This window comes from Molothrus ater, chromosome 1 (genome assembly GCF_012460135.2).
Source record: "Molothrus ater isolate BHLD 08-10-18 breed brown headed cowbird chromosome 1, BPBGC_Mater_1.1, whole genome shotgun sequence".
Lineage (NCBI taxonomy): Eukaryota > Metazoa > Chordata > Aves > Passeriformes > Icteridae > Molothrus > Molothrus ater.
In genome coordinates this window covers 103,398,193-103,542,371 of record NC_050478.2, presented here as the reverse complement: position 1 = coordinate 103,542,371, position 144,179 = coordinate 103,398,193, and the positions used below count along the sequence as shown (strand labels likewise).

At 40.8% G+C, this 144,179-nt stretch overlaps 2 protein-coding genes across 19 annotated transcripts; both read right to left on the bottom strand.

Annotated features, from left to right (window-relative positions):
- Nucleotides 1-10,451: 10,451 nt before the first annotated feature.
- Nucleotides 10,452-16,799, bottom strand: ZBTB14 (zinc finger and BTB domain containing 14). Its single transcript, XM_036378920.2, has 3 exons — nt 16,417-16,799; nt 14,176-14,244; nt 10,452-13,780 (listed from the first exon to the last, which is right to left on the bottom strand). The coding sequence occupies exons 2-3, from the start codon at nt 14,176-14,178 to the stop codon at nt 12,437-12,439; spliced, it is 1,347 nt and encodes a 448-aa protein (XP_036234813.1). The 5' UTR covers nt 14,179-14,244; nt 16,417-16,799; the 3' UTR covers nt 10,452-12,436.
- A 23,968-nt stretch (nt 16,800-40,767) lies between these two features.
- On the bottom strand, nt 40,768-137,909 carry EPB41L3 (erythrocyte membrane protein band 4.1 like 3). Of its 18 annotated transcripts, none has more exons than XM_036406721.2 (25): nt 137,796-137,908; nt 106,635-106,867; nt 101,642-101,839; nt 82,468-82,572; nt 80,181-80,223; nt 77,367-77,442; nt 75,616-75,834; nt 75,215-75,302; nt 71,564-71,716; nt 69,407-69,504; nt 67,900-68,075; nt 65,599-65,819; nt 61,504-62,070; nt 57,444-57,497; nt 55,531-55,566; nt 55,298-55,363; nt 54,630-54,821; nt 51,342-51,416; nt 48,715-48,837; nt 47,809-48,201; nt 46,660-46,791; nt 46,123-46,221; nt 44,971-45,051; nt 44,588-44,704; nt 40,768-43,353 (listed from the first exon to the last, which is right to left on the bottom strand). In XM_036406721.2, exons 2-24 carry the CDS (start codon nt 106,854-106,856, stop codon nt 44,594-44,596), a joined length of 3,528 nt encoding a protein of 1,175 aa, XP_036262614.1. In that variant the 5' UTR covers nt 106,857-106,867; nt 137,796-137,908; the 3' UTR covers nt 40,768-43,353; nt 44,588-44,593. The 18 variants fall into 18 exon arrangements, with proteins under 18 accessions (XP_036262614.1, XP_036262616.1, XP_036262615.1 ...); XM_036406723.2 differs by having other exon boundaries at nt 65,599-65,765; XM_036406722.2 differs by lacking the exon at nt 137,796-137,908 and adding an exon at nt 136,969-137,083.
- Between the last annotated feature and the right edge of the window lie 6,270 nt (nt 137,910-144,179).

Genomic DNA, 144,179 nt, shown 5'->3' with positions numbered 1-144,179 from the left:
GGAGAAAGGCAGTAGCGATCTGCCCGGCAGGGAGACTGGCTAATTGCTCCTAATTACCCCTCTCGACAACAGTCCCGCTGCCTGACATTTTGGGGTGCGCTGCTTTCAATACAAGCTGACAGCACGGGTAGTAGGCTTCAGCAACACCATACTTTGTCACAGCATTTCTGCTCCAAAAGCTCAGATGCTGAGGAATTTATACTCTGATTTCACAGGCCCGTTAACCCAGCTGTACCCAACAGCAGCACTTTAAGAGGCAACATGAATATTTCGGCATATAAAAGACAGCATCAAAGCAAAACAGTAAAGAAAATAATGAATAGCAATAAAATAAAGACTATGAGGGTCAACAACAGAAGACTACATAAAATTTCCTACCAACTTTTATGTTTCAGGTTTAATTTACTTTTGTTTGTACAACTCATAGTCAGGATTCCTTTGGGCCATGAACTTCTACAGCAGAAGTGAAACATGCATCCAGATGGGACAAGCTTTACAAAAACTAACTCTCCTCTTTAAGCCTAACTTACAAGAGGGACTCTGAAAAACATTATCAGTGCAAATTATAGAAAGTACATTAAAAGAAAAAGCATACCTTTTTGCATGTATATGTTTGCAATATGCAATATATTTTCCAATCATATTTTCATAACCTAAGATACTCTCACAAGCTTATTTCATTCTTTTCATAGTCAAACATTTCACAGACACAGAATTCTCCAGTTAACCTGAAATACTTGTAGTCTTAAAACAAGGCCTTATTATTAAAATACAGAAAAGATGAACTCCTTAAATAATATTGCTTGTATACTTCAGCTAGAACTCAAGAGTGGCATCACTGTCAAAGTTAAACTAATTATTTGGTGGTGGGTTTTTTTGGGGGGAGGTTGGTTGTTGGTTTGTTTTTTGTTTGTTTTTTTCTTTTTTTTTTAAGTGTATAACATAATTTCTCCTTGGGAATTCATTCCAGATTTATCTTCACTTACCATTTCTAGTATCCAGTTTCTGGATATTCATTTTATTCCTCTTAGCAATTTCAGCTTCTTATTGCTATTTGTTTCCCTCTTCTGTCTTATATTTCAGGGATCAGTTTCACTTCTCTCAGATGGCAACTGAATGAATGAACATAAACATACCCTTGGTTGCTCAGGAATGATGTTCCCATTAAAAATGTCACTTCAAAAATCTCTATTCTAACCTTTTCTCATCCGTCATTATTCCCATTCACCTTAAGTATGGGAACGAATTACCAAAGAACTCAATTAGAAGAATTTCTAGTAAAAGTATCCCACACAAAATACAGAAACGAATGCAGTCCTCAATATTCAGCATTCTTAAGAGAAAGGTAAAAGATACCCCATAATCTTTAGAAAATATTGATTTATCCATAATCCGAAAAGATTGCAAGAAAACTTACACTGGTATTTTTATGGTATATCTGTTATGTGACCCTTAATGCTCGATGGAGAGTTATCTAAAATTTAAAAAAGGTATTAAAGCACTTCTCAAAAAAATTTCTATTGGACATATTTCTATTACATACATTCTCAAATTATATGGATGTTTCTAAGGGATTGTGTTTTGAGATGGTGGAGCAGCTTGCTAAAAGGTTAGTAAAACAATAAATACTATACAGTGATATCAAAGTCTGTAAGTAACCTGCAAAATTCTAGGTGGGTGTATGCAACTTGGTAACAGAACCTACATCATTTTGGTGAAAGAATCCAGTTCGTTAACAATAATGCCAATGAGCATCTTTAACTGCTGTCTGTATTTAATCTGATATTTAACTCAAACCAGTCACAGTTTATTCTAGAGTTTTCAGTTTTCTTGCTCAAATTAAAGCTAACAGCAAGTAATGTTTTCTGTTAGAGGAAAAAATGCTATCAAAAAGATTTTTGAACTTATTTTTGTTATAAAGGTAACTTCTGGATTTTGGATTGGGTCACAAGTTCAAATGCATCCAAAAATCACTGAGATAACTGCACAGGACAGAGGTCTATAGTAAACTGCCACCTCAGAAAGAGTGTGCAGTTAATGCAGTACAACCCTGGAAACAAAGAGTTTCTAATTTTTTTTCATTTAACTTCAGATAAGTGGAAAACAACACTAGTTATGCCCACTTATACAAAAAAAAAATCCCTTGAGAATTAAGCATATTGGTAAAAAGGAGACTATATAATTACACACAATACATTTAAAGATGTTCCATCAACATGTATGAAATAGGAAGTACAAAAACACAAAAACATCTGCATATATTTTTATCAGTAATTATACAGTCCCTGCCTTGTATATCATTTAAATTATTGATCTTTAAGTGAAGAATTACTGATTTCATAACACCTGCCAATGTAAAATTCTTTAGTATGTAGCTTTAAATAAAAATGTAGCTTTTTTTAAGGATGTCTTGGCTTACTTATAAAGTACTTTGTTAAAAACTTTAACACTTTTTTAACAGACAGCTAACATTTCTAGACAGTTACAGAAATCATGTTGACTAATGTCACTTTAAATCATCCATGCTATTCATAATTCTGTAGATTTAGATCTGAAGCAAGCCCTTTATTCTAATGGAGCTGAGAACTATTATTTGGTCACATAGGTTCAGAAGCTTAGTAAATCTCTACTCAGGAAGGAGCCCTTTCCACCTGGTGATGTGCAAGGTTTCTATGTTTTGCTAACAAGAACGTACAACTAACATTTTACAGGTAGTATTTTAAACTCTTTTCTAAAAGAGTCATGCAGAATAAATCACCTAAACATAAATGAACACATTCTATAATAAAATTAATATAAAGAGATAAGACTTCATATGTCTTACATCAACTGCATTCAAAAGTATTATATTTTGTAAAATGTTTTTTTTTTTTACCCAGCTTCGAGAATGAATTATCTCTGAGCCTTTTTTCTTTATTTCTTCCCACACTTATACATTAATAATCAAATCTAGATTTTTGGGAGGGAAAAGTAGGAAACTTCTTGAATTATTTGATGTCTTTTGCTATATTGGCTAAGATCATAATGGTCTTCAAAAAGCAATTACAGTCACTGTAATCTTACAGTTAAGCTTAACATAAAAATCTTTACTAGCCAAGATGCAATATATTACATCTGAAACTGCAAGGAAGCTGTCTAGAGGAAATTGTGACTGGGTGTCATCAAGAAATATCTAAACATTAGATGACTATTTGAAATGTCAAATTGCAATCTGTACAGCAGGGATCACAATAGTCAGGATCCTAGATTTAGAAATCTAACATTTAAAATCTCTCTGATTAATATACCTCTAATAGATAGAAGTAGAGAATAAACAGAGAAAGTAGAACAAAAAGTAAAAATAGACACAAGTGCCATTCTTCTGAAAAAATAATGAAATGAAAAGCCGGTTACCTTTCCATGAGTGTTTCAGAGGAATAGCGCTGCACAGCGGCCAAAGAGATGACACCGTGAAAGCCAGAAATGCAACATTTCCCCCAAGACAGTAAAAAGTGAATACCATTAAAGATAAGTGTGGGCAATAGTATTTTACTATTGCTAAGTTGGTATATTAAAATAGTATTTTAATTCACTGGTCTATTCATTTTTCTTAATTAAGCTGATAAACTACATAATAGTCCAGGGCTGTGATTTACAACTATGAAAATACTTTAAACAGAGTCTGTGAGAAATAGCTGTAGAGTTTTGTGGTGTTTTTTTGATTTGTTTATTTGGGTTCTTTAAAGTATCACAAAGATGCATCCACCCCAGGACTTCTCACAGCCTGTAAAGATATCCCAAAACACCCACATCCATCTAGGTAATATTTCTAGCTGATTATATTGCCACCCTCACATCTGAATGCCTCGCCCCATTAATGATTGTCTTCAAACAGTCCCATAAAGAGTAAATTGGTATCTTTCTGTTACAGACAGGAGTCAATATTAGAGAAGCTGAACCCAAATCAACAAAAAATCAACAAAAAAATCAACCCAATCAACAAAACAAAGACCTAGAAAAACCTCAGGAGGTTTAAATAAAAGATTCAATGACTCACCTAAAATATTAGTACATACACAAGTGTGCAGTGGAGCCAAAGTAATCGCTGTTCCCACCTGCCACACATCTGCTGGTTGTCAGTGTCCTTTCACCAAGACAGAGGAATGAGTCACAGTCCAAAATTTAGAGTCTTTCCGTCACACAGGAATTCTTTTATACATCAAGGAATTCATTTCAGTCAAGTCCTTGGCTAATGACTTTGGATCTAGCAGAAACACTGTGAAACATAGGCAGAGGTTTTAAAGGACCTCACACACAACCACTGTTGTGTGACATGTCTCCTGACATGTCTCCATGGACAAGGCCATACCATTCTGCATCATACTGAAAATGAATAGGATGAGTTGGAAGCTTCCTTCAAGTGAAAGTCTCACCTTCAAACCTTTTCTGTTCCTATCAGCAAAACATTAGCTTCACTAAAAATGAATATTTTTGTATGTGTCTTTCTTTTTTCTATGAAAACTGTTTTAAGACTCTGATCATGCCACAGCTTATTGGTGTGTGCAACTTGACACACAAGTCATAAAATTAGGCCTTTTTCTCAAGTTTTCAAGGAGCTTAAATGGAGAGAAGCATTTATGACCCATGGCAGACCAGCTAGCCAATGAGCTAAGGAGAAGAAAAGTCAGCTTTAGAATTAATGAAGATTTCTAGACTTAGAAAAAAATACTATTAGAATTCTCAATCAATCAATTATATATTTTGATAAAAGTAAACCTAAATATTAAACTACATGCTTAATTTAGTGCTCAAAGAAAAGAAAAAGGGTCAGTAAGATGTAAATACCAAAGCCATAATTTGAATGGGCTACTAAATAGCTTAGATTGTTCAAGAACTGAGAATAGGGAAATTATACTGAATCGCAGCAATATGAAATACAAATGGTAAATACACAATGTAGCTCCCTAACTGGTCTTATAAAGGCAAAAGAATGGGGATTTCATCATGCTTGGCTAAAAATTAAGCAATGTGAAGAAATAAGATAAATACGTGAATTTTAAATTAAGTTTGAAAACATCAACTTTGATACAAAAGAAAGGATATAAAACAGTAGAGTTCTAAAACTTTAAATTATGACAGCAAGATTATCGGAGCATAATCCATGTCCATTTAGAAAGCATCTATAAAAGGACAATCCTACGCTGGTAGAATTTATCACATCCATCAAGTCAGAGCTCCTGTTTGACTTAATTTAATACGTCCTTGTAATAATGGAAGATCTGCAAGAAACTCACACAGCTGGATAGAAGTTAATTATTGAAGTGGAAAATGAAACCTACACTTCAGATTGAAAACATTGACTAAGACTCTTAAAACGGGTAATTGTTCACTTCAATTAAAACATTTGTGTCTAACAGACGTCTGATTATGATGGCAACAATGACATTTTAAAGTAAGCATTTCTCATGTATTTCAGGGTTGGTTTTTTTGTGCAGACTGAATTGCAAAGCAATTCAGCATAAGCAAACCTGTCAGGCTCTTTAAAACTGTAAGTTTTAATTGTTACTATATAGAGTTGTAGATAACTGTTAGTCTAATAACCAAGCCCAGTTATGTTCAGACCTTTAACTCCTCTGAAATACAGAAGGGTAGAGCTGCTCCTTCCTACTTTCCAAATGGACTGTTGAATTATTTTTCCTTATTTGATCTCAGATTAAAAAAATTCAGAAACACAAAGAGAACACATATGCAAATGTTTTGAAAAATCAATTCTTTCCAATACAAGCAGTCAAAGAGATCTTACTGCTTTTCAGGAGTATAAGATTTCCTGTACAGTCCTGTTAAGTTAAAGACTGAAACCTCACACCAGCATTACAAAGTTTATGTCTCCAAATCCTGGTATAAGCTCTATTTTATATTTTAAAAGGAAGCATGCATATAGGGACCATGCTTGTTATCAGAGTTACTGGAGAATGTGGATGAATCAGTAAAACATCAAAATCAGTAATAGCTATAATATTTGGAAATATTTATTTCCTTGTAAAAAGGAAATATTTAAATGCTATTACTTCAAATGGGAAAAAAATTCTTGTTATATTAGCATAGAGAACCATGAGAAAAATCAGTGAACAGAACTCATTTCCAGGGAAGAACTTTACACTGAAAGAAGGCCACTCTTAACAAAGAATGCCTCCTGGAGCCTCAGCTACACAGTTGAAGAATTACATTTAAAACTCATTATTGTCAAGTACCAAGTGGAAATGTAAGAAAACCTACGATTTTTATATCCAGGCCTTTAAACTGATTCCTATTTATAGGTAGAAATAAGCCAAAATCACTCAAACTTTAGGTTTGCCACAGAACCCTAAACTGAAAAGGCAGAAAATTAAATTATGATAAAAGCAGTCTAGCTGACATTACCTAGTGAAATACAGAATCTGTTCCTATACTTTGGATATATATTATCTGCATATTATCACTAAAAAAGTGATTATTTTCTTTTCCCAGCATGGTATCTAAACCAGATCTACAAGAGATGTAAATTACTATGAAGTGAATATTGTTTACTTCTAATACTTGCAAAGATTAAATTATGTTGAAAATGCTTTTTTTTCATACTTTCGGGATTCTAGTTTTGTCCTTCAGTGAACTAAATGCATTTGTCTTTTATTAAGAACCCTTTCTCCTTAAGTTGAGCAATTTGCCACCATTCAAGACTGTGCAGAACTGTTGAATAAGAGGCAAACAGGAGTAAATTAATTTAAACAACAAAGGAGAAGGAGAAAAATAGCTCCCACAACTTCAATCCCCAAATTCCATCCTCCTGAAAAAGCAGAAGTGACACACACAGATCACCCTCTTCAAAATCCCACAAGTCTACCAGCAATGGATGCTGCAAGGAAACGGTGCCTGATCCCTTCTGTTGCCTGGCAGCTTCTCACAAACACTGTGCAACATGTGCTGTGCTTCACCACTTTGTATTTAATGTGGTGCCAAAATTGGGCAAGCCCTGCTCCTTTCCTTCTAACTCCAGCAACATGTTCCTGCCACTTACTTTGGATCAAACCTAATGAATTGGTTCAATTTAAAACTAACTCACATAAGCACTGAATTGCTTTCTTATGTAAAATCTCTCCACTGACTTACTGTAAAGCCACAAAAGCCACTAAACCTGCGACAGACAAGAAGGAAATGTGCAAAAGGTAACAGGAAGAAAGAAAGAGAAAATGAGGTTACCCCTTTTAGCAAGTTTGCAGTTCACTATGACAGTCAAAATACAAAGCTGCTGTCTCAGAAGGCAGCTCCACAATAGCTTAAGCTGCTCCAAACTGAGGCTGTTTTTCCACTGACCCTCGTGGAAGCCCCACCAGTGGAGCAAGTGGAGCTCCACTGTACTCCATTCTCCTGTCTGAGCAATTTGAAATGCCACAAAAGGGCTTTGTTCTGTAAGCACTGCTTGTGGTACCCTCTGCTCTGGAAAAAAAAAAGGATTTCTATTAGTGAAGAATGAAAACTTAGATGCAGGGAAGCTTGGTCTTTAGAATATTTTAAAAGAGAAAAATACAGTATGCTGCTTACATATACAGATTATTTAAATGTATAGACAGACAGGAGGAGGAGGAGGTCAGTAAACTGCAAGTGGAAGCACTGCAGGGTTTGAGTGGTTTTGGTTATTGTTTTTAACAGAATGGGTTTACATCAGAAAACCCATTTTTCTAAACATAAGAACTTTCATCCTTTGGTGGAAAAAAAGTGCTCTCATGTTTTAATGATTTCATGAAGATGATCTGTATTGAATGCATCATATCTATGAATTTATTTTACTTCTGAATGAAAATACAACTTTAGATCTATTGCCTAATGTGTAGCATGTAGTACTGTCCTTTATACTTCTTTAAAGTGGCCCAGTATTATCAAAAACAAAGTACATTTGGAATTTTGATTCAGTAAGAATTCTCATTTCTTGTTAGTACCACTCGTTTTACAAACTCATGCTCTCAAACTATAAACTTATAACAAAAATCATAGAAAGAGTCTGAGATACAGGTATCCAGAAGTTCTGCTTTGGCCACGGTTTTTGATACCCCTATACCAAACAGATCAGATGTAGTACATCTTTATTCATACAGTCCACATGTTTTTCAGGTTTACCTATAAAAAGTAGATGCTTAGCTACTAAATAGTAAAAATACCAGTAAATTAAAAAATATGTATTAACCAGATTCAAAAATATTATTTCTATTTTAAAGAGTTACATTGCTGTTCATATTGGAACCACTGAAGTTCACCAATTTTCAGAGTTCTATAAATATCTAAATGATCAGGACATGCAAACAAAAATAATATAGAAGGACAGTGGAGAGAAAAAAGCTTGAAAACATATCAGTACTGTATAAATTACTATTTTTAGCTATTCAGTTATTTCAGATTTCTTGCATTATATTTAAAAATACTTCCTGAGAATAGGTGTCTCAACTCTTATGACACATATTTAACAAATCTATTCATGGAAATCTTCCATCTGTTCTGAAATGAATAAGAATGTTACTATAATTGTTTTAGATCTATATGAAGACAAATGACAGACCAACTGCTGTAATGGAATTTTTAATGAAATGTTCACATTTCTGGCTGACTGGGCACACTACTGTGATCTAAGGACTAACAGAAAAAGATGAAAATTCCTTAGATCTGTCTTTACTGTTCAGGCAGAATTATCCTGTTCTGTACCTATCTGTAAATGCTTACATTCAGAAAAGTCATCTGTTGCACACAGTAGATGATGTAGTCTCTTTCATAAATGCTTTATCTTCTCTATAACACTATAGCTGTATGCATTAATAGAATACTTAATAAAAGATAGAGTGCCACTAGAAGTATACTCTAACTTTAGGGTAGACTTTCTGACATAAACTGGTATTTTATTCTGTATTTCACACAATTCTATTCATTTTAAGTATCCCTATTTAATGGAATCATGAAAGAAATCTCTGTATTAGAAAATTGAGGCCTGATCTTCAAAAGAACTCATTTGGCTACCTAAATTGCAAGATTTTGAGGAGTATTTAGCATTCTGTAGCTTACTGGAACAAATAGAAGCTGACCTCAAACTTTTGCTACTGAAGTGAGCATGAGGAATTTCTTTTCACAAAACAAGTTTTAAAATTCTAATCACCAGGTCTAAACCTTTCTGAAAGATTAAAGCAGAAAAAAAACCCCACAAGTACTCACTCAACTGTGATTTGCTTAATTTTCTAAATTTTTAAAAATATTGATAAGAGTAGTGTGTAAAAGAAGGGCTGGGGACACTTCCAGTTTCCAAACTGAGTTGTGCCAAATAATCAGCAGCATACCCATGGCTAATATGATTAGGATGTGAAATTAGGCAGATATTGCGGTTCAAAATGTGGGTTTTTTTGTTCCTTTTTCTCTTAAAAAAATCCAAACAGAAAACCTCCTAAGGAATGTTAGTCAAGTCTGGCCCCAATAGAACAAACAGCAAAATTTCCATTAATTGGACAGAATCTCATCCGCTGTCTCAAACTGTAAAAGCAGTTGCTATCTTTGTCTAAGCAAAAATAAAAATGTGCCCATTTCTCAATGGACACAGCTCATACCTTACAGCTTATTGAGCTGGAAAACCTCACTGGCTTGGAGCTGATGCACACCTGCTTTTGTGCATGGTGTCTTCTGGCACAGACAGGAAAGAGATGGGAGCAGTAGCATTGTAAGATGCAGACAAATTTACCTGAACTTCACAGACACACCCCCACAATATATAGGCTAACATTCTTTCAGAATATACAGATTAGTTTAGAACACTCTGACAAGAATATATATACAGCTAAGGATATCTCCATCCCTCCACACCTGTAACTTCTACAGCTATAAGCAGAAACTACTCTGATGTAACACACAATGCTCTCACACTTTCCACTGTGAGTCTTCTCATGCAAGCCTGCTTTTCTATAACAATCTCAAATTTGCAGCCTGATCACTTGTGGTCAAAAGTCAGCAGCAGTTTTCTTTAACTGTAATACTTGAGTTCGGTCTTTCCACTCCAGTGTCTGCTGTCCCAGTGAGCTCCATTTTCATTTCTTACTTCCCAAAAAAAAATCCCAATGAGGATCTTCTTGTGAGGTTATGGAGTTTATCCCTCAGCTTCAAAGCAAAAGTAACCATATTTAAACCACTCCTAATAGATGTTTCTCTAACCCATTCTTGAATGTTACCACTAGTGGAGATTGCAGTACCTCCCCAGGCATTCTCTTTTAGTGATTCATATTTAAAATATTTTTTTCTAATGTAATTGTTTACTGCTATAATTTATGCTCATGGTTTCTTGCATTCTTCATAGCAGACCTTGAGAAAATTTACTTTCTTCACATTTTACACTTTTGAACTCTTATCATAACAGATCTGTTTTGTACAGTCTTTTCAACCCCGACTTACCTAGGAAGAAGTGCACACAATTTCAGATAAGAAAACATAGCAAGACGAATATATTTAGAAAAAAAAAAGTAGATCCTATTTTGGACCTACTATCTTTATATCTATGATCATATACAGTAAAACATTTTAACAATGGTCATTTATCATGTTCCTCAAGAGAACCAATAAAATGCAATGAATACACATCCTCTGATGTTGCACAGGTACAAAATGTATAGTTTGTTTACAAACTAATATTACTGAATGTAAAATGAAGCAACATTTTAAAAAAATATATTGGTAAAGGTCCAAAGTTTACATTTTCTAAAATATTAAGGTCATGTTTTATTTACAGACCAGCATTTGAACAATTACTGGCATTTAAAGATAACTGCTTAACCTGATGAATACATGAATAAAACAAAGCTGTAAAAAAAAAAACTAGACCAAATAAAAACCCCTCAATAATTGAAGTTCCATATAACAGTTTCGAAAACACTATTTTAAATTTCTATTTAGAAAAGCAAGATGTGATCTACCACACAGTAACTTATCAGAAACTGGTCTAACACTTTGATATGCTATAGGTATTGCAAGTGACCAATGTTACCAACCATGTGCCCGAGTGTGTTTTTTGCCCATTCCAACTTCAAATGAAGTTTTCACAACAGCTGTAGTATTTACAAATTTAAAATAAAGGGTCAATATACCTTTGGATTGCATTGACACTGTTACCTGTGTCTTCTCTTGATGACCACAAGTAGCAGACTGCAATCCAAAGACCACTTATTTTCTTGACTCTGTGAGTTAACTATTGTTATCAGCATGTACCCCAGCTGGTTTAAAAATAAAATAGACTAAGCAACTGACTAATAGTGAACACTCACCCAGGATCAATTCTGACAGAACTCACTCACTGAAGTCCCCCTCTTGATGAGGGGTGGTGTGTCAAAAGGTGGAAGCTTTTAAACTTGAACAGGACCTATGAGCTGTATGATCAGCCAAGACACAAACCCCAGCTGAGCCTGCGGGCAGGTATGTGACACCCTTGGCTGCAGCTTCAGGAGTCTGGCAGTAACACGTGGTCACCTGCTCCTGCAGATACTCCTCTGCCTTCACTGTGCTAGGTTAGGTGACCTGAAGTTGCATAATAAAAAAAACCATCTCAGGCTGTATTAGCTGTTACTGATTTTTACTGGGTTTGAGTAAGGAGCATGTCTCCTCCATGCTCCACCCTTTTTCCTTTGTGGCCCAGTCCCACCTCTGGGGCCCTGTATAAAAGTGAACATAAAAACAAATGAGGCAGACATTTTTGCCCACAGAAGGGACTGGTGAATGCCATGACACTTCTGCTTTGCCAGCCAGAATCCCTGTGAATAATGCAGTTTTGTCAAGAATGCAAGTAATTCATTAAAACTTGCCACCTTTATAAAAATAGGAGGATATCTGAGGGAATGGAATAAGAAGCAATTTCATTTTGATTACCATCCTCCTTTACACTCTGTTGTACCATCCTACATTAGGTGAAAAAAGGAAGTATTAAAAAGCTTAGGGATTCAGTGTATGCTTCTCATAAAAATTGTAAGTACAACACCTAAGAATTATGAAAACCAAATAATTTCTTTCCATGTTTATGATTTTTGAGATCTCAGCGTTTTCAAGCATAAGTCACTGATTCTTACTGATTGCAATGTTTACATCGTATTCAGTATTGCATACTGGATGAAGCAAAGTATCGGCCAGTGATGATCCCTGCTACAGAGAACTTGATCACATTCTCAAATTAAAGCAGTTATTAGTGCATTATACTGCTAGTGACAACAAAACTGTTTCACATTCTGAGAATACCCATCTCTGAAACGTTTTAACATACCTAACCAAGCGATGCTATGCATTCCTATGTAACATTCAAATCCTCTAAAAATATGCTTTCTTGAAATGATTCTCAGTCTAAATGTATGTCAACAACAGATTTTGCTCCATTTAATTTCTTATATTATTTCTGATAAAGTTCCTGCTTTAGTTTTTAACTACAGGCTATAGTTTCTAATTGTTGCTCTGCTTCAGCAGCCATGGCTGCTGCCTGCAACTGTTCTGTTTCACTCTGGATGGAATTGGCTGCTGTAACTTGCTTTCTTTCACTGTGCATATTGTTCTCGTGCCTTTTTAGGTCAGATGCCTTAGCAAATGCTTTAGTGCAGGAACTGCAGACAAAAGGTTTCTCTCCTCGGTGCCTTCTTTCGTGGTCTTTGAGGTGGGACTTGTGCTTGAAAGCTTTATCACACATATGGCATGCAAATGGCCTCTCATTACTGTGAACTCTTTCATGCTTTTTTAGATCTGGTGCACGAATAAAAGACTTCCCACACACCTCACAACTGTAAGGCTTGTAACCCGTGTGTATTTTCAAGTGTTCTTTCAAATGAGCCTGCGTGGTGAAGCCCTTTGTACACATTTCACAAACAAATGGTCTGTCTGCAGTGTGTAGTTTTTCATGTTTTCTCAAACGCGCTTCATCAGAAAAGGTCTTGCCACAAGCCTGACATACAATGTGTTCCCTGTGACCATAAAGCAAGTACTCAAACTTCATATCCCCGGCTGCTGTGGTCCATCCTGGAGTTTGTTCATCTTTCACCTCACTTATTCCATCATTAAATGTGAGTGCCTGAGGCGTCTGAGATCCTAAGTCTTTAGATTCCGTTGTTTCCATAGGTTCTACTTCTTGGCCATAGCAGTTTACTTTTCTAACTTCTTCACTTCCCAACTCTTTCAGAATTGCCTCTTGCACTCTCAGAGTAGTGGTTGGTGATTTACCATCTTCCTGACTTGGGGGAGTGCCTTCTACTGTCACATCTGATGGACTGTCATCATGATCTCCAATCTCTTCCACCTCATCATCTTGGGTATCATTGGGTTCCCCAATAGAACGGTTCATTTTTAGACAGTACTTGCTCTTGGACTGTGTGTTTTCTTCAGGACTAGATACATCACGTTTTTGAGAGCAGAGTTTATCAAGAAATCGAATACCAAGGATCTGGCCTGAAGACATCATCAAGTTTACATCCTCTTTTTTAACAGAAATCTTTGCAGTATACATGTAATTGAGAACTTCCTCAAAAATATCAGAACGAAGAAAATCTATTTCTATTACTGATGAACTATCAACTTCAAGTTTTTTGAAAAGCTTTTTGAAGTAGGTACTGCAGGCAGCAAGCACACACCTATGGGCTCTGAACTTAACATCTTCAACCACAATAGCGATGTCACAAAATTCTCCTTCCAAACGTTGTTCATTCAATGTTTTCAGGAACACAGTTTTGTGATCGTCGTCATTATATTTAATGGTTTCAGACATACTGATGAAAAACTCCTGTAAATTAACAGGAAAATTTTGTAACATTTATAAAGCAGTCTAAGTCACAAAACCCAAAGAAATGAAGTAATTTCCATCATTTAAAAAAAAAACCAACTTTTTTTCTCATAAAATGACCACAAAAAGCCTGTTAGACTGTGAAAGTATTACTCTGAAACTGATTTTAAAATTGTCAATGTATAAATGTTATGTTACACAATTTACAACTATTCAAACCTTTATTACAAAATCAAAAACTTTCTCTTTAAAACTCCAATTCTCATTAAATGTATGACCCAACTCATAAGTCATTATTATAGCCAAAGGAAATGTTAACACTAAAAATGTGTAAGAAATAGTCTAAATAAGTCTGCACGACAAACTAAATTTGACATATCAAATATAAGCCTTACCATGAACAATGCGGGAAGTTTTCTAAGCAAATGATTATTAAATTAATCTCAGAATGGGCCACCTTCAGCCTGAAAGATGGGAAGATAATAACATTTCAGTATATGATAATATCGACTCCAAAAATTATTCTGAGTGTTAAAAGACAGCATTTTCAATTATTGAAAGTTAGATAAAATACAGTTAAAATACCCAGTTATTTTTTCAGTGACACTACAGACAACTGTAGAGGACAAATCCATGTGTTTATTTTCCTATGGCTACTGCACTTCCCTGGTTCCACTTTCCTGCTACTTAACTTTGCACTAAATCTAAAGGTCTGAAAAACCTCCCCAGGAATCACCACAATTAACGCAGTAACCGACCCATCAAGAAGGTGATCAGTCTTCTGCTGAACCAGAGAGCTGAGCCAGCCTAGCAGAGGGTCTGGCAAGCAGACCAAACATCCCAAAGGACAGCAAAGCAGGGACAGGGATGGATGCACATCCAGGACCAGGAAAAGGGACAAGTGCACCAGATTTCCAAACTATAGAGATACCAGAAAACAGAAGGATAATGCAAGACACATAATTTCAATTATTCAATCCCAACTGACATCTAATTGTGCCAAAGCAGGAAACGCAGTGGAGAGGAGGGGAATTTAATACTTTGGAACAAATCCAGTGCCACCTGGCACAGATCTCCTGGGAATTTCTTCCCTAAAATCTAATTTATCTGTAATCATATATGAAAGAGAAGCAGATGACAGGTATGATGATAGGTTTGCAACTCTTGGTGCTGTGTGTTTCACACAATATGGGAACACCTGGCTCTGCAGGTCAGGCATGTCCGCTAAAGTGTCCCTGGCTACACAGAAAAATTAAAATAAAAAAAGTAAAAAAAGGACGGCCTAAATTCTTTTCTTAGTCCCAAATAATCAAATTTTAAGATAGCTAGATAGTAAGTCTGTAAATACTTGAAATATACAAAAGGAAACAAAACCGGAAAGCGATATTGCATATATTTATGGGCCGTCTGGTTCTGCTGGCCCAGGAAAATGTATCGGTCCAGCATTGAAGAAGGTAGGACAACCAACTATTTAAATGGGATTTTTTTCGAGTTCCTTGCAAGATAGGAAAATGCTTTCTTCTTAAGCAAGCATCAAAATGTTACTGGCAATAATCTAGCAGCAATTGCACCGTCCTGTTAAACAGTATGCGGTTTTGCTGCAATTCTGTCGACACTGAGAATGAATTATAGAAGTAATTGGCTGAAAATAGGGCTGCGGAGTATACAGGGGTGTGCAACTGGCAAAGAACAAAGTTATTCCTTTGCGAATGGAGCGGGTCAGGCACTCGCCCAGAGCGTTTCTAGCTCGGGTTACTTATTTCACTGGTCAATTCAGATTTATTCCTCCACACGCTTTTTACACGGCCGCTACCTCCGCAAGGGCCGCAGGGAGGTGTTTGCGGGGCTGCGACTGCTCGGGACGCGCTTGGTGCCTCCCCGCGCCGGCTCTCGCGGCCGCCGTGCCCGTGACCGCGGAGGCGCACGCCCGCTCCACGCACCCGCGGGCGCGGCGCGGGCGGGTTCCCGGCGGGGACCGGCCCGGCCCCTGCCGCGCCGCCCGCGCTCCCGGCCCGGCGTCGGGGGCGCCCGCGAGCGCCAGGCGGCCGCTCTCCGGAGCGAGCCCGGCGCTCCCGCCGCGCCGCCTCACGGGGCTGCGCGGGGACGGCGCCCCGCTCCCTCCTTCCGTCCGTCTGTCCGTCCGTCTGTGCCTCCCTCCCTCCCTCTCTCCCTCCCCCGCTCCAACGGTTCTCGCGCGGCTCCCGCCGCCTGGACGCGGCCGCGCGCCCCTTTGTTGCGGCGGCCACCGCCGCCGTGCGGGACCCGCGCGCCCCAGCGTGCGCATCCGCCGCTGGACGCGTCCTCCTCCTCCTCCTCCTCCTCCCCCTCCCGCTGGCCCTCCCCTCGCCCGCGGGAGGCAGGCGCGCAGCGGCGCCGGGGCTGCTGGCGGCGGGCGCGCCCGCGGCAGCGCCATCTCACCCAGCGCGCGCTGCCGGGGCTGTAACGGCGGCGGCGAGCGGGGGAGGGATGGCAGAGGGAGGGGGGAGGAGGGGAGGAGGGAGGAGGAGGAGGAGGAGGAGGAGGAGGAGGAGGGAGGGGGGCGTGCGAGGGAGAGCGCGCGCGCGCGCAGCGCAACGGCGGCCGGGCCGCGGCGCGGGAGGGCGCGGGGGAGGAGGGGGGAGAGGGCTCGCGCTTACCTGCCGCCCGCCCTCGCGCGCGGAGCCGCGCTTCCCGGGGGGCGCGGGGGGGCCGCCGCTGCCACTGCCGCCGCGCGGGAGGGGGACGGGGGGAGGGACGGGAAGGAGGGAGGGAATGGGGGGGAATTTGGGGAGGGGGTCTTGGGGGGGGGGGGGGGGCCCTGCGCGCGTCTCTCCGGCCGTCACCGCCGCCTCCTGCACGAGCACTCCAGTGCGCGCGCGCGCGCGCTCGGGGAGGGGGGGCGCGGGGGGTGCGTGCATGCGCGGTGCGAGCGGAGGGCGCGCCTGTGCCCGGGGAGCGCGGAGGAGGAGAAGGAGGAGGAGGAGGCTGGGGCGGCGGGAAGGGGGGAGCAGCGGGGCCTGCGGCGCACCAGTTCCCATCGCCCTCCTCCCGCTCCGGGGGACGCGCGGCTCGGGCCGCGGGGGCGCGCGGGCCGCGACCGTTCCCGCCGCGCCTGCGCCCGCCGCGTGTGCGAGCCCGGGGCGCGGGCACGGCCTCCCCCCGCCAGGCGGCGCACGGCGGCGAGCGCGGCGCGGGCTCGGCCCCGAGCCGGGCGCGGCGGGACCCGCGCGGCCGTTGGGCGGCGCTCGGGGGCGCGCCCGCGCGCGTCCGCGGAGGGGCGGCGGCGGCGGGTGGTGCGGGAGCGATGCTGCCCCTGATGTGTCCCTTGCCCGCCACCGAGAGCAGAACGGCTCTGCCCACCCAAACCCGCCCGCGCTCCCTGGTGCAAATACTCGGGGGGGTTGGATTTTAAAAGGCATAACGCGATCGCTAGGGAGGAATAAAGGCTTTTGTTGCACTGCTCATCTCCCACCTCCGGTTTGCTTTCCAAAAAGCATCTCATGAGATGCTGCTCTGATGGCACAGCTTTCACTGGAATAATTTGTACATGAATAAAACCTTAGAGTGCTTTTGCTAGTGTGAAATGCAGCATGTCTGCTTGGGAAAAAAATCGGTCAGTACTTGTGTTGGAAAGTACAGCGAATTAAAGAACTCACTGGAATAGTGGAGTCATCTCCTGGGAGCAACAAATTGACCTTTTTCATTGGGTTGATAACTCCTTTGCCTTCCTGGGCTATTTTCTGAGAGGTTTTCTGTGTAATGCACTGACATATGTACTGGGGTTTGGTCCAGCTGGATCGCTTTGTTTTGCTGGGTTTTTTAAATAATTTTTTCCTACCCCCTATTAAATATAATAAAGTCCCTATTTTGCCTGGGCAGTCAGAACTTCCAGGCTTGTTTTTGTAGTAACATTGTTACATTCAGAAGGCAGAATTAACTGTCTAAAGACAAGGAGTAATGGGTTCAAAGTGAGAGGGGTTATTTTGGTTGAATGTAGAGAAGACATTCTTCCTTGTGAGGGTGATGAAGCACTGGAACAGGTTGCCCAGAGAAGCTGTGGATGTCCCATTCCTTGAAGTGTTCAAGGCCAGGTTAAATGGGGCTCTGAGCAACCTGGTCAAGTGGAAAGTGTCCCTTCCTGTGGCAAGGGGGTTGGACTAGATGACCTTTTAAGTTCCTTTCCAACCCCAAACCATTAGATGATTGCATGAAGTCTTTGAAGTATTTCTGATTCCTGTAAAAGAACTCTCTCCACTTTGGAAGGAACTTCCCTTTTACAATTTCACAATGTGCTATTTTTTTCTTTGACAGTGTCCCAAACACTCCTGCAATAACCTTATTGCTCCTGAGAAGCACATAGCTGCTGGCTTACCACAATGACCAGCAAATGGCTGCTGCTTCATTTCGTTAGCACTCTCTCTTCCTGCTCTATCTGTACCTGACAGTGTGGATATACCTAGCTTTTAGGGGTGGGCTCTGCTGTGGGTAATCAGAATTAAACTAGTGATTGAAAAAAGAACTACAAAAGTTACAGCTATCCTTTTTTTCTCTCTGCTTTTCTGTATCTTAAGCTACTGCTGAATGTGTGTTTCTATGTGTTTCAAATTGTATCATTAATAGTTCCCACTGAGATACTAAAATAGGGGAAGCATATGCTCAATATCCAGATTCAGTAACTATGGATTGTGGAGAATAATAAAAAAAAATTAAAAATCTTTGTTACTATCTAACTGTGTGGTGGGTTGACTCTGGCTAGATGCCTGGTGCCCACCAAAGACAGGGTCAGCTGAGCAGGGGAGAGAAAGTATGTTGGAAGGCACATGTATTGAGATATAAGGGCAGGGGGAGGTCACTCTCCAATTACTGCTACAGGCAAAACAGTCTCCATTGAGGAAATTATTTTAATTTATTACCAGTCAAATCCAAGTAGAGAAATAAAAACTGAAACTTAAAACCTCCTTCCTCTACCTCTCCTTTCTCCCCAGGCTTAACTTCATTCCCAGTTTCTCTCCTCTCTTCTTTCTCCCTGCCAGCTGCTGAGGGGACTGGGGGATGGGGTCAGTTCACACATTGTCTCTGCTGCTTATTGCTTCTCAGGGAGAGGACTCCTCAAACTCTTTCCCTGTTCCAGCATGGGATCCCTTCCACAGCTGACAGGCCTCAATAAACTTCAGCATGCTCCCCATGAGCTGCAGTTCTTCACAAACTGCTCCAGCGTGGGACCCCTCCCATGGGATGCAGTCATTTAGGTACAGATGGCTCCAGTGTGGGTCCCTTACAGGGTCACAAGTCCTGTCAGCAAACGTCCTCCAGTGTGGGCTCCTCTCTCCATGGGTCTACAAGTGCCAAAGGCTGCTCCAGTGCAGGTTTCCCACAGGGTCACAGCTTCATTTGGGATTCTTCCAGCTCCAGCTGGGGGTTCTCCGTGGGCTGCAGCTGAATATTTGCTGCACCATGAACCTCCATGGGCTGCAGGGCAACCAACTGCCTCACCATGGGCTGCCCAACAGGGGAAATCTCTGCTCCAGTGCTGAGCACCTCCTTCCCCTTCTTCTTCACCTACCTTGGTGTTTGCACAGCTGCTTCCTTCATGTATTCTCCCTCCTGTCTCTCTGTTGCACAGGTTTTGCCCTCACTTCTTAACAATGTTATCTCAGAGGCACTACCTCCCTCAATGATGGGCTCAGCCTTGGCCAGCAGTGAATCTGTCTTGGATTCTTCTGGCATTGGTTCTGCCAGACACAGGGGAAGCTTCTAGTGCTTTTCACAGAAGTTACCTCTGTTTTCCTCCCCACTACCAAAAGGTTGTCACACAAACCCAGTAGAGTATGTCATATTTTTCATTACATATTAATGTTGCACTAGGTTTTGGAAACAAGAGACAATTGGTAAATGCCAAAAAATTCTGGATGAAAAGACCTGGGATTGAAAATATGTATTATTGAAGGTGAAGTATAAGATTAAAACCCATCACATCTCCACTAGCATGGCTGTGGGCTAATATGTGTAGTCATGTCTGTTGCCAAAATCAAGTATTTTTTCAATTTACTGGAAAATTCCATTCTGCAAAAGAAGTGTTTGAATCATGTATCTGATTGAAACACTCTTCCTATTAAATGATCCTTTACCCAGTTAGCACAGATTAACATTTAGGCTTTGAAGTAATTCTGCTGTTTTCCTATCTGATGAACTAGACTGTAGATGCTGTGGATATGTTGAACCAACAGGCTGTTTCCAGACTGTTTGGATTGCAGGGATATCTGTAAGGGAAAAGAGTCCTTTGTAGGATGTTCTTGTTTTGTTTAGAAAATTGTGTAACAGGAGGGAAGAATGACAAGTGCCACTTCGTGTTACCATGCATGAGGCTTTGGAGATGGCCTGCAGGGAAGACTGAAGCTTCCATCTAACACTTTCTAAGTGATGAGTGGTGTAAAATATAAATTAAGTGTGGATTCCTGTTTGTTTGAAATGGTTAGGTTTATGTCTGTGTGAGTTCCAAATGACAATAGAAACATCATGATATTATGGTCAGTTTTCATGTGTTGAGATTGTATCTTGGTCTTGCAGAATTGACCATCATACAAGGACACAGATTTTCCATGGGTCAGATTTCTTGTCAGGCTTAGTGCACAAAACAAGGTGAAGATACAAATCATCCAGTATTTGTGAAAGGGAGTCATAGACCCTGTTAGTATATTCTGTGTGTCAGCAAGGACAGCAAAGCCTCCTGAGCGTGTAAGTGAATGTGTTAGGACAGAGGAGGGAAGTCAGGGAGCAGATGCTCCTTGCAGTGTGTGTTTCCCATAGCAACCTGGCAAATTTCCCGGCAGAAATTTGCGTGTGAGTTAGTCATGTTTTCACATCACTTACTCGTGCCTGTATTTTCAAGTATCCCCATGAAAGAGGAAATAGTAGAGACAACTGGGGAGGAGCAGAGCATAGATGATGGAGGTTGGTGGCACAGCCCCTGGCTAAGCTGTACAAATGGGTGGTGAGAGGCCACGCCACCCTCCAAATGACTGAACAGCACTTGGAGCTTGCAGTCTGCACCAACGCCTGAAGGGACACAAGTCCTGTCGAGAGAACCTGATCTGTAAAATCTTACTTAGTACAGTTGTATTCTAAGTAGATGAGCATTTTAATGATATACTTTTCTTACCAATTAATGCTACTACTACTGCTATGGTGTGTTTATCTACAGTCATGTATAGTAATGCCTGGAGACAGATGATTGTCAAGAATTGTGGAAAATAAAAAGATGTGGCCATGTGAACATGGCAGTTCACACTCTGTTCGTGCACAAGACATCCCATAGTCTAGTCAGGTCTAGCTGTAATTTGCATAATTACACACACCCTATTACTATCCCTGTTAATATCCTCTCTGTCTCCATGTCCATCCCTATTCTCCCTATCTCTTTTAGGTAGGGTATATATTTTTTCATGTTTTGGGGTTTGGACTCTGTTTCTTCAATATTTTTATCTATTTCTCCCCTATATCTCACTCATCCTCCTATTTTTCCCTTTTTTTCTTTCTCTTTCTCCTTCATTGACAATTACCTTACTCTCAGCCCAATTCCCTGACTTTGCTGACACCCTTATTTGATTAGAACCATATGGACAGGGAGTGAAGAAGGATGAATGCCACTTTCCAATGCAAAGTGCCAGAAGCATATAATGAAATTTCACTTTTTCTTCCTTTCCCATGGTGTTCTCTCTGTGTTTCCTTACTTTTGTGCCCTTGCCTTCCTACCTGATTCCTTCCTTCCTGATTCAGTTGTGATCCTATATTCTGGTGCTGAAGGTAAAAAATGCTACAGGTAGAGACTTTAAGGAGTAGCAGTGTCTACTTTATTCACAGCACCCAATGGAAAGAGAGCACTGAACAGATGTGGGAGGTCCCAGAGAAGAAGGAAGGAGGGAGATATATATTTACATATATATTATCATTCTACGTAAAGATAGTATCAAATGGATAAAAGCTTAAAATTACACATTTGTTTTTTAACCTGGGTATTTCTTGACCTTTAAGGGTGTAGTATGTAAGAAAAATAGAAAGCTTTTTGGTGAATTAGTTAATGTTCACTTGGTGAGAGCTGTATCTGTGCTTGATTCTTGCTTGTACTGCAGACCTGCCAGCAGTATAACATACTGCTAAAAAACAGCTGGTACACAAATGTATTACAGCTTCTTTGTGCCTGATCTATCAAAAAAGAACAAATTCCTCTTTCACAGGTCAGGTGCATTTTTGATTTACAGACTACATATAGAACTTGGTCCTATATGGTGGATTCAGCCATGTTTCATGTTTCTGTCAGTGTGCAGTTAATAAAAGAGGCTGCCATTCTGTGAATTATTTATGCACTGTCCAGTTTGTTTGTGTAAGTAGGGCACACAAATTTTTTTGGATGAATTATCTGCTGGCATGAGAACGGGCAGAGCAGAGCAATTTAACTCTTTTTTGAGCTGAGTTGTGGTTACCAAGATATCATGGATCTCATCATGGCTATGCGAAAATGATTTTATTCACATTTGAATTTTAATGATAGAATCATTTATGGGTGGAAAAAGCCTCTAAGATCACTGAGTCCTATTTTTAAGCCAGCATGGCCAAGTATACCACTAAACCATGTCTCTAATGCCACACCTACATGCCTTTTAAATACCTCCAGGATGGTGATTCAACCAGTTCCCTGGGCAGCCTGGTCCAATACTTGATGACCCTTTTACTGAAGACATTTTTCCTAATGATAGAATCATTTGGACATGGCATAGTCTGCATTTTCTGAAAGGAGCCAAGCTTGCCAACTGCAAACAAATGCTATTTACTGTGATGTATTTATTTTGTAAAAAACCCCAAGCTTTTATCTTGTGTTTGAATATTGGAAACTCTTCCTCATAATTATGGATAGACTATAATTGAAAAATCAGTCATCTCACAGCTACAGCCCTCAGTCCCCTCCAAACTTATTCTTTGTCAACCTCATTCTTTGCCAACCTCATGTTTTTTAAAACAGTTAGATGTTTATTGTTTAGAGCAAGAACAATCCATTTAATTCCCCATTGCTATATTTGTTAGTCAATGCTCTGTAAAAAAACTAAAATCAATATAGAGTATGATAGTTTCACATCACTGGATGACCAGTATTCCTGCCTTCATAAACCTCACACAAAATGCCATTAGTAGAGAGGCATCAGGCTCCCCCTAAAAGACAGCTTTGCCTGCTTCTGGGTGGTACAGCTGCTTGCTTCACTAGTTCATTGCAGGCACTTATCTGCTGACATTTTCCCAAGCAGTTGAGCATATTTTGGCATTGATATCTGTAAAGAGAGATGGAAAGTTTCGTTGCAGTGAACAAGCTCTGTGGCTTTATGTGTGACGGTTTATGTGCAGCCTATCGGGTTTGCTGCACATTTGCTAATGACCACAGACTTTGACGTTTTAAATGTGTGAGTTTTAGAATGGAGAGCACTTCTGCTATTTTAGTTTGTACATTTTAAGCCTTTTTCAGCACCTCTCTCCAAGGAGATCAGAAAGATTTCATACTGTTAACATCTGCATTTTCAATCTCACTATTGAATCTGAATATTTGCAGAAAGCATGAAAACAATTTTATGATAATGAAAGTAGTGATCTCTCAGAAGTGATCTCATCAAACAGCTAAGTCATTAAAGATTGCTGCAGGAACACATCACTAAAAAACCCCAAACCCACCATAACCACAGAAAATCATTTGAGCTTAACTGTACTCCAGTTAGAAGCAAAAAACCCCTTTTGTGCACAGTTGAAACAATTAAATATAATTAATTGTAACCCATTCAAGAATTAAAAAAAAATTAGATAATGGAAGAAGTGTTTGATTAATTTTAATGGAATAAATCAGCCTAGAAAGCTGAAAGAGTCATCCTGATGTCACACAAAATTAAGGAACTAAGGTTTGGCTTTTCAATTCCATGGACAAACACACGACCTTCATTGCCAGTTATTAAAAGTGCAGAAAAAGAAAGAATAACTCTGGTGTCCATTTCTCTTCCCTGAAGTGACTTTTAATATTAAAGGTGGTAATAGCTGTCTAGGAGGAGGAATTAATTTTTTCTGTAATGTCAGTTATTTAAACCATCTTCCTTCTAATGGCAGGAATACATACAGGAGTAGCAAACACAGAAAGAGAAACTGAAGTTCTTCGGATGCTTGCTCTTGCTTATAACCTTTTCCTTTCCAAAGAACAAGCTTTACACATTGCCTTTAGGCAGCTCTGAGATATGACTCATTTGTAGTAGCGATAAGATTGTTTTAGATATCACTTTTTGCTGATGTTTTTTGCCACATGGTTGTAGGAGTGCTGCAGAAGGTGGAATCTTGTCTAGCAGCCTCAAATGCAGAAAATAAACCAGAAGTAGGAAGGTGAAATCTAAGGTTGGACTGACACAGATCTGGTAAAGGCAACAGCACTAGCAGGATCCCCCTGGCTGAGGATTGTCTGAACATCCTTGGATGAAGGACCAGTGTTCCTACAAAGGATCCCAACCTTAGAACAGTGGCAGGTGGCAAAGTGTTCCCCTTGCTGTCTGCTTTTCTTCTACTGCTTGTGGCAGCAAGCCTTGCTATTGTGTAATTTTTCTTTTAATTTAATGTTTTGCAGAATGTAACAGATGTCATAAAATAGAATTAGTCTTATAAATCTAATAGGTCTGTACCTGTCCCAAAAAGGCTGCATAACTTTTGTCCAAGAAAAAGAATAGGTACAGGTATAGATATATAGGTATATAAATATTTAGATATATCTGGGTAAGCTGAGGCAGGTGTGCATGGTTTTGGTTTGGACTTGTGATGGGTTTCAGTCTTTCATCTCCTGTTGAAACACAGCACATTTCTGGTTCCCATGTTCTGAAGAGGATGAAAAAGAAAAGGTTTCAAAATTATTTGGATGGCTGTAGGAAGTATTTTAGAGTGAGAGACTTCAGAACTACTAGTTGTTTAGCTTCCTCAACAAGTATACATTAGGATGACTTGATTACAGAGATTAAAACACTTTATGGAGAGAAAATACTGAGCAAATAAAGGGATCTTTAGTCCAAAGACTTGAATTGTCTGAAGCTGGAAGCTGTGACCATGAAACCATTCAGATAAGCAATGATGCATACTTTATTTCTAAACAGAGGGAATGATTAACTGTTGGAATAAACCAGCAAGAAAACTAATGGATTCTTCATCTCTCAAAATCCTCAAGTGAAAAAATGGATGCCTTTCAAAGTTATGCTTTTTCACACCCTAGTTAATTGGCTCAAAGTAACAGCAGCAAGTCACATTATGTCCTGTTTTACATAGGCTGTCAAATTAGGTGGTTATAGTGTTCTTTTTGGCTTGCCAGTCTGTGAAATACTGCAACTGCCAAAAGACTGCATTAAAAGAAAACTAGTGCTTTGAAGTTAAGCACTCCATGGATAAAGAAGGAAGAATTAAGGTTACTTTAGTAATCTTCACTGTGATCCTCTGTGTATTTGCATTATGATGCAGTCTTAACTGCTCAGTCACTCAGATTACCAAAGCTCTAATCCTAAATTTCTAGAAATCAGACTATTCTTTTGCTTGATCTATAGAAACAGCTCCTTCCCCTTTTATGTGGGTCAGCCCTAAGCAAGGAGTGCAGTGAACACATAATTGTATAAAGGACTGGTGGAATGAAAAGCATTTTGAATCAATGTCAAGTTAATGGAAATACACAATCTTCAAGGAGAGAGGATACCCCATTAGGCCATCAAAATGCCTGTTCTGAAAGGCAGCACAGTTATGGAGATGTCATGATCCTGCATATTAAGAACAATTATTCTGTTCATAAATGCAGATACAGGACATTGGTCACTGCCCAGTTGCAGAATACAATGGATTTTTGCAGGGAGGATTTTATTTCTCATATTTATGTGTATTACCTGAGGTGCATACAAACATCTTGAGACTACCATAGGCCTGTTAGGAAAAGGAATGAAGGTGGGAAAAATTGCTGCCTAGAAATTTGCTTGAGCTCATTCTCCTCATAGTCAGCAAGAATATTGCCCCTCATTAGGGAAGCAGATGTGGGCCCATAATTTAAAATGCAATGCATAGATAATACTGGTTCATTGACTAACATTTACTTTTGAACACATCACTTCATATACAGAAAAAAATTATAAAATTTAGGTTGGGCTGTGAAATAATCTTTTAAACGCATTGAAAAATATCTCTCTCTATGGCTCTGTACAAAGAATTTGGGAAATAAATTTACCAAATTAAAGTAGAAGTGTAAGTGCATTTTTAAGGGAGAGGGGAAATGGGATTTTAAATTATAATGTTGCCTACCTTTGTCTCCTAGTAGTCTCAAGAACATTAAAAAGTTGTATGTTAGAGTATGAAAGAAAAATGTAAGACTGCATTTAGGGATTTTTTTTTTTAAAGTGTGCTTCTCTCATTTCAAATGCTATAGTGTTCAGAGATCACATCCAACATCCACAAAGGTATCTGGAATGGCTCCCATTGATTTCCATGTGAGACACTGTGAAGCAGTGTTAAAGATAGGACTGAACACATCCTAGGTCTCTTCAGATGCAACAGAATTTATTTTCTGATAAATCCAAAGCTATTACTGTAAATCATCGGTTTCATTTCTTAGAAGATGAAAAAACCCTGGCTCTCCATTTAGTTTAATGGGAGTTTAGAAAAATGAAAATCCTCTATTAGAATTAGTATAAGTGTTATTACTGCCTTGTCTGCTTTCTTAGGACTGGATTCTGCAAAAGCAATATTTAATTTATTACTTTAATGTATTGAGGCTACTTGTATCCTCATGTGCTACACAGTGTGAACGCTATGGAATAAAGACAATGGTTATACTGAATCCTATTAGTTTTACTGTTTAAAACAAAAACAATCCCCTGTCAACTAGTCTGGATCTTCTTCCATGTTCCTTATTAGTGTAAGCTTCATCTTTATATCATAATTTGTCTGTCTGAAGCTCAGATCTACCTGTGTTTCCATGTTGACTTTAAACACAGCACTCTTCAGTGGTGTTTCAGGGCACCCTAATAGATGTAGGTTGACTTTGCTACCATTGCAGATGGTAGCTTACAAATAACCCAGTACACTGTAGCTTGCGATCTTTAACTATGGGAAAATAATCTGCCCTTGGCTTCTGAGATAATGGGTTAAATGCATGCAACTAATGTACAAGGTCCCCAGGGATAAAGTATGTCCTTAGGAAGATGGGTAAACACAGTTAATAAAATAAGAAATGGAAGGACTAGAACATAAAAAAAGTATAGTGCAACAGGTATAGCAAACTAATTTTCAGTTTGCCTGCTGCAGCAAGAAGATAGGGTACTGATAAGTGCTTCTGACTGAGGCAGGAAACCTCTGGATTTTCCAGTTCCATTTCTTTTATACAAAGAGTCTGTATAAAAGTGGTTGGAAAATTGGAAAAAATCCATAGGCTATAGCTACTGCACACTAAAATGGTAACCTAAAATGGCTGTGGTGTGCTGCTGCTCCTAGTGCAATGATGTACAGTTGGACTTGGCCTTCATTGTTCAGCCACAGTATTGTCAAAATTTCTGCCAAAACAGGCTATTCTTACCAGCTTGTTTGAGCAAGATTCTTCCCTCTGCTTGAGTACCCAGTATTGTGTGTGTGTGTGTGTTTTTCAAACTGAATTCAACTGCACATGGACTTTTCAACCACGTTCAGGTCTGTGCTTCAATACTTTGCAGTAAAAGTTGCAGGAAGTACAGGAAGCATAACTTGCAATAAATTACAGGCTTGTATGAATTATTAGTCCCATGGAAATAAGTAGAAGTTACATTTGCCTGGTTTGAACAATTTATGCTTTATAACTACAGTCTGTTAGAGTCTTTTTCACAGAGCACATATAAATATTTCCAGCAGCTGTGACTGCCAAATTACTTGGAGCAAGTGAACATTGCTCAGTCTCAGTATGAAGTGATTAATAACAATCATGACTTATGCTCATCCCAAACATTACTCAATCTGCTTTACCTCATACATACTGGGGACTTAAATGCCCACTGACATCTCAGCCAAAACTGTGAGTGATACAACTACAGCCTGTGGTGGTAATACAAGAAGTCTTTTTGCTTGAAATGTGCTATAAAATCGAGTTATGTGCTTTAAAATAGAGTTACATTAATCATTTATAGCATACATGCAGCAGAATTTGCAAACTTACACTGATTATGTTATTCATGCGACTTAACTAACCTGCATTTACCATTCTGTCTGTATTTATTCACAGAATTCAAGGTGGATGGCTAAACAACCATTTCTGCTTTCTATATTCTGCAGTCTGCCTTCATGTTTTATTTTGATATGAAAGCAGTCAGCTGGTCTTATAAATGTGGAAGAGAAACATATGCCAAAATAAGAATCTCTTCTTGGCAAACCCTAGAAGAGTTTCACAACTAAGTCACTGACCACCCAACTGTAATACCAATGAAGATACAGCAACTTCTCAAAAACCTTGCATAAATACCATAATAGACATGCACAGTTCAGGAACAATTCTTACAGTCTCTCCTTGGTCCCTGTATCTGTATGTAACATAAGAAAAATGGGATAGGGATGGAGAGGAAAGAGAACAATTTTCATAAGATTAGCATGCTGGCTCTGCCTACTGTCTGCCAAGTAGTCCAATTTACAGAAAGTAATGTAGCCAGTCTGGATCATCCTTTAATGGTGGGTGCCAGGTGGAAAGCCTAGAGTGCTTTAAAATAGATTCTGTCCCTTCACAGACTTTTTAATCTCAATTATCATCACTCCTTAAATAAAATGCAACTAGCCATTGTGGATGCTCCTACCTGTTGGGTGGAGATATGTGCAAATAAAGCAAGTGTGTGGTACACCATTATTGCATATTGAATCTCATTCTCTGAGCTTACCATAGTCAAAACATAAATTTCCACATGCTGGCCAGTGCTGTCCATCATGGTAGCACTCACTGAAATGATAATTGGGATTATTTGTGCGCATTTTAAGCTAGAGATATTTTGTAACTGCAGCATTTTCCGGACTTTCTCCTGTGTTAATAAGGTACATTGTTATTAATAGAAGTAAGCCCAAGTTCTTTTTGTCAGTTTTAGGTGCATGCACTTACCAGCTTTCACAGCTGTTAAAATGACAAGTAAGTTTCCATACACATTTAAGCAAATCAAAGTGCTAGGATAACTCTTGCTTCAAATACACCCCTACAAGAGAAAGTGGCTATTTTTTCTGACTGACATGACACCATACTGTGAATTTCTCCCATCAGTGCCTGTGAAACCAGTCCTAGCATGCTCTAGAAATTTCTTAGGGCATACAATTGGGACCTTAACAGTGCAAACCCTGATTTCAGAGGTGTCTTTCAAACAGACTGAAACACAGCAGGAGTGAGAGTGATATGACAGCAGCTATAAACTTCACCTCTTATATTGACATAGATTCTGTAGATGTCATTCATTTCAGTAGCAGAAGCCCCTCTGTTTAGACATGACATCCACGTGTATATGACATCCACAAAAATATTCCAGAAATCATTTCACTTTTAACCCATGTGGTGTCTTTTGTACCTGGGAGGGCAAATGCTTCTCAGGAGATACTGTAACACATAAATCTGCACTTAGCTGTGTTATAACTCTGTCCAAATCCAAATTTAGAGAAAAATAGCAGGATTTTTTTGTTTGTTTGTTTTAAGATCACCAAATATAAGTGCTGTAAAGTTCTCAGGGATTTTCTTTTGCGAACATAATTGCCATCGTGTTTCAGAAGAACCTGAGATAGCCTTTGTTAGCCCTCTGGCTTTAAAAGCTCAGGTGTAGCTGTTTATTAAAAAGATATTTAAAAAGTGAATTTACTAGCTTAAGAGCATACAGCTCAGTAGGTTAATCACACACTGACTGTTAGAATCACAGAATATCTTGCATTGAAAGGGATCCAGAGACATCACCCAAGTCCAGCTCCTGGCCCTGCACAGGACCACCCCAAGAATTACAGCCTGTGCCTGAGAGCATTGTCCAAATGGTTTTTGAACACTGTCAGGCTCGGTGCTATGACTGCTTCTCTGGGAAGCTGTTGCTTCAATCACGCTTGGGGTGAAGATCCTGTCCCTCTGCTTTCCCTTGTGAGATGTTGTAACTGCAGTGAGGTCTCCCCTCAGTCTCCTCTTGTCCAGACTGAACAAATCAAGTGACTTCTGCCTCATAAGGCTTCCCCTGGATATCCTTACCAGCTTCCTGGCACTCCTTTGGATGCTCTCTGATAGCTTTATGTCTTTTTCATATTGCAGTGCCCAAGACTGCATGTGATACTCAAGAAGGGGCTGCTAATGATCATAATATTTAAGTATTTCATGCACTGCACAAGTCAGAGCATCTGTTAGAGCTTTGGATTGGTATGTTGTCTATTAGCCCACCACACTAAGTGTTAACAGTATTATATATGCTTGCAGGTCTTGCTGTGACAGTTAAAGAGCCACAGGATTATGTATTGTCAATACAGAGGATAAATATGTCATAACAGCCTTAGGCATTGCAGGCTGCTTTGATTCAGCAATATTCTGTTGTAGTCCTCGAACACACTATTAAAACTTTTTGCTTGCTCGTTTTGCAGGAGCAATTTAGCCATGAATTCTGCTCAGCTAATTACTTTGCTTTTCCTGAACATACAATATGTTGCTCACAGAAGTTTTACATAAGCAGTAACTCAAGAAAAATTTGGGCGCCTTTTCCCTCTCAAGATCACTAGTGCAGAATGTCCAGAGAGAGGATGGGACAGCTTTTACTTTCTAGTCTTCTTACTTTCAAATACTCTCACCCACTCTGACTTTAAGAGCACTCAATCTCACCTGACCCTTCTATTATCTCCTGGATACCTGGTATGTGGACCCTATAGAGGATTGCCTTAATTTTGACTTACTGTTGTCTGTTGAATGTCTTTCTCCTCTTCTCAAGGTCCCTCATGCTCAGATGTAAATGACCTCCTTGTTGATGGATGATTATATCTGCCCATTTCCTCATCCTTATAAGTTTATCTAAAAACTCCCTACAGGCACAATTACTGAGTTTGTGTCTTCCCTGAATAAAACCCCCTGTGATCTTTGGTTCCATTCTACCTTGGTACAGCATAGTTTCTTGCCTCACTGGCCCCCACAATCATGTCCTGTCACTAGTTCAGTCATCAAACATTTTATCCTAATTTCTTAGTTTACCTTAGGTTTTCTCTCAGCCATTGTGGGACTATTTTGAGTTTGTTCTGGAAATTCTCTATAAACATGAATAAAGTGTTTTTCATGTCCTACTTAAAAGTTCCCCTTTTAAAACTCTTTATAGTAGACAAGCCATGTGCACTGGGATCCTTTATCCCTCACATCCCTTTCTATTCACCTAGGTGTCTCTAAGCAGTCCTCTCTTGCATTGCCTGTAAGCTGTTTAGTGGAAGAATCCACATTCTTGTTCTGTATGAGTTCTCTATCTTGCAAAATGAAGCTGTGGACCATGAGCAGGGGTTCAAGATAGTTTAGTAAAACAAACTATATACTCTACTGATGATGAAACTAATTGTTATTAGTTCCTGTCTTTTTGCAGTGTGTCAGTGTGAAATAAGTCAGCAAAGATCATGCCAGGTATACAACCTGTGTTCAATACAACCTGGGTTCAATACACTGGCTTAAACCTAGAGGTGTGGTCAGGAGCTTCTAGATTGTGTATTTACAGTTTCCCACGGAAGAAAAAAAAATATTAACAAAGTTAAGGTATATTTGCCTCATGACTTACCTTCACATGGTAAAATAAACCTCACCAGCTTGGGCCCTGAAAGATCTGTCTTATTCATAGGCCTTGATTTTCATTGCTGTAATTATGAGGCTGCTCTGATATTGTAGTTCTAGGATTTGCTCTGATTGCTAGTGATTTTATTGCCAGATATTGGGTGGAAAAATCCTGTTTGAAGGAATATTCATCTTCTGAAGTAAAATTCTGAGGCAAGATTATACTTCAGAGAAATAATACACAAACAGTTTCCTACAACATTTAAAGATATACAGTTTTAAAGGGCAAGAGGGCTTTAAGAGATAGTTTGAGTTCCTGCTAACAGTGGAATGTGTATGTTCTGTATAAAGTTTACTAAAATCCTAGAAGGTTTTATATAGAAATGGGAAGACCTTGCAGAGTTCTGTTTGCTGCCACAACAAAACCTGCCACAGCAGAATTCCTTTCTCTTTTCTCATCTGGTTTCAAGTTAGACTGCAGATCTTGTACTAACAAAAGTAACATATCTAGCAAGTACTGTTCACAAATTTGGTTGTTAGAGTGCAAACATATAGTAAATTTTCTGTTCCAAATTACTTCTCCTGCTTTCAGTACAACCTGGTAAATCTGCCAGAGATCTGTTGTTTGCTCTAGCCTTCTTTTAGGGTTACATCTGTTCAGGTTATTTTGACTCCTAGACCTTGGGGTACACAGACCTTCTTTTCCACATTTAATCTCTTTTTAGAGACAAATATTTATTTTTACCTGTGTGATATAGGCAGATGCTTTATTTCCTTCTAGGTCTGTCACAACTCTTTCCCTGTCTGGCACCATAGAAAGGAATATGCACTGTAGAAAGGAATATGCATACTTTAATTCTCACATTACACATTTCCATTTCTTGAGACAAAGTCTCCCAGTGAGATTTCCTCTCATATGTTGGAAGCTGTACCTTCCCACTGCCACTGCCATGCTTAATTCACTTGTACTTGCATTGGAACAAAGATACAGAAAATAATATCAAATCAAAATGACAGGTTTCCCTGTCATTTGCTGAGGCTGATCTGAGAACTACCTGATAATTTTATTTCAAACATAAAGAGAAAAGAGAAGTAAAGGAATTGCTGTCAATGTTTGGGTTGTCGTATCATCTGCAAAAGCAAGATCTTGACAAGCCATGCTGATGACCAGCATAACACACAAAATGGACATGTGGAGGAAGCTATCTCTGAATGACAGCAGATCACTGTTGTGAAGTGGATGGACATGTCTTTCCCAGTGAAGCAAAAATACAAACTGTCTGAGGAAAGGTACCGATCTTCTTTTCACCTTTGCTGTGTTGGAGCTAGGCACATGCTTCTTACTGTTGAAGTCACCTTCACATGAATTTGAGAGGGATGCCTGTTTCTGCACATCAAATGACTGAGCTCAGTCTGGAGGAAGTTCCTATTAAGGATATTGAAGGAAATATTCAACTTATTCTGCACCAGCGATGAGATCAATTATATCTTAATATTTGCAATAGGATATATTGAATACAGACTAAAAATTGTTTTCTGATGGCAATAACACTAACACACGCTGCATTTGTGAACTTCTGCTCATCAGCCACAGCAGCAGGGTATAAAGAACTATGAATTTGTAAGGAATAATTGTTGAAAAATAGATATAGATATTTTGCAGCTATCATTTGATAAAAATAAAAACAGAAAATAGTAGAGGAGGGTGTTATATTTTATAGGCTTCTTTTTAGGTAGCTTTTTTATGCATTTCTCTTCTGCTAACAGAAAGATTAATACTCAGTCATATCCAGAAAAGGGACTGGGACCCAGTACATGGGTATTGATAATTTGGAAAGATCCTAGCCCTGACTGCCAAACATAGCAGGCTCTGAGCAGGCCACAGGTATTGGCTGACAAGTGAGTTGGCATGAGGGAAGTTTCTCTGCTACCTTACATGGATATGGATATGGATGCCTATGAAAATTTCTGTCATCAAGGTAGTAGGGATATTGTATTTGTAGGTTGAATACAAAAGACTTGGTAAAGTCAGATCTTCAGGTCTTGCAACTTGTGTTGCTGGGTTTTTGTACCAGGAAGATGACAGTAAAGCTCAGCAGGAAGTGTGGCTGTGATTTCATCCCAGAGAAAATGACCGAGATGAAGCTGAAGGCTTTGTTAGAAGAAGGATGAGAGCCAAGGGGTCCATAATGCATAACAGTGAGAAACACTGCAGAACACCTGGGAGGGATATAGGAAGCAGAACCAGGAGAGGCAGGTTTCTCCCCTGTGCAGTTCTAGATTAGTTACAGCATACCTAGGCAGAAAAGCTGGCCAGGAGACTGCTGAAAACCTGCTAGAAAAGGGACCACTAGATCCAAAAGACACCATCAGATCCAGTGCTCTCAGTACTCTCAAATACCACATTTTCTGAGGACAATGGCTTGCCCTGTCAGAAGCAAAGCCTGCATGGGATAATGACTTCTATCCATCAGTGTATTCCCAAGAGAATCAAGAGGGAAATTCTGCTGTCTTCACTTATTTTTTCTTCCTCTGGGAGAGAAATGGATGCAGAGACATCTCTATTAGCAGGTCTTAGATACTACTGTTGTCTCAAAAGATCATTATTTCTCTCCAGCAGCAAAACAGTGCAAGAGGTAGGTGAGTTTTAATTGTTGGTGCCAACACAGCGTGCATCAAATTGAAAAAAGCTTTACTAATTGACTTATAAAAAATCTATTTGCCAGAGTAGCTGAGCACACAAGGCTACTTTGACCAAGCAGATAGTTTAAGGTGAACATCATTATCAAATTATGTACAGCTGAAATCAGATCACTTGGGAGTCTCAGCAATAGCTGCTTTGCATAGTTTCATGTAGGTGAAGAAGTATTACTGGTTTAGTGTTGAAATACTTCAATCTTGTTCACACAATTTTTAGTTTCATGCCTCTTTATGAGGGGGAAAATACAAATGCAAATATTACTGCATAATGAAATCCCTTGAAATTTTTGCTCATGGCTGAGCCATCAGCACAGCAACTGTGCAGGCATTGGATATAGACTCTATTCCCTAGTTATTCCCTGGCACACATTAAAAATATCATCAAATAACAATGCAGCTGTTGGTATCTAAAGACATGATTAGAGATATAGTTTAGTATTATATAACCTGAGGACGTGCTGTGGAATTTAGCAACATTATGGGGATGGCCTTTTCTGTTCTTATCTCTCTTCATCAAGGTCTTCAACTAATGGCATGTAAAGGTGAAATATTCCTGTTTCAGATGGTGGATGGACATTAGCCCATCGTTATTTTTACTCCTTTTGGAATCAGCAATGGTAGTAATTTATGACTAAGAGTACAATTTACAGGATACATGCTAACAGAAGAGATGTGTTGTCTTGTATATCTGAACTTTTTGTTACACCTGTGGTACATTTTGTCTGATTTATTTTTTTACCAAGCGTCACTTAAACAAATTGGTTTTGTTACCTCTACAAAAGTTCTGCATTAGCACTGTCTGCCTTACCTCATTTTCCTAAACAAAAAACCCAAGAATTCTACAAAACCCACATAGCTATTGGTTGTTCTGTATCACCATCTGCTGCAACACTACTCCCTTATTTTACTTGCACATACCTGGAGGTTTTCTTTCTTCCACATGATTGTTCGTATATGAGTAGCCACAAGATTTTTCTTCCCCTTTGCCACGGTTGTTTTTGCCTTAAAGAAGTACAAAATTAAAGCATAGACACATTATAGAGTTTGACATGATAGCAAAGTTTTTTTTTACTGAGACTTGGGAGTAAGATGCAGCTTTCTTGATCCTGAACTATTACCAGTTACCTTGTCTTTCAGTCATATCATCTTCCCCAGGCTCAAAAATAAGTTCCATCATACAAAGTGAAGGAAATAATTTTGCCACCATAACAGGTCAACGATACTGATGCTTTTAATGGCATTTTGAAAAGGCTGTTGGTGGGATCTTTTCACATCACTGTGAAAGCAGGTTTTTAGTTTTGGCCAAATTAGTTTTCTTTTGACAAAAAAACCCCTTGTTCCAAATCACTAGAGCACTGGGATTTTGCCTGCCACAGACCCAGTTGGCTTCCTTGACACTGCAGGGTTAATTGTCAATAGCAGATTGACATACTTCACTGGAGAAACTGGAATCAGCTTCCCACATTGTACATGTATTTCTGGAAAAACAAGGATGTATAATGATAAAATTTGGGTAGGTAGCCAATTGGCTGTACTGTTGTCTCAACATCCATTAGCTTTGATTGCTGGGGTGATTTATGTACTTCACGACACAGATGGAACCTGCAGGGTTTCAGCCAAGGTTTCTGTCACCCACAAGGCTATGGCAGAGCCTGTGCTTTGCCTGCCTCTCTTCTGCTATGCCATCTTCCTCCTGCAGCATTAAATGCACTGAAGGAGAGCTTAGTAGCATGACTGGTGTTGATGCGCCATTTCAGTACAAATGTGCCAATGCATGAAATCAGTGAGCTGATACCTGGCTTGCTCAGCATGTGTCACAGCAGCCTGGCTTGTGTGGATCAGAAGATTTCACTGCATTCCTGAGGTTTATGTAAGGGTCATGTGGACTAGAATGGGAGGAAACAGTCCCATTCCTCAGCCTTTGCCCTGAGCAGATCAGGTAGAATCCAGCTCCAGTTCAGACTACAATGCCGGGCCCAAGTGAACACACCCATTTGGTCATGGGCATTTTAATCAGTGGGAAGAAAACTGGTGGTTTATTCCAGAACAGTTTATTTATCAACATGGCAATGATGTTACCCCTTTATTCTCATACACTAACAAATATCACATTTCCTGGGGGGATGTCCATTTTGCCTTTACACAGAAGTTCTAATGTGGTAACAGACATGACAGAGCTGTTTCTACTAAACAGTGCTGCAGCTGTAAATATACACAAATTGCTTGAAGAGAAGCAATACTAACCCTTTCAATAAGTTAGAAATATGGGCTGGCTGAATCCACATTCCTGGGCAAGATCACAGCAAGGCAGTGTAAAGGAAGACTGGATGCATGCCACAAGCTCCAAAGATTTCCACAGAAAAGTGGAGTGAAACAAGGAGGGCCTTTGCTAAAAGAGTTGATAGAGAGTCAGAAGGACTTAAGTGAGCACAGAGGAGGACAGGATTGAGACAGGAAAGTGTGGAATGTGTCTAGAGAGAGGGCAAGTCATGGGGGACAACAGAAAAATACTGGTTCTGAGCCTGAGCCTAGAGAAGAGCTGCTGCGCTATCTCTTGTGGGGGAAAACAGGTTGGCCTCCAGAGAGGGAGAGAGCAGTTCTGGATAATGTTGACAACGTGAATCTAGATGTGATATTGAGACCTGGGGGGACCAAAGCAGACATTTTTACCATCAGAGGAACTAAAAATATAGGAAGTAAAATTGTGGTAACAAACATGACACACTGTGAGGAGAAAGATCCCTTGAGATGCAATCATGAGGATGTGTTGAGGCTGTCAGGAGTTGAAGTAGACAAAATACTTCTATGGCTGTGAAAAGGGCAAGTTGAAAGTGAAGAGGAAGTAGATAGGCTGGTAATAGTCATTCTGCTTGTTGATTCTGCATGTTAATTATGCTCTCCTTGGAAGGTATGGGCAGGAGCCCATGCAGAAAGAAGTAGAAGCAACAGGCAGCACATAGATTGCCTTACTTGGGGGTGGAATTTATTTAAATACAAGAGTGTAGTTTATTATTGTTAGAGAAAAGAATATTTTCTACATATTCTACAGCATTTCCATCATGCATGCTTTTCAGTGACAGGTCAGAAAGAGGAGCAGAGAAAGTAGGGATGGGGTTTGAAAGGTCTGAAAGCAGATGACAACTCATCAAAGCTAATGGACCAGAAAACATGAAAGGTCCAAGTGTCAATGTGAATGAAAATGAGCAAATGTTGAAAGAGATCATAGGAAGGTTGAAGAGGGAGAAAGTGGCTATAAAAAAAAAATCAGAGAGTGCTGCTTGATAAAATCACTCATGGGAAAGACACCAGGGATGAGAAGAATGAACCAAGACTGAAATTTATAGAGAGATATGAAAGCAAAGAAATATGCATTTAAGGACTGGATGTATCATCATTGTAGGAGTTGAAGTGGTTATGGATGAGTTGGGAAGATTGCAGGAGAATTAGCAAGACTTTAAAGAAGGTTGATAGGTGTGATAAGAAGCAACAGCAAAATTAATGAAAAGAGAAGCATCAGATGCAGTTTGCTTAAAAGCTGGGAGAAAAGTTGGAAGCAGAAAAGATGCAGAGAGAAGCCTGACAGATCAAACACAGGTGGATCAAGTTGGAGAATATGAAAGTAAGCAAGAAGAGACAAAAGATTTTAAAATAACTGGGAAGTGGTGGGATAACTATTGCAGGCTGTCTTCCCAGAGTAAGCAGATGTGTCCTCATTACAAGAATCATATCACACAGGTATTCAAGTCAGTCTTTTATTTCTGTGATATCAGGCCACATGTTACAGTGGTTTGTTGTTCCCTTTTTATAGAATGATATGCCAAAAAGTAGCTGTACTGACATCTCATCTGATTGCAGGAAAAAAAATCTTGTTACATGTCAATCACCTGATGGCCTTTTACATAGAAAGAAACAAAAAAATATATTGTTTAATGGATATTCAAGGATGAATTCATCAAAATATTCTCAGAACAAATAATGTTCTGTGAAAATGTGTGGGTGTGTTAGTCCAGTAGCTTAGGATTTAGGAGCTCTAAACATGAGTGGTTAAATTGTCACCACCTCTGTGGCTATATAAAATGATTCACATCTATCTAAGTTGAATATTGATTGGAGATTGGAGTGCAGGAATATAAATGCCTTTAGAAGCCTTCATATGGCAAATACATCAATTGTTTGGCCAGAAAACCGGGATGTCTGAGAAACAGCCTCCTAAATCCACTGAGAAATGACATCTGGGCTAGAATCACCCTTGATTTAAGGAAACATCGTATTAGCTGGACATGTCCTACTGGAAAAGGCTTTGAAAGTTCTTAATTATTTACTTTGTATACTCAGATATATTGCTTTAATTTGCTTCTTTGCATTTTTGTACAATTTATGATACACCCTTCCCCGAGCCCTTTAATGTGCTTTGTCTAATATTGTATCTTTTACACTATAGCCACCCAGGATCATCCATCCAATAACACATGTCCAGTACTTTACCTGTGCTCTGTAAGGCAAGGCTTGTGTGCAAACACACCCTCTGGGCTGTAATTCAGGCAGCTTGAAAGCTGCACATGTTCTGGGATCTATTTTTTTGCAGCTCCTGTTAGCTGACATTGCCCAAGCTTTGGTTACGCACAGAAGTTTAGAGTCATGGTACACCTCACCACAGCAGACAGCAAAGATACTTCTAGAAAACGGAAAAGAAATTCCTAGCCAACTCTGGACAAAAAAAACCCCACCCCACCCAAGAATAAAAGGTTTGTAATTTAAGTTTTGTACTGAAGAAAGTAGAGCTGGTAGACTGTAGAGATAAAATCGAATGTATTTAAAAAGGAAAACAATTTCCAGTGTCAGAACTCCTTCTCATTTTTCTTTTCCCTTTTATGTCACTGTAGTCATGCTCAAAGACAGGCCATTAATTCTACTTACAGTGAGTGATGGTCATTTCAGCTGCAAGGGTGAGGTCACTGATTTATGGAGGTTATAGCTGAATTTGGGAACATGAGATAATGGAAGAAAGTTGACTGACTTTTTTTGTGTAATTTGAGCACATTGGTTTCCCTTTAAACAAGGATTTTTGAAATTCTGCTTCAGAAGCCCTTACAGGAACCATTAGTTCCAGCTGAGGAGCAAGACTGATGTTGAATAGGAGCCAGAAAAAATGGTGGAGATGGAAACAAAAGGCATAAACCAGACTAAGGTACAGTCTGAACAGGGGCTAACGTTATTCCAAGGTAATGGAATAATCTGGTTACAGTTAGTGAATGTGGAAACGTATGGAAAATATTTTTATAGAAAAACTAACAACAAGATGCCCCATTGTTTGTCTATATGTAAATCCTTGAAATGGAACTACAAGATGCATAAATAATAATAGTCATTTTAAGTATGAAGGCTGGTGTTTTGTGTTGCTCTGAGGCACTGAAGCAACCACAGGCAGACTTTGCTGATGTGGCACAAAATTAGTGACAAAAGACACAGAAACCCACTATTGGTGTAAGATTGATATGGCCTTTGGGATCTATAGATTTAAGAAAAGTGCTTATTTTTCTTTCTTTAAAAACAATATAAGAAATTGAGTTAGTGTTTCTCAAAGGCATCCACTTGTCCAGCCACAGTCCATACACAGTACCTCAAACCACCATATAGGACTGCAGGAGATCTCAGCATTGCCTCAGGCATGTCACAAACCCTCAATAGGAAACATTATTAAAAATAATGATTTGATTTCTGGTTCTGAAGAATCTTGACCATTATTGCTCTGGTATAAAAAAGGGGAATGTATTTCTTTATCTTGTCCTTAATTCCTGTGAAGATGTAAATGTGAAACTTGTAAATGGGTTTTCTGATCTGAACTGACAGAGCTGTTCTGGTGTAAGGAAAGAAACCTGCAGCAAGACTTGCCAGTGTGACTGCCAAACTGAAGCCTCGACTCAATGTCCAATTTATATGACATGAAGAACTATTTATCAGGAGCTATCATTTTTGCAGATACAAATTGTTGTACAGATGAAGCATATAATCTCACCAACTGCCTAAATCTGCTCTGGGAAGAAATAAGTCTAAGCTGTTAAATCCTTCTTTTGATCTAGTATATGGATTTAGAAGCTCATTAAATGTTTTTTAAATTTGCTTGAGCACAGAAACACCATTATTTGCCATTTGGGATGAGACACCCTTAAAAAACTTCAGGGGCATAAATATTAAGGACTTCCAATTAGCCTTAAAAAATGTTAGCGAGATGTATTCACTCTTTCTGTATGTGTAATGGTCACTATTGCTGTGGTCACTGGCTATGCCCATTCTTGCCTGGTGTGCAAAGCCCTTACCATAAAGGCTCAGAGTAGTCAGTTCTCTCAGGATTTAAGCTGGGATTCCAGTTGTAGCAAGTAAGGCTGCCTCCCCTGCTGGTGTCTGTGTTGGCAATGCTGCCCACAAGTAACACACTGATGGTTTGTTTTCCAGGCTGGTTTATGTTGAGAAGCCAGACAAAGACCAACAACAAATGAGAAGAGACGGAGACAAAAGATGGTTGGTAGAAACAGGCAGGTGCTCTTTATTTCATGTGGCACAGCATTAGGCAGACAACCCAAGAAACAGTTTCTAACAAAAACCAAAGCTATAACTTCCAGGAACCATCCCCCAAACAAGGGTCTACTACCAACAGTGGCACTGAGATGTCCTTGCCTGTCCACTCTCATCTCCTCATAGTTTATATGCGCTTAGGCGGTATCTTAGTGGTGAGTGTCCTTTCCAAAGAGACTAACTTTCTACAATGCAATATCTTTAGACAGCGTACATACTGTGAAGGATCACCAGAGTACAATCTCTTCAAGCCATGCTAAAATATAATGCTAACTCTGGAGAGAAGGCTGTGCGATGGCCTCGTGTCTCTCTGAGGTAATACAATGCTGTTTCCTAGCTGACAACATGAGGGGCACCTGAAGGAGGATCGGTATGGCTTCAGAGTCTATTTTTAAACTCCTGATGCAGTAGCGAGGACCTGGTGTGCCACCGGCCAGGACAGGGTGAGGACCTCCTCCAGCCCCGACCGCCGCTGGGCACCAGCAGCACCAGAGAGCTGAGCCTACTGTCACTTAGGGGGATGAGAACAGAGATGGTCTTGGGCTAGGAGGAGGAGGAGGAGAGGGCCATCAAAGATCACAACTGACCTTCAGCTTTGTTCGGTCATTAGGAGAGAGGTAACAATGACGGGGGGGCAGGGAGGGGTAACATCGTTAGCACTCCAGATTTAAAGGCATGAAGAATGGCTGGTGGAAGGAAGATGTTTTGGAGACTAAGGGCAAAGCTTTAAAAGCCTTGGGATATTACTTTTAATTATTATCTACAGGTTATTCTCTCTATATATACTATTTTTCTTTCTAAATTATGAAAATAAACATTTATTAACAAGTCACTGGGTCAAATCCTGCTCTCCACTGAAGGCAAATCCATTGACTTCAATGGGAGGGAGCCCCGTGTAAACAAGGAAGGGCAAATTTGGCCCTTTATGTCCTGAAAAGTCTGCTTGTACCCATTACCTTTCAATCCTGCAAGGAAATACAGATTGAAGGGTGAACCAATCCTTACAAATTTCTCTTAAACTACCAGGGAGGTGTCAGTGAGATGTGGCAAAGGAGCAAAAAAAAAGAAAGGAACCAATAAGTAATACTGCTTTAAAGAGAATTTTATCCATGTTTCAGAGCCAAAGTACAAAAAAGAGAGTGGATCTGGATCAAGCGCTACTGGCCTTTACTTTCTAAGCAACAACAAAATTCTTCATTTAGCTTCGGTGAAATGTTACACAACCAGAGAAAACAGAAGGAACCAAACAGTCCTTTTCCTTTGCAAACATCATATGCCTAAAGGTGAACACTGTCATCCCTTTGGATTCTCTGCTAACTCCCACTGTCTGCACAGTGCAGTGTCAGCCACTGAAAACAAAACACATCTACTGTGCACGAGTGAAACCTCTGGTGTCTTACAAACATAACATTTTGATGTTTTGAATACTAAAGACCACTAGGTGCTTTTAGACACAGAACAATACGATTTGAGATGCATTTACCACTTTTATTTCACTATGCAGAAACATACATTCACCATGTGTTGTGATGCAGCTGACAGTGTAATGGATGCTATCCCTTCTGTGGGTATTAGAGCTGGACACTAGAGAGTTTTCAGTGGATGTTCTGTACAGGTTAAGGCTTGACTCAGAACTAGATAGTAAATGCTGACCAGATTCTCAAACAGATTTTTTTTTTCTTCTGAGAACAAAAGGGAAATCAATAGAAAACCATCACGGTTATTTCAGATTAATAATTTTCTAAAGCTGCAAACTAAGTAAAATACAGATTTTTTTTTTTCTCCAAAATAACTACATATAATTTACAAGGTTAGGATCTGTGAAGGGTGACTGGAAGCTGACTCTGAACAATGCTGACAAAAATCATTAAAGTTAATATACTAAAATCATTACTACCTCATAAGGTATTCAGTCAGGTATACAAAGCACACTTTGTAAGCATTTATATGTTTTGATAAGAGTAAAGATTCATCATCGTTTATCGGGCAGTAATAAAACCAGATGAAACAAATATAAGATTCAAGTTGTTTACTGAATAAACTGTGTTATTGGCACATCTAATGTGTGGTAAAACATTATACACAGTACCTATACAGCTTCTAGCATTTTCGGGGTAATCTTCATTTACAATATCCGTAAACAAAAGGCTTGCCACCTAACAAATTTTGATTTGTTTAGACTTTCAGAAACTGTGAAAGGCATGAACTGTTTATGTGTTACATGAGATCACTCTTTATATTGTTTATGAACGTGCAGGTAAAGCTGAAAACTTAGACATTTTAAGAAAATTAAAAATGCTGCTTTTCTGTAATTTTATTGTTGCTTCATGCAATATTGTTTAACTGCTGCTGATTCAGATTGCTTTCTATGGGAAGGTATCTCTGCCAGTTTCTTTATTAACGGTCAAGATCAATTCTTCTGTACTGAAATTTTCCATAGTCAGATACAAGTCAGGAACTGAGACTCCGTATAGGTTCTCGTATTCCTACTGGTATGCATGTCTGGATTCATATGCATTCTAGGTTATTCCTGCAGAAAAGAGAACTGAGTTAATTATTCAAAGCAACTACACTCTTGCAAAAGAGATTCTGTCAATTTGTTCATACAAGAAAAGCTGTTTGAAAATGGCATATCCCACTATAAGCAACTTGGACCAAATCCAAAGTCCACTGACGCCAATGGAAAAAATTAGTGACATCAATAGACTTTTAAGCAAGCCACATTGAGCTGTCTCTGAAACAATTAGCAGAATACCACAAGAATCACAGCTACTCACTCCTTAGTGACTGGTTCCATCTTCCAAATAAATAACTGACACTGAAATTCAGTTTTCTTTAGGGTCTGTATATCCAAAAGCAGGAGAGCCAAAGAGCTTCAAAAGGTGCTGTGCATTATACTCTGTTACTTACACCAAGTGCTAGGGAATACATATTGTTTTAAGAATAAAATGCTGCTATCGATTCAACAAATCTGACAAGCAGCTTTTTCTTCCCCTTCTGCATACAGCATTCAAAGCAATTTGTGCAATGGTGCTGGCATTAAGAGCTTTTGCGTAGCAGGTTAGTATGCATGACATGTTTCTGCACACAGAATAAATATAGAAATATTGAGACGTCTGTTTAGCCAGCCACTACTGGGGAGCATGCCTTTGCTGAGGAAAAGCTAGACGCAAGAAAAGCTGCATTATCATCTCATCCTGATAAACAATGCTGCTTTAAAACATTAAATGTTCTTTCAAGTACAAGAAAGCCAAGACACCCAAATACCGACAAACTAATTCACTGCATTTAAAAGCAAGTTGGACCATATCTTTGCAAGTCAGGAACTGAAGCATAACTTTCAACATATCTGCACAAGACATTTAAAAAGCAGCTGTAGGTTTTTTCCCTTGGCATTTTTAAACAAAAATGCACACCTTTAAGAACAAATTGTTTTTGTTCTTAAATGACACAAAAGCGGACAACAGATTTTTTATGACTTCAGAAGTAGAAAATTAGACTATAACAAAGCATGGACAATGAGGACTTTTCAGAGAGCCAACGAAAGCAAATGAGTAGTTTCTCTTTCTCCAGCTGGCACTGTTTAATGAAGACAGATGTCTAGAGTTGAATGTGGTTTACTTTCAAATATCAGAACTGATAACCAGCAACTTCAAAATGCCAGTGAGAGAAAGTGAAGAGTTAAAGGTGAAATATGGTAGGAGAACAACATCTGCAACATGCCAGCCCAGTAAATGCCTAGGAAAATCATCTGGTCCTCTTACCTGTGGTCAATCCTCCCCATCTTCTGGTGTGATTTCTGTCTCTTTATGTACCACTACTTTGGTCACTGACATGTCAGGGTGCTGCTCTTTGGCTTCTTTAATTGCCTGAGCCAGCGCCTATCCCAAGGAAACCACAGAAGGGCAGAAACAAAAAGGAGGTGGAACATGCATGATCAATAGCAAGGTGGAGAGATTCATGACATATTACACAATTTACAAATGAGGAAAATGATTAAAATATGAAATATACCATCACTGATTTAACTACTATTCCAGTTTAATATAAGGCATGCCAGTATGGATAATATCTGTCAAAGCAATGTTTAGAAATGTTCTCTTTTGCAGTCTTCAGGGTAGCTTTTTTAGCAATTTGTAGCTTTTACCTGATCATGATCAATATCTGCATCTCCTGTGATGACTATCCGTTTTTCAATTCTCGTCTCTGAGATGCCTCCTTTCACAGTCTAGATGGGAGGGACGAAAATGCATGTCAGTAACTCACTTTAGAGTGCTGCTACTCATCCCCAGAATGATCAGTGCAGGAACCCTCTCGTGACTGGACCAAAACAGCTCAAAGAGGGGACAACCTGGACTGCAAGTGAGCAGCTCTGGAGTTGGCCTGAAGGCTCTGAATGGACTAATGACCTCCAGATGTCCTTCCAACACAGGTAATTTTATAATTTGAGTTAATCTGCACATGCATCAAAAGAGCTGTTTGTGTGTCAAAAATGCCAAACTTTTCCCATGAAAAACAGAATGAGAGTACAGACAGCCCCATATTCAGACCTATTTAAGTCCAACTGCATGCTTCAGAATGGCATATGGGGTGGCATGGCCTTTGTATGGCTCATCTACTAATGAGGGAACTTCACTGCAGAAAGATGAAATCCTGTACTCAGTGAATATTGGTAGGAGAGCTGTCACAAGACTAAGAGAATTTCTATTTAGGGAGGAACTGTTATTTAAATGCTACCTTAGAACCTGGAAGACACAGCATGGTTTGTCTGTGCAGATGAACTTTTGGTCTGGCTGTGGGCAAGTTCCTCAGGGTACCACCCAGAAAGAGAGCCAAGGTGTTGGAGCTGACTGAATGTCCTGTTATGGCTACAGGATATGGATTCACTATGTGCTTTCAACACCATGCAGTGCTAATCTCAGGGCTGAAAGGCATAGTCATGTCAATGGAGCCTCATGTTCAGACAAGTTACTCCTTCCAGGAATATGCCAATATGGTTATACTCTTTCCAGTTCCAGGTAGCATTTGCAGCTAAATCAAGTGTTTCTGTACAGCAAGGTTTTGTGCTTGCACAGACATACCTTAAGGGTTTAGGATTCATGTCAAGTCATTGGATGATGTATTAATCAATCTCAGCATAGCCAAAGACAAGTGAATAAAGACAAGTATTTATGGTAAATTTACAACAGTTTGTCAAGAGAGTATCAGAATGTTCCCTTTCTGAAATAAATCATAGAACCAAAGCTAAGATAGCATACACCCTGGTGAAAAAGGAGCTCCCTGTTTTCTGAGGACTCACTTTGGTGATATGTGTAGTAGTTGTAGTGCTGGTGGTTTCAGATGTGATCGTTTGTGCACTCATCAATACACCTGGTTCAGAGTCAGCACCACAATCCACCTAGAAACCAGAAGAGAAAAGCAGTCATCAAAAAAATGATCCTGGGCACAGGGAATCGAGAACTGGACTGTTAAACTTCCCTATTTCTACTGTTCTTCATAAAGTGACTATCTTATGGTATGGAAAAACTGCTATTAGGGCAACCAAGTGTGAGTATTTCTCTGTGTATCTGGAGGCTGTCCTTCCCCTCTGGAAGCACAGATGAGAAGATGACACTTTTAAATCTGCAGTTTCATCAATGTTCTGGAAAGGCCCTACACCAGGACGTGAGAGTGACCCTCAGGTAAGTTATTCTTATGTACATCCTCCTCATACTAATATTTAATACTTGAACAACTTAGAAAAGTTCACTCTAAAGCATACACTTAAAGATGGGTGAAGAAATGGGTTCCTTAAAGGAACATTAAGTTAAACCATGTCTTTTGCAGAATTTCTTACCTGAGAAGACTCATATGTAATGGTTTTTGTTTCTGTATGGACTACTGGCACTTCCTTTGTTGAAATTTCAAGGGTTTCCCCACCAGCCGGAACACTGCTGAAACTTATAGTCTCAGTCTTCACAACTGGTGACTGCATGAACCAAAAAAGAAGAATTGGAACATTTAGCAGAGGTTATGGATTTCTCAGAATAATTTTTTTTTGTTTGGTGCAAAGAAAGAATAGCTAAAAAATGTTCTGCATTAAAAAAAAAAAAGATAAAATTCTCTTAATTACAGTGGTACAGTCACGTATATAATGCTGGCAACATTTACAAAAACAAAGTCCAAAATGCTCTAAATGCTACAAGAGGCAATGGTCACAACTTGAAAATCAGGAGGTTCCCTGAGAACATCAGGAAACACTTCTTCACTGTAAGAGTGACTGAACACTGGCACAGGTTGCCCAAGGATATTGTGGAATGTTCTTCCTTGAAGATACTCAGAAGAAGCTCTCTGGACATAGTCTTGAGCAGCAATTCACTCTGGATGGCTCTGTCTGATCAGAGGACTGCAGCAGATGACCTCCAGAGGGTCCTTCCAGCCTGAACTGTTCTGAGAATCTGTGGTTCTACATTTTCTTAGAGTGACAAGAGAATGAATTCTGTCCAGGCTTAGCCTTTTTATCTCTGGGGAAAAAACCCTGCACAAAACAGCTCTTGAAATTCTACTAATGGGGCTAAGATAAGGAACCTGGTCTGTTTAAGACACAGAACATTTATTTATAATTGCATCAAGCATGGAAAAAGCAATCTGTTTCCTGTCTTTGGGAACATGTGAACTTTGCCAACGTCGATGGACTTTCCCAAACAGAATGCCAGCTGATCTTGTTATCTGTTGCATAAAATGCCATGAAATTTGGTATTTCTCTGCAACATGAAAAGCAGTTACAAGTAAAACATGCATGGCATTTTGCTAATGATGGAAACCAGCAGCAAGCCTTGCAGGTGACATGCAAGGAGGAAATAAGAGGAGAAAAAACCTGCTTTCTGTAAAAGTACAATCATACAAGCTGAGCACACTTTACTTTCAATGACAGGAATTAACTTAGCCTACTATTAGCCTACATTCACAATTCAGCACAGACATGACCAATTTAACAACAAGTTACCTCAAAATGAGGTTTTCTTTCCAAAGACTCTGAAAGTTGGACTGTTGTTCTGTGCTCCTCCGCCTGCTCACACGAAGCAGCGGCAGCGACTCCTTCCTGTTTGGTTAGGGCTTTCCCAGCCTCCTCCCTTTTTTCCTCCTTGGCCCCCTCAGTCCCAGCAGAGCCCTCCTTCCCTTTCACGCCGGCAGCCACCGCCGACGCTGCCTCAGCCTGGGCATCCAGCGTAAGTCCGGCCACTTTAGCAGGATCCCCGCCTGCATGCACCTCCATCCCATGTCTCTCCTTGACAACTACAGTCTCCTGTACAACCTTCTGCACTGTATCCTGATCCGGCTGAACTGCTTGCTTCATGTCACTGGAAGTTATCTCCTGAGACGTCGTCGTGTCTATTCTCTGCAGGGAAGGAAGAAAAAAACCCTCAGCATCAGAAGCAGGCAACACTATTTGCAGTAGCGCCCAAGCTTAATGTACTGTGAACATAAATTTAAAAAAAATGGGCATTATATTTTGCCAAGTTATTTCTCCCACGTTGCATGGATTTTTGTTCTCAGGATGTTATCAGTATAGTGGAAATGGAAAACAAAGCAAGAAGCAAAATTTTTAAAAGTGAAGAGAAATTTTGATCTTGGTGTTCTTCTCATTAGTATTGTGTGAGTTTTACAAAGGCAAAATACAGCACCCCACAAAATGACCAAAATAAAATGAAATAAAAGAAAAGTTGGTTGTAGCCTTTTTTTTTTTCTTTTTGGTGAAGCTTCTGTTGCGGTCCATTGAATCAAAAGAAACACACATGAATACATGCATGAGTTGTACAGTTCCATATTGTGCAAAAAACCACAAAATAAGAGAAAAGCAAAAGTAATTGGTGCATGGTTATGACATCAATGGAGGGAATCAAGCAGCCACCTGAACCCAGGTATGGGAAGTAGAAGTAACCCCTCCTATGAACTCAGTTGGTTTTCTGGCGGACTCTATTAAAGTGAAGATATCTGAACCATCCAAGGCTTTTTCACTGGTGGACTGTTTAGTCTAAATAGACAAAGAAATGTAGAGTCATACACAGAAAAAAGGCAGACCCATATGCACAGACATATTAATTGCCAAAACCAGAGGCAGAGAAGGAGGAAAAGGAGAAAAGGTTGCAGGGGCACGGAAAGGTTGGAAACAGGAAAAGAATGGGAAAATAAATCAGAGCGAATTCATAATGGCTGTAGTAAGCAATAGTTACAAAGCGTAGTTGTTAGCATTGGCATTTTGCTGGTTCAAGCAAACCTTTTTTTTTTTTCCTTTTATTAACAAGCCACAGCAGCAATACTGAATTTCAGTACATAAACCAGAAAGGTTGAAAGCCTTATATAATGCCTGCTTCAGACTGTGAGACGGATTCAAAGTATGAGAGAAAAAAAATAAGCCGGGTTGGCTGCTGTCAACATAAAGCCAGGCAGCAAGAGAACTCAAAGCTAGGGTGGTGTGAAGGGATTGCCTAAAAGAAGTCATGCTTTTATCTTTAAATCGTGGCATGAAGTCAAAGCCACTTGTTACCACTACTCTTGATGCAGACGACTCAGTAACATAGTGAGCAGTAGCAATGGTAAATGGCTGTTCTCTGGAATATCTCCACTCAGACAGGCTCTTATCTGTCCGGGCAAACGCCCCTGCTTTTACACCTTCTCCGCCAAGATGCTTTTCTGCTTTGCCAAGCTGTAAGCTTTCCAGTGTACCAAGTAACTGCAAATCCTGGTCCATCCTTAGTGTCTTTTTCAAACTCTCCTCTTCAGGACTCTGCAATAGGGATTCTGCTTCCTTTATGGGTGTCAGAGAGTCAGACAGCTTTCTTCTTGTGCTCTGCACATCAGATCCCCGCCTGGCTTTCTCATCAGTGACAGGCTTGAGGACTTCATACTTGGTCACTATTGGAACGATTTTCACAGATTCTTGAACTTCCCTTTCCAGTTTTTGCAAAGCTTCTCCTGAAGGCTGTACTGTTTTCTCGCCCTCTTTAGCTTTACTTGTCATGGTTACAATTTTTCCAGATACGGTATCATAGGACTTTCCTAGGGTGAACATTTTCTGCTTATTCTCCTCATTGGATTGTATTTCACTTTCCAAGTCCTCAAAGCTCTGCATTAGAACGGTACTGGATTTTAATATCTCAGGTGCAAAGGCAGTTTTACTGCTCACAGTCACTACTTTGTATGCCAGATTTTTTTCCGATTCACCATCAACTACCTCAGAGGGTATTTTGTCTATAATAACCCAATCCTCAGTGCCCTATATTTGAGATATAAAAGCTAAATTAGAATATCTGCAGGTTTATCTGTACTTCAGGAGAACTAAATTATGAAGACTTCTAAGAAATCATGTTGCTTCTTCTGAAAGCATATAATAACTTCTAGCATTGTACCTCTTAGAGCAGTTATCAAGCAAATAAACAGAATCACCTTAGGAAAAATATGATTTCTTTGCATATTTCTCTCTTCAGAGGTCCATATAACATGGACCCAAAAATATTACTTTTGCCACACTATTTCTGTATTTGTTTGAAGCAAAACAGCATGTCAGCACGTAATTATAGTGGTGATTGGAATCAACTTGGGGTTAAAAATCACATATTGCAGTGGTTAACAAAGCTACAGTCAAAAACAAATTACAAAAATAGGGCAAATAAGCTCATTCAACTGTACCCTAGTTGTTACAAACATGCTGTTAATGACGTTTTAGAATAGCACTCTTCTGTATGTAGCCTGCACTGAATTTCCTTGTTCTCATTAGAACATCAACGCCCTTCAGGATTGTTTAAATGGAGAAGCACAACACAGCAAACTGTATAAACTAAGCATACTACTAAAAATTCTGAATGAAACTTAATTGCAGCATCTTTTTTCCTCGTCATGCAAATGTGCTATGTGATTTGCTTTGACTATGCAATCAGCATCCAGTTATTTGACTTTAAGACTGTAACTTCTGTATTTAACTAAGCAAATGATGTAGTTTAAAATCAAATGAGTTAAAAATAACCTCTAGGGATGATGGGATACTTTTCTGGATAATGATTTGATGAGAAGTAACCAAAGTGCCAGCAGATTCTCCTTCCTGCAGCTTCTTCTCTATCACACTTGGCTAATAGAAAAACCAATAAAAATATAAAGTTCACCATCACTCAACATAATCTAAATTCAGTTGACAATATAAAGGAAATGCATTCTCGTGACAGAAGTGCCTCATTCCCCGTAACGTTCTCAGTGAGGTTTATGCTGGAAATGCATGCAAACTGCAAACAACATCCAAACTGCACCGTGCAAGTAGATTTCTAACTGGCAAAGAAATCAGTCTCCATTAGGAAGCCATAAGCTCTGGAAAGGACCCATTCCTCAGAATTTGGTCTCCAGATTATATCTCTGCCTGGAACTTATTAAATAATAACAATAAAAAAATATGAAAAGGGAGGGCTTGGAAATGAAAAAAGATAATAAAATAATAAATCATTGCCATCCTTTCTGACTGCATTTCAATGAAGTATTGTTTGTTTTTACCTGCATTTCAAGGAATGTAGTACCTCCCTTCTGCAAAATTATGAGTTTTTCTGATTTTTCTGTTTCTTCTTTGGTCTAATGTCAGGGGAATAAATGATTTTAGTAAATAGAGGGTATATATACTATACTTCACAGTAGCTCATATTTCTCTACAAATTATTAATCTCATGGAAAATTAGGAAACAGAACTAAAGGGAATCATTTTGCAGCACAGAGGTTTCAATGAGAAGTGAAATCGGTGTCTCTCTGTGGAGAGGAGACATGAGTATACAAATGGTATGCACAAGTGTAGCACAAAACCCACCAAACTGAGTAAGACCCAGGTGTGGATGCACTGTGTTTGCTTCATTTCATATGATTTATTTAACTGGGGCTGATGCCAGCTCACACAGCTTCCACCAATAGCCCAGAACAGGCCCCTACACCTTCACTCTGGGCAAGGCTCTCTCCTGAGTTTGCAGCCCTCTCTGCTGAAGCAGGCAGAAGGTGTGCCCAGCCATGATTTCAGCTCTCTCTTTTTCCCTGCTGGTATTAGAAGTCTTAGAAGCACTTTTCCTACAGAGGGAGCTAACTGCTGTTCTATTATCCTGTAGTGTGTACTGGAATTTCCTCACTTTTATCCCATCAGTGCTTTCCCAGTGCTACGGGAATAATAAGAGTATCTCTATCTTAGACAACTGGGAAAATGTTAAATGTAGGCAAGACCCAATTTCCCAAGGCTTTTGAGCCCACCTTCTGGGCTGGCCACTGATGTCATTTGGCCATAAGCCCCTGCAGAGCAAAATGGGTTTCTTGCCAAACCCTTTCTAGTGACTTCAGTAAATACTATACTCAATAGATACACCAATGGAAGTCCTATAGCTGGCATGATAAAAGGGTACATATACTCAAGAGGAAAGACAGAAATTTAAAGAGAAATATGAAAATAGAAAGGGATAAATGGTTCAACTCCCTGACTGCAAGGAGATGCACAACTCCTTTATTCCTAAAATGTTGGTTTCATCCAATTCAGGTCAGATTAAACATTGTCAAGGACTTTGTCAATATAATGGCTTTCACGTTCTACAGCTATCTGGCTGTAGATGTATCATAGATATTTAAACCTATAATTCTCATTACTAAGGAAAACCAAATTATTTCCCCATCTGTTCTAAGAAACCAAGCAGTGACCAGTGGCTTAAAGTCACACTGACCAAACACTCAGGTGCCATGTGCTTGAAGATCATATTTTGAAAAGACATCTTTTCTCTTCTGTTCTTGTTTTATTATAAGGAGGAGCTACAGGTAACAGCACTAAACATATTTTTAAAGTGGATAAGGTGTAACTTCTTTGACTAGCAGAAGGCACTACACTATCTTGACTTCCTCTGCATTTCTTAGTAGACATGAAGATGCTGATTTTGACCTATGGATGGCTCCAGCTTTTTCCTGAAAAAATTCCCTCTCATCAGGACATGTGAACTGAAACCATCTCACTTACTGGGACCAAAGGAATGGCCAGGTGCTATCTACTGCAAAAGTCATTTCAGAGTTAGGCTCTGATAGCTCAAGTCTGCTCTTAATTTTCCACAGAAATACCTTCATTTGGATGAGATTCTGTGAAACAGATGTATTACTTAGATGCATGTATAATTCTTACCCTTTTCCTTTCCAAATGAATGGTTAAATTCAGATGTATTTAATCAGGGTGAAGCCTACATAGCTGTGCAATACTTTAATACTGTTTGTATGTTTTAATTAAAACTGTTTATTACATTCCTAAAGTAATAAAGATATTAAACAAACAGGGTGGTGCTAAGTTTGCTTCCCCTGCAATCCTCTGATTCAGGCTCAGCTAGCCACCCTTTCCAAGAGTTCCTTACATCTTTATTATGATAAATGCATCTTGTTCATTGTACTTACAATTTTAATTCTTAGAATGATAAAACTTTATTTTTAACTACAACCAAACCAACCTGTTAGTAGGGTCTGTTATGATTCCTGAACGTGGCAGTAGGAGCAACACCAAAACTCCTCTGTGCTCCCCTCAAAAGGGAAGATTTGAGCACAGAGCCTGCTTTTTACGTATCCAATTTGAATGCCACAGTAATGCACATCTGGTGCCAGCATCAGCCACTACCTATAATGTGGGAGAGGAGGAGGTGAGACCCCTTTCCTTGGCAATGTTCCTTTCCCTGTGAGGAGAAGCTGACACTTGCTACCTGCAAGTAGGTAGCTGACACTTGCTACCTGCCTCCAGGGATGCCCTTCCCCAGAGTTATGGGTTTGCAAGACCAACCTCTGAGGTGAGAAAGCAGAACACTCCTTCAATTTACACTTTTCAGACAATTTTTACTGAGTTCCCTAGAACATTATATCAGGGCTGTGGGCACAGGAAAAAATCTCATGACCTTTTATTGGTTTCTAATGCTAAAACCAAGAGGAACCCATAAAGATAATTCCTGTGAGACAGAAACCAGATATCCATTAATAATAGAATAAAAAAATAACTCTCAGGCAGACCACACAAGCTTATTTCTTTTTGCTCCACTGGACTTAAGCCAAGACACTAAACTATGTATTTTATTGCAACACAAATGTTGCCTTGCTACCCCTACATGTCCTTATCCACCTACAGATCAAGTAAACACCAGCTTTTAAACTGGCAAGTTTCTCACAAGCGCTTCAAGAGTGCACAGTGAGCAAGATTTTTTTCACACACACACACTGCAGGAAAATGGAGATACTTAGCAATCTGCATTGGGTCTTCCAGCAGACTGCAGCAACCATCAGGTTCCATATGGAACTGGCCAAGAAGGTCTAATTATTGTCATTATTACTTCCCTGTTTTCAGAGACAGAGTTCTGCCCTTTGTTCTGTATTTTTCTTTCAAGCTTGGCACCATAGCTCCCACCTGTCTCACTACACCACTTCTCCCATCCAGTCACCATTGTTTAAATTTCCTCTCCATCACTTTCATGGTTTCTTTATGCATGGCTGGACTTCCTCAAGCTCACTGAACCTGCAACAACGCCTGTATTTTGCACAGGCGTTGGGTCTCAGAGAGACCCAGTTCTGCCACATGGCTTCCAGTGAATTTAATTCTCTATATATACATATATTTATATATGTATACATTTATGGTATCTGCTCTTCCTCCCATCTTTGCTGCTAGAGCCTGTGTCCTGAGAAAAGGGAGGGCCTGCAAGCAGGGATTGGCCTCTAACTACGGCCTCTAATCTAGTGAGAGCTGCTATAAGTAAAATTGCATAGACAAATACATAATGAAGCCTTTCAGCTCACGCTGACCTCTTCAGGCACTAGTGGTTCAATCATAGGAGCATCCTCCTGCCTTGCTGCAAGCCGAACGGGAGATGTGGAAAGCCTCTTCTCCCACTCATTAGACACAGTCGTTTCTGTGGAGGTTTCCAAGAAGGTGCGTTTCAACTCGCTTATATTGGTCTGATGTTTCATCAGATCTTCCTGGGTTTTGTCTAGATCCTAGACAGTTTTAAAAGAATAGAGCAGTTTGTGATACATCCTAAGCCAACCACACTTTAGAGCCAAAACACACAACTTGGTTAGTATAGAGGGAAGTAACAGCTCAGGGAGCCGGGGAGCACAGCACCAACACAACACTCTGTGAAAATGTGGCATTTTGAAAGAGAACAGCATAGCATATCTCGTACAAGTGAGTCTAAATACACTCTTAAAGAGCCTATCCATATCACTATAATTTGCACCTGATAAAGAGGCTCCAAACAAACATACATATGCGCGTGGAGGCACACACATAGAGGCACACGCATATATCGATACTGATAGTACAAGTTAGAGGAGTCATCATAATCTGAGAGAAAAAAATTATCTATTAGCAGGTGGGAGTACACAGTTCATGCATCATAGTGCAGATCCACAGTTTACCACTAAAACTAACACACATGTACGTACATGCACTGGTATATACCAATACCAACCTCTAACATAAGATTACTATGTTTGACATACACATTTTCACCCTGTATTCGCTTAATCAGACTATTCTGAAAGAAGTGAAAAAGAAAGGGAAAAGTAAGGGACACAGTATTGAAAGGATACAAAATGCTGTTTCTACACATTTCTTCACAGAGAACCGACAGTAACATGCTGAAAGAGGCGAACACCTCCAACATTGATACCTGAGCAACATCTAGACCTTTTGTTTCTGTACCTGTGCCTTTAGATCTCCGTCCTCCTCTTGATCCGACTGCCAGCATGAGAAAGATTGGAAAACAACACCTTACCCACTTGCATGAATGAAGGCTTTATGAACATTGGTGAGAGGTACACACTAGGTTAAAATCCCATTTTCTCCTCATTAAGGGTTTAAGGAGAAGGAGTAGACACACTGGCTTTGCACGGTTTTCCTAACTCAGAGCAAACGTCCACTTCTCAAATTTGTGTTTTGTTATCAAAGGGGTGGTAAACATCTTCCTTTTACAAATACTGCTACACTCCACATTCATAAATTTCTATTTATGGAGCAGCAGATGCACCTTCTCACCAAGGTCACAGCTAGTCTACGATGGAACAGCAACAGCTAATGCTTTGGAATTCTGTAAACCCAGAATTTACACACAGGACATAATCTGGGCCACAAGCAAAGCTTTGCATAAACTCACCATGGGCAAACAACTTGCAACACTTTCTACAGAAAGATGCACATTTTATCTGATTAAAATTCTATTTCCCTAACCATAGTCCCTTTCTGTATTTCTGTAATTTTATTTTATATTTAGCCTGTATATATTCTTTCAGGCCCTATCATCTGGAATGGCACACACAACCCATCCACTTCGGTGCACATTTTCAAAAGCAACACCATAAGGACTGCCCCAGCAGCCCTGTTTCCAAGGGTGCAATTTTCAGGTGGCAGATATACCACACATTTTGAAAATCAGGTATCCATATCCAACTGATATGTGCTATATCTTCTCCTCTAAATAAAGATAGCAACTAGGAATATTAACATGCATTTTTGAGTAACAAACTGAACATTTAAAATGTCACAATTTTATTATTGTTTTACTTTCTATAGTGCTCAACGCCTATGAGTGGAAGAAGACTTCAAAACATTTTGTACTTCTGACTCATCTCAACAGACTTTATGTTGTTGCACTGTTTGAATTCTTTTAATGCCCATGCTGCTATTTTATTGTTAATTTTTCATATAGTCCTAATTAGACAAATGACTCATGGGAAAATCTGTTGATTACTTTACAACTCCATTCAAATTTATTCTATTTACAGCCAAGGCTGAATCGTCCTGACGTGTCATACAGAAAATTTTTCCTTGAAGATAATTTTAACAGTCTCAAATATTAATGAGATCCTCCTGAAAACCTAGAGTAGTGTTTGTGGTAAGACTCTGTCTTCTAGCAGATGTCAGATGAAATTCAGCTCATGTTTGCAGCTGCAATCATATTAATTATGAAAGCATTATATGCACTTCAGTGCATATAATAAAATTCAACATAAGGTTGAATTTGCCTGCACAGTCTATGTACCCTGTTGTGGATATGAGGTTTCTTAGTGTAAGGAAAATATAAACATTTTACATTTCTCTCTGAAAAGAATACCTGGACTAGTAGTGGCCATATGTGAAGATTACATTTGAAGGCCGTATGTGAAATTACATTAAAGAAAAGACTTAGATATTTAAATGTGAGAATATTCAGTAAATTTGAAAACAGCTTTTCATTGTTTTTTCCCCACTCTCCCACTCAGGCTTCAGAGTCTAAGAGCAAACAAGCAAACAAAAACCCCCAGGGCACAATCTGGCCAGCAGAACCCTCCGGGTGGGCAGCACTGGCGCGGGTGACACTGCCACTGCCCCCCCAGCCACACAACGCAGAGGCCTTGCAGCTTCCAAACCAAACTCAGGAATAAGAGGAGCCCACAGGGAACACCGGAAACTCAGCTCTCCTGGCAAAGCTGTCCCGCTTGCAGGCACGCACATGCACATGCGCGCAGGGAGGGACCCTCAGCTGCCGTAGCAGACATGTGGTCTAGCCCCCAGGGTCGGGAAGAGACAAGGCCAAACGCTCTCCCCTGCCATAGCTGGGTGATGGCGACTGTACAAACCTCGGTGGCAGTGGTCTCACCATCAGCCGCAGTATCCGTCTGCTCACTGTCAGTCTATTGGGTTAGACAAGTACCCGGGTCCCGAGAGGAAGGCAGGAATAAAGAATAAACCCAGCTCATCAGTACACGCGGCTCACGCGGGGAACTGTTAAACTCAACATCCCTGTGAACTGCATTAGCATTGCTTTTCAAACAACGCACATGTCAAAGAAGCAAAATAAAAATGCTATATTAGTAAACAGAACAGACTCAGAGGAAGACTCGAGGCGTACTGTACACAGTATATGGCTTTACTGGAACAAATTTATAAGCCAAACAAAGCATTACTGGAAAACTGTTATTTGAATAGCAGATTTTTTTTTTCCTTAAGAAAACCAGATAGCTTAAAAAAAAAGGGGAAAAAAGAGACTAATATTTTCTAATTGAACTTTTCCTCCCATAATGAATTTTACAGAATTATTGAGCTAATTTTTTGTTCTAGCCAATATAAGTAGTGGTTAAATTTTATCTGGAGGGGAAAAAGATAATTTAAAAAAACAACAACAACAAAAAAGCTACTTTAACAGTCATCTGACTTTCAGCCCCTCATTTGTACAGAGGTTATTCTTGTCTCCACATTTATACACCATGAGGCTGTCTGCATTACCAAGGAGTTCAAATAATCATACCCCCAGCCCATCTACTGTCTGTGGAGTAATGGTAAGGCTCAGATCCCACTCGGTTCCAATAAAGAGCAGCTGATAATTGTTAATGATAGTAAAAAGAAAGAAAACTGCCATTAAAAGAAGAAAAAAATACTTCTCATTCCATTTAAGAGTATGGATGAAAGCAGGAGAAAAACAAAAGTAACTCCCCCCACCCCCCAAACACTTACTAGGTATGAGTGATAAAAATGAAACAAAGCACAGCATTGAACAGACTGATCTATCCCTGCTTTGCATGAAGAACATTTTAGTGGAGAACACAAGTGTCAAGATTAAGAGAGAAGGGAGTGGAGGTTACTACAGACTAAGAAGAGAGCTCAAAAAACTACTCTGATGTCAGGTAAGCATATGGAAAACTAGTAAGTAAAGTGCACCCTACTGCCCCAGACTGGCACATCCAAGTTGTTTTGGTAGCAGTGACAACTCTGGTTTCCATTAGCGATTTTCTGTGGTCCTTAGATAGTAACCCCAGCAGGCAATTTAAAGCCAAGACAACACATATCATCCTCCAATCCCATCAATACGAACAAGAACAAAAGAACAACCTACTGGTGGATGGAGTATCAGTCTCAGCTTTGAATTTCCTCCATTTTTTGGTAATTTTCTGACAACTCCATTGTTTCAAATGACAATGTTTTGATTTGTTTTCATAGCTTTGTATTTTATTCTTTGAAGAGTTTGTATTGTTTGTGTGACAGAAGAATAAACAAGCATTTTGCCTTACTTGCTAAGTGCATGAATGGAAGTGACATGAAATTTTTCAAGTCATGACCACTCTTGAGACAGACCACATTTATTTTTAAATGGAAGTGTAATGTCAAAGCAGTCTATTAGGCTGGTCCAATTGCTTTCACTAAAGTGCTAGAAAATTGTTTCTTTATTAACAAAGGATCTCATGTCTTTATAACACTATAGGCAATTGTAAAGAGATGGCAATAGAAAAAAAAGTATGCATTGTCACTCCTGTTTACAAAAATAAAAAGAAACAAAGAGGCATTAATGCATCTAGGCATTTAAAAAGAATTAAAAATTGTGTCAAGGCACTGTAACAAAGTCTGGCATATAGGGTTCATTTTAAGAACGTGAAGTCAATAGAAAATTAGCTGCTAAGGTAAAAACACAGAAGCTAGTGAATTCCAAGGGGTGAGATTCTGTCTTTGACTGCATGGACTAACTCCAGATGCATGGCTCAAGGGAGAACAAGCTAACAATATAAGGTATTAGTTCAGGATACTGGCTGTAGTCTTCTGCATCTCCGTGTGCAATCTTTTGAGAACTGTGGGGGGCGGGAAACATTCCTATTTCTTTTACCACGAGCGGAATGAAATCCTAAATAAAGCATAAAGCTTGCTTTATTGCAACATACATATCTGCTAATCAGCCAATCAACAGCCATGGAGTCAAAGTCAGCAATACTGAGTTACTTGAAATAAAGATCTGGGGTTATCACAGAGCAGGGAATGGTGAGTTAAGGCTGAGTAAGGCAGGTCTCCTCTGGAGTAAAGAGTAAGGAAGGCCAGGCTCAGCTCCAAGATGGGCTGAGGTAGAGCTGAGGTGGGGTTGGCAGGCAGGCGAGGGCTGGAGCAGGACAGAGGCAGCTTCTCCTGACGTGCTGTGGCTGCACCTCTCCTACCTTGCGATCGTAATTGCTGTGATTTGTTTTGCCAATGTAATGCAGACATGCCCGAGTTTAAAACATATTCACTTTCATGCAATATTTTGAACAAGAAATACCCCGTGGATTAGGCACAAGTCTGTGTTGTCTGCCAGGAAGCACTGCCAGAGTAATCACCCTCATAAAAGAGCGATACTAAAAAGCCTATTTTAGATGTTTTTATGCTCAATACTTCCTAACTTTGCTAACAAAAAGAAGCGCTCATTTCTGAAAGAGGAACAGACTAATGTATTACATAAACACTGCCTCATTATTGCCTCTAGAGCTGGAAATATATTAATGCTGTTACTGCTATTAGATTAATCCAAGTGCAGAGCTAATGCAAATTGAGACCTAAATGCTGTCTCAAAATAAGGACAAGAAATAAGACAGTAGCATTTTGGATGCCTTTTATCAGAAATCATACATTATTTTTTAGTTGTAAGGCATCACAGAGCCAAAAGCATTTAAAGACAATGTTTTTACAAGACAAATTAATGTGACTTTTGGCTTTCCATAAAAAGGAAATTAAATCCTGCACCAAGTCTCACAAAACCAACAGCAGCAGATGACAATGTTCAAGTTGGTTATTGAAGAGAGCTACTGCAATGGACTATTGACAAGTGGCCAAGGTGGCTTTTTACATGGCCAGCTGGTCTGTGACCATCTGATCTGGGCTTTTTTCTTTATATACAAAGCAAAAGTGAACTTCTGTATCTGAAGCTGAAGAAGAAAACAGAAAATCAAGGAAAACCTGAACTCATTATTTTATTCTTCAACAAAGAATAATCAGGCTCCAGCAAAAACTGAGATGCCAGTTTCTCTGTTACTTAAGCAGATTCCTTTCCTATTTCTGGATTTACCATCACATCCACAGTACCCAGAACCACTGCAGACTCCTGCTGCAGCTGGTTCATCTGCCCGTGATGACCCTGGTGGCTTAAGGCATCAGTTTTGGCAGTACTAATGTAACACTGCAAATGTCAAGGCAGCCCACATGGCATGCTCCTGCAACAGCTGCAGAACAGCTGTCCCAATCTGACCCCTCACTGATAAGTTGGATTTAACCATGGGAAAACAATTCAATCTGTAGCAGAGATGGGATCAAGGCTGAAAATCGAGATCCAGGTTTTGCTGGACCAGAAAGCCTTTTCTGGGGTTCAGCTACAGCTGATAGCCTTTTGCAAAAAGCTGAGTCTATCTGGACTTTGAACATACTGAAGTTGGTGAGGGTGCTCATCATTGTTAGGCAGCTAGTCACATACATAAATGTAGACACATATTCATATATTTGGATGTTCAGTAATTATACAGAAATATACTTAATACCCCCTATTTAGATAACTATCCTAACCCTGAAACTATTCTAAATTGATAGAGGGAAGAAAAAGGTCTTGTCATATAGTGCAAGTCACGTTGAACCAACTGACACAGTTCAAGCCAAGCCTCTTCTACACAGTGTTGTGCCTAACCCTGGGCTCCGAGCTGTACTCCCAGCATGAGAAAAAAATAAAAAAGAAGAAAAAAAATAAAAACTAAAACAAAAACAACAACCCCCAAACAAAAAAAAAATCCCTTCTAACATATCAGCACAGACAGAAATGAGGCTCTGAAAGTAGGACCACTATTGCAGCAATCTAACACTGGTTAGGACTGAAGCACTGAACACGAAAAAGAGTGTGTTCGATGCCGAGGTACACACCTCTTCCTCTGAACTGTCACTCAGGTCATTGGCAAGTGAGGCACTCAAGGAGGCCGCCTTGGGCTCCAGGTAGCAGAGGCACATAGCCAGAGGAAAGGAGAGAGTGAGGGCGTATGGCACTGAGAAAGAGGCAGAGAGCAGAAAGAAAAAAATGAAGAGGAAGCAAGGCACGAGGGAGGGGGAGCGGATGGGGAGGTAGTGCTGCACACTGGCAGGCAGGAGGTTGGTTTCGGAGAGGTTAGGGAGCGACAGGTAGCCATCATCATCCAGGAGGGAAGGAAATGACTCTGGAAGTTGCAAGGAGAAGGAAAACAGTGTTCCGCCTTTGCCGGCTTTTTGCTTGTAGCCAAAAGCCACGTCTTGCTCGGCGGAGCAAACTCGCCCCTTTCTGTCAGAGTCTGGCTCCGACTCGCTGTGTTTTGGAGCGCTCTCTTTGGGGGCCTCACAGCCTAAGGACTTTGTCCGAGTGCTCTCCTTGCATCTCCTGCGAAGCTTTGCTGAAGATACATGGGGGCCAGGCTGAGAGGATGGTGAGGAGTGGTGGGAGTCAGTGCCAAGCAAAGATGGCTGGTGACAGAGAAAGGGCAGCAAACAAGGCGCAAAAGCAAAAGGACAAAAAGAAAACTGTAATTAGTTAATTTTCTTCCGTGATGATAAATAATATATATTATATATTTAAAATTATAAACAGTATTTTAACACCACAGCTTTCCACTGAATTGAACGGTGCATGTTCCCATGCCACACACCACAGGTATTAGCGAAACACGCTTCCAGCTTACAAAAGGCAACTTCTTGATTCAACATTTGTCTAGTCCTCTGTAGCACAGGATTTACATAAAAGCCTCCATGGCCACATGGGGAGTTTCAGGTGTTGCCAATTTCCACTTACTGCAAGATTGGTTTCTGATAATAAAGCTTTCAAACAAGAAGTATATGGAGAGCAACAAAGAAGGAAACATATTTCTAATACCAGCACTACTTGTGACAGCATTCTTGCAGTCAGGAGGAGACTTGGCGGGGGCCAAACACTTCCCATCTATGCCTTGGACAACCTCAGCAGTAATAAGTAAAGCTCCAAGGACTTTAAATTCCTCAGTTGCAGTATATTGAAAAAAATCTAGGCCATAAACCAAATTGAAACACATTGTTTGGTGGGGGGAGCAGAAATCCATTCATCAATGCACCTGATGGAAAAAAAAACTGCTCAACAGATATCCCAGCAACTGGTTCCTCAGCATGGCTCCCATCACTGGCCCCTACTGGGCATCCCCAGAGCCCTGCCCTCACCTCTGCTCACTGTGAGCCCAAGCAGGCAGTGCTGGGGGCTCAGCGCCTCCCAGCCATGCACCCTGCCAGCCCCTCCATGCTGCCATCTCTTCAGCCGTACATTGAAAGAAGGGAGCTGAGACTTGAGGCTCAGCTGATCCCATAATCTCTCACTGGGGATCTGAAGGGGGGGCTGGCTAGAGAGAGGTCTTTGCCCCACACAGCCACATTTTCTCATAACCAAAATATAACCCTTTACCCATAGTGAAGAGGCAAAAGTGCCCCGGATGCTGTTCCTACAAGTTTTACCACAATGCCAAGAATACTGGCTACCAACAAGCAGGATTTGCTTTGATATGCCACTTGTAGGGCATTCAACTGGCCTTTCAGGTCATTTGAGGTCAAAAAATTGGTAGGAGGAGGGAGGTGATTCAGTGGAAATGGTGACTGTCATTTCACATGCTCCATGCAAGCAGAAAGCACTGCTCTTTAGAAGGACAAAAACCACGGTCATCACCAAAATGTATACCCAGTACATCACATCTGCCACAATGCTGATGGATCAGAGATGTTTTGGCCAAAATCCCCCAAGTGCATGTAGCTGAAGTGGCCCACTGGATCCATGACCAAACCCTAAGTGCCTAAGCAGCTGCATCCATACTACATCTCCCCAGGGAGCTATAACAGCCATTTCACTTTCACTCTAGGCTCCCAAAAGCAAAATTACGTAAAAGCCACAACAGCATCTGCCTCCAGTTCAAGCTGGTATTGAACTGGAGCCAAAAGCAGATCCAAGTTTTAGACACAGATTGCTACTAAGCCTGAACTCTACCAGGTATATTAATGGTAGGAATGCCAAGTAATTACATGGAAGAACCGCTTTTCTTCCTGTTTCATATTTCCCTTTCTCTCTTCTCTAGCAATTTATCAATTCAAGGAATCTGTATTCCCAAACTAAGCAATCAGAACCAAGCCTAGCTTCAAACCACTTACAAATATCTTTATGGGTTTAATGTAGTAAGATCAAGTCAAAACTTAATGCTCATGGACTCACAGGTTTTTTTGTGAGCTAAATACACACATAAATACAACTTCTCTTTACTCTAAAGACAAAAATCCAAAGTAAATGTGTTTTTTTCTAATTCAGACTATTCACTTGCTGACATCTCTACAGTGTTAATATTTAGAATAACTTCTGGTACTTCAATACACATGGATAAAACAAAGGCAAAATGTCTTAATGGAAAACAAACCTAAAACATTTATATGCCCTTAGAAGGGATTTGATTGTGAGCTTGTATTTCTTGAGACATTCTCTTTATGATGACAGACTAAACTGTAAGCAGGTCTATGTCGAAGCAGGACTGAGATCTCTGTAGGATTACACAACTGAAACTCTATCTATGATGGTTTAAAAAGAACTCATCTCTTGAGTGGGGGTAAAAATCAATCATTTGTGCATATATAAGTTCCATCAAATTAGTCTCCTAAAATATCTCTAAGTATTTCTATCCATATATAACGAATAGCTAGATGATCTTCAAAATGCAACTGATCCCTCCATTGACTTAAATTAACAAACACTTAGAACAGAACTAGCTTCTTTTGAATGTTTTCTATATATTTGATTTTCATCATTCTTTCTCCACGTGGAAACTAATGGAGTTTCAAGAAGACCCCAGTTAAATTTTGTAGAGATTATCTTTTAAATACAGAGATTTAAATTTTGTAGAGATTATGCTTTTAAATACAGCACAGACTTTCAAAAGAAAATCTTTCTCATTCGCAAATTTCAGTAACTCAATTTGTTTCTGGTTTTCAGTACCTTAACTGCAACTCTTTTTGAGGACTTGATCCTTTTGCTATGTAGCTCATTGTGGCCTTATATGATAAATACAGGTTTAACATTTGCATACTTGACAGTTCTGTGGACATAAATATATATCAAGGTTTTTCTTCCTAAAAGATGAGGGCAAACCTTACTTGTTTAGCAAGTGCATTCCACAAGTGCATTCCACAGTACACTTTCTAAATGCTACTCTACCGTATTCCTCTTCACTGTCAATCTCTATTTAGTATTTTTTCCATCCTTCTGTTTGGTTTACCCTGTTTTAATATCTCAGTAGATATTATGCACAACCATGTGTGTATGTGTGTCCTCTGTCCTCTATGTGGTGGTGGTGCTGGGATTGAAGTTGATGAGGGATGACTCCAATTTAACAATTGATAAGAGAACCATCAATAAAAAATGCTTTTTTTCAACAGAAACTTCAAACAAGGGAAGCAAATGCTTTTGTAAGCCAGAAAAAAAATTGCTTATAATACCAGATTCATATCCAGAAGTTAATAGAGAAAAAATGCCCACTGAAATTCATGCAAGGAAACAGTGTTATAAGAAGTATAAGAGGAATAGTTTAAAGCACAGAGCTACATACAAGAATACAGAACTATTTTGTTGCCAAAATAAAAAGCCAGGATGGCCATACTAAAGTCAAAATATGACCGAAAACCAGAAGAACAAACATGCACCGCCAGGCTACTTCCGGGCATTTCCTAAAGAGCTGTTGAATGCTGTGTGAAGAACATCATTCTGACTGTTAAACACATTTCAAAAAAAAAGTCCAAGGCAGGAACTAAACTTTACAATATCATATGAAAACTGAAAGGACTACAAAAACACTGATCCAAGACATGTATATACACATAGTATATTTCCTTTCACAGAACCAGTTTTATTTCCTCTTTCTCCCCCTTCCCTAAAAATTCTGTGTTTCTCCAAGCACTCTCAAGGCAGCCTTGTTTAATACAAAACCCAGAAAATTCTACCTTGGTGTCATGGCGTATTGCTGAAATCGGGGTGACTTCCTCTGCTCTCTTCTTTTTGCCCTCTTCATCATCTTTGTCCTCTTCTGTCTTTTTCTCTGGAGTCACAGTGGTTATCAAGTTGGTCTGAGAGATGCCCTTTGTTGTGGCGTACTGGCCAGTACCAACCTCTGCAGCAGACACAGAATCCTTCATGTACATTTCATGGTTTTCATTCACTGATGCTAAAAGCAAATATTTAAAGAGGGAAAATCTGAAATAGCTTTTGCTGAGAAGCTGCATAAAATTAAAAAAGCTGGTTTAGAAAAACATTTGAGATAACACTGAAAACACAACTATGTCATGGTACAGGAAACCAGAAGCATGTGCATACATTTAAATAAACTGTTTACTTGAAGCTCATAGCTTTTATATGCATATACATATATTATGGATGTGTATACACACATTACTGTAACTAATGTGTGCATTACACAGTTGTTAAATGTTAGCAAGCTGTTAAAATTAGCACTGTAGTAAAACACCACATAAAAAAAAAGCAATGCATTGCCACAGTTATCAGGCAAGAAACATAAGGAGAACCAGCTATGACATCAGCCATGGGGGTGGAAGAGATTTTTTTTTAAATCTGTCAGAATATAAAAATGCAGCTCAAATGCAGATTTAGTAACATGCTGCATTACACAAAATGACAGTATTGATATAGCACAGGCATAATACCTGAGAAAAAAGAATTGTGATCCTTGTATTAGTGAGTACTAAAGTCTGCCACTTAGGTGAGCACATTATCCTAAAAAATTCTGTGATGTGATGACATTCAGTTCAGCAGACCCAACCAGAATATTTTAGGAGTACTCAGTAATTAATCAGATTTAAATATATAAAAGTTATTTTGAAAGCAATAGTACCTTTACAGACGGAATGTAATCAAAACTGTAACATATGCCCAGACCCTGATCTTGACTATTGAGTAAATAATTTCTAAACCAATAGGATTATTCAAATTTATAAGCTCACTTGCATCTGTAACAAATGACAGAGTCTGATCACAATGTAAGCACAATGCAGAATGTTACAGACTCATCTGCATTATAGTAACAATGCTAGTGATGAGATCATAAGCATTGATTTAAAAAACCTCTTTCCCCTATTTGCACTTAGGCAAATTAACACCTTGCAGAGTCTAACAAATGCTAGGTAAAGTGTCTCAGGTATCTTGTCTCTTGGGATTAAGTTTAGGAGGCAGGAGAAAGCAAAGGGAGTAGAGGGAGACATCTTATTTAGATGTTACAAACAAAATAATGCAGAAGAATAATTTCTGCTTTGAAACACATGCACAGCATTCAGGTCACCAGTTGCTTGGTAACGAGAAAGAAGCACATCAGAATTAGAATATTCCAAAATAATCAATGACAAGCAGCACCTTTAGAGGGAGAGAAAAAGGCTTGTCACACGTACTTTTAAATCAAAGCTTCTCCCCATCCCCACCACCAACTATAGTCATTGCAATTTGTGATATTCTGCAAGAGAATTCACCTTTTTTTTTAATCTGTAATGAATCTGAGTTTAGTCTCAGTCTTTTTTTCCTACAAAAATAAAGTACAAAACTACAGCCTCTTTTTACTCAACAGCTGACAACAGTAACAGCATGATGGAAGTAGCTGATACTCTGAACTACACACTGATTTAAACAAAGTCAGCAGCAGAACCATGACCTCCATGAAGCAAGGATAAAGAGAGGAAGGATGTACTATTAACCTATGTATGTTACTCTCCATTTTATACCTTTGAAAATAATGTAGGAAAAAATTCTCTTAGTGCTCATTGGAGTAGGATATGAGGTAATTGGAATCAAGTGTTATTACTCAAGGGAAAAAAAAATTCTGGATTGTAACAACTTAAGTGAAAAACCTACACACAAGAAAATCTCAGCTCCAACCAAAATCCAAACAGTCACTCATGCAAACTCTGAAAAAGTGTTAAAGCCTGACATTCTCGGGCAGGCAGGTCCATCCTATCCTTCCCCAAATCAGGGAAGCAGATATGAGGCCAAGGACAGAGGCTCTGTGGAGAGTGGGCTCCATAGGACACCTTCCAGCCAAACACTTTGTAAGGACCACAGAGGTGCATTCAGCACAGAATTTCTCTGCATCCTCCTCCTCTACCCCTGCAGCAAACGTGCAGGTACTCACAGCCTCTACTCAGCAAAATCTCAAGGAGAGGAGATGACGAGCTTTACACCTAATCTAAAGCAGTGACCACTGTGATGATAATGTTTGATAAGGTCAGTTGAGAGGCCCTTACCCCCATCCAAGCTGCGAGACATGGTGTAACGTTTACTGGAGGAGCGCTCAAAGTAAGGGGCAGGACGGTCTATGAGGGCGCTGGCTCTTCTTGTCTGCGCCTGCGTCCGGCCGCTGTAGCGAAACTTGGAGCCCAATGTGAGGAACTTCTTTGGAGGTGCTTCTGGCAGCAGGAGCCTAAAACACACCAAGAAGTGCACCTGTTATTCCCCCTCCTCCAAAATCAGCCCACTGTTTCTGCAGAGGAGAGAAGACGACTGCTGAGTATCGCTCTCCATCGTAACCTGTGCCTCAGCGGTCTGTGGCTAAAAGGGAATCAAAGGATGCCCCTCATACAGCATGACAAAATCACTTAGCTAAAGCATTTGAAGATCTGAGTTCTTCCAAATGGGCAAGAATCACTCAGTTCCTACATGCTTGAAAATGAAATTTACTATTTTCTGATTACCAAAACTGAAAAGAAGGTGTTCCTTGTACCAGAGGCCCGACTGGGCTGAAATGCAGATGTATCTCTTAAAATTTAACATGGTGATGTTATGCTGAGGACAGGGCCAGAACTGATTTCCAGTGAATGACAGGCAGTATTCATTCACAGGGGTGTAGACATTTTTCAGGTTAGAGCTCTCCCACCCTCGGTAATTTGGACATGGCAGATGGCTGAAGAAGTCATTCTCCTGCTATGGAGTCTATGCTTCAGACATTTATTTTTCATTAAAAATCAGAAAATACCCCAAAAATGCACACTCATTTATCTTTGGATCTTTTGCTGCTAAGATTGCATTTCATATGAATGTACAGACAGCCTGAACCAACAGTTTTAAAATTCTTCAGTACTCCCAAACATTCCCCAGAGGGGGTTCTTAAACACTGGACACCCTTTCAAACTGTTGAAAATTTCACCTTTTGGGTTTCCTTTTTTAAGTATCTGTTTAGTGATGTTCTTAGCACAAACTAATTACAGCACTTATTTCACTATTCCACATTTTTCTCCAATCTTCCTAGAAGTCAAAAAAATAGCTGCAAAACTCCTTAGTAATCCAAAAATTACACCTATGGGTTGTGTATTCTGGGTGACCAAAAAAATCCATGACCTACTACTGTCTGTACTTTCATATATAATTAAAAAAAAATTCTTCTTTTTTAAACTCTTTCCCACATCCCCCAGCAATCTCCCATATAAGTTGCTCTCTCTATGCAAGCTTATATGCAGTAATGCAGCAGAGTCCTTCATCTCTTTAATTATAGCAGCTGATAATATCGTGGCACGGATAATGCAAAGTGATTAATTAGGACCATATGGTGATTTTAAGCACTATGTATGTGAAATAGTATGAATAATTTGGGTGCAACATCTCAAATTTTGAAAAAGCAAGTATGTTCCTTTATCTGCTCAGAGGTACCTCATGATCAAAAAGAAAATTTGATTTGAAGGGCTCAGTCTCTGCTGACAAAATCAGTATTTTCTGTCGCATTTTACATCACACCTTTAGGAAAAGAAATCCACATACCTGAAAAATGTATGGTGTTCAACACACACTTTCCACAAGCGCTTTGCAGCACGATGATTTGGCAACTTAAACCCAATAGTGCTTTCAAACTGCTCAAACTAGGTAGGAAAAAAGAATAAGTATGTTTTTGATGCTGTGCATCTATTTTTAGACAGTGTACACAGGTTCATCTCCATTTCCTCCATCTGTATCACCTCATTGCAAGGGCAAATGTATATGCTCATGTACATAACCACATATATCCATATTCTACAGAAAGAATTCTGGGAAAGAAGCTGTAAATGATAATCTATGGCAACCTTTGAGGATCATTTCTGGGGGGAAACACTAGTAATGAGCAAGAGATTTCTTATGGTGACAGTGATGTTTTATACCCTATAGTAACAAAGAGTTCAGTTAAGACTTGGGAGACTTCTGAGAAAACATCATTCAAGTGTTTTATCCTGTTGATTTAATTTCAGTAGTTATAACTACAGTGGGAAGCCTAGTAATAGCTGGAGGTGAGCAATAGTCCTTAGGGATTGATTTGGTCTCACACAGCCTTAGATTAAGGATATTTACAGAGAAAGTACTACTGTTAGTAAATCACATTGGTTAGAGTTAATTCATCTGAGAAGGATGAGGCAAGACAGGTAATTGAAAAGAGTTGCCCATAGATAAAAACAGACCTCTTTAGATTGTACTGCAAATTTATATATTTCAGATGCAGCAGCTGTGCCAGCTATATCTGCTGTAACATGTTGGTGGCTACATGCAGATAGCTGAGTAGGTAAAACAGAGTTGCTGTGATGGGGGAAAGGTAGACAGAAAGGCACTTGCAAGGAAGTCTGGATCCCTATGGGAGCTGACAGGGAAATAAGGCAGGAAATAAAATAATAAAGATGACGTGAGTTAGTGAATCACATTATCATCAAATGTAATTTGGACAGAGGCTGCATTGATTATGGAACTATGGAACTATTTTACACATGGAACTATGGCCTGGTCACAGGATACTGTATACCAAGACCAGCAGAGCTCAACAGGGTAGCCATGGTGCAGTGCTTCAGTGCAGGCATTGGGAATGCCAATGACTATTTGTTGGGTTCTTAAAATCAAATTCAAGGCTAGAAATTTGGTTAATAAAACTGTGTCTGCTGACGGGCAGGAGATGTAGGTCTGTGGATTTTGGTTTAAGACTCTAAAAAAGACTCAGGCTCAGGGGTAGGGAGCCCCAGCAAGTTTCCCAGATCAATTATGAAGTCAGTCCCAGAGACACTGGCTGCATTAAGGCAGAAAGGCCAGTCCTCATCTAAGTGATTTCTGTCCTGCTGTACAGCTCCACACTCTAAATGGATATGGGGATTTCATCTATCACAGGCCAATTATTGTACCAGCATTTAAAATGGAAATCCTCCTTTGCCTGTGATGATCCTGAATTTCTCAAGAGTTATCATCTTATAGTCCAGGTTGGATGGAGCTTAGGACAACCTGGTCTAGTGGATGGCATCCATGCCCACGGTGGGGGGGTTGGGACTAGATGATCATTAAGGTCCCTTCCAACCCAAACCCTTCCATGATATCCATGATTTCTGGGAGAGTGAATGCTCAGCCCTTGAGGTCGGTATTTGCTTTGCATCCGGCTGAGCCACGAGAGGGCACTCACTGTACGAGGTTTCACATCCCCTTCCCCAGAGCCAGAACAGGAGCTCCTGCGGGCCTGGAGGGCTAATGTGTGCAGTTACCCAAAATGCTGCAAATATACTGGTCTGATATGTTTATAAAGGTTGGTATGGCCTGTCTGCATCTCTTAGTGGCTGAGATAAATGCCAGTTGCATGTACAACATGAGGGAGGATAACAAGCTCTCCATGAATAAGCAATATGCTACTTAAATGCCCAAAGTATTCATGATATGGATGAGCTTTTTATGTGCAGATGGCCGTATTTATTCCTTACATTAGTTCATGGATGTAAACAGAAAAACACCAAAGTTGTTTTTTACCGGCATCTTAAAGAAAGTGTGTACCTAACCCTTCCTAGGAAAACCAGCATGAATTAGGAAATATAAATGGAGAGGAGTGTTAAAAGCTTATAAGACAAAATAAATCAACAAATCAGTAAAGACATATGTTTTCTCAAGAGGCTCATCCACTTAAGAGAACCAGGATGCCCTTACCTCCCCTGGTCGGATTTTGATGTAGAAGTTGTTCCTCTTGTAGGAAATTTTCAAAACCTTTGGCCAGGCAAATCTATTTATTCTGAGTCTGTCTCGATATATTAAGAGTCCACTTGCACAGACTCCTAGCATGATTTCCACTCCTTCAGAATCCTGGAATAGCAAGCAATGAACTTTGTTGAGTATTTCTATCCTTGCATCCTACAGTACTACAGATTCCTGTATCCTGTGTTTCTATCTGAGCTACGTCTTTTTAATGCATCAGCTGTAGTGACCTGATTTCTGAGCGTTACCCTCCTCACTGAATGCACTCATGCAAATAATAGTAAGGTTGGGCAGGGTGAAGGAAACTGAGGGTTTCCAATGTTTCCTTATATTTAACAAAGACTCCAAAAGGAGGAGGAAAATTTTAGATGTCATTAAAAGAAATACATCAATCATATAGCAAAGCTTTATTAGCATAATAAAAAAGTGTTATTAGCATAAATACCAGATTGAAAGTAAGTATGACAGCATAAAAATTTACTTCTCCTGGTATCACTCATCTCCATGACTAAGCCTTGTGAATCCTTTGATAAATTTTTCTTCTGTAGTTCGCTCACCTTTAGTAGGTGGCTTTAGAAAGTTTGCTAATTTCTTTAATACTTTTGCATCTTTGCTCAGTATTTTCACTTTGAAATGCCCAGTGGGCATAAAGTCAGGCATTTGGACCAGAAAGGATTCTTTTTTAAAAGTGTGTGACTGTGACTGTGCTATAACCTATATTTGCCAGGAGGCTGTAGCTCAGACACAAGAGCACTACACAAAAGATCTGTCCACAATCTTGTCAGAACATACCCATATATATTGTTTTTTTTAAGAAACAAATATAGATTTTTCTTTCCTTTAGAAGTCTTCAAATAGTCTAAAACCAATTTTCACTATCTTCTATCACTGTTTTTTCATTTAGCTAAAGTACTAGTACTGATAGAGAAAAGAAGAATCCCCTTCAAAGTACTGAGTTCTTCGTAAATTGTTTTTAAATAACCTAAAGTCACAAAAACCTGATTGCAGAAGCTATGGAGATGCTACCCTATGATAATCATGATAGGAATTCATAATTTTCCTCTAGTTTTCCCAACCAGCCATCTTTTAGGCACTTGGTGAAAATCTGATTACACTTCAAGACCAACACAATGGTTTGCATGGTCAGTCATGATGAAACAGCAATGGCACAGCTTGAAATGAAAAAAAAAGTTTTAAAATCACAACACAGAAATAGTGCCACGAAGTCACTCCAGTGTTAGAAAACACATCAATAGAGGACATATGTTCCAACAACGATGGTATCACCACTTAAAGATAGATTTTTTCTAAATACAGCTCATGTGTGGTATCACCATCAGGCACTACAGAAAAGACAAAGCTAATTTTTTTCAATGTACTTCAGTTTCCCTTTCCTAAGCAAAGAGCAATATCTAAATACACCGAACACATTCTGAAATAAAAAGTCTCACTGCAGTAATCACACCACCTGGTGAATGTCTGAAATGCAAGTGTGCTCATACATGGCATGTTTCTGCAGGTGCAAGGGACTTCTTTTTATACACTTTCTCAAAAATTGTTGAGAAATACCTTCTTCCCTTATCTCCATCTTCACCAAAAATCTAAGTTTATTCAAGACTTCTGTTACTTGTTGGTGTCAGAGACTGTTTTCCAATATGCTACTTCTAGTGTAAAATGAAACCGGAATAAAAGAATTGGGCTATTTTCAGGAGCCATGTGGTTACATGGGACAGGAACCTGTTAGCTGTAATGTCCGAGGCACATCCCTCTAGCTCTGCATACAGATGGGGTGGCCTTCCTCAGAATGGTGACAGCCCAGAGGACAAGTCTGTCTATTTGAACATATTTTTCATCACAGCCTTGCATTTGATAACTGAGAACTAGTTTTAATCTGAGCTAGTGAGTCCAACACTGAAGATATCGGCACAACCTTAATGAATTGACATTTACATAGAGACATTTGCTGTGGCATGACTTCCAAAAGACATGCACAGAGATACTTGTTCCCTAGCCTGACATCATCAAATCTCACTGACAGACTTAATTAAAACTAAACATGACTTCTTATGCAGAGTCTACTTTTCCCACCTTCAGTTCAGGTTTCAAGAAGACTGTGGGGTTCCTTAACCCACAGACAGGCACATCTTGGTTATCACTGCAGCTTTTTAAAATAAAGAGCATCAGTTTGGAGAGAGATTAGCTTTTCTACTTTTTCTACTTTTCTCTGAGTCTTTCAATATGAAAAAAAAAGAAGAGCAAACCAGGATACTAATACTTTTTCAGGAAAGAATAAATAAAATAGTTATCTTATAATATCCCATCTTAAAATTCACAGCTTTTCTACAATATTCTGAAAAAACACTTAGGCCTTAATGTTATGTTATGTAAAATTTTCAGTAACAAAGCCTGTTACTTTTTTAAAATAGTAATCCATTTAGTTACTGGTTTTTGGACTTCTTTGCATTGTGACATTTGCCAATCCATTTCTCTCTGCTCCAAATGTGCCTCAAGACAGTGTGTGTATCTGCAGGATACAGGGAAGGCAGTGGCATCCCTCCTGGTAGATGTTGCCCATTGAGCTGTACACAGATTCTTCATTTTCAGTGAAGGCAATTAACAGAACACAAAAGATTGCCTTGAATTCTGTAACACACATATACAGCTCCTATGAAATGCCCCAGGGACACGGTTGCAGGCTCTTTCAAAATCCAAGCTGCAAATTTATCTCAATTCTTGAAAGGAGCTGCTGCAGCAAAAAGCCAAGCTCACAATAACTTGACCTTTACAGAAAATGCGGTTCCCTCCACAGGGCAGGATTCTTTGGTTCCATATTCATTTGCCAAGGATGCTTGCTAACCTCAAAAATGTTAAAATCCATTAGTCTTACTCTGAAGAGTGAAGAAAACAATAGTAATTATTTATTTGGGAAAAAAACCTTAAAACCAAAAATTCGACAACCAATACAAAGCTAGTAAGTGACTCTCTCCAGCCACAGTACGAATGACCATGTTTTATTCATAACTTAGCCTGCTGATGATTAGAGAAACTACTTGATCATGGGAGAATGTTTCCAGGAGAATTACTGCCCTCCCTGTCAACCGCAACTACCACACTTCAGGAAAGAGACAAGCTGCTCTCTCCCCATTATCATCAATCTGATTAGTTTTCCAGCACAGCTAAATAATTGCTTAAAGTCCTTTGCAGCATAAAAATGATCTGCTATCCAGTTAACATAGCATGGTTGGCCTTACTAAACTGGAAAATGTAGCTGAATGAAAAGAAAATTCTCCACTCTCTGGACAGCTTCTAAAATTCTCCCTCATCAACTCATCCACTCAGTATTTTCCTCAAGGATAGCATTTGTTTAATCAACATGAAAGTTGATGTGCAACATCTTTGAATCTATAGGATAAATTATGTTATGGTTAAAAGATATATTTATGCTTATTTCATGAGTCACCTTTCCTCATGTTGACACATGATTCATCCCGGCCTCAAAAATACAAGAAAAAATAAATCAGGGAACCTATGCAGATCCAAGTACTATGCCACAGGAGAGTGGCATATGTCTTTCACTATGGCCAGTGAAAGAACCAAAGTACATACCTTGGCATGATGGAGATCTACTCCATACATTGATAGTTTTTTGGCATTCTCCAGGAAATGCATCTCAGCTTCTGCAGGTGTCATTCCCCTGTGAAACAGTAACCAGTTCTAGCATAAATGTTAAGGAAACAGAATCCAAAAGAAAGCCCAGCAGCTGGAAAACGTTTTCAGCCTGTCAGAACTATAGTTTTACCCCTTATGTAGCTGGGTACCTACCAGAGCCACAGCTCTAGTGCAGACCCTGTTAACTCACATGCTGCAAAGCTCTTCTCTATCCAAAGACATGCAGAGGAGTCTTGCCGGAAAAACCTTAAGTACACCACTGCAGAATTTAACATCTCCTGAAGCACCAAGATGGTACCTGAAGCAGGCTGGAGCTCACACTGATGCCCTGTGCTTACCTGTGGCTCTTGTGCAGCTCGATCACTTTGTCCTCCAGCTCTTTAGTGTGGTTGGGCGCGAAGCGGAACTCGCTGATGTAGTCGCTGCCGTACTCATCGGGGTCGTAGTCGCCGAGCTCCGACTGCACGGTGTAGGAGCCCAGCAGGGCCAGAGTGACGAAGGAGCAGGGCAGCCGGCCCGAAACGATGTCATCTCTCAGCTGCAGGCAGAGGTAGTACCTGCAAGGGAGCACCAAAGCAGCTCAGACAGGGCTCCTGCACCGCTGCCCCCAAAGAAGCACCGCCCGGGCACTGGAAAGAGGCCTCGGATCCAACAGGCATTTGCAGACAGCCAAGGCCAGAGATCTTCAGCCACTCACAAGGACAATGATAATTTTGTAAAACAATCCCAGAACTCCCAAAACCCCAAGCTCTTGCCTAATTTATCAGTAGGAACACCTAATTTATCTTTATACAGCAGCATGGAGATCTCTAAATAAAGTTATTACTTTGTTTAGTGAGCTAGATGAAGAAGTACCCATTAAACATACTAGATTTCTATCATAAATCACTTACATATAAAACTACCTGGTAATTCTTCCAGGAGAAAAAAATAATTAAATCTCTCATATAGTGTTCATTGAAGAATAGGAGAACACCAATTCTTTCAAAAAACATAAACTGTCTCTTTAGCAGCATGTTGTGTTTTCTCAAAAATACATTTAAACAGCAAGTGCTGTTAAAACCACAGAAAAATGCACTGGATGGTTTCACCAGATACATGAAAACAAAAAAAAAAGTGAAAAGCATTGATTTGGTGGCAAAGGCAGAACTCCCGTGGGAAATTTAGGAGTCTGAAGAGGAGTAAAGCAATCCTTTCCTTTGGAAGTCCTCTGTTCAATTGTGAACTCTTGGCACACTGTCTTCCTGCACAGTACCTTCCACAGGGGACCCTGATCAAGGCCAAAGGCTTCATGCTACCTTAAAAGCACCAACTAGTCCATAAAACACTGAAGGTTAAAAATATTCAAAGGTTACCAAATATTGCAACAGGCTGAGGAACAGTTTGCCGATGGCATAAAAACTCATCACATATGAAAACTTTTGTGCCTCCTTCCAAGGAGGAAATAAGGTGAAGTTTTGGTTTTTTTTGTTGTGGTTGCAATGTGAATACAAAACCAGAGTAGAGGTGTAGAGTGCAGAGCTGAGTGACTTGCAGAGGAGGGAGCAGCTATTAATTACCACCATATTCTCTATTCCATGCACACTGATCACTTACTTTGTCAAATGATACACAAAATTTGCATATGCGTGCTTATTCTCATCTATCCTGGCTTCAGCTGGGAAAGAGTTCATTTTTTCCCTAAGTAGCTGGTACAGTGCTTGCTCTGTTTTGGATTCAGTATGGTCACCAAACCACAGCATTATCTCACTTCTTTCATAGTCATGATTTTACTTACAGTAATAACTTGTTACTACTGGCCAAAATGGGCATCAGGCATCTTTGTGAATATTAAAATCAACTCAAATGAATTTACATACTGAAAAATCTGGGGATTAGGCCTAAACTACACAAAATACTTCATAACACAGAGGATAGACATTGTTCACATGATCTTTTTTGTCAAAGTATTGCGTATTTTCCATAAGCTCATATGAAAAACAGAGACAATTTAATATAAAACATTTATTTTTTTGTATAATTAGAGTGTAAGTGCTACCAGAAACAGCTTTTAAGCCACTTCTTAAAAGGTATTTAATGTTTAAAACACCTGGTAATGTCCTCAGATAGCTGGGCAGGGTCTGGAGGGTAGAATTTCACATTAAATGCAAACTGCCAAGCACCACCTGGAAAAAAACATAGATTGACTGAAAGTACACTGCAAATGCAAACAGAGATGTTCATGCTACTCAATCAACAGCAAACTTAAAAATATCCCAGACAAGCAATTATTAAGAACAGGTTTTAGAATATTTTTCCCATACATTGTACTGAAGATACTGTATTAGATCAGATTTTACAGCTCTTTTCTTATTTAGCAGGATTTTCACTGAAGTGAGGACTCTGAGTGAGCAGTAATTTATTACTAATACTAAAAAAACCTCTCAGTCTGAGAACTAGTTTTATTGAAAGTAAGCACCACACAGTCTGTACAAGTTTTAAAAACCAATAACCCAAAGCACAGAGACCACAAGGCAGAGTAAGAATGGGCTCTGGAGTAGGGTGATGTGCTGAGGTCTAGCTGCCCAAATCAGCTCACAGCATCCTCTCAGAGTGCTGCCTCAGCACATAGCTCCTTTCTTCAGCAGACATAAATTATTGTGCAGACAAAACTGCAAGGACAAACAGAGAGTATGACTGCAAAAGTACATAGCACTGGGGAATTCTTATTTAATTTTATTTCACTAAATTTAGTTGACCCACAGGATGGATACTGGTTTGTATCTCGGCAAAATTATTTCTGGAGTGTTAGCTTTAAATGTTGTTAAAAAAAATAATATCAAGATTTAAAAATAGAGTTGAGCGTAGTAGGTAAATTTAGAAGCTGTTCTGAAAAAAAGGGTTAGGTTACACTAGCACATGACTTGAATGCAAATGAAAAGCAATAACAAAACCCCAAACCACACTGTTCTTACAAGCAACAAGGAAATTTTATCCCATGGGAGGTCCCATCCACTTTGGTTATCCACACATCTAATCTCAGATGTTCAAGGCCAGGCTGGATGGGGCTTTGAGCAGCCTGGTTTAGTGGGAGGTGTCCATGCCCATGGCAGGGGTTGAAATTAGGTGATCTTTAAGGTCCCATCCAATCCAAACAATTCAATGATTCTATGAATATGCAAGAAGAGTTTTTATGTTAACCATCAGGAGTTCAGCTCTTGGCAAGATTTTTGGAGTCTAGGAACTTTTCCATTTTCTTGGAAAGACAGTGAAAGGAAGATTTGGCTGGAAGCGAGGATGGGGCATGGTCCCAGCAGAGAGTAGACCATCCCCAAGGTGGGAATGCAGCCAGAGGCGACACCTGGTTCCACAACAGATGGAAGGGACCATGGCCTGTAAATCTATTTCTTGGCACACAAAATAAATCAAACCTATGATAAAGCCTATCATAATAGCACAGATGGTTAAGCAGTCTTCATCCCATATTTACAGGGTTGGAATAAAACCTAACACTGTGCAAGTTAGTGGGTTATAACTAATGGGATGTGAACCATTCTCAACCACTGGGATGAAGTCCCAGCAGTGTGGTCTGCACGTTGTACAACTCAGCCAGTTTAGCAGGAGTATATATATGCTTTGGAAAGTATTATGGGTAACAGCACTACTTTTCCACTGTTGGCCTGTTCCAAACTTCTGGGATGAATTGTAGAGAGAAAGTAAATTATTACTGTAATTTTCTGCAAACACAACTGTCCACTGCCTCAAGTGCAGGATGAGACTCTTCTGCCCTGCTTAATCTCCCACTGTCACAACCTTTCATTGTCTATTTAGTGGCTTGGGTACATATTAAATGCATTTCAAATATGTGGTGGAGAGCTGAGCTGCTTTACTTTTATTTACCATCTGTGTAAACTGACTCATTGTGGTCTAAAGCACCTTCCTCTCCAGATCCATTCCTTCATGAGACTTAAAAAAGGCACATCTGCATTACTTGTTTTGCAGATCACTTACTTGTAATGAAAATAATACTGGAGGAAAGGGGAAGTTGTTCATAGTAAGTGGGGAAATTTTCCCACCACTGTAAATTAACCCTTTTAATCTTGGAAAGGGAAGGGATTTCTTTGCCAGGCTTTACCCAATTAATGTGAACTACCAGATACATTTGTTTGTGGAAGCAAAAGTGTTAGAAGAGGTCATTTACAAAATGTGCAAAGAAAAAAATATTACTGGGGCTTTTCTGCCCACAGAAGTCATACACATAGACATTTTGTAAATTTTTAAAAGTGAGGGGAAGTAAAAAAATGCAAGTCAAGTTTTGAACCCCACAGTCTCAGAAGGTTTTCCTTTGAGCAGTTTTTGAATTTCCAATACATGAAGCCCCAAAGTGAAATAGAAATATAGATTTAGAATATAGATTTTTGCTTTTAGTAGAAACTTATACTAAAGTTTCTACTAGTTATAACAACTGAGCTTTTTAAAAGATTAATTTGAATTAGAAAATTCATGGTCATTTTTGGAAGAGAGATCAATCTTCTGAAATGAAGAAAGAAAAGATATTTTAGATAGAGTAATATTTTGCGTCAGTGAATTATTTCAGTATGGGGCATGAAGAGTGCTTCTGTATATGATATAAATATCAGTAATGCAAGAAATAATTCAAATACATGGCCTAGTCCCTAAGGTTACATTGCTTAATGTCAAACTTCAGGATTTTGCATCACTGCAAATGTCAAGTTGTTTTCAGCAGCACAAGTTCACGTGTTACGAGCATCAGTAATGCTCCACCATCATCCTAGCATAAAAAAATCTAAAGGATGTACATAATTCCTTTGCTAAAGACTGGGGACAGGATACAAGAGATGACTGGAAATACGTTTTGTCCCCACGGGGAGACACGTAGAAGGGGCAATGATAACAAACTTACTTCGGATCTGCTTCTTGATTTCCTTGGCAGGGTCCAACCAATTCTGCAAAGAAAATGTTTCCTTTTTTCAATTTGAATTAGAAAACACAATAAACGTTATTTTTAAAACAGTGCTATGAGTCAAAGCTAGAACATGTGAAGCTCTGCCACTCCTTTCTCCTTGGAGTAGCAGTAGGCAGGGCTAACACTAACTTTCAAGATGTGGTCCTGGGTAGAAACAAGATTTTTATTAACCTTCACAGACTTTGAGGGCCTGAATGATTTGAAATAAAGAATAAAAAATAGGAATTGGTAAAATGAGCCCACAGAGATCTTTTTGCAGAGTATCTTCAGGGAAAACTGAATTTCTGCAAGCTTGTTATAAAGAGGTGTTCTTGACTGATTTTTTCCCCCTCCAATCCTGGAAAGGAGGAAAAGACTTGGCAGACGATAAGCAAGTGCAGAGTAGGGATGTTTGCAATGCAGCATGGGCATGAGGGGCTCTCCAGGGAAAATAAGAGGCAGAACCACAGCACCTCTGCCCCCATCCACACCATGCAGAGCCCCATGACTATGCAAGACAAAACCCCTGCTGAGGAGGTGGAGAATTATCCCAGTGATGTGCTAGTACTCCAGAGATTCCAAGAAGCAGATGAAATCCCTCTGGAGGAGGCACACAGCAGCTTGGGGTCTCAGTGCCTCTGATGTCTTGACCTCTAAGAGAATCAAATTAATATTTAAAATGCGTCAGAGCCCAGAACAAAAAGTTCGCTTTCCCCAGGAAAGTTCCACTTTCTCCAAAGAAAGATAAACAAATGTATCAGAGAGACAATAAAACACTAAAGAAATACCAAACAAGCAGAACACAACAATCCCTCCCCAACAAAAACAACCAGTTTGCAGCTGTCCAAACCTGCTCTGTGGTGCAAAACCTGAGCCTGAAGATCTCCAGCTATTGCTGAGCACAAAAGCACATTATGCACCAAGAAATTAAAGACACATTAGGGTTTCTGTTTACAAAGATGACATGGGATGTGGGCACATATGTTGTCTGGCTGAAAGTTATGTGCCAGAGGACGGTGATGAATTGCTAAGTACTTTGACATTAAAAATATGCATGTTATTGATCAATAAAAGGGGTGGCAGGCAGTTGTTCTTTTAACTGTTCAGCTCTGTAAAGTAACCGGTGACCTATAAATATTTAGTGCTTCTAAACCATGTGCTAATAATGAATCCATGCTTCTCTTTCCCATAGGAAAGCATAACTATCTGAAAATGCACTTAGATTTCTGCCTAGCTTTTCTCAAAACTCAAAACTAAGCACATGCTAGGGCATTATCTTGTGCTGGCAAGTATCAAGTATCTGCTTAAGTGATTTTCTGAATTAGAAACAAAGAAGTCTGTAAAGAAAGTGGGAAAAGTAAACAAAAAGACTGATTTATTTAATATCATAAATATTTGAAACAAAAGGAAGCCTAGAAAACACAACTGTTGCTCCCACAAGACATAAACAGCGAAAAAAGTAGTAGAAGCTCCAGCTCCATCATGGAAGACCTTTCAGGCCACACAAAGCACAAAATACCCTCAGCTGAGCTCTGCTGAGCTACTGTGCATACTGCTAAGAAGTTTTGTATTGGTTTCTGTCAAAATATTTATTTTAAAATGCCAAAATAGCACAACATATTTTAAATTATCCTTTGATACTCTCTCTTTTATGGTACCATGTCCCAAACACCTTCACATTAGATCATCTTCAACACTTGTAATACACAGCTTGTTTCATATGGAAGTTGGAATGCAGGACAGCAGAATGTGATTCACTGTTGCTACCAAGTGCTTCTGAAGACTAATGTCCTTAGTCAAATCAACAATAATGCTAAGATAAAGTCAAGGCTTAAAGCCTTCCCTTATCTTGGCAGTTAGCAGGAAGAGTCAGACATCTCCTGCCTATTTGTGTCTCAATCACTATTATTAAGCCATATTTTAGTATTATGTGTTTTGCAGTGTATCTATAAGTGTAAATCTGACTTTCATCTTGACAGTAAAGGAATAAATCATACTAGAAAGAGCATCAGCTATATGAGTAATATTTTCTATGTCATAAATTGCCGAAAGAGAGGGAACCCAGGGAAGCACAGGAGATGATCTTGAGGAGTAGAGTCACAAAAAACCAATTGATCAAACTGTGTATATGGAACTTGGCAAGGAAGATAAAAACAACTTCTGGATTGTTTGCAGCTGTCTGGGGAGTGTCTCAGGGAATTCTGATGTTCACATGCCAAAGGCCACCTGCATTTTTGTGGGTTACCTTTTGGTTTTCTGTGTCTCTGTATGTTAGCCCAAAGTAGTCTTTTTCCAAAAGGTTCAGATGCTCACACACTTTATCAAATAGCACTTGACCTCTGGAACGTTTCTGTGGGAAATAACAAAAAACACATAAAAAGACACTTAAGTTTGAAAAATAAAGTAATATAAGCATTAAAATAACACCTTTTCTGTCGAACCAGTAACCTCAAAATGATTCAAATCAATGCATCTATCCTTCCAACCTATTGACCTGGAGCTTCATAATATTCTGCTGAATGGGGCAAATCCTCTTTTCCTAAAACCTCAAGTCTTGCAGAGTTAGAAATAAGTCATATATGTCATGTTTCAACTTCCAGTAGGAAAATCTCTTCTGTCTTTCAGAAACTCCAGCTTCAAGAGCATGATGAGGTCACACCTTTGCAAACCGAAGCAATTCTTTGTGTGCAAGTAGCAACAAATAGCAGTACAAAATATTCCTGGTCATGGATTATCAGAGTTGTGACTGGGGGGGGCAATCCACTGGAAGAAAAACCAAACATGGACATACTTTTTGCTTTGGTAACAATGTGGACTGATTTCCAAACCCATTTTTGTCTAATACACAGGGAAATGTGATTATGCCATCTGTGGAAATCATGGGAGGAGCCTAGTATCTGACTGGGAATGCAGCTGGGTAAAATCAGCTTTCCAGTGCCCCAGTAACCTTCTTTACGGCTGCCATGTCAGATGAGAAGACCTCTCACTGTCAGCATCTAGAGCCCTTAGCAGAAGCTTTGTACTATCTATCACACTGGACAGTAAAAATTCAGGTCATCCTGTTTCTCAGCGTTGTATGTGAAATTGAGAAAATAACCCTCCAGAAAACCAAACAGACAGAAACATCCTCTTTATAACCTACACATGCCAACTTTGATATGCATTAACTACGATAAACAATTCAAAATTATTTGGTCCATATTTATCGCTGTGTTTCATCACTGCCTGCTTCCCAAAGTGCAACTCAGCTAAAGGAAAAATCTCCCCACTTTATTCTGACCACACGCATACATAAATATTTTAGTTGATGTCAGCACAGCATTTTCTTTATCTGTAGCATACACATGGCTAGAAGCAGACTGGAAACACCCTACTTGCTTCAAAGACAATGCAGGCAGTTGACAAAAAAGAGGAGAGAATGCCACCTCCAAATTTACATGCATCTGCCAACAGAGCTGCACCCAGACTGCAGTTCCAGCCCAGCAGCCTTGGCTGGGAGAGGGCAGTTCAAAATCCAAGCTCACACAGCTATGCCAACAAACCCATGGAGCCCAATGCTGGCCTTAAACTATTTTAGAAGTCCTAAGCAAGCCAAGAGAAAAAAAAAGAAAGAACTGAGGGTTGCTGCCTAACACCCAGTGAAAACATCACAAGAGATGATGAAGGGAGTTGTGCAGCATAATCTAATTTGTGTTAAATTTGGTATTTTTACTGGCATTCAAATGGTATATTGGAAAGGACAGTGGAAAACATCCTTTACATTTTATCAATGGAGAAACTGAAGCGTGGCCTAAAAAATGTTCTCCAGCTGAGGAAGGAAAACCAGGCCCAGAAGTGCATTACAAGTGTATTCCTCTAACTTCATTTACTGTGCCTTCCAGCATTATTTGAGCAAAGAGCTCTAAGGCCTTGTTCTGTGTGTCACATGCTTTCCACGCTGTAAGTAGGAAGCATAAATATGCCCCAGCTCCTTTATAGTGTCGAAACAAATGTTTAGTTAATTCTTCACGCCCTGAACTTGAAAGTAGGTAACAAGAGGTTGCTGGTTTTATACTTGGTGCTCTCTGTAGAGGAAGAAGCAGATAAAAAAGATCTTAATACTAGTGTGTGGAGAGGAAGCAACTCAGAATCTTCAAGCCAAAATGGTCACATTTCTGCTGTAAGCAAGCAATGCAGCATTTTGACAAATTTCTTGCTCTTCTACTTGTTAACAAACTAAGTACTTGTACTGAATTGGGAAAAACAAGCAGGTTAGCTCTAGAGGACACCAGTTCTGAAAAACACTGGTCTGCACCAGTGCACCATTTATATGTATTCGAACTGTGGCACTTCAGTGCTCTCTTAATTTTAAGAGTCACTCAAGGCCAGCACAGGAGCTGTTTTATGTGGCCAATCCATAGCTACAGAGATCTACACAGACGTCTGTTTTGAGAAATAGTAGCGAGCAGCTGCAAGGTATGATGTTTTAACAGGGAATTACAGGAAACAGCTGTGCAGGACTGTGCTGTAATAAAAACCAAATGCCCAGAAAACCCCCAGTACTCAGTATTTCTTGTTTGGCTACACACTTCAAGTGAGAGTATCTATGGCAATCTGGAACAATTTTCTTGGCAATCTAACCTCCTCTTCCTCCTCCTGTACGAAGATGCCCAAGTTGTACATAAGTCATTTTCCACAAAATTCCTGCTGCATCAGGATGGGGGAAATCCTGCTGGTGGTGCAAGAGGACATGAGAAATCAAAATGTAACTAACAGCCCCTCCTGGCCAGTGTCTTCTCTTCACCATCACAAGGTAAGAACTGGTGATGGTTGAGGGAAAGCCTGACCAAGATCACTTCTCCTCCTACAGAAACAGCCATTAGTGTCCAAACACTCACACTGAGTGTTGGATGAACCTCACATCATAGCCTCACCACTGCCCCTCACCCTGCCTGTTCCCAGGTCAGAGATGACCTGTGGGAGAAGGATTTAGAGGACTCTGAGGGAGTTTGAGCAGCCTAAAATGGAGTCACCCCTGCTGTTCTCCTAATGCAAGAGAAATCCTCATGCATGCTCCTACACATAGGCAGCAGTGCCACTTTGTAACCATGTGTTGTGAGCAGGCACAGTGTTTCTGAAGCATCATTGCACAGAAACAAAGTGAAGGAAAGCTGTTGCATAAATTCATGGGAAATGAGGAGGTTCAATTAGAAATATATAATTAAATCAATTGAACAGACCTGTTTTGCCCTTGTTATTTGTTTTTATTTTACTGCATGCCCAAAAAACCCTGCCATAAAAGGCAAGGATATCATTGCTTTGGCAGGGAGAGAATGGGAGGGGAAGAGAAAGGTCAACTTACAAAATCATACAGCTCCTCAATTCATCTTAAACTTTCCTTTTCCATTATGTTGGAGTGACAAGTCTAAGATGATGAAAGATTGACAGTCTGCTGGTTACTGTGGATCACAACTTGATGCCAAAAATGCCAATCAATTCCCAGCAGTCCAAAAACATGGATCAAAAAATAAATAAAAAAAAGAAGACTTTGTGCTATAAAATACTGACTTTGTAAATGAAAAAAAATTCTGAAAGGTAAATCTGGCAAGAGCATCCACTAGAAATATTGTTAGATATTTTTCAGGCATGAATGGGATGAAAGGAAATGTGGAGACGTGATAAAAGACACTTTGCTTAAGCTCCGGGAAATCAAGTAAACAGAAGGGATACAACACACAGATTAAATGGTATAAATGAACACAAAGGTCTGGGAGCAGAAATGTTATGTTTTTTCACAGCCTCATCCCTGCAGGTCTATAAAGGCCAGGGCTCTCTCTTGAAGCTGGAATGGGAATAAACAGCCTCCTGGTGAAGTTCCCAGTGAAAGGAGCCAGCAGCAGCAAACTTGGCAAGCCAGTGCCTGCCAGCAATTCTCACACGTAAGGAGAAGCAGCCTCTCTTCTCACCAGCTTCTCCTCAGTTTTGATGCTAAGTTTCTCCTTCCTTAGGATGCTGAAGGGCACTAAAGGCTCTCTTGTCCCCTAGTGGGCTTCTGCACCATGCTCAAATCTTCCCACATCATCTTCTTCAGCCCATATCCCTCCATCATACCCCCATCACCTTACAAGATCACCAGACCAAGACTGTGTGAACACAGAGTGAAGAGCTCAAAACTTCAAGTACTTCCACCTTTGCTCTGCCTCGATAACAAGATTAATATCAAGTCAATTATTCTCATTGGCAAAAATTTAGCTACAACTTTCAGTATTTCTTAATGCAGAACAATAATAAGAAAGTTTTCCTTTATTATGATTAAACCCATAAGCTGTAAAGTACCTATAATAAGCAAACATTATCAAAATGACAAAATGCGAGTGTTTGTTATCACTTCAGCCACAACTATGTGCTGTATGATGGCTGAGGCTGGAGGGCACCTCTGGAGATTGCCTAGTCCATCCTCCCTTCTCCAGAAGTACCAACTAAAGCAGATTTGTCACGATTGTGCCCTGGTTTTGAATACCTCCATGGATGGAGACTCCACAGCCTGTGGGGGCCACCCTCATGTGATTTTTTTTTCTTCTGTTTAAATGGAAATTCCTGTCTTTCACTTTGTGCCCCTTGTCTCCTGTTGTAGCAAATGTGTACCCCCAATCACATTCTGGCTCTGTCTTCTTCACTCCTCCCATCAGATATTGATACACATTGCTAAGATCCCCCTGAGCCTTCTTTCCTCCAGGCTGAAAAGTTCAGCTCTCAGCCTTTCCTTGGAAAAGACATACTCCAGGGCCTTCCTCATATCTGTGCCCTTTGCTGAACTCTGCCCAGTATGTTCATGTTTCCCATGTACTGGGAAATGCAGAATCAGACTCAGTACTTCAAGACTGAGAAAAGGGAAAGGATAATCTCCCTCAGCCTGCTGGTAACACTGCCCAGGATGGTACTGACCTTCTGTGCTGCCAGGGAACATCACTGACTACTGTTCACCTTTTTGCCCATCAGGACCCTTGAGTAATAAAAAGCTCTGTATTGTGCCAACCCAGCTCCCAAACCCATATGTTATTGTACTGTGTTAAGCCACAAGGAAAATTACATCGAAAATGAGCAACCAGCAACTTAATACAAAGATATGATGCCAACTTCCTTGTCCTACAGGCGGTAGTACGACTCCAGAAAATTCCTTTGGGAGTCAGTAAAATATAGGAAAGAGATCAGGAAGATTTCAAATGTTATGTGCTGGATTGTGCATCCCAAGCTGGAAGCCAGTTGTGCCAGAAGAAAATTTATCAGCATTCAGATCTGCCACCTCCAAGAGGCAAATTTTATTTCTGTGAAAGGCAGTAGGCTTGGCTGCCCCATGCCAGGAGGCACCTCCTCTCCAAAAGGTCTTCAAGCTGCTGTGGCTCTTGGTTTGGCAAACCTGTCCTATCCCTGAAACAATCATTTGCAGTCTTTCTGCAGGCCATTTTGGCACCTACCCTGATAATGCAGCCTGAGCCTCTTCTGTTGCCCCTCACCCTGAATGACCCACTTTCACTTGTTGGGTAACCTCCAGCCTACAGGACCAGCCACCTTTCCTAGCTCTATGCCAGCTAGAGCTGTCCATGCTGAGGACCTGTCAGTACTCAGGCTTCTTTCAGACAGAATCCAGCCCTCTGTCTGACAGATTTCTCACTGGAGGGGCAATGCCATTCTGGGATTGGTAGCTCAACATGGCTGAGGAGCCTCTGCTCTCAGAGGGTTTCAAGACATTGGCCAGGCAATGCCACAGCTGGCCTGACCACACCTGCCCTGCTCCCTGCCCTGCTCATGTCAGGGGTCTCTCTCCAGTCCCTTTGAACCATCACAGCCATGATACTGGGATCCCTGTGCACCTCCCCAGGTGCCAAGGGCTTCAGTGTCTGATTACAGGACAGAGTGTTGGTCTACTCTCAAGGCTCTATTTTTGCTCACTAGCAGATTACCCTCCTCTCACTGAGAGGGAAACAGGATGAGGAGCTGATGAGCAGCAAGCAGCCCTCTTTGCTTCCTAGAAATGAAAACTATTGCAGCCTCCAAAGTGACGCACTTTGGGGCGGTTCTGCTTTGGCATTCAATGCTGCAGTCTCATGTGGGTGCAGAACGCTGAGCAAGGGCTGCTTGCAGCATGGAATCAATTACAAGGGATCACATTCAGACCAAATTTTGCAGAGCTAGGGAAAACACAAAGTGAGAACAGAGTTCTACAGCCAGACATCTATAACAGGATCAATTTTTGCCACTAATAACCATCAACTCCACTGCACAGTAACCACAAGGTCAGGACAGCCCGATGAACTGAAACTCCACTTCCTTTTCTGATCAGTCAAGGAGCACAGCAAGATGAAAATGTATCACAGCTGTGGACCTGGATTTTAAAAGGGATGAGTTTACATGTAACTTTCTGCACAAATACATATGCAAATGACCTTGCTGCTTTCCTGGGAAAAGCTGCCAAGCTGCCAGAGAGCAATGTCACACTAGCTCCAGCCTGGCATCCAACTCCATACAATTACTGTAATAACTCTAGTTAGGCAGGATCGCTGGAATAAGGACAAACAGATCAGTATCATGAAATCCCAGTACGAATAATTGGACTCAAAGTGATGTTGAGGTTATCTGGTTCACATTCCTAATTAGCATTTGCACTTTCCAATGGATCTCAACAATGCACTGTATAAATGTGTGGGCTGGCTCTAGCCTTGCATGCTGTAATGTATTTTGGCATGTGGCTGTACTAACCTCTTCCTTTTCCCCTCTTACTTCTGGTGGGAAAGAATTAGCCTTTTTTTTTTCCCTTTCCAATGTTTCAATGTTTTTTTTATGAAAAATATTCCAATTGTGTGCCGAGCACTGATTTTATTTCATTTTACTGTTACAATTTAAATTACTTTTTGCAATTTAATTTGGTTGATACTTTCATTTTCTACACTGCATGGGCTGCATGGTAGTCTCCTATGTGCAAACACAAGTAAAACACCATCTACTAAAATGCATATGGCAACAAATAAGAAGCATACACAAGGGGAAGCTTCTCCATCCCCATATTGCAGCTTCTGCAATTATTCTTGCAACACAAACAAGTGAAAATGATTAACTGGTTGTCAGGAATACTTTGTACTCACCACAGAGAGCACTCTCTTAACAAAATTCCCCCAGCTGAGTCTCTGAGTCGCTGAATTCCAGCCTCCTGACAACACAATTTCTCATTCTTTCCTCATGAACTACCCCATTTACACAAAATATCTGCCAAATCCTAGGAAAAAAACCCCAATACTCCTGCAAATACTCATTACTTGCAAGCTAAAGTGACCAAGCCTGCAATATCACTTTTGTATTGAGAATCCCATTTCTGGGGGAGGGATATGAACATCACACATGTGTAATAAATTAATATGCATAAGCAAGTATGTATATAATTTGATGCATACAAGACATGGATACAAACAGATGTGAATTTGTAAGTGAATGTTCATTGTAGTTCCAAATGTAGAGAAGCTTGTGGCCACATCATATTGCTTCTCCATCTACAGAAAGTCAATCAGAGATTCTAAACTCACACAGTCGTTCTGGTAAGGAGCACATTTTCACCTGTGAATGAAATAATAATCAACATACCATGACATTTCCCATGTTTTTCCTGAAAAGACTTTGAGCTGTTCAAGAACCAAAGAGCTGAACTGAGAAATTCTAGGAGCTGATCATTGCACTTTAGGCCAGAAAATTTCCAAACATAGAAGACATGTTTTTTGAACATGTCTTGATTGAAGCCAGCAGAAAGAAATAGCAATTTCTCTCAAGGAAGATAAGTGGAAAAAGTCATTCCAAGGAAGTTTAACTTAATTTCACTTCCACATATTCGTAATTTGCATTTTCAAAGGATTTACTCTTTCCCTGTTTATACTTCTCCACAGTTTCTCTCCACAGGGAAAAGAAGATGAAGCAGAAAGGTGACAGGAGTGAAAACAACCCCTGAATTTCTTCAAATCTCTCATTTCTCAACTGAAGTTCACAGCAGGAAGCTAAGGAGAATCCAGAAAGAATAACAGGATAGAGAATCTTTACTGGAGTCTTAACTGGCTGAAAATCAGCAAATTTTCCTCTGGTTTACTGAAGTAAATATCACATGTGTAACGTGTAGGATAAAAGCATCTGGGAGCATAACATGACTTAACCACTGGAATTTAGGTCTCTAAATCCCCTGCCGTGCTTGCTGAAAATGGCACTGGCAGTTCCAGAAGCATCAATAACAGTTAATTCATCTGAAAGTTCAGTGTGTTGCAGGTCATGTTCTAGGCATTCCACAAAACATTTTCAAGTCATTTCTTCTAGGGAAAGAAACCTTTGGCAAAGTTAGCAGTGCAACACTGTACACCAAAGACAAAGGTAGGATATACATTGACAAAGCAAACAACAAATGCCCCCAAAAACAGCTTAAAAATAAAGGAAATTAACTCATATTGACTTTTTATTCCAACTACTTGGTTTCTTGCAGAAAAAAATCTGCATATGCAAACCATTATAAACCAATGGCTTGGGTAAGAAGTACCCTTAAAGATCATCTAGTTCCACCCCCCTGCCATAAGCAGGGACACCTTCCACTAAACCAGATTGCTTGAAGTCCCATCCAACCTGGCCTTGAACACTTCCAGGGATAGGGCATCCACAACTCTGGGAAATCAGTGTCTCAGCACCCTCACAGTAAAGAATTTCCTCCCAACATCCAATCAAAATATTCCTTATTTTAGTTTGAAACAATTCCCCTTTGTCCTATCACTATCTGTCTGAGTAAAATGTCTCTTTCCCTCTTTTCTGTAAGCCCCCTTTAACTCCTGGAAGGCCACAATAAGGTTTCCCTGGATTCCTTTCCAGGCCAAACAACCCCAACCCTCTCAGTCCTGTCTTTACAGAGGAAGTGCTCCAGCCCTCTGAGAAACTTTGTTGCCCTCCCCTGGATGAGGAGGAGACATAAATGTTCAAAATATAACACATAGTCACTAATCATAAATGTTCATAAATGTATCCCTAGAGGGACAGAACCCTCTCATCCAGTTTGTAAGCAGTTGGCCACCAAGTGTAGGAGATACTGAACAAGACGTTTTTGCCAGCCTTTTAGGATGCAAAGGGAAAAAAGACACACTCCAAGAAAAGAAAATGTTCAAAGCAAAATACATTAATTTTTTGGTTCTCAAAAGTTTTCCATACTTCAATGGTAAAATGTATTTGGAAATGTCCCAAGTCAAAACTCCAGATAATATCTACTTAATAAAATATTTAGCCAAAAGTGCGGGGAACTGAGAATTAGGCAATTTCGAAAAGATTTTTCTGAAAAAAGCTATATCAAAAAGACTTCTTTTTTTCTTTTCTGTTATGAAGCTACCTCATGTACAGAAATGCTTTTCCTGAAAGCTGCATATCAATAAAACCTCTCCAACTGTTTTATTTCTTTATTAACTTCTTTATGTGTGAACCTTCATAAAACATCCCAGTAGGGGACTGATATAGAGTAATAGTTTGAAATAAAACCTGCAATAATATTTTGCATATCTGTCTCTGCCTTTTAATTTAGAACACTATCTTATACTGCCTTGCACATATAAGTGATGCCACATAAGGAAACAGAGTAGATGAGAAGGTATCTTAACATAAAGTGATGATTGATCACTGTCTTTTTTCCCCTCATGATGGTAGTACTATAATTCAGCATCTTATTGATATTTATTGTAATACACCATATTGAAATGTATTACCATTCCTGAAAATAACCTTTTCTGTCAACTGCTAACCAAGTATTTAGATCAACAGATAAACATGTAACACTGCCTATGCTACAGTCAGATACCTGCAGCAAATGTCAATGACATTGTATAATATGACATAGTTTTTATCAGGGGCAACCTTCTTTAATGCCATTTGAGCTGGCAATCCTAAACAGCCAGCACTAATCTAAAATAACCCAGAGGACTGCTAAATCCCAGTAAGAAGATTGGTGACCTAGTCCCGATTCTGGCATCAAACCAAATTAGGGTTTTTGCCTTCTACATCAGCAGCAGAGATCACACCAGCACGGGGACCACACAATCTCTAAGTGTACTGATGGGTGCTCCACACAGTTTGCATCCTTGGGAAAACAGTGAGCACTCCTTTCATGACAATGCAACCATGCTGGGGGCACTCGATAAAAAATGAACACTGGAGCATGTTTTTGGATGTGGAAGTGTGAGAGCCATGTCTGCATGTGCACAGGGGCTACAGAAATACCTGTCAAATGTGATGATTATCAAATGCATCCCAAGTGCATCAAGAGACTGCATACTGTATAAACTGAGGTCTGCTACCAGCTTATGAGCACTACCCTCTGACAAATGAATATAAAAAGTGGACACAATTTCTCAATTAGAACTTCTGTTCTCAGCACATTTATTAGCTTTACACATTTGCTAAATCATGACATAAAATAATAAACAGTATTCCATTTATGAAGGCCTTTCAGCAGAGAAAGTAACCCCCTCACTCAGCTTTCTTGAGAGCACAGATTGTTTGGGCTAGGATTTTAGCTAGACATACAGCTGATCCATTGGCTTAATGCCTCCTGATTGCCCTACAGCCTCCTGCAAGACACTCTGCAGTAACTCAGGCAGGTCTCTTGGGATTCATGCAGCAGCTGAAGCTTTCCAGTGGTGGCTATAAATATTTTCCTTATTCTACCTATACTTGGATAAACTCAGCAAACACTCATCTCTCCTCATCTCACGTGCTAACTAACTGTGCACAAGCCTAGTACCAACATAGCAAGGGGAACCAATCACTACCTGAGATATAAATAGTCCTTGGCATATATCAACAAAAAAAAACCCCATAAACAATTTGTTTATTTTCAGCTGAAAAAGCTCTACTGTCAACATAGTCTGATTTACAGAGTAATCTTGCCATATGAATTTAAAAGCCACAGAGCTCTCTCTGACCTACATTGCCAGCCTGGAGTGAAAAAAAAATACACTGCAGAGAAAGATGCTCTTGAGGCAGAAGAGGGAGCAGGATGATCAGGCTTTTAGATTTGGGGTACCTTAGATGGTATTGCACCATCAGTGCTGGGGTTTTCATGAAAACTAACATATCCTGTTCTCAGGCTACATCCAAGATTTATCCACTTCAGATCAAAATCATTTCTGCCAGAGTGAGATAAACCATGAGAGACAGACCTTGCTGCCTATCAACACTTTGCTTTGCAAGCAGATACTTCACCACCCAGCCCTGTCTATGATATTCTGTTCACTGTATCAACAGACAAGGATGAGAAAACATAAAAGCAGACCAGTGCTGCATGGGGCTCAGCTGTAAAAAAAATAATCACCCATTTGAGGCGTTAAGATTTTCTTAGACATGGTAATATATTTAGAGGATGATAATAAAGTGAAGGTTTACTTAGTTTGGGTCTGGAAAGGGCAACTCTAAGTGTTGACATGGGGACAGCACCTATAAATTGGAGCAACTAGAAACACAGTTGATGAATTTAGACAGCTCGGTTAGGACTGGAACAAGCAGCAGGCACTTCATTGACACAGAAACAGAGCAGGAAACATGACAAAATGCAGGGAGGCTTGGCAGGAGCGTGACTGGGCAGCAACATGAAAATCAGCCACTACTGTGTTGGTTGGGCATGAGGTAGAGGGGGGAATGTGCACACTGTACAGAAACAGCAGAAGGCTTTGTGTGTCCATTTGGAAAAGGGAAAAGACAAAGCCTGTCATCCACTCTTTTTGATTTATATTCCAGCAGTCATTAAAAAATACACACAGAGGTTGGGTGCTGGCTGCACAAGGCACTCCAGTAAGAAGCTGGAGGCTCTCTGGGGCCAAGACCACCCCAGGCAATAAGCCTGGAGAAGACGAACACGAAGGGACTGATGCAGTCTTACCCTGGTGAGGCCATCAGCAAGGATGGTGACAAGGTCAGGACCCCTGGAACCAACAGACATCTCTCAGTCTGGAGTGAAAGGCAGGTGGAAGATCATCCTCTCTTGGACTCTTGCAAACAGATTAACCAGCAAAGAACCCTGCAGTACTTCAGTTTAAGTGCGCATGATCAAACCTAGTTTTTAAAAACTTTGCCAGATGGAGAACAAGCTCCTGTTGCCTGGCTTGTGTCCAGCTGGTTCCCCAAGGGGAAGGAACCAGAGGCACTATTTCAGTAGAAAGTTTTCAGCTAACCATTTATTCCCAAAATATATGCAGTTTCAGAGCAGCTGAAAGTCTTTGTCCATGTAGCTGGACTGCTCACAATAGTTTTCAATGTTATGAAAAATGGCTGGCACCTCCAAGGTATCAAAATGACTATTTTTGCCTGATAAACTCAAAACTTCCCTGCACAAATAATTTTCAGAAACTATTAACAAAAGACGCTCGTTAAGAGGATTAGATGTAGAAAATGTAGATCTGGAGAAAATGTGTACATTTTTTTTTCTTTTAAGCTTCTGGCATTTGATTGTGACCATATCCTCTGCTATGCCAAAATGTGTAATTTAAGGCCCCACCTGCTGTCCACTTGGTACATCTAAAGGAGTGACTTAGTTTTAATTCTTGGTTCCTCATTCAATCTCTAAAATACTTGCATATGAACTGGAGAAAATATCTGTCTAGTTGCTTAGGTGTCTGCCTGCCAAGGTTATAAGAGACCTTCCCCCTGAACAGCACACAGCCCAGATATTCCCAGCCACAAGAGGCTGTCGGGGGACCTGAGCCTGCCCTGGCAAGGCAGAAATGCTCCAGCCCCACTTCCTCAGCCTTGTGGCATTTCGAAAAGGCTTAGCTCAACCTGACTTGTTTTAATTTAGATTTCTTTAGCTTCAGTGAAATAAGAATAATAATCATAATCACTAAGAGGGAGCCCAAAAATTTTTATTTTTGTTTTAATTACCAAACTGAAGAAAAAAAAACCCCTTTCTCTCTAGCCTCACAGTTGATTATTATGAGATCATTATGACATTGGTTCTGATTTCCAGATCATTATGCTTCTTGAATTGACAATTATTTTAACTCATAAAAAGAGGCCTACGGTATTTGGAAAAACCAAGTCAGAAGAACTGTTTATTAACTTTATTCAGCTGAAACATATTCAGGCAATACTCAGACTCCTACTGACATGTGTCAGGTAACATAGATCTTAAGTGAATCCCCTGGCTAATCCAAGTCAGCCCTAATTAGAGGGTCTGGGGACAGAAAACATGCTGTGTAACAGCGACGATGCCTCTCAACCCAGCCACTTTTAGTGAAACATATCCCGGGGAAGAAACAAGACTCAAAACAAAGGTCTTCATATTAAATTAAGTGAAGTGCAAGCAATGAGTAGGTCAAAAGGAAAAGACTTATTAAAAAAACTCCTCTTGCATTCAATAATCAGTTTGGTATGTAAAGCCATTTACAAGAGACTGTATGGAATTCATTAAACAATTAAAATGTGCAGGGGGTAACCGAAACTGTATCCCCCAGAATGCAGAGTGCATCTTATTACAAGGTTTCCTTCCTGACCTTAAAACCTACCTCAAAACCGAGGAGAAATTTGATGTTAATAAACTCCCCGTGCAAAAGCGGCTGGTGGGTCCACACATGGAAAGTCCCAGGGAAGGGTTGGCTGGGACTGAGTGGGGAGGGGGACCACAGGGCCATGCAGTCCCCCTCTATCATACAGAAACACAGGAGGATTTTTCCTCCAGATTTTTCCTCTTGCAGGTCAGGAAAAGCAGCACAGGCAGCCACTGCTCTCCTTCATTGCTGGCAGAGGTGGCAATGCAGAAATAATTCTGCTTGTTCTCAACCCTTCAAGCCTGTCCAAAGACAATCTTCAATAACTTATTTTTTAAGGAAACATCCTGTATTCACACTTTTTAACAGGAAAATGAGAAATTCATGTGAAAAGCAATACTTCAACCATTAGAGAATCCATTTATTTCATGTCCATTCAAAAAGGATTATCAGCCCATACTTGTGTAGGGCAGAAAGGGACCAGTTCACTCCAGTCTGCTTTGGTCCATGTCACAAGCCCTGGTTTCAAATGCATGAAAAGAAAACTTCTTGCTATTCAAACTCAAGCACGCAACTCTGATGTCACCTGAGGATGTGGGGAAATCCATTAAGAAAGTGTGGTCTCCACCAGGGAGCAAGTCACCAGAAGTTCATTACAAAGGTGTAACAGTGGCTGCAGCATGGGACACTGAACCACTGCCCAAGTTGCATGACTGAGAAAACTGGAGTTAAAAATACCCATATACAGTGTATTTTTACCAGTCCCTTCCCACCTCAGCTGACCCCCACTCACACAGAAGTGGGGTTAACAGTAATACTTTGTGAGCTGTTGTTTCTCCATGTGCTGTGCAGCTTATCTGGATCCTACGTCAATTTGCTGTTTGATGTAGGGCTGCAGAGATGCCACAGACAGGCTGCCATGGAAACATTTGTTTTCATTCACTGGTGGCCTGCATGATAAGAAAGTCTGAGTGGTACAGGAATGACGAAAGAGTATAAATTACCAATGGCCTCAGACAGCTGAGCCTTTCAAAATGAAATCTAATTATTTTACCATTTATTTAGACAGATTATGTTACAGCTTTCTGCCCTCACATTGTGAGTGACAGCATGTATATATTTAGAGCAGCAACAAAGACAAATTCCGACTTGTTTTAGGAAGACACTTTAAATTAGGCTATGTGTAATGGAGAGCATGACAGCTTGTTCCACTTGCATCTTTTAATTAAAATGCAGTGGTCTAGATAACAGAAAATTGAGATGGGGCTGATATGCACAAAAAGGGAAATAAATCCTAGAAGAAACATATTGTACTACAGCATTTGAAAGCTCCTACTTAAAGCTGAAGAAACCCAGAAATAAGTAATTTTTGCTTGTTTTCTTGAATCTTAGGAAAAACTTGAAGTAGTGCGTTCATTGCCTTTTTTAGGTTATCTGAAATTAATTTGCAGTCTTGGATATTGCTTTCTCCTTAGCTCTTCAAACCAATGAATGCAAAGCATAGGTCTAGTTTGCTTAAAGGAGACAATTTGAAGTGCAGTTGTGGCCACAGCTCTGGCCTTGGACGCTTTGACAATCAACATTTCTGAGCATGATGCTGGCTGGGAGAGCACAATGAACAACCCAAGGAGAACCACTGCCAGCAGGGGTGGACATCTGGTGGAAACCACCAGGCTTTGTCCCTCTGAATGGACTGCATCGACTCCTGTGATCCAACGCCCCTCAGAAATCTCCAGGCTCTTCATGACATGGGAGAAACACACAGCTGCCCTGAGGCTGTTTGTCTTGGCAGACTGGGGACAATGTCAATGTACAAATACCTCTTTTCCAAAAGCCAACAGCTTTCCCTGGGGAGGGGAAGAACCATCAGGTGGCCATCCCACCTTGGAAAGGAAACCCTGCTCTGAAATAAGGCTGCCACTACCATCTGCAGGCTTCTGACAAGAGCAGCACTGGGGGTACAGATGGTGACACTGGTGGTTTATGGTTTTGGAGGAGGATGAATGAACAGGTTGGGTTACCTCCTTAACCTGGTTTTGGCTTGTAATGTGTTACTGCATGAAAGACTTTCTGGGTCAGGACAGATAGAGCACACAGGCAGTAACACTGCAGGGCCTCAAGGGAAAGCTTTTACCTGGTATTTGCTTAAGATCCTTTCACTGAATGGAGACTACATTAGATGACCCCCTGTTAACCTCAGCTTTGAAGTTGGCTCCACTACACTTTCCCTCATACATCTCATACAACATGAAAAAACCCCCAGTGTCACAAATGCAAAGCCCTGAATGTGAGAGAGATTGAAAGATATAGCAGCAGACAGTGAAAATGTTCAGCATTAAAAATGGAATAAGAAAGAGGGGCTTCTGAAACAAAGGACAGCAAGGGCATAATGGATTAACCAAACTTGCCTCAGAAGTGTCTCAATCTGTGAGTACGTGCCACGTCGGCTGCCAGGTCATTAGTGGGATGAACACATAATTGATAAGCTGCAGGTTGTGCTCTACTGGAGAGCAATAAGCTCCTTTAAATTACATTAATATTTAACATACATAAAAAGCATTTGTCATTTGCAAAGCACTTTATAGAGTAACTGATGGATTCTATAATGATCCCCAACTCCCAGACTAGGGAATGCAATTCTGGAGAGATAAATACCTGGCCTGCATCCAAATCAAGATTCACTGACAGAGCTATTATTCTAGCTCAAAATTAGGTTTCTAAGTTTCTAGTCCTTCCAGATTACTTTGCTTTGTAGCCTTCAGTGGGTAGAAGCATGATACACATGGAGCAGAAAGAAAGGAGCTGACAACACAGGGTGACATTTCTGACTCACATTTAAAAATTGTCACATCCCTACCTTGGGTCACTGTCACTCTGAAAGATCCAGTTATGTGGGTTGAACACAAGAAATGGAAGTATTAAATATTTGATTGCCATGTTGTCTGTCCCTCTCCCTTTTCTTTTAAAGAATTAGTCTTGGGGTACTTACTGACCTTCATAATTTGTTGGGTGCCTTACTATACTTTATATTTTATATATATATATAAGAAAGAACTGCGAGTAGCTCACTTGCTTACAGCATGGTGATAATAACACCAAGGGAGCGGGTTCAATCCCTGTATTGGCCATTCACTTAGGAGCTGGACTTAATGATCCTTTTGGGTCCCTTCCAACTCATAATATTCTGTGATTCTGTAAAACTTCGTGGCTTTGTGTGCTGCTGACAGAGAATAACACACATACACACACACACACACACACACACACACACATATATATATATCAGTATGTATGTATGTATGCTTGTGCATATATACATTTTCCCCCCTTTAAATTGATACAGTGAGTTCACTTGAAGGTGATCCTTAAAATATGATAGCATTTTTTTGAAATATGATGGATTGTTTTTCATGCTGCAGCACTGAGTTTCTGTAACTGACAAAGAACTTTATTACCCAAAACTTCTGTAGAACTTCAACTTCAGCCTCCTACACAACTTCCTGAGATGTCACCTGAGACAGACCTTCAGCTTCCCTGCCCTACTAACTCCCTTTGTGAATACTTTTTTACTCCTCTGGAGAAAAAGCACAGTGAAAGTCACATCATTTGTCTTGGCTGGACTCAGCATCCTTTTGCTGTAGCTAAACTTTATGCATGTAGGAAGTGGACTTCCTTTGGATCTATCAAGAACTCCCATGGGCTAGAGTGGGCTGTGCCACAGAAGCACCTACAGTTGTATCAGCAATACAGATGCAAAGTCTGAATCACACTGTTTAAGGCATGTAAGGTGTCATCACCACCCCAGCTGCACTCATTCCCTGAAATATTTGTTCCTCCTAACTAACTTTGTTTCAATGTACCCCATGGTCTACTCATCATCATAGCCTTACAGCTTCATCATTTGAAAAGTCATCCTTTTAGGAGCTCTCTTCTCATTAGTATTACATTCTGCCAGGGAAGCCTGATCATCTTAGAAGCAGATAGAATGATTACTGATGACAGTCAATACAACTTGAAAATATTTCAGCAATGTAAGTAGAAAAAAATCATACAAAACTTATATTGGACATTATTCAAGAGCTATTCAGAACTTGCAAAGCAGAAGGAGAAATTTGACAAGCAATAAAACAAGATGGCTTCCATATGCCAGCATTTTTATGCTTCAAGAGAACTCAAGTAGTGAAAGAGTGAAAGTTCCTATAAAAAGTATTATTCACAGCATTTTTTTTGCATAAGTGGAAATCTAACATAACAAATCTCCCTTTCTGCTCCATCTTAGATTCTGATAAAGCTCAGCCTGCTAGACAAGATTTCCATAGAAATCTTATTTGGTAAGATTTGCTTGATTGTATTCCAAAAAGTGACTCACATTTTACAAGCAAGTGGCAAAAGCTGAAATGAGTTGACTCTTTCCATCAAAGCCAGTATGAGTCATTCCTCCAGCTTAATGGCTCCCACACTATCCCTGAGTGACAAAACTGAGACTGCAGGTCAAGAAATGACCATTTAATAGTAACAAAGGATGGGTCCAGATAGCCAGTCCTAGGCTGAAGGAAACAACATAGGACTTGGCCAGTGAAATTAAAAGATACTCAACCACATGGACAGCTAATTTGCTGTAAGAGTAGCAAAATACCAGCTTCTGTTTGCAGCTCAGTCCTAGCATGACAACTTTTGACCCAAACTGTAATGCTGGGGTTAACTAAAAACCAATAAGGTTTTTCCTCACCTGCCACTCTCCAAAGCACCTAAAATGAGAGCAGCTGAAGGACAAGGGGGCTGCATGCAACATGATTGTAAAGATGGCAAAGATTTGGCTCCCAGTCAGGTACTCCTTTTCTCCATCCTTTCTCCTTCTCCATGCTCCTGTGGATTTCCCTTTCAATCCTGCAGACTATTTAATCTCTGCCTTTATACTCTCCTGTTCTCCCCAGGTGGCTTTTCTTCTCCATGGAATTCAGCAATTACCCAAAGGATGGCTGGCTTAGCCAGGCCCTCCAAGACTCATCCTTCCCCTGCAGCCACTGCTTGGTCAGGCTCAGCCTTGTCTTGTGTTCATGACCTTCTGACCTAAAACAGGACAAGGCTGGTCCAGTGCCCAAAAATCACCTTGATGACAATGACTGAATGGAGAAAGGGTCCACCCTGAGATGCTGAATTTTCTCATGCTTACTCTGAGATGCTAAATGTGCTCACTTTTTGCTTTTCTGGGGCCTTCTGGAGTTGAAGGCATCCTCTTAGCATGGGTCTGCCCACAGGCACAGACTGGCTTTTAAGTGACAGCAAAGATCATCCCTCCCAAATGTAGGGAGCTTCCTCTCAGAGTCCCAGCAGGGAAGGCAAGCTTCCTTGCAGAAAAATCACAGCATCTTTTTGCCAGTAACATTCAAACACAGTTATGATTCACAGACATCATGGAAAAGCACACAAAACTCTCCATTCTCACTGCTATTTGTGCTTGACATTTTCCCTACTTGCCCAGGGTGTCTCTCATGCTCGCAGTAATCTCACAATAGTCAGAATTTCTGTATGGACAATGACTCAATGGAAGACTCAACTCAGTAAAGCACCAAGGAAAAGAAAAACCCAGTGAGATCAAAATCCTTTTTTGTTTATGGACTTTGTTGCCCATACTTTGTTTTCTGCATTCTGCTGTGGCTTGTGCCAACAGAAAATTAATCCACAGTCTCTGGCTGTTTCAGGGAGTGCTCAGAATCCCTCACCTAGCTCAAATCTGTGCACCATCTTCAACAACCTCCAGAGAAAACAATGAAAGTATCTCTGTGCTTGCCACTGGTGAAGTATCACGCCATTCATCCTTTTTCTTAAATTAGAAATACAATTTTCACCATTTATCTCCTGACAGGATGAAAAAAAAAAATAAAATGACAAAAAGCCATTTACCTCTACTTCACAGGCATATTCTGATCCATCCAGGAGCGTCACTTTGCATTGCATATTTTTCGGTTTCTTGACAATCTTTAGAGGAGACTTGGAAAGTTTGCTAGACGAAGATTTTTGAGAGAGCTTGTCGTCCTCTAGCTGCTGATATTCCAACTGTTTTGCACTCGCAGCAGCAAACTCCTGTTCCTTCTCTGTAGCCTATAAAGAGAAAAAAAAAGATGCTTTTTGAATCATCAAAAAGCCCTCCAATCATGCCTTCCATTTCACTGTACATGCTGCACCCAAGCATTTATATGAGCCTTTTTTGGAGGCTTGGACAAGAAAGCCCCTGATGCAGGACAGTCTTTACTGAAAATATTTCCCATATTCCTTCCAGCCCTCCCTTCTACCTCCAAAATGTACAGAAATGCCCATGAAGGAGGGGCATTCGTGAAAATATTTTAAGGCTTCTACTTTTTCCACAGGTACAAAATCCCACTTCCTGTACTTGCTTTTTGGCATCTTGGAAGCACTGAGTAATCAGTAAATTTTGTTGATGAACAGATACTCCTACACTTTCTTGATATTACTTTGAAGTCCTGTACCTGTTAAATAATACGATGTTTCCATGGTGTCATACGAATAGAAAAACACCATCAAGTTTGCACTAATTTTGCTGTCAGTGGGAAAACAATCCCTGAATGAGAGCATGGCTCCCCCCTGAACAGCATGAATTCATAAAGGGATTCCTCCCTGGGAGAGTGAAAGGCTCCTCAAGCACCCAAGCAAAGGGTTAAGAAAACGTGACAGAAGTGAGGGGCCAAACAACTTTAATGTGCAGCCAGCTGGCTAAACACACAGGATGAGAGGATGAATTTTGCTCTCTGCTGATGCCCAGTAGGTCTCTCAAGCTGGAGAGAAGTAGGTGCTATTTGGAAGAGGGGCAAGAAGTAAACGACCCTGGCTGCTTTTGCTCGGGTTTATCTAAGGGTCAGGCCATTTGAATTTCCCGTGATGCAGCACAGTCCCCAGTCCTCTCCACAGCTCCAGATGAAAGCCAGAACAGCTCTACAGCATTTCACCCTTCCTAGCAACAGCACTGTGCTGCAGTCATTACCCTTCTCATCACTTATATCCCTGATAGACTCCAAACAAAACCTCAACAGGAGTGCAGTGATACCTCATCTAAAGCTTAAGTTAAATAAAAACATCTTTCTGTTATCTCACTACAAGGCAAAAAAAACCCAACCTGCTCTGGCTCTGAATTATTTCAGTGTAATAAGCAACAAGCATTAGTGGAAATATATTGTAAATTAATCCTGCAAGTCTGTTTCCATTCATTGTATATAATAAACCTTCATGAGAATGGAGCAAATCCATCCAAAGGCTTTAAGCTGCTTTGAGACCAGAACAATGTTGCATCATATAACCTGAAACAACATTGTACCTCTAATCACGGGGTACTGTCCCTGAGTGATTTAATAGAAACAAGCTTTAAGTTTCTCCTCTGCCTTCTGACAAGGGGGAAAGGACAATTTGGAGCTGGCTGTGATCCCTACACTGTTAGCTGCCACCAAAGCCCACAAATTACAAAGAGGTATGGCAAGACCTTAGAGTCCTCCTCTCCCTGCAAGGAGGACACAGCAATGGCCTCCTGGGCATTCCTGGGTGGGGAAACTGGAAAAGAGTGGGGCTTAAAAGATAAAAAGGCAAGAGTTGCTTTCAAAATCTATTGCATCTCCTGGGCCATGAATGTTCTTCCTCAGGAGCAGCCTAGCACCAGCCATCTCTTCCCCCATCTAGCTCCAGCACAAGAGGAATTCCTCCTTCCAGCAGCTGGACACCAGCTCTGTACCTGGATATCAAGGTACTCACATACCTTGAAAACTGGGGGGAGATGAAGGCACAGTGTAGGCAAGTGGATCAGCTGTTTGCTGAGCATTTAACACTCACAGCAGCTGTGATGAAGAGGGAGAGACCCCCTGGGATCACAGCAAGGCTTGAGGCCAGCTAGCCTTCTACCACATCTGCAGCCAGCTGGCAATTGGTCCAGCCTTGTGGAAGGAGAAATAAACAACACTGAAGATGCCTCCTGCTTGGGCCTCTGTGCAAAACTGCACTGCTGCTGGTAGGCAGAGGTTCTGTGATGATTTCTGTACGTTTTGTCAAAAGAAATCTGCCAGGAAAGGCACACATGCATATATGTTGGCAAAAAAAGTAATTCCAGTGATGGGGAAAAATGCACTGTCTTACCAGTGGCTTATTACATTTCTCATGTGAGGGTTAGCCCTGCGCTCCAACAAAAAACAACCAACAAAATACCCCAGCATGGAACTAATCTCTTTCAACAAAACAGAAAAGCTGCTTGAGAAAAAAATTCACAACAAGGACACCCCTCATCCATTTAAATCTTAGAACCATACTCAGCCTGTGAGCAATTTATGTGAATCCCAATGGACTAGTCATTATTTGCCCTCATAAAGACAGTCAGTAGATCAAGACTACTGCAGAGTTTTGCTTATTTATAAATATTAAAAAATATTAGTGAGGTTATTTTGTTTGTTAAGGTTCCCATCTACATTAAGATCAGGGGACTGTGTCTAGGTTAAAATCATACAAAAGGTTTTCCTCTCATTTTTCTGGAGAACAAAACATGCCAAGAACCATTAGAGAAAATTCCCCCAAACTATGCTGACATGTTCAGGCATTGAGGTACTTTCAGACTGTATTAAGTCTCTTCTTCCTAAAGAAACCTGACATCCTGGAATCCAGGAAAAAAAAAATGGCCAGTGAAAGACCCATGTACACAGTGAATTATTTTTCACTCTGCAACATGGATTCAGTTCTCCTAAATTCTTCTCCAAGGTATTTCTGCACTGTTTTGTTTGTTTGTTTGCTTGTTTTGGGTTTTTTTTGGGTTATTTTTTTTGTAGTTTCTGTGTCCTGTTTTTGCAGTATTTTTAAAGTACTATGGACGAAATTCTAATGCAGCACAAGTTGCTTCAGGGTTTGCATTTTTCGAGCAAAATCTCTCCCATGTATGACACACTATGTTCAAGCCCTTCTAAATCTGGACCTCCTCTCAAAGGATGCCTCTGGAGTCAGGGGATTCAGCAATAAAGATCTTGGATCTTTAGCTCTGCAGCTTCTCACTGGGGTATGAAGTGATGTTGCCACACTTGCAAAACACATGAATACCATCTACTTATGGTAGTTACACAGAAACTTTGGTGCCTGACCTTGTGTGATGCCACCTTTTCTTTCTCAAAGAGACAGGAAGGCAGGCAGAAAGTGAGGTTGCATTATTACACCTGATAGGAAGGACTCATTTTTCTAATACCTGTTAATCTCAATATGAAAAGGTTATTCACCTACATTAAATTGTTGGGGGGTTTTATGGGCATATGATGACAAAGAAAAGTTACTGTCATGGATTGGTAACTTAAATCTTCTTTCCCAAGGTTCTCTCATAAAGTAAGAAAGTAAGAGCAAAAATACACTCTCTCACTGTGATTATGGACAGCAAGAGGGAGAATAAGATCCTTCAGTTTTTGGCTTTTTAATGACACTATTGCAAACAGCTTTGTCTCTTAGTGCTGCATTTAAATGTTCCTTTCCTGATATGCAGACACTTAAGGCACAATGAAATACACTGGGCTGATCAGTGCAGTTGGATTTGGCAGTCTGCTTACAGCATGGACATTTGGATTCAGTCTGGTAAACTCAGCAGGAAGGTGTCACATATCCCTTTCACTAACCCAGTTCTTCTATCTTGCCTTCTACAGAAAGCAGCTCACTGGTGATCTTTGGGAAAAAAAGGGGATCATGCAGCACATGAGAGCACCCCACACCTCTAAACACATGTGGACAGGCTTGGTGTCTAAATTAGTTTGGGCTTTTTTTTGTGTGTGAGGTTATTTTGGAGTTGGGCTTATTTTGTTGTTTGGAGTTTTTTGTTGCTGTTGCTTCTTTCTTTTTACATTTTTAATGTGAAAAGAAACTTGAAGTGGAAAGATTACTGAAGATGTCTGGAAAAACATCCACATAAATAATAATACTTATGCCAAAGACTGATAGAATTACACTTTTAATCAATGACCAGTTTATTCAACACCTATCTCTTCTGGAGAAGCTTTGCTTCTTTTCCCCAAACTAATCTCAGGAAACTTCTGATCTATTTGAGAGATAAAAATTGCTTCACCAGCATTGTCTACCGCAACCAGGTAAAAGAACAGGAGCCCACTTCAAACAGCCAGAATTTTTAAAAAGATGGAGAAGAGGAGGAGACAGACTGGCTTATTCCACTCTCCAAAGGTAAATGTAATCAGATGAGGGTCATAACCTTACGAAGCTAAAGGAAGAGATTTGCAGGTACCTCATTAATTGTGTGTCACTTACCCATGAAGAAAAATGCCTGTTAATCCTATTGACTGGAAATTATTAACGGAAAGAAGAAAGCAGCTTCTGGAAATTTAATAAGTGCAACAATGAACTAAATGGAAAAGCATGCAATAGCTCTTCTGAAACCTATTACATGAATAGCTCAAGTAATTATAATGCAGTCATTTCAGACCCACAAGAAACTTAAGGGACCACAGCTTCTTCATGGCTCACACATCAGACAAGCAAGCATGAAATCAGTGTTCAGCAGGTGTCAAAAGAAATGAACTCTGAAAACATTTTCAGCTTCATAAAAACTGACACTGTTTGCTATCTAATGCAAACGCAAGGTCGAAAGATGTTTCCTGCTTAGTTAATGAGACTGCCCTCCTGTTTAAGCACTGGGGGCAGGAATACCTGCCGTGAATTTGAAAACATTCTGCATGAGAACTATTTTTCCTTTAAAGGCGAAAGACCAACCAGCCCAGACCTACAGCATCCCATCAAACACCCTTCCACGCGGATCTGAACGTATATTTGCGCTCCACGCGTGCCAGGCTGGTTATTCCCCGGGAGCAGTAGGTGGGCACTCAGCCGGCTGCGTGCAGTGAGTGTGTGTACGTGGCTGCCTTACCTGCTCCTTTCTGACGGGCGTGCTGTGCGCTGCCACAGCCGAGAACTGCTCGAGCGCGGTCTGCTGCTCTTCACTCGGCTGCTGCTGCGGCTGCTGCTGTGGCTGCTGCTGTGGCTGCTGCTCCTGAGGCTGGGTCTCTGCCGCCCCTTCCTGCGCAGGGCTCTCCTCCTGATCCTGCTCTTTATCCTTGGACTCGGAGTCTGATCCCGATTCTGTAGTCATGGTTGGTTATTCTGCAAGACAGGGTGAGCAGACCTACTAAGTACAATCTCATGGATGTGAAAGATCAGATGGTTTTACTCTCAATATCCTCAGCCTTTAAAACTTAAGTGCCATCCCACTGGCCCAACCAGAATCCCTAGGAAAGCTTCTCTGGTGCAAAAAAAACAGGTGTAAATGCATCCATACTCTAGGGAAAAAATATGTTGCCAAAAAATCTTATTCTACATAGTAATACACAGACATCATAGGACTTGTGTGCAAGTTAAATACAGAATACATAGTTCATAATTCATAGAGAGAGAGTAACGTATTGGGCCTTAAATCTAACAAAACCCAGTGGAGTTTGGGTTTCTAAACCAACTGAACGGATGGAAACTTGAAAAACGAAATCTTTTGTCCTTTACATTTAAATCAACAGGACTTAAGCTCCTCAACATCTGCACTCCCTTTTGGAAATGTACTTTTAATGCTTCCAAGCAATATATTAATAGCTGAACTAGATGATCTTAGAGGTCTTTTCCAGCCTGAACGATTTAATGATTCTATTCATACTAGAAACATCTGAAATGGGTCCACCAATAACAGTGCAAACATACATTTGCCCTTAAACCCTGTTCTGTCCTCCCCACTTGAGTTCATCTACATTTCTGTCATTTCTTTATAAGTGCTAGACCATCTAAAAGAAACCATAAAGACTTCCATTAAGTTATTCTAAGTGTTAGATTTCAAATGAAGGGAATACAACTTTCATTGAATGTGAAAAGTCTATGTTTCTACTTAACTTTGTCAGTACTAAATCAAAATGCAAATATTAGCAATCTTCATTCAAAATTTTAGCTACTTTAATTAAATAGTTTTGTTGCAAATATGTGGCTGGCACCCAATTCTCAAACTAAATACTTGCAAACCCAAACTTTAAAAAAAAAACTTAAAAAAAACTGTAATTTTTTACCAAAAGAAGGATTTGAAAGAACAGACTGTGTCAGTTCAGCAAAGGGAGTGTGCTTTGATGTTTGTTATTATTATGTTCTCAGACCTCACAAACTTATTCTTGAATAGTTTGCTACTAAGCAACTTGAAGGCAAACCAGTCTCCTGCAACCAGTCTCTCTATTTCTGTTAGTCATCAGGACATGATTTCTTTAACCTGGTAGCCATGGCTACTGTGCAATTACAGGTGATTCCACAAAACACACAGAGGCTAATTCACCTGCTAGAAAGTCACTGTGAACTCCTAACATACACTACAATGCTTACTAGTAGAAGCAAGTTTATTATAGAACATAAGGGAAGTGCAAATCTTTCTCTTTTTCTTCACTTAAATGTTTGATAAGCTAAATTGGTTGGCAGAAAATGTTATAAACGAGGCCAATTACTATTTTCAAACTCACTTGTGTATTCTGCGCTTTCAAGGCTAAGCTCTCCAGTGAATACATGTCTCTGCAGAGCAAAGCAAGTCACAGCATTCAGCCTGTGCTCAGCTCCTGCACTGAGAGGAGGGGGGTGCCCGTTCCCCCCCCCTGCCAGCCAAAACAGCACGAGAGAGAGCAGAACTAGAAAGCATACACGGCAGATTTATGCTTCAGGCCACATTTTCAAGGTACTAACATGTGACACATGTGTTTAGAAACACATCATAAATTTCTATACTCAAACTGGCACAACTGTATAAAAAACCACTTTTTGAAATGTGTTATTTAACAAATTGTCCTTAGCATCTACAAAAAGCAATAATTAACTTGGGTCTTTAAATGTGACAGTGAGAAAGGTGTTCATTTAATCAAACTTCAGCTGTCCATATCTGAGATGGTCACTTTAAATGCAGAGCAGAAAAACAGACGTTTCAGAGAGGGATTCGTCTGACCTATTTTAAATTCCTGCTTTAAGCTGTGATAAATCACATACTAGAGCGACTTCAATTTGCTACGAAGGAAGCCTAAACAAGTTCCTCCAATGCAGATCACTCAAACCCATCCTCCATGTTCAATTCTCCTAAGCCATTCTTTTTTGTATGCTTTAGACACTAAATTGAACAACAATATTCATCTCTGAGAGTTCTGCTTTACCCATCTGTCAAATCAACATGGAATAAACTATTCTTCATCTGACACTCATTATATCTACCTTGCTTTAAAAGCACCAGGTCTCCACAAATGTCTCAAGTTTGCCCCCCACCCACCCCACCCTGTTTTGTACAAGTGCTTGATGACATGAAATCCAAATTAATCAAATAATTATTGCAGTAAACTCAAACTATGTGTTCAGTTTTCTTTTCTGGAAATCATGAATTAGTAAGTTACCAAAACCTAACTTACAGCTACAAAAATCATTGCTCAAACAATATGAAAGAGCACCTATAACCAATACAAAGAGTAATGCATGAACTAAGCTGTAATACTTTTTCCCTCCTCTTGATATTACTTAGAGAAGTGTAAATAAACAGCAACCATCCTACTTGCTGTATGATATATGCTTCTCTTTAGAAAGAGGTATTACTCTCTATAGGATCAATTTGCCAGCCAGTACTAACCAAAAGTCTGTTGTCTTTCAGCTGCTATCACCATGCCTCTGAAAGCTCATTTTTGCACCTGTGTAGCTTCTTTCCTAATGAACATTTGTATCCAGTCTGTTTGCAAGTATGGAAACAGACATTTAAAATAACCCCATAAACCACAACTTCACATAGGATGAGATGTAAACAAGTTTTACTGTTCCTGCCAGTTATAATTTTGAATCTCAGGGAACAACAAATGAGGTTCCTATATCCTGGGATATTCTTGCATGAAGCATAGCCTTACAATACTGAGTTACTCTCTAGGAGTCACTGGTTTTCTCTCCAGTTCCATGAGTTCTTGCTGGCTCTAACAGTGCTTTATTAGAAAACTTTGTGGGCTTTATCAAATCTTTCAGCATAAGAGATTTCCTGGATACAATATTACTATCATTAGTCAGACAGCAGATGGATTTAATTAACCCAGGGCTGCCCATTTCCAAATGTCTTTATTTCCCCATGCTTGCAGCACGTTTAATAACAAATACTGAGAACAAAATACTGTTCTTCCCACACTGTTCTCTTACAGGTGTAAATAGAAGCAAAGCAAATACACTGCAAATCCCATTTCTTACTAACTCCTCAGATGAGAATACTGTTAAGATTTATCTCCTTCCATCTAGCGCGGGTTGAAAATACATTAATTACAAGGCAGGAAACAACATTCCTCTCTCAGTGTAAACCAATAAGTTGTTTTGCCTTCCTCAGCAAACAGCTGCTTATCCACATGAACTCTGACAGCATTTCATTTGTTATAAGTAGCACAACAATCCTCCTAGGAAGAGGAAATTTCACTTATTGAAAGAAATAACAGTAATCTTAAGAAATTTACCAACATAAATATTACTCTGCCTTTGTTTGTATGCAGCAAACCTGACAGAATAGCTGGTAGTGCCTGAACATTAATCAAGCACCCAGCTGACTGAGAATTTCTTATTCTTATTTGATTATTTACTATAACTGGCTATGTACCAAAACCATGACTTCTAATGTGAATTTCAGCACAGGAAGAAAGAAAAAGCTCAAGTTCCTTAAACTTTTTCTGTTGCCAGCACAGCCTCTGTATCAAATTCCCCTTTCCAGCAAACAGAAAACAAGGCAATGAGAGAAACTGTGAGCACTAACTTATACAAATGAGGTAATACTATGCAAGCCAGATGTGCTCTTGGATAGCTACACTTTGGCTTACAACCCAGTATTCAAAGATTCCAAAAGATTAGCTGAGTCCAAGCTTAACACAGATGCTGCTATAACTGGATAGTCCAAGGCAAAAGTGCATTTGGCTGCAGAATGAAAATCAGAATGAAAATTAAGATTTTTGATTAAAGGGAGGGGCAGGGGGAGAGGGGAAGCCCAAAACTAGCTTCTTTTAATCTACTACTAAAATTTTAAGCTAAAATATATGTACTGTCAGCAGTGTAAAATAGACATATCAGTAAAATATTAAAATGTCAGTGTTTTAGTGCTGCTGACAACAGGTAAGGGAGTATAGATATTAACACACTATCAAAGTATTAAAACGCAACTTCAAAAAATCAACATGGCATTCTATAATGATTTTATATATAATGTAACCAAATCACAGAAAATAAATCTTTCCTACCTTCACACTACACAAAGACATTACATAAGGATTACAAAACCTGCAAACCACTTATGTAAAACTCCTGCATCCTAAAACCTGACACAACACCTAGGCCTTCTTTCCTTCAGCTACCAACCCATTACAGCTTGGGAGATTCCCATTTCCATTACCAACTACTCACCATAGACTTTCAGAACATAATTTACTTTTTTCCATAAGGGAACCAAAACCATGTTGTCCTCTGTGTCACCTGGTCCCCTGCAGCAAGTGACAGCCCCAATCTGCTGTATAAATTCATACATTCAAAAACTTGACACTCTACCTCTCATTTTCAGAGCACAGACTTTCTGTGCTGCATCCCCAGAGCAACAAAATTCACAGCTAATTGACAGCAGAGCCCACAGTTTAATTAACGCTGCAGTCATAAATAAACCTTTATTTATATATAAATACATGCTAGTGAAAATATCTGCTATATTAAGCAAACAGAAGTCACATTAGACAAGAAATTGCAAATTGATTCCGAATAAATTGTGATGTAATGAGAAAACAAAATTGAACCAAGTATAATTAAATGAACTATACATAGCCACTAACTATTTCCTGTAATGCATGGATTAATGATTTACATTTAAATGCTTCTTTGATCTGATTAATTCTCTTTGTAGAAAGTTCTCCTTTAATTACAGTAATTCTTGAAGATTGTTATAAATCTTTGCAAAGGTCCAAATTTGGAAATTATGTAACAAAATAATGATTCCATACTTCAAAAATAATTTTCTGCATAATGAGAGACATATTTATCCAATAACGATGAGATGCTGATGAGAAGAGCATATGGAGAACAATATTGCTGCAATGAGCAGTGACAGAAATGCCAATGTATGTTTCAAGAAAAGAATACACACCACAACGCCGACTTCTAAGCTTGAAATATAAACTGTTTTCATCAAACTGCCTGAACCTCAGCTCACTTCATTCCAGTTTTCCAGTTGGGTTCCCTTTTAGGAAAACAATCATTTTCTGTTGATCCTCTTTAATGTGGATGAGTTTCACCCTCACAAGCAGGAGGCACACAAGCCACAAACACCTGGCACAGGGTCCCCAAGAGTTCAAACCAGCTCTTTCTTGATCCATCACCAGTGCCAGCAGCCTTGCAGAACAGGAAGCCTCACAGAGGAGGCACTTCCCTGGCCTTACAGTTACTTCAGTAGATATCAACAAGCCAAAGGGCCTGGAGAGATGTGTCCTGAATGGACATGGGTGGGAACAACCCCAAAAGGGGCCACTGGATGCCCCCTCCCAACCTCATGCTCCTGTCACCTTTCACATGCTGGCACCCATGTGACTTTGGGTGCCTGGTGGTTCAGCTGGGAGGCTGGATCTCTGCAGGATGGGGAGGGGGAAACAACAGCCCTCCTTTGGGCACTGATGGGTACCCCATCTGTCTGACACAGCTGCGGGGCTCCAGCCCAGCAAGTGCAACCCTTATGCTTCAATGCACAGACACACCAGCTGTGCTGGGAGTTCACTACTGCACCTTAAATATACACATATAGGCACAAACTCGTTAGAGTCAGCACATTAAAAAAAAAAAAAAAAGCATGAAAATAAAGTCAAAAAAGTAATAAGAAAAGAGACAAGAGGGAAACCAATGGAGAAAGGTGCTAAGCATCTGGATGAGCTGCCATTGTGCCAGCAGAGAGTGCTCCGGGCTAAATGACTTAACAGATGTGGTGGCAAAGGACAGAGGCCCAAGCACAGATGCAGGAGGGAGACTGCAGGGAGGGCAGGGAGATGCTAATCAGCAATAATAAAAAAAACTGGTTGGAGGTGTTGCAAGATATAGCATGATTTAAAATATTTGTTTGGCCTTCTAGGAAGGCGCATGATACGGATTTCTTTGAAGTTTCTTGATGAAGATGAAAGGAAAACCAGATGCAACATCTAAGGAAGTAGTAATATTACCTGGAGGAGATGGAGAAGGCACCTTAAAACCACCAGACACACCTTTCAAAGGGGACAAAAAGGGAACTGCAGACACGAGTTACCCATCAGGACCCAAAACTCCCTGATCCCAGGCACACATGCACCCCTTGGCAGCACCACCACAAAATGAAAATACAGCCAAGTGTTTCTGGAGAAACTTCACCTAGAAAGCCTGAGGACAGAAATTGTCAGAAGCTTTGAAAGGACCTGGGAAGGGGAGGAATATATCAAAAAGGGATTGTACAGCAAAGGAGAACCAGAGACACAGGACTCAGGGATGAACATAAAAGAGAAATGAAGACTAGGATGCCAAGTGACTTAGAATTAACCAAGAGATGTGGCAAACAATAAGAAGAGAGTCTCTATAAATACATGAGAAGGAAAACCAGGCCTGTTACAAAATATGAGAAAGGCTGAATTCTCCAGTGCCTCATTTCACAGCAGCTAGCTGGGACCAGATAACGGGGGCATATTTCATTTGACACACAGGATGTGCAAGTTCAGGTTGGATGGAGTAAGGGAAGAACAGAGCAAACACATCAGTCAGCCAAGTGGTTTCAAGACAGCAGGAGCACTGAAAAGGTTCCTACAGTGCTTGGGGAACCACCATCAATCATCTTTAAACCATTAACCACTGCTATGCAGATGCCAGAGAGGCCAGGTAAGGTCTAAAAGAAATGAAAAGACCAAACACAGCACCCAGTCTTACAAAGGAAATGTGGAAGCAGAAAAGCCAGAATACTTCTAATATCAAAGTTACTGGAGCACACTGCAAAAGGATTTCTAATCCTGTAAAAATAATGAGATAAGGAACAAAACACAACAAATGGCCAACATTAATATATCAAAAAGTCATGTCAAACTAGAGTAATGCCTCTCTCACTCTCTCTCTGACAGGGCATCTGTCCCAGCTGATAAAAAGGAAGTAGAGTAGTACAGATGACAGAGCCTATCTTTAGAAAGGCTTTTAAAACAGCCCCACATGACTTTTTCATGAGTGAAGTACAGAAATAGCTTATGTTATCCCAAAAGAAAAAGGAAGGGTGGGGGGCGGAAAGGTGTACAAGTGATCAGAAGAACCCAAACCCTAGCCTACCTAGCCTACAAAGTTATCAGCACCATGATGACAACCTGCAAAAACTTATTGATTTCAGGAATCACAGCTATTTAGGGATCAGTGGAAGATGGGAGAGTGCCTGATCCGTGCTCAGTATCACACTGATGAGGTTGGGATATACCACTGGCATCCTCTCCTGACTTAAAGAAGAGCAAAGGAGTTTGAAAGAAAACCATATATGTGCTGAATCTGACTGCATTCCTGTAAGGGTAATGGCAGCAGCAGTGGGGACTCAGAAGTGAAAAGTGGTGAGGAAGATGTGGCTTAGGCAGCAGGAATGAAGCAGCATGAGGGTCTGATGAATTTCTGTGGGACATAATGCTGGAGGTGCTCTGCTCTCTGCAGCATCAGGGAGAGAGAGGTATACTGCATATTATATTTAAGATTGGGATTCATATTTTTTTGAAAAATATGCACTGAAGAGTGTCAAGAAGGGAGTAGGAAGAACAATAGCAGCTTTAGAAAATGTGACCAGTGGAAAAACACTTAAGGAGCTGGATTTGTTTACTCTGGGAAGGGGAATAGAAAGAGGGGCTGATAAGAGCCTTGCAATACATTCAAGCTTCTTGCAGACAGAAAGTAATCAAGCATTTGCTAACAGTGGAGCAAGAACTTGATTGGCATCGAGTGGGATTTAGAGTAGACAGCATATCAACTATAATGACAGTCAAGAAGAGGTTATCTATAGCGGTGTGGAGTCATCATGGGACACTTACATACTGACAAAAAAGCAACAAAATTCTCTGTTTGCAACTTTGTAAAGTGTAAGATATTAAGATTTCTTCTATTTTGCTACCCCTTCCACTTTAGTTGACAACCCTGAATTCACAAAGGGCATGTATTCACTTCTTTTTCAGAGCACCTGGATGCACAGGGAGACATTTTTGTCTCCTGTTTCCCTTTAAGTTCTATGAGTCAATGAAATTACCTTGGTCTGTTTTGTTCTCTGAAGGGGGGACTTCACACAGCAATAAAGCCCAGGATCACTGCCATTTCTGCTGCCCCACTTGCACACAAGGTTTATGAAGAGTTTGACTGACCAGGTTCCCTGAAAACACCACAGATCACCTTCTGGAGGTCAGAACATCTAGAGCACCTCAAGGCTACCCTAATTTCTGAACAGGAGAAGAAAAATCAGGCCATCATGACATGTTTTGGATCACTTTTTCCTGTCCTGCTGATCCAAGCAGTTTTCCCCAGGGGCAAACATGGATTTACCAGCGGAAGAAGGGAACTGCATTTTCCCACTAATTTCGCCGTTCAGGTCTCCAGGCATGGGGTGCAGTTGCTTCTGCACCCTTCCCTGCATCCAGAGTGAGGGGTGGCTCTGTCCCCCTCATCCCCCACTGCCAGGATTGATCCACCAGCTCCAAAAGCAGCGTTGATTCCAGCCACTGCCCACCACTCAAGCCAGTTCCTGCAGATGGCTCCTGCCTGGAAGATCTCATGTACACGAGCTGGCAAGCACACACCTCTCTGAGAGTGCTGGGTTTTAACGATAGAAATGCACAATTTAACCCAAACCTGACAGTTGTTTTATTGATTAAAAAAACCCAAAAGTGAAAGCAGAACTCCTGAGAAACACGACTGCTTCTTATAACAGACTTCAGCAAAACGTCTGCTCCCAAAAAAAAAAACTTTAATCCACTCAAATACTGCATTGCAGGAAGGTAAAGGGAACCAGAAATAATACACAAATAACTTAGTAAGTCTGTACAGTGAGAAACAACAGGGAATTACAGGAAGGAGGCCGATGTGAGGAGGAGGAGAAGGAAATGAAGAAACCCGTAATGGAGAATACAGCAACATCCCACAGATGTTGATCATGAGAGAATTGCAGAGAAACACACCCAACTTCACCTCTCATTTCCACATTTCACTAAAAAAATCTTGGCCAAAAAAAAAAAAAAAAAAAAAACCAAAACAAAACCCCACAGCAAAACTGGTTGCAGTTTGATTACAAACAATTGATAAATACTTCATTCAGAAACTAAAAAGGCAAGAAACAGCCCTCGATGGCACAGGCTGATTTTCTGCAAATAAGTGACTTTGATTACTTGGGTTACATTTACATGAGGTTTTGACCTTTCTAAATTGCTCTGGAGCCAAATGTGCACATGGGGCTCCCTGTGCAGCATTCACTATTTAGAAGTTGTATTTAATGTCACAGAAGCTGAGTGTGCTTCAGGCATCACATCATTAAAGTTCATATTCTCTTATATTGAGCAGAAAATAGAACCAATTCAAACTTAAAAAAAAAAAAAAAGAGTTGCACGGGGTTGCTGACACATGGCAGGTGTGCTACATTATCACACTACCCTCAGGCCAAAATACTGTAACACCTGTGAACAATATTTTTTGTTTCATGCAGTACCTAAATAGACTGTGCTCCAGTGCTCCCAAGCCGGTGACCTGCCTAACCTCACAGAAACAAGAGAATCAGACAGACAAGGTACAAATCACAGCATCAAGCTCATCTCCTCCAAGGGCTTCTGACTCCCTCTGACCAGACATTTATCATTCCAGCTCAGGGGATGGAAGAGCCTATGCAGTAAAAGAAAACTTGAACTGTAATTTAAAAATATCATCTCAACTTTTCTGATTTATCTTATTAATTAGAATCCAGCAATTAAACCACTTGTTTTTTGCTTTATTTTACTGAATAGTGATTGAAAAAGACACAAAGGAATGCTCACTGACAAATCAAACCCTCCCCAGATTATTACGTCCAAAGGCAATGTAGCAGTATAATTTTTTTGTTTGGGTTTGCTTGGATTTCTTTTCAGTGACTGGATACTTTTCCCCCATTTTTATGGTTTGGAGGGAATTCACTTACATTTTTGTGGCCTTTTTCCCAATCCAGTGTGGTTCAGAGATGGAAGAAAGGAAGACAGGCATTTTGCAGGCAGTGGCCTGATGTTTCAGCTGGCCACAGCCATTCCCAGTGTCCAGCACTGCTCCTTCCCAGCATGACACAAATCAGCACCGTGGCTGCAAGCTCTGCTCCCAGCTCCCAGCCCTGGCACAGGCTCACAGGCACTGCTGCCCTGCAGCATGCTCAGCCTCAGCAGCTTTTCCATAAACCTCCCCAGAGCTGAGCATTTTAAAAGCAGTTTTTAAGGGGGTCATGAATCACTTCTTCTCAGAAGCAGATGTCTGACCTGGGTCATGCAAGGCAGGATGCCTGAGCAACGGCTTCCCCCCACAACATCCCAGAGCAGTGCTTGCTCTCCACCTCTAGGAGCTCCAGGTGGATTCCTCCATGCTGGATTAAAATTGAGAAGACTTCAAAAATTCAGGCAGATGCAAAAGGAAGGAAGAAGTCACAGGCAGTGAAAAAAATGCAGAGGAACCACCCTGAATTCATGCTGGGTCCTAGTTAAATAAAGGCAGCTCTGTGTGTGAGAGCCATCATGCTGAGAACTGGGGACAAAAGTGCTCCTACTTAGTCTTCCTCTTTTCCTTTTGTTCCCTCCTATACTAACACTAATTTTACACCCTGTGTTTCAACTTTTGAAGACACTAAATGGGTCTGGTGCAGCAAGACTACTTGATGGTGAGGTATTACAGTGTTTTTAGTTGTAATAGCCTCTGTTTTTCTGAAATGGATTATTCATTTCATATTTAGATATTAATCTCCTGGGCATTCATGTCAGTTTTGAATATAAAACACATCCTGCAATATCAAGTAAAAGACTTTCCATTATGGAGCACTGCATCAGGAAACCACAGGCTCCCCAAACAAATTAAAATCTTGTGTACCTAAACAACCAAACCCATGGCATCAGACACCTAGGTTTTTATACCTAAACTCTTCTGGGATCTCTATGCTCCCCAGAGCTTTAATTACCTGCTAGAGATTACAAAAATACTGCTCAATTGGCACCAGCAGCTAGCCCATGACATGTGTGCTCCAGGTTACACTGTCACTGCAAAAACAATCTCCCAGGACCATCTGAAAATGCAGTTCAACATTTCCCTCTCCCCCACTCCCAAGACTCAAATGCACATAACCAGCAGTCAGCCCTAATGCCTCACAGACACCAGCTGTAAAATCATGTGTTGGATGCAAACCAGGATCTGAGGATGGTGTGGGAGCAGGGACTTCTAGGAACAAATTGGTCAGTGGAAATGCACGAACAACAAGTATATTTATGGTGGGTCCAGGCATCTGTAGAGTGATCTCACTTAAAAACAGCCAGAAAGCAGGATTCTCTCCAGAGCCAGTCACACTTGGATTTAGATATTTTAGAACTTTTTTAGTTACATGTTTCCAAAGCACAGGAAGCTCCTTTCACATCTCCCAATGCACACTAGTTCACTTCTGAGGGTCATTTGCACAATCAGCTCTGTAGGGAATTAAGAGCAAGCTTTCGGCGTCTTCACATAACATCCCAGTAAAGCCAAAACCTTTCACCATCTGTGCAGCTACACCATACTACAAGGATTTGCAGACCAGCATCCAATACAGCCTGACAAAGAAAATAGCTTTCTTTAAAGAGGCTCTAACCCTTTTTACCTATTAAACCCTGAAATGCTCCACATACAGCTCCATAGTAATTACATTATATAGTCCTGACCCAGTGTTATACTGGATTATGCTGTCTCTGAAGATGGATGTCACCAGATCTGGCAATTCCTCTGCAATGTGTATGACCTTCTTGGAGTTCAGACACATAGAAACGACAGCAGCTCAGAGAGGACAGAAGGGGTTGAGGCAATTGGGACAGACAGGTGGCCTGAAGTGTCCCCACAAGACAGCAGTCAGAAAACAAAAAATGAGGGAGGAGGGCAAAACAAGAAAGCAGAAAGTTGCAGTAATTCAGCTTAATCATAAAAAAAAAAAAAAGAAGGAATAGACAAACTCTTGCAGCAGAAAGAAAAGTTCTTTGCAGCTTTTAAATCACTAGGGTTTTAAAAAAGTAAGTCATATAAATCTAGGTTACTCAACAGAAAGTGAGCATTTAAAATGATATATTCTCTATCAATATTCATAATTTAAAATATATATTCTGTATCAATATTCATAATTTAAAAGGAGAAGTGAAGGTAATTAAGCTAGATGCTGCAATTCCCAAACTCTGTAATAAATGACTCTAAAATTATTTCCTTCCCCACATACTTTTTTAAAAATATACCTTTGCTAAATGTTTGATGGTGTGTTTTTAAGACTACAAATTCTGTCCACTACAAAAGGCCACTAATTCTGTCACTACAATCTACCATAATTTAAGGGAGACTGCTACAATTCAGCAACAAAGTGAGACTTTGATACCGGATCCTATTTAATGTGCTGAGTTTCAAACTTGTCACATGTGCTAATGAGGTAAATGCCCAAATCAGTGAAACAAGTCCATGAACAGTGGCTTTTGCCATCTTTCCTCCTGATATTATGCAGGAGCCTATGCAAGAGTCTCTGGCCAAGTGACAAAGGACTGCTGTGCATTGTAACTAATGATTATTTTGTACCAATCCATTTCCTTCAGTACCCTTCAGGTCACAGCATGTAAAATTCATTTACATTCCACACTATATGCTAGTTTGGGTGGAAAAAAAAAAAGTAACTGGGTAACTGTCTAACTCCTTACTGGAAAATTTGCTCAGAAAGGCATTTATAATTTCAAAGTTTAACATATCAAACAACTTTGATACCTTAGTGCACAATTCAACCTTCTCAGGAGCTAATAAACATGTAGGAAATACAGTTACTCCCTAGAGCATCACAAATGGTGACTCAACAACCACAAGCTTCTCCTAGAGCTATGTCTGCTGCTAGATTAACAAGAGAGTCACATTTCACCTCTCCTTCCCCTCTTCTGCTCCCTCTGTAGTCTGTTTTCCATGGGGACACAAAACTCCGTGCCAATATTCACAGTGCCATTACATCTGAACTAAAAAATGAATGAGGTAATCCACCCCCTCCCTGGATGTCATGAATGCTCCAGGGAAGTGGTACCCTGCAGCTGGGCTCCAACCCGCTCTGCTCTCTGTCACCTTCACTATATGCATGTGTTTCACTACAGCTGAGGCCACAGACACTTTATCCTCAAGGAATCGTTGCTTTAGAAGTTTGCAAAGAAGCAAGAAACCAACTGACTCTTCCGCCAGCTCCAGAATGGCATTAATGATCCCTACAGCAGCAGCCACCATATTTTCTTTGAGAGATACAGACATGCAAGCATGCCAAAAGTACAAAACAAGCACATCAGATGCATACTGGATCTTAATTAGGAGCTCATCTTGCACACTGACTTCAATGCTCCATGGTCTCCTTCCCAGCCCACCTTGTCTGAACTCTACCTGACATATATTTATATCAACTGTTACTAAAATCCCACAATGCTGAAGTTTACATGTTCCCCATGTAAACTTCATTCATACATGGGGAACTCCGTTTATTGCAATGGCTCCCAAGCCGTGCTATTTGGGAAAATTTTCCCAAATGCCTGACCCAGTTCTTGAAATGTACTGAGTTCTCCTCACCCTGACAATAGTGGGTGCATAGCATGGCTCTGCAGCTCGCAGACAGCTGCTGTTTGCCCCTCAGACCACTCTCTCCTCTGCCTCTTCTGGCAGTCCTATTTTTAGTCCTCTCTCAGGCTCTTTCCTCTCTGCTCTGTTCTCTTTGCCATCAATTCACCTCTTTCCAGAGCAACAGCATCCAAACCCTACTTTCAGCTGAAGATCAACTGTCCTTACTGACGCTGAACAGCTTACAAGGACAGTTTTATATCTGAACTTTACTCTCTTTGTACCTCCAGCTAGCAAAGAGTTCAATATTTTCACCATATTATGACAATATTATCAGCTTAGTTTTAACCTTTGATTCATTCATAATCCCACACTGTTTTCTCCATACTGCTGCCTAAGGATCTCCATAATGGATAAAAACTAACTTAGCTACATTTTATCCAACAAAAAGTGAGGAAAGAGCCCTACTTACTAGCTAGATATTATTTGATTTTTTAAAAATTTTATATTTACAAAGTCCCTTCTCTTTTTCTGGGTATCATTCAAAAAATTAAAGTATTTATTATCATACAAGATCTAGTTTCAGTGACAGGAGTGCACATGATTTATGTTAGAACAACTGCAGCTCCCTGTATCCAAAGTACATTCATGCCACGATACTCTCATATTTATTAAAATATTAGGCAGTACCAATTGGAAAAATTTCCATTTTCACCTATAGTTTCAACTCACTGCTGCCATACACACTCCAGTTGCTTGACAGGTCTTGGGGGTGTTAGAAACTTGGCCAGGCTGACCCCCAGCATGTTTGCTGTAATGGTTTCACAGGAGCTGAGAACACCTTCCAAACAAGGCAGGAACTTAAAAGTTCTTGTCCACTTTCAAGAGCCACAGGGCCATTAAGCCGACCTAAGTGGCATTGCTGGCAGTGTCACAACTTATTAATAAACTGAGAGCAAGCTCACATCTGCTAGGAAAGGAAAGTCTAGTCTCCCTCATTTTATGGTCTCTAGATGAGTCAAGCACATTAAAATATGTATTACCTCTGTCTACCTGTCACTTCGTGTAACATGCTTAGGTGAACCCATGGCTGCGAGCCAGAGCCCAAACTGTTCCAATGCAAGCAGTGCTTTTGGGGAAAAGTTATTTGCAACAGAAGTGTCAGGTTTCTCTCAGTATGCTGGCAAACGTTTGCCTCAACCCTTAGTGAACCAAAAGTTAAATGGTGAGGAAAGACTGCAATTTCAGGTTAATTCTGGGCATCATAATATGCTCATGAAATGAATGACATGCTCTGCCTTAGCAATGAAAAAATGGAAAAATAAAGAGAGAAATCGAGACTGATTCCTTTAATATGTATTTTAAGAACCATTTCAATACTGGTTTCTCAGGAGGGAACAAAACCCCAGCCTACATTACACTACCAAGAAGACCTTCTCTTCCTACCTTTGGTACTGAGAATGAACGTGCCTGGGGGACATGAAGCCAAGAAAGAGCTGACAGGCCAATATAGGATTCTGCTTCATTCCAACCAAGTGGTAGACAATGGCTGGCATTCAGACAACTGAAAACTTGCAGAGAAGCTAGTTCAAGCTGGCTTAAGTGGATGCAAGTGTGGGCTTGGATATTTAGGAGTTCTTAAGAAGAAAAGCAGCTTGCAATATTTCAGGGTGGGGTTCTGAGACTTTCTTTTTTGTCTAATCCATTAGTAGTAAGTAAGACCAGGAACATGGCAGGGTCATGTGTGCCCAGAACTGCATCTAAGCCTCAGAATTACAGCTGCAATTAATGAGTTCTCCAAGGGGAACTTGGAGGGTCAGAGGGAGGAAGGGAGAAGAATCAACTGGAGGGAAAAAAAAACCCACCAAAACTGAAACTACCCAGAAAACCACAGCAGCCTGTAGAGTGAGCAAGTTAGAGATTGCTTCTCTTGCTCACATGCAAGCACACAATCAAGGGTACAATTTCCAAACCACACACATTTGAGGTTCTTCGCTGTTTCACCCCATTTATAATCTTTTACAGTCTTGTAAAAGTGCACTGCCTTCAAAAAGGATTCTTTTTATCTCTTATTATTTCATCTGCAATTCAGCACTTGATCTTCACTGACATAACCTTAAGTGACACAGGTTCAACTATTCAGCTTCTCCATCCCTAAAGTGAGATGCATTTTATTAGGGCTTTTTCCTTTTTCCTCTTCCTCTGCTCACACTTCAGATGACAGGAAATGCCTGCTGTGAATTCTTGTCCAGCATTTTAAATAGCATATGAAGTGCTTTCTGTCCAATGCCAGACAGCTTCCCATGAACTGTAAGTTCTCCAAGAACCAGAGGTGTAAATCTCTTTGTCCCTCCCCAGTGAGTGGGAAGCAGCTGGGCCAGAGAGGGAGCCCACAACCTCTGTGTGCCACTGCACCCACCCAGCACCTACTCAAGCCAGCAAGGACAGAAGATACCATCAGCCCCTTCACTCAACCACCCAGCTCCAGCTGTAACCAAAACTTGCAAGCATCCAAAAGCTCCCGATTTTTTTATGAATATTATTTTGTTATTTTTCAAGCACTCGACTGTACCACCCTATACACCACAGCCATACATTCATTAAGGTTGGTCACATGCAAGTAAGTGCAGACAGGCTGAATTATTTTTGCAACAACCTCAGTGTTGTAACACCCAGAAGTCTCATACGAGACAGTTTTGCAGCTTATTAAACTAAATACATTTCTGTGCACTGCAAGTTTTAATTGTCAAGGAAGATCATGTGCAGCTATAAATCTATGAAATTTTATCCAAGAGAAAGTGAGGAAAAAAGCACATGTTCAACTTAGTTCAATATTAATGGACAAGATGATTCTTAGAGTTTATTCCTCTAATACTGCAGCCATAGCTGTCTGCAAGGTACAGCAGGTCTGCTACTATGGCTGAATAGAAGGCAATTTTAAAACTTACATACAAGAAGGATAAATCCAAACTTCTCTAAGACTAGAAACACCAACAAGCCATGATTGCACATCTGTTTCAAACACTCTTCATAACAAAAAGGCTGTATTTTTGGTTTGGGTTTCGTGGGCTGGTTGGATTTTTTGGGTTGCCTTTGGGAGTTTCTTTCTTGGGGTTGGGGGGGGGTTGATTTTTTTTTGGGAGTCTTGTTTTTCTCAAAAGATGGTTCATGTTATCATCCTCAATGCTCTCAGAGGATGACATCTGCTTACTGCAGAAAGCAGTTTTTTGTTAGAAAGCAGACTTGTTAAGTCATGTATGCACCTAGCAGGCTTAAGTCTGGCACACATCCCTTCCAACTCCTCTTCATTCAAACAAAATTTATATAGTGAAAAACCTGTGCCATAGAAGAAAAAAAAATGCTATTTAGCTATTTTCAGAACAGACTGAATGTACCTGATGAAAAACCTAAACTGAGTGCCTGGGAGAATGACAGGAAGACTGGTTCAGCCTTAACACTGTGATGGCTGTAACCAACCTTGCCCTTTGCAGTGTTTCTAACCTCAGCAGTAGTGCCTGACCTGTACAATGGGATTTATGTGTACCCTGAGCAGATGCAGAACTATTTCCCAATGTATTGCTTTCAAAAGCAGAAGGATTTGGAGTTTCCCTCAAACTGCGTGTGTGGGTCTACAACCCTAGCTACGACGTGCTTACAACCCCTACACTCCATGCCATGAGTTTTCTAACTTGTTTTAGTTCACAGGTCTTTGCAGGCACAGGCAGTGTGCTGCTTGGGACAAGAGCAAAGCCAGTGCAAGGCATGGGCATGTCAGGGCCTCAGACCAAACATTTCATTATATGGATCCCCTTCTCTCAGGCCAACTCCACTCTCCTAATGAGGATATGAGTACATGCTTCTCTCCTGGTTTATATTTATCCCTGGCCCAGGTGCTGTTTTCCAACTGTGAACACAAGCTCCCCTGTGCTGGGGACTCTGAAAGAAGAATTTCTCCCCCCTCCACAAGTGCAAGGGGGGTAAAATGAATTCTCTCAAACTGGTGTCACATGCCAAGGCACAAAGGCCTGGTGTTTTTGAATGTTCAAAGCCAGCATATGTTTGTCCCTACGCTTATCTTCTATATGTTTTTTGCCTCATTGAAGCCTACAGCAAACAGCTGTCATTAACATTCATCCCTTCTACTACCACTTTCCTTAATCCCTAACTGACTTCCCAGCCTATAATTAAACTTTCCAGCTGCCACACTAAGAGATGGCACCAATATCCATCATTTATTTCTAAGTAGTCCTTAAAAGGCTCTTTTTCCAATTTCCAATACCATGAACATGAATCAAAGCCTCTTGCCCTTACAGGTTTTTGGCTAAAAACCTTCCATTCACTTAAAAACTGTCTCATCTTTTACCAGGGAAATTAAATGGCAAAGTAGTATTATCTTAACAATTAAACTAATGCATTTTTATAGTGCCAATAGCTGGAATGCGAAGAGCTTGAAAATTGATGCATAAACACTGCTTGTGTTTACACATTTTGTATGGAAAATATACTAGAAAGAGCTCTATAACCAACAGCATTTACAAAGCTGTTTGGTTTAAGCCCAAAGTTTAAACAGGAGCCTGAATTAAAATAATGAAAGGCCTGATATCTTACTTTAGATTGCAACAGTAAATTGGGGTTAGCACTTCAATCTTGAAAATGTATTTTTCACATTCATGTAAGAGATTATTTGAATAGCAAAGCTAGTTGACAACATTTCTGTCTGGTACTATTCTTGCAGTGTTCAAGAGGACTTGATATTTTATAAGAAAATTACTGGCTTCACAGTTGAAAAAGGGAGAAGATGTCTGAAGCTAATGCTGTATTTTTTGGTATCGTGACATAAGAAGACCCCCAGAAATCTGAATAAAGCAGGTGAAGGCAGTGTAACACCCAGTGGGAACACAGCATGGGGTTCAAAGACTCATCATCCACAAGCCCTTCAGATCCACTACAAGAAAATCCCCCCAAACAGCCACAAAATGTTGTTATTTTTGTAATCCCCAAATGTCTGGAGCACCTCTGAGCCTTTGAGCCTAAAAGGTTTCCCCAACCTAAACCTGCAGGCTGGACAGACATGCACATCATCCTCAATCCCAGAGCTCTGCAACTCTGCACACCAAAACCCAGGAGCCTCTATCTCCAGATACTATTTGTTATAGAGCAGGGCAACATCTGCTTGACTGCTGAAGCACTATTACCAAAACCAGCAAGCAGGCTCCATTCATAGCATGATTGGCAAGTGCCAGCTGGCAATCCTGACAGCCCAGAGCCTGTAGTCTGCTGATGAAGGCTCAGGGATGTTTGGGATCAGCCACCTCGGTGTCTCCTTCACCGCGTTCAGGAGTCATATCATGCTTTGGTTTTGCCTTTTGCCTCATGTGTCAGAGTAAAATTGAGTGCCAAGATGCAGCCTTCATGTTTATGAAACTGCAGGTTGGTTTCATAGAGGATGGAGCTGCAACCTTGCTGGAAGGTTAAACAAAGTGGGGCCCCTTCAGGAAAGGAGTGCATTGGTTTTCCATGTTATACTACTGCTTGAGATTAACAATCAACATCAAGGTTTTAATGGATTTCCATAACTGTGCATAAATTTATCAGCTACTGTAAGGCTATTGTGGTAGGCTACCAGATTAATCATTCAGGTTTTGTCAAGTCTATAAGCATCACTTCTCAGCAAAGAGATCATGCCAGACAGGTGCAGAAATTCAAAGCCTGAACAGCTATGGCTTTGCTCCTAGCAGCAAGGCAAAAAAGGTCAATATTTTAGGTGAAAATGGATACCCTTTCAGTTCTCTCTAAACTACAGATGAAACTTTTCTCCCTCCTTACATTAAACATATAATTTTAAAGACGGGTTTCAAAGAGTGCGTGTGACACTCTTAAGCTTCAAATACGTATGTGTTGAGAGGTTAGGAGAACATGAAAACAGTATTTCATTGAAACCCGTTTGTCATTTTTAATCACAGGATAACTCTAGAAGAGGTGTGACTGATGCAATTTAAATTTTCACCTGACAAACTGAATTATTCATCTTGGCGGCGCCTACGACAAAAGACCAAGCGGAGCAGGCAGTCAGTCAGCCACCAGCCCCAGGAGCTGCTACAGAGCATCTTTGAGAAGGGGAAGCCATGTCCTGTAGCACCACAGGGTGAAGTCCTGCTCCTTGCAAGCCAGGAGAGCCCAGCACCTCATCCTTGTCCCCACTGCTACCTCCTACCATTTGTTTTCCAAAGCAGGGGAGGACTTGGGGCATGCCTACCGATAAGAAATGCTGCGATTTGCAAGGAACGTGACAGAAACAAAGTTGAGGCCTTTATCTGCACCTGGAAAGAGCTGCGTGTTCTGTACTTGTGGGTCAGACAGGAAGGACGAAGGAGACTGAGTGGCTTTTTATTTGAAACTGAATGAAAACTTTTCCTGTTGCTAGTCACTACTTCATTTGCCAGTGATGGGACCTGAGGAAATGGCCTGAAGTGTTGTCAGGGGAGGTTTCAGTTAGGGATTAGGAAAAGGTTCACCCAGAGGGTGCTGGTCACTGGAATAGGCTCACCAGGGAAGTGGTCACAGCAGTAAGCCTGGCAGAGTTCAAGGAGTGTTTGGACAATACTCTCAAGCACATGGTGTGATCATTGGGCCAGGAATTGTACTTGAAGATCCTTGAAGGTCCCCTCCAATTCAGTTTATTTGGTGTGTCTGTGAAATACTCCAAGCTCACACCAAGTTTTCAAGGAATTGCCTTTTTCTAATGGAATGCACTTGTCATCATGCCTTGTCACCCCAGTACTGGAAGATACCATGCATTTTTCAGAACTGGAGTGACTGTTATCTTAAGCAATGCTATATTATTACTCTAATATCCCAATTTTGTGCCTCTCTAGTATTAGTGATCAATAGTTTCCTCATTGTGTGTCCTACCAGAACTGAGAAAGAAATAAAGTTCCAAAAATGTCCACAGTCTTAATAAAATGGGGTTTCCATACACCACAAGTTCAGAATAGTAGGTTAAGAGTAGGCTATCCAAGGTCTTAAAACAAAGACTAAATGCCAGCAGAAAGCAGGATTCCTTGCCTGGAAATGTAGAGATGATGGGCTTAAACATGAGATTAGTCAAAGAGTGAATTCTGCTCAGCCCACATCTCCAGTATGTTTTTAAGTAGGAAATAATTCTATCCATTATGTAAACTCTTATTCAGACTCTTGTTAATGTTTATGCTATCCCTTCTGAATTTCTGGACAGTTTCTTTCAGACTCAGCAGCCAACATTTAATTAAGAAATATTTAACAACTAGTGTTTTTTAAACAACGTCACGTTTGCAGAAATAATTGCATATCACATCTACTTTACAAAATCAAAATACAGCCAGTGGAAACCAGATACAAAACACATGCTTTCAGCTGTGCTAGTTTTGTTTAGAAAATGAACAGACAATGTATTTCCTTGGCTGAGACCTTGATCTGTTTGCCAAATACTGTCCTGCAGAGCTTTTTTTTCTTACAACAACATTCCAGGCACAGAGGACGCTACCAAGGAAGCACACTCACAGTTCTGCAGGTTAGGAACAATGATAACCTTGGCGTGCCTTAAAAGAAAGGTGGCAAAGCATTTTCAGTGAAGCACACAATGCAGTATGTAGTTACTGTATCTGTTTTATCCCTTTATAGCTGCTCGGAAGCCAGAGAGCGATGGGTATCTTCTTAAGCAATTAGAAAGTTTTTCACATGAGGTTTTGTTGCCGCATCTTCTAGTGCATGCAGAACTTTTTCACTTGGGCAAAGAAAAAGCACAGCAAGACTTCCTAAGAATCTATGGAAATATCAAACACTTATACTGACTTCCACAGACTGGTAAAGAAGGAGGCATAACTACACCAACGATGTTCTTCAAAGCAGCATCACAGGATCAGAAGGTCATGAGGGGCATCTTTTTTTGTACCAGCTCTTTTGCTTTTAGATAGAAGAAACACTGGCTAGAGTTAGAAAGGGACACTTCAGATGATGGAAAATGCAGGACACAGGGAAACAGGAAAATAAATCACAATACCCAAACTCCTACTGGGGTGAGGCAAGGTGATTCAGAGCAACAAGGGATGGGGAAAATACAGAGATCACGTCTGCAAAGCAGATAGGTTAAAACAACATTGGAGCTCGAGAAGGAGGAAGTCGAAATCCAGGTAAAAAGTTTGCTTTAATACAGACATTACTGTAACAGAGGCTGCTGGTATCCTTCTCGTCAATGTAGCCATTTTGCCCCCATGGGTAACCCCAATACCATGCAGTTTGCCCATACTGACAAGAGACATTTTATGTCTGTTCCTACAGCACATCAGTGGGAAGCTGGTAACAATTTAAAAGGAAGGAACTTTTTTTTATTCTTCAGCTCTGCATCCTTAATTCAATCACTGTCCCCTAGGGCTGAGAAAAGGACTGGCTTTACTGCTCTGCGTTATCATGTCGGCAGAGAAGCTACACATTAAAATATTCCTAGTTTATATATGATGCAAGTGTAAGAAAAACAGTTTCAGGTTCATACAATAAAGAATAAGTCAAGAAATCTAAGTCAAAGAAGTAGCAGATGAGGAGAGAATATTTTCAAACCTTAAGTATGAAATTCTGTGTGGTTGAGCTTCACAAGAGCTGTGGCCAACAGGTAACAGATCAGAAATAAGAACCTTAGCACCAACACTCAGAAGCATAAGGTTGGCTTTTCAAGTATGTTTAGTTTAGCTTTCAAGTAAGTTCAGCATTTCTTTCATATATACTTTCAAGTATACCAACATTTCACCATCACAGTAATTGTGTGGCATATTTAGTTTGTGCAAATAAAAGTAGATACATTGTTTATGCAGACAGAAAGCCTGGTTGAATATATTTAAATATATTGATGAAGGAAGTGGGTGCTGTCTTTTCTCCCTATCTTGGAAAACTGGTGAGGGCAGAAGCATTGTCTGCTGGCTCTGCTTCTCCAGCCCAGACACGAAGGGATTCCCAGGATCAGGACAGTGAGACAAATCAGCTATTCTCTATTTCTTGAGAATGTCATTAAATAGGGTGGCATGAGAAGTGGCTGTGGGTGATGGTTTGTTTTTTTTTTTTTCCAGAATATCTACTACAGCCCAAGAATAGATGATTATATCCCACAAATACTAGTAGTGGCACTAAGGGCAGGGCTGAACACAGAAAGCAAACCACTGTCAATACCAGATCTAAGCTGGCATAGAGCCTGTCCCCAGCCTCTGTTTTCTGCACTTTGCACACTACCCCTGCAAGTAACTGATGAAACCCCAACAGTGCTGGCACACTATTAAAGGATCCTCCTAATTGCCATGCTTCAAATTCCAGCTCTAAGCCTGCTAAGAGAAAGTCTGCAAAACTCTTTAATAAATCATAGAAATCAGAGACGAAAATTAGGTCATGTCACCCACGCCTCCGATCTGCACCGTGAGTCTGTTACCCCTACAGTGCTGCCGAGTGCTCCGTCTCGACAACTCCTAAATGATTCAAGTGCTGAGGCTTCTCCCAGTTCCCCAGGCAGACTGTTACACAGCCCAGTGAACATCACCATCCATAGGCTTTTCACTGACCAGCCTCATCCTCTCCGTACCAATTTTATCTTTGTCCCATTTTGTTCTGTTCCTATTTATATCTTCCTCCAACTTCCCCCAAATCTGCTCTTGATGCTACCTCAACCACTATCCGGCAAAAATTGTTGCTCAGGAAACGTTCTTCTGCCTCTCCTGTAATACTGCTGTAGTGTGCTGCTATTTTTAGGAGAAAAAAGGAGGTGGTAAGGGAATGAAAGGCTGCCAGCTCCAGCTGTACAAGAATAATGCTCCAGTACAGTGGAAACTACATTACAGTGTTTCTCTTTAAGCACATATAATTGACCAAAACCTTAGTCTTCTGGAATGATCTAAATGGGAAAGATAGAAGAAATGGAAAAGACAAACTCAAGGTTAAAAAAAAACCCCTTGTCATCTCACTTTACCTTTCAATCCTACAGCTGAGCTCTTCCTTCTGGGGCTGCTCTTGAGATTTTACAACAGCATTGCCCAGTTAGACACATGATTAAAGTAGCAACATACTGCCATTATCCTAGAATAATTTAGGTTGGAAGGGACCTTAAAACTCACCAAGTTCCAGCCCCCTTGCCATGGACAGGGACACCTTCCGCTAGACTGGGTTGCTTAAAGCCCCATCCAATCTTGCCTTGAGCACCTGGCCTTTGGCAATGCTTTCAGGCACATGGTGTGAATGTTCCAGTGTTCTGGACAGGTCCAGGAGTTGAATTTTATGATCCCTGATGGGGCCTTCCTACTCAGTATATTCTATGATTCTATGACTTTCAGGGATGGGGCATCCACAACTTCTCTAGAAAACCTGGCTATTCCTCCTTGTCCTATCATCACTACATGCTCATGTAAAAAATCTCACCATCTTTTCTGTAAGGCCCCTTAAACATCCCAATGCAGTCTCCCCAGAGCCTTTCTGCTCCAGTCTGAACAACCCCAACTCTTTTAGTTTGTCTTCTTAGCAGAGGTGTTCCAGCCCTCTGATCACATTCATGGCCCTCTGCTGTATCTGCTCCAACAGGTCTACACTTCTCCTGTGCTGGGGAGCCAGAGAGGAAAGCAATATTCCAGTTAAGGTCTCATGAGAGCAGAACCACATCCCTCACCTGGTTGGCCACACTGTTTTTGATGGAGCCCAGGATGCTGTTGGCTTTCTGGACTGTGATCATGCCTTGCTGTCATGTTGAGCTTCTCTTACATAAACACCTCCAAGTATTTCTCCTCAGGCCTGCTCTCAATCCATCTCTCAGCCGGTATTTGAGCTTGGATTTGTCCTGACCCTCGCGCAGGGCCTTGCACTTGACCTTGCTGAACTTCAAGAGGTTCACTTGGGCCCACCTCTCCAGCCTGTCAAGGTCCCTCTGAATGCCATTCCTTCCCTCCAGCACCTTGGTGTCAGCAAATTGCACGATCATTAAAAAATGATCAATTAAGAAACCTGCTTACAAGAAGCCACTTCACCTTGTGCCAGCCCCTCAAGTGGAAGTGAGACCTGTGTTTTATGCCTGCTCCCAGACAAAGCGACATGCCAAAAAGGCAGCTGCCCATCATTCCCCAACCTCCCCAGCCAATGCTGGTGCCAGACACCAGCACACAGAGGGCTCTGTGCAACCAGTGCCTGGACTATGAAACCACCAGACCAAACTAAAAGACCCTGCTTTCCTGAGCACACACTTTTATACATCACCCACTGACTTTATCAAACCTGGTATTTACTGATATGTAAGGTTAGGAACCACTACCAGGAACAAAGTAGAGGTATCAGTTTTTTTGCTACAAATAATTCTCACAGGCAAGCAGTGATGTTTCTCTTTGTATATATGCATATGTCCCATGTATGGACTCCAGTGCATCTGTGGGGCACCTTCTGGAATCACACCGTGCTGGGAGCAGAGGGGCTAAGCTCCGTCTGCCCCAACAGTTGCTCTGCAACACCAGTAATTTAATAGAAAGAGGAGTGATAAATACAGAGCACCTGGTGAAGTAATCATTTCCAGTGTCCTTAGAAAGATTTCAGCTTCCTGACCTAAGCTACAATTTGGCTGGGTCAGATTTTGATACCTCCATCTAAACCAAACTGAGCCTTGCTTCACAGCCAGGCTTACTGATTTCCGTGGGAAGATTGGCGGACTAAGATAGTCCCCAACATGAGTCAGGGTGCAAGAACAGGTCTCTCAGTTAGTATAAACATATGTTTCCTAGGTCTGGAAGAGCTGGTGTGTTTTTTTTGTTTTTTTTTTTTTTTTTTCTTCACAGCCTGTTTACATTTCCTGGTTTATTAAACTAGATTTTATTTGCAGCCAATACATCCTAGGGAACTGGAGGTGTTACACATAATTGCCCTCAGATTCATAAAGACTAAACAAAGCAACCTCCACCACCAAGGAGTCCCCCTGCTCCATTGCTACCAGCAGTGTCAAGTTCCCTGGATGCCATGAGTGGTGTCAGCTCCTGCCACCAGGGAAAAGGCTGCTGGTGCACCCCAGCATGTGGCTGTCTCCCAGGATTTACTCACCTCCTCCTGGGAGGTGGAGAGTGCTGTGACTGAGCTGCTGCAAGGGATGAAGCTCTGAGGATGAGGAATATAAAGGAATAATCCCAAATGAGGAGGAGGAGAAGCAAGTGAGTGGCCAAGTACTTGGCCACTTTCTTGGGTGATGGGAAAAATGGAGAGTGCCAGAGGATAGGGTTCCATTAGGCATTCCACCAAGGAGCCCAAAGACAGGGGGATCCAGCCAGTAATTTCAGACAGGGAAAGGGGACATGCAGGGGGAGCAATAGGCAAGAGCTTGACTGGAGGAGCAGGACACGACTACAGAGCGGAAGAAAACCACAGGCCTAAGTGCGCAGCTTGCCCTAGCCTGATCTGGGCCAGGACCAGGTGTTCTCCCTACTTCTATCCCATGAACATCCCACTGTTCATCAACAGGGCTCCAAACAAAAGCCCACCAGGGTCAGCTGTTGCCACCTCGAATTATTCACTCACTTGCTACCTGCAGCCCATCTGGGAACAAAAACCAACTCCTGTTTTGGGAAAAAGGTTGCAGTAAAAGCCAGGCAATGAGCACATGCTACACCTTTGTAGTCCCAAATTTAACATAGCCCTAAATCAAAATCATCAACCATTCTCTATCCCACACAGGAGCTTTCTTCTCCCAAGTCTCACCTAATAGAGCAATGCTGTGAGTGCTTGCCCCTGACCCATTTGCCAATAAACATCTGTTTCTTACAAATACCCACACATGAACAGGTATTCAAAATTGTATCCTGCTTTTTCCTCTTCACATTCCCTTACCCTTTCTGAATTTTTTTTTATATTCACATATGCTTTCCATTTATTCTAGCCCTTTATCCCCAACACATGCTCCGAGTCCCCAGTTTCTACATTCTTTTTTAACCCTTTAAACTGAAAGACTTTTCTCAGTGGGATCAAACATGCAGTGGGAGATCCTCATGCAGATTTCAGTACTTCTTTTGTTTCTCAGCTTGCTAACAGATCAGTTTTGATAGTGAAGCCACTGAAAAGGAGGCTCTGTCTGTGGCACACAAAGTATTTCCAAGATCTATAAAGGAAAGGGTAAAAATTGATGGTCTATGTAGAAAAGCCACTTTTTTTTGTTCTGCGTACTTTTTAAACTTTCATTTATGTAATACTCTTTCATATACTGCATCCCATAGGATGCAAATAGATTCATGATTTAATAGATTATAATTTCCTTTTTGCTTTTACCCACTTTATACAAGAACAGCCAGCTCCACTGATACAAAGACAAAGTAAAATTTAAAGATTTCATTTTCCTCCAGAGACAAAAAGCTGACAATTACTCAAATTGCATTATATCAATTACTCAGGAAGGGTGCAGGAGATATTGATTTTGCTGCCTATACAGCACACTGTCTCAGATTAACTCAGTTGTCCCAAATACTGACCCATTTCTGCTTTTCCAGAGCTACTCAGTCCTCAGCAATCCTCCCGAGCTTCCTCTGCACTGATGGTGATGGTGACAACGATTGAGAGTGGCAGGGCAGGGAGCAAAGGGCCTGCAGGTTTTCTCTTACCAAAGCGAGGGAAAGTGCTTATGCTCCTCTTCTCCACTACCTGGGCTGTTCCCTTTAAGAAATGGAGATCTTCCCAAAGAAAACAAGCCTTTCTCTTTGGGTGTTTCGAGCCAGCTATTGAGAGAGGCAGTGCTATGTGTCCATATACTCATTTAGACTTGGACCATTCCCCAGCCATTATAAATGGCTAACACTGGAGATTGAAAATTTAGAGAAACATGCAACAAAAGCTAGCTAATCTATCATTCTTCCAGTGGTTCATCTCTTTTAAAGACTTCCTTTAAGCTACTGACTCAAACTGCTTAGTGATGCTTATTTAAGTCTAGTTCTGGGTAACACTCTTATATCTACAACTTTTATACAAAATAGAAACAATCCATCATCCAGAAAAAACACTTTCAGTCTAATTTTCAGCTTAGTTGACAGCAATCATATTTTTCAGTTATATGCATGCATTTATATTCACTTGATTAGAGAGAAATTTTGTTTGAACAAAACACTTTGAACATTCAAACACTGCAGTCATAACATATTTCCTGTAAAAATGTGATAAACAAGATGCTAAACCACAAAATCCTAGGACCATGCTATACACATTGAGAAAACACAATCCTGCAGACTCACAACAGTCCTCCCTGCATAGACTGACCCTTTGTTTTCAAAGCCCAACTTATATTAAACATGCACTGAACACACACAAGATTCTTAGCCAAGGATGTACTTTGATGTGACAAAGTCACATAGTTTCACACTTTTGTGTTGAAAACGCTGTAGCCCAAGAAATAAAGCTGATGCTTCATCTCATGAGAGACAAGAAGTCTTTTATAACCACTTATAAATGGTTTGATGTTTTCCCTCAGACAACAAGCAGTCATTTACTGGTACATGAGATTTCCATGAAAAGAGTCTGAATGTCACCCACCGTGAATAACACATTTAACACATTTCAAGAACTTTCTGTTAACTCATAATCATGCCTGAAATACAAAAAAAAAAGTGACATTTTACATATTTTAGGAAAACAACCATGCATAACCCCCATGAAACTCACAACCATGCATCAAACAACAAACATAACAAACATAGGTGCGACCATGCTGCTGTGGGACAAATCTGCCATCACCTACCCCTTCCCGAATTTCAAAGAAAAATCTCTGAATAACAATGATTTCTCATTAAAGACTAAATATTCAGCAGATTTCCACTACAGACAAGAAAAGATTTCATCCCGATTAAATGAAACATTACGTAAGTTGTAGCTTCACCTTCACTTGCTCCTTCTGGGAAGAGAGAACAGAACCCGGACCCAACCAGCCCTCTCCAGTTTTGGTGCAGCTCTCCAGCAGCCAGCCACAGCCCTGCCCAGCGAGGAGCCGCCAAGGCTGAGGCGCAGGGGGAGGATGGGGATGGGTGCCACACCCTGCGCCCCCCCTCCCCCGCGGCTCCTCCCCAAGGCTAAACCTGCCCACCGCAGCAGCGGGCTCCCATGGGATGAGCTCCTGATGCGCATCCGACCAGCTCCTCGTCCTATGGGGAAGCCTTTGGGGAGAAAAGGCCATCAGCTGCACCACTAACAGAGGGATGCGACTGCAGGCAATTAGAGAGGGGAGAGGCCGGGGCTGCGCTGGTCTGATAAAATAGAGCCAGTGTATTTTTAATGTTTCCCGATGTGTTTTGTGTTCCCTGCCGCAGCAAGCAGGTCGACAGCATGCCAGCAGCTCAAGGAGCCTTCGCGTTCATGCAGTGCCATAAGGAATAAACTTCCAGCAGCTCTTACCCCAATGCAGTGCTCTCAGGCTCTCCTATCCTCCCCTGATTGCCATGCAGCTCCCATCCTCACACTAGAGCTGAAACTTTCCAACCCAAGGAGACCAGCATAGCAGTATTTGCCTATACTTTATTATGCATGTACACACTCAGAGGTGCAGCAAGAGCAGTGAATTTAACAACATCAGTGATGCAGCATGATGATCTTGACCTTTTAATACTCTCTGAAACGACTCTTCTCCATAGAATTAGAGAAAAAGCATACATTCAACTGCATCTGACCTTTACTGGTCCAAGCCTTATGTAGTTTGCTTAAATTCTTATTCTTAATAGGATTTAATAATACTTGCTTTCTTTATAAAAAACCTTTCAGTTTTCTATGGACAGAGACAATTGTTGACAACACTAAAAGTAAAACAAAAAAAGTATCACTCAGCTCACCAGGCTGTAAAAGAACAGATGCAGATGGGACACACCTAACCCGGAGCTTTTTCCCCCCCTTTTTTTTTTTTTTTCTTTTTTTTGGCAACCGGGCCTCTGACTTGCAATCATTTTGACAGAAAAACACTGTAAGTAGTTTCCTTCAACTTCGAAGCAACGTGCATGTTCAGTGGAGGAAAACAGTTTCCATCTCTGCCTCAAACAGGGGCACACGCCGGAGAACCGCGGTGAGAGTAACAACCGCCTTGACCCAGCGCTTTCCTCCTCCAGCACAGCCCCAAGAGAAATTAAATCGAGAGCACAAGGCCAGACAGGGACGATTTGCTCTTGCGATTTCCACAGGAGTGCAAGTTTTTAAGCTTCTCGCTATATGTGATGAAGTTTCGCCTTTGAATTAAAAATGGGACTACCGAAAAAGACAAAATCCTTTTCCACCGACCCGCACCGGTCCCTCTCTGGCAGCCCAAGGGCGCGGAGCCGCACCCAGGATGCGGGAGCACCGACGGACCCGCTCAGCCCCCACGCTGGTCGCACCCGCGGCTTCTCTATTCCCCTTTCCCCACACACCTGGCACCGACACTTCCACGCCGCGCTCCGCGGGGCCAGGAGGAGGGATGGGGAAGAGTGAGGGGTTCCAGTGTCCGAGCCGCGCTCCCGAGCACCTGGGGCAGGGAGGCGCGATGGCTCCAGCGCGGGGCGGAGCGGAGCGGGGCAGCCCAGCCCGGCCCGGCGGGGCCCCTCGCTGCCGGCCAGGAGGGGGCCGGCGCGGTGCTGCCACTGCAGCGGTCCGGGGCTGCGATGTGCTCCGTGCATAACCACACCCACCGCATTGCAGAAGCCACGGCCCGGGGCGGGGGGGTAGGGGGTAACCCCCCCATGGCGAGCGGCGCAGCCCCGGCCTGGCCCCCGCACCGCCCAGGTGTGGCGTCCCCCAGGTGAGCGGGGCACTGGGCGAGGCACGGCCCTAGGGGGGCTGGGGGTGCGCCCCACCACGCCACACGCCTCGCCCGCCCCCCTCCGCCGCCTACAGAAGTTTCCCACAGAAATGCGTATCGTCCTAAAAAAATTAAAATTGCGCTCGCCCTCCCACCGTCCGCCGCCCGGCAGAGCTGCGGCGGGAGCAGCCGAGCCTGTGTGTGTCCCCGCAGAGCCCCCGCCGCCCTCCCTGCTCTGCGGGGACACCGCTCGCTGCCTGCCCCGGCTCCCCCAGGCAGCCTGGCCGCACGCTCACGCCGCCCCCCAACTTAAAAATGGCTCCTAAGAATGATGTAGATATATATAGACATATATATTTATATATATGTCTATATATACACACACACACGTATATAAATAAATTGGTATCTATTATAAAAAGGGGGAGATGCGACCTGCCCCCGCCCCCCCGGGCATACCCTCAGCTCCCCGCTGCGGGGAGGGCACCGCAGGCGGCGGGGCCGGAGCGGCGCGGAGCTTCCTCGGCCGCGGAGCGCAGCGCGGGGGCGGCGGGCGCGGGGCTGCTCCCGGCGCGGCGGCGGCCACGCGTCAGCAGCGGCAGCGCAGCCCGGCTCTGCCCAGAGCGAGCCTCCGCCGCTCCCCAGCAAATCAGGGCTGCCGAGGCTCCTCCGGCGAGAGGGAGGGAAAAAGGAAAGGGGAAAAAAAAAAAAAAAAAAAAAAACAGAAAAAAAAAAAAAAAAAAAAACTGCACGCAGGGGAGAGCGGCAAAAGCTGGATGCCAGCAGGTTTGTGGAGGCAGCCTTCCCGCCGGCCCTACTCTCTGGGCCACCGCAGGCTGCTCCCCGGGCACGGCATAGAGCCACCCCGCCAGCACAGGGATCCCCACCTGTGTCCGGAAGGATTCGGCCGGTTTTTGGCTCAGCTAAATGAATCCCTGTATTTAGGGAGATGAGTATAGCTGCAGCAGTTTCAGGCAAACCCCTGCGATTGAGAAGCTCCCTGTCAGCTTAAAAGCAGCAAGCTGTGAGCTGGCAAGATCTAGCTTTGAATTACATGTGGGGGTTTTAATGGGGGGGCCTTTTCAATTTTAATTTTCAGTGACAAACTACATGTTCTTAAAATATGAACCATATTTCCCTCAAGAAGATTGCCAAAGTGTAAAAAAAAAAAAAGAATAAAATATAAGTCCTGTTGCACATCAGCTCCTGATCCAAAAGGGATAATGTAAAACCAAAGATGACTTTGAAGTTTGTACTCCAGTACAGTCAAGTTTGTACTCCAGTACAGACCACAACATGCCACATGTCAGAAGGCATCAAAAATTTGTAGTGCATACAAAAGCAGTTCGGGAGGGGATTAATCTGACTTGCACCATTCCAGTACGGTAAATACATAGCTCCTCTTAGAGCACAAAACTGACTTCTCCCTTCTACACACACAGGAGTGGCTGTTGGGTTTGAGACTGCTGCATCACTGTGCTCAGAGGCACTGCTCCTTTGCTTCTCTAGGGGACCAGAAGCAGCTGAACGTGCTCTTTTCTGGAGGAAGAATTGACCACAGGAAGGGCAGTGATGGCTTGGCTGCAGAAAAGTGACAGATGAACACGGTCTGATGCTGCACCTTCAATCCTGGTACAGTGAAGTGGATAAATGAGGCTTATTCTCTCTTTAGATAGGGCACTTATAGAGATCCCAAAGCTTATGAGATCCAAATCATACTCAGGGCTCTGACATGAATCAAGGGGAGAGGGAGGGGCAGGGAACAGCTCTTTTAATTAGCAGCATCTCTGGGGGATTTAAGAAGAGAAGGAGGTTTTGACAGTAGGCAGAATCATACCATTTCTCAGATCTGCAAAACTGTGCTGCTCTGTATTTCACGTGGAATTGTAGCCAGCCACACACTGCCCTCTTCACCTGCTCTGCAAGAGTGCCTGGCACACTGTAATGTGCCTGAGAAGGAAAGAGAATTCAAAAGGAAAATGCATGCCATCAACTAAGAGAGGCATACCTCTGGTCACGCAGTTGAAATAACAAGACTTGTATACTGTTTTCCACCAGGAGCTCTGGAAGCCATCACAAATCACAAGGGAATGGACTTGACAGCTAAGATGCACATTAGAGTTAACAAGGTTTGATTTGAAAAAAAATAAAACAAAACAAGAGGAAAGTAAGAAAAGGACTGACTTGCTCTGAATCAAATTGAGTCTCAAAAGCAAACTAGGAGACTTGAGAAATATTTGTGAAAAAACAGCAAGAATTTACCAGCTCAATCTTTGGCAGCTCTTGCACTGCCCATTACAGAGGAAGGTGTTGACATCACTTTTATGCAGACACATCAGAGGAGTTATTAGTGCTCCCCAGCCACCCATGTCGTCCTTGAGCAGTACTGCAGGCAGATTTACCCCACAGTTACACTATTCTCTGTGATCCCTTTTGTGGATATTCTGCATACATAATGGCATCTTTCATCTGAGGCTCTAGAAGACTTCCAGCACATTGACTTAACCTCAAAGCATCAAGTGGTATTAACAGGCTGCTCCTACAAACAAGAAATCTTTGCAACAGATTAAAGGCAGCTGGTACCTCTGGGCTACCAATATGGGCCTAAGTTTCAGAGCTCTCAACACAGTATTATTTTTTTTTCATTTTCAAACGTTAATTTCTAATTCCAAAGTGGGTTTGTTGCCCATTTGTCATGGCTTTTGTCAGAAGAAAGCTCCAAGGAAGTTTAGGTTTCCATTATTCAGCATTTTAATTTTTTAAAATTTTTTTCAGTAATTTATAGCAAGCCTGAATCCATACTCTTCTTACATAGGTGGGAAATGTGAATAACCCCCCTGCACTTCACTGGAATTAACATAGTGTCCATTTACAGAAAAGGAAGACACCAGATGACAAGTCCAGGGTAGTATGAGAAGAGACTGATCTCCTGCCTTGCTATGGGACAATGACTTTATTTTTGCTATTTTCTTTTCTTTCTGGAGGTGGTGCTTCACACCTAGATGTCAGGAGCAAATGAGTTCCATTCAACTCCCAACACATCAGGCTTGGTGCAGCCCAAGGCAGCCCCTTCTCACCTCCACATAAGGCCCTGCTGGCAGCAAGTCACACAGCCCTTGCTGCCTGCCATGGAGGAGTTTTTAACTCCTACATTCTGCTTATTTAAAAACAGGACCAGGTTGGGTGGGATGCAGGTGGGATGCCACACACTGACAGCTGCTCTGAACGCACAGCCTTTGAACCCCTCCACACCCTCTGCTCTAGACATGAGCTCCCTGGGTGCTACCACCCACACACCATCTCCTCTTTATTTCAGTGACTGCAGAACACTTCTCCCACCCTGCTCCTCTTACACCATCCCCTTTCCTCTTCTCATATCCAGTTTAGCCCATTCTCCCCCTCTCTCTATTAGCACCATACCTATTGGCCAGGGATTTCCCAGCCATCTATTCCTCCTCAGTCCTTATGAGAGGCATCTCTTCATCTTCCCTCTAAAGCAGTTTCCCTCCCCTCATACCATATATCTTCCCCATATTTTCTCCATTTTCTGTATTGAGATGTCAGGACCCAACTGTATGAGCAAGAGTCAGAATCACCCAGGAGAATGACCCACAGCTGAGGAAGGGGGTAAAATAGGTGGAAAGTTCAGCCTTCCATTCTCTTCTCTATCCATACACCCCTTTTGCCCTTCCAGTTTCTCAGCTTTGGTGAACACTTGCAACTTGCTTGGGAAAGCCCTTCAAAGGGAGGAAGAAAAAGCCACAGAAGAAATAATAGCAAACACGAAGCAGGTAAATTAAAGGTGGGGAAGGAAACGGTGTCAACACACACACCACACACACACACACACACACACCCCTTCCCCACAGGGTTCCACTCAGAGGAAAACAGTGGTAAGGAAAACAGGCCTGTGCAAAGCATTTGGCCACTACAAGGACTTTTTTTAATAGGGGAGAGGAATGGGGAGACACATGGTCTCTGCCAGGAAAAGATGAATAGGCAACCCTGGAAGAACAGGGACAAGGATTATTGCCCAGCTCTGGGAACTGATGCCTAAAACATTCTTGTGATTCTCTAATTGATTGGACATGGCATTCAAAATAGCACATAACAGAAAAGCAAGACACAAAAATGCTATCAAACTCAGCAAAAAGCCGTCTTAAGTCCAGCCAATGATGAATTAGCTGGGCACAGCACTTTGAGAAATGGCAAGCACTATAAAAGTACTAGCATTAATACAGCATTATTAAGAAGATACTTCTTAGCAGACAGGAGCTTGGCACTATCTGTCTAGACGGGCAGATGGGTTTGGAGTCAAACTGATTTTTTTTTCTTTTTTTTTTTATTATTACCGTATCCACTTCCATTTATTAAAAGCAAACCATTCTGTCCATGACTCATGCAGCTTAACTTTCTGCATGGCAATGAAACAAAATTCTCATAATTAAGAATGATCACTGTGAACAGATGAAGGTAAGATATAGAAATCAAACCAAATTTTCTATTTCTGTCTTCACTCACTACAAACATAATGCCCACTAATTGGCCAATATTACCATTGCCTTCAAATATGTCAGTAGTAAACTTGTAGATGAGCTATCCTTAAGCAGAACTCAGTGACACAGCAGGTTAGATTCATTCTTGACACTGGTTTACTGACCTCAGAGAAGAGATTTATTTGGTCTGTTGTCTGTAACTCTCTGCCAGTCACTGCCAAATCCACCCCATTTTAAGACTACCGAAGGAACAATAAGTAAATCTGGCCCCAGCACTGTGCAACTGAAATCCTGCCCATAGAAGATTTACTGCAATTAATTCAGCACTGCCCTTTGCCACTTTCATATCTGTGGCTACTTTCTGACTGAAAGCATTAACTGGATTATCAAGGATTACCTCCTGCTGCAGTTCTCCAGCCCCCATTATGATCCAAAGGGAGTCACATTTTATAGATACATGATGCTTTGGGATGAACCAGAGGCTGTGACCAAAACATATGAGAGTTACCTTTCAGAGAGAATAATAAACTGAAGCTTTGAATCACAGTTAAGGTTTTAATTTTTTATTTATTTTGTTATTCATAGTCATTAATATGGTTTAACTGTAGCTTGATTTAATATATGCTGACTACAGGAAACCGACAGTACAATATGCAGTCAGTACAAATTTATTTTCATTTCATTAGTGTTCCTGAACAGCCCAACAATAAGGGAGGCAAGGACAATTTTCATTTTCCAGTAGCAGCTCTAGGACCACAAACTTTCCAGATGGCAACCATCTCTATGGAGGTCAACACAGACTATTTTCCTTTACTAGGTTGCCTCCTTCCTTCTTTTCCATACCATTAAACCCAGTCTTGCATTTTAGTTATAAAACTATTTTTAGCTCTTCTATGTCTTTTCATCTAATTCAGAGAAAGATTTAAGATGAAGTTTACCTAAGCATAAGCTAGAGTCTCACTGAGTCAGAGAAGAATTGATTCTCAAATTTATGGACTACTATCAGAAATAGAAATGCCATCCTGAATCATAACTGCCTTCTACAAATCCCATGAGGAAGATGTCTCTTCCTCATGACACCTATTAATAAAATGGCTTGCAGTGGCCAGGTTAATAGGCATAGCCCCCAACTGCTTTCATATCATTTGTCTTCGTTAGCTGCAAGATTTACCAGGGAGAGAAGGAACTTTAATGAGTGTTTGCATAGCACCCAACACAGTTCAGCTCTCATCCTAATTAAGGTTAAAAGCAATTAAGGGAAGCAGTAGTAGATTCTTGTTTAAAATACAATGAATGTTTATGTTTATCATCATACTAAAATGTTATTGGGAAAGGATAAGAAGGCCTGCTCGAAACAGAACACATTTATCCTTTATCTGTTTTGTCTTATAGGCTAAGATGTCCCAGGTTGCTTTCTTCAGTGGTTGAAGGATTCCTTTAGGCTCAAGGATTCCTTACAATTGAAACATTTCTGGCCTGGCATGTCTAAACAAGAACTTTAGGTTCACTATCTTTCCTGTCGAGCTATCCCTCTCCATTTTTAATCTCCCAGAGTGACAGAAGAGTAGAAAAACCCAGATTGGACAACAATAAGTAAACTCTCAGAAAGGGGAAGGGCTGGTGTTTTTAATCTATCAAATATACTTTTTGAAGAAAACAACAGCAACAAAGCAAAGCCCCAATTTATGCACTGTAATTTCTCTGTCTCTAATTAGAAAAGTGCACAGTTGTTCCCAGTATGCTGCTCATCTTGCTCTTACATCTTCCCTTGCACAAAACTTTACAGCAGAAGTGGCTGCTCTTCACAAAACAAGGACCTGGGGCTGTGCCCGGTGGCTCCAAGCCCACCAAGCCAGATGTCACCCTTGTTCCTCACAGCCTGTCCCTGGCCCAGTTTGCCACATTCTCCCAGTTAGACATCTGCAATACCAACAGGAGAAACCTCTTTATCAATCCACAATTTCTCAGTTGCTCCTTCCCACCTCCACCTCCTGCCCCTTTCAATAAGCCACTCCAAATATTTATTAAGTCTGTGGGAAGAAGCAGGCAAACCCTTTCAAGTTAGAACTGAAAATAGAGGAGAAACAATAAATCTGATCAATTGCTCACTATGATTTCCTGTGAGAGCTCATCAATATGAGACTGAGGAGTGGGTGGTGTGGTGTGACATGAGCAGTGAAAATGACAGCAATATCACACCACTGCCTCTGTCAGGGGCCATGCCAGCTTGTGCTGGCATCAGATGATGTTGGGCATCAGCCTTTATTTATGTGAGCAACTGATCAAAATTATACCTTTATCCTTCAGCCCCCACCTGAGTGGGGCTCACAGGGGCTGGCCCAGCACC

Bases quoted from the DNA above. Each gene is read 5' to 3' on its own strand.
- EPB41L3 (XM_036406721.2), bottom strand. From the start codon at position 106,856: ATGACTACAGAATCGGGATCAGACTCCGAGTCCAAGGATAAAGAGCAG. The intron at 57,498-61,503 runs GTGTGTACCTCG...CTAACCCAATAG, and splicing joins GTGACAGTTCAGAGGAAGAG to ACTGACAGTGAGCAGACGGA. The intron at 48,202-48,714 runs GTGGCTGCTTGA...CCTTCCCTGCAG, and splicing joins CTTCCCATACCTGGGTTCAG to AGAATAGACACGACGACGTC.